Genomic DNA, 120,780 nt, shown 5'->3' on the forward strand with positions numbered 1-120,780 from the left:
TAATTATGTGTGTTAATTATGTATTGTCTTTTTAAATATCTAAGGAAAATGGATGTAATGACTAGGATGTTATTTAGTCCAGCAGGTGGCAGTAATGGAAGGCATAAAGTTAAGTACAATGGCTAAGGAGAGGTGTGAGAAGAATTTGTGTGATTCCACATGGAATAAAGACGCCAGCACCAGCAATCCCTTTCTCTTGATTTGTTGTCCATTTAATATTACAATGAAGTTTGAGGTTTAGTCACAAACTATTTTAAATCCTTTTGATTGGTTAAATATTTGTAAAACCCACATACATGCAAAAAGGATGACCAATATCATTCATTTTCAAAAAGGAAAACAAAAATGACAAAATATAGAGATACAAGGTTTCCACCTGACAATGTATTCTTATATATTATTTATGTGTAGCATTTATTTATTTTATTTCTTCTTCTTTTTTTGTTTTTAGCATTTGATCATTTTCCACATCACACCTGGCAAGGCACACTAGTGAACTAGGCTACATAGGCTGCCAGATGTTATTTATCAGTGCCTATTTAAGTCGTGTGCAGATAAGAATAGTGTAATATTGGCAAGTCTATAGCACAATAAATGATGTATTTAAAATGTTTTTGGGACTCAAGCACGAATCAAGAAAGAAACAAGAGAAACGAGCAACTAATTGCAAGTTATGTAGATTGAGCAAAGTAAGCAAGTTCCTACGTGGTTGGTCCGTTTTGCACTGTTGGTGGGGCTTCTGTATAGCCGCTTAATAACTCGTCATGTGTGTCCTTTACTGTGTCCTTTACTTTACTGTAGAATAAACCTATTTATTTAGGAAATCATCACACAATGCTGTCTGTTATTATTCAGTGCCGATTACGTCATTTAAAGATGCAGAGCGTTGAGGTGAGGCAGAGGCACAAATATAATAAAAAAACCCACCTGTCACTATAATTCCTAGGCTTGCTTCACCATTTGGGATGTTTTTGACCTAATAGCCTACTTTTCACATAATATGCCTGTAAATGGCACTTGGACTTGATCAAATGGTAATGCAGTACATAGGAAATTGAACACTACTTACCTTCTAGTGCTGCATGGAGTGCTTTGTAGTCAATGACAAACAACCAAAACACATGACAAACAAACAATTCCAGATGCAACAAGGAATTTGACAATATTTTAATTCATTTAAATTTTGGTTACAATTATTTATGAAAACATAATGCATTATAATGTACATTATATATACCTTTTATAATGTATATGTATATATATATATATATATGTATGTATATATATATATATATATATATATATATATATATATATATATATATATATATATATATATATATATATATATATATATATATATATATATATATACACACACACAGAATATACATAAAGGTGTAAACCAGACGTGTTACCATGAAGTGTTACCAGACGCCTAGTTAAAATGTGAGTTTGGCAAGTAATATTTGAGATATTGGTATTTGTCCATTCAGTTAGATAGGAGCTGTACTTGCATGACTGAAAATAGCTGCCCAAGTGTGTTCCCAACCACAGAGTGAACTGACTTGTCAAGTCAAGTCACCTTTATTTATATAGCGCTTTTTACAATGGAGATGTTTCAAAGCAGCTTCACTGTGTTAACGGGAAAATAATGCAACATAATTTGATTCGGCTGTACAGCCGCTCTGGAGAAAACAGTGATGTCATCTTTCTCAGTTCAATTATCATATAGCGTCAATGTGGGCAATTAGGAATATAGTTGAATATTTAGTGTCCCCAACTAAGCAAGACAAAGACAAAAGCAAGAGGCAACGGTGGAAAGGAACCAAAACTCCATCAGGTGACAGGATGTAGAAAAAACCTTGGGAGAAACCAGGCTCAGTCGGGGGGCCAGTTCTCCTCTGGCCAATGAACAAACTGTGTATGATTATGATTCAGGCAACATTACAAGTCAGAAGTCAGATTAGAATATTCTGAATATTTGTCCAGTTCCATCTAGTTGAAGATCGGAGTCATAATGCAGGAGACGGGCTTGTTGAGGATCAGTGCCACTGGATGTCGTGTGGATGAGGCCTTCACAGAGGAGAATCTAGTTGACGCAATCCCTGCAGACACTTCAGGGCTGCATTGTGATCGTGTCTAGGTGCAGGTCACCATCTGATCTGGATATGGCCCGGATCCGGCTGACTACAGTAAACCTCAGGATAAACAGAGATGCCATTCTTCTAATGATGTAAACGAGTACATCAGGTGTTATGGGAAGTGTTCCCGGTTCCGGCTGACCAAGATAATGTCTAGATAGTCTAGATTTAAACTGACCGAGTGTGTCTGCTTCCTGAACAATGCTAGGAAGATCCAGAGTTTAGGTGCTATATAGGAAAAGCATTGACCACCAGCAGTTGATTTTGATATTCTAGGTATTATCAACTGGCCAGAGTTTTGAGATCCCAATAGACGTGAAGGACTATAATGCGTTAAGAAGAGCTTGCTTAAGTACTAGGGAGCTAAACCATTTAGTGCTTTGTAAGTAACAAGCAAGATTTTGAAATGTATACTGTGTTTAATAGGGAGCCAGAGCAGTGTTGACAGAACCGGACTAATATGGTCATACTTACTGGTTCTAGTAAGAACTGCGCTTTGGACCAGCTGGAATTTATTTATTAAGCGTGCGCATTACAATAATCTAGCCTTGAGGTCATGAATGAATGAATGAATGAATGAACTATGAACTTGTCTTGAAAGTGACTCTCTTTAAATAAAAAGTCTCTCAATATTGCTGCAACTGAGCAAAATGTATCCTTTAGTCAGAATTATTGCGACCCCATTGAATTGCATTTAACCTCAGCTTTGTTTATATTAATTTGCATTTCTATGTTTCCTTTCGTTAATGCCCTCTTTGCTATCTGATCTGCCTCACTTCCCATAATCCCAACATGTTCTGGAACAGACATAAATTGTACTATTATTGTAACTAACGGGAGTACATCATACAGTATCTTGCAGACATTCTTAATGAAATGACCTAAAACTTGTTAGAGCTGATATAGAATCTGAGCATATCAAAGCCTTTTCCTGCAGTTTTTCCACCCACCGTAATATCGTTAACATTGCCAACATTTCTCCTGTATACATCTCTATTGGATGTTCTTCTGATTCCAATTTATTTTCCTGATATTGCCACCCCAAACCTTGTTGCTTTACTGTCTCTATTTTTTTTAGCACTGTCTTTAGATTTTTTTGTATCAATTCATTATATACTTTCATTACTCGATTACATACTCTTTTCAAATGAATTGCCCCATTTCAATTCTTCCATTTCTACCAGTATGGCTAGTAAAACAAATTATCAGTGCTTTTGTCTGGATCACCTCTAGCTTCTTTAAAGAGATTTAGATCCCGATCCTAACATTATGCTGCCATAATCCAATGCTGATCTTACCAAAGCCCAATATATACTTTTCAGAGATGAGTGACTAGCACCCCATTTCACACTGCATGCGCAAGCAGTGCAGTGGCAGCGCAGAAGCTGTGCGTGGAGAACAGGTGCAACTGAACCGCGGCTTGTGTAGTGCAAACGAATATGTAGTGCAGACGAATATCGTCCATTTTGTCACCTTTTCCGGTGTTCTCCTCCGACCCGTCTGTCTCATGGTGTATATAGGTAGTTTACATGATAAAAGTAACCTTAAAGTTAAGATATGCCTCTAGTTATAATAATTTAAATGGGCCTTTGAAGTTTGGGAAAAAACTTCTGGCAGTGATGTGTTTTCGTGTAGCCTATATATATATACAGGGAGTGCAGAATTATTAGGCACGTTGATTTTCTGATCATATTTTTTTTCCAGGCACATTTGACCAATTCCAAACCACAGTAATCCTAATAACTACTATTGATTTAGTATTTAATAATGTATAAGTGATATATAATTGTTCATGAAGGCTGGAAATGAAAATCACCTTATATTCAGGTGTGCAGAATTATTAGGCATGTTTTCTTTTACAGATAAATTGAGCCAAAAAAGAGATTTAACTCAGACTGAAAAGTCAAAAAGTATTAAATGCCCATGAGAAGGATGCAATACTAATGCAATACTAGACATTGCAGTTAAGGCGTGACCATTGGACAGTGAAATGCTCGTTGGGTCAGCAGGGTCAGACAAAAACATGTGGCGGAGAAAAGACACCTATTAACTGCAAAAGAATTAAGAGTTAAGGTGAAGAATTAAGGGTGAAACCATCAGGAACCCTTTAGTCTCCAGCGCCACCATTTTCCAGAGCTGCAACCTACCTGGAGTCTCCAGAAGTGCAAGGTGTCAGGATCTCAGAGACTTCAGTTAGGTAAAGAATCCTAAAAAAGGACCCCCACTAAATAAGAATCATAAGCTGAAGTGTTGTAAAATACATGAAGCCTGCTTTTTTATAGGCTTTATAGGTTTTATAGGTTGAGAATGACTCTTGAAGGACCAGCTCCTCATCCTCTAGTACCACTGTTTGAATAATTCATCTTCCAGAATCTGGCAGTACGTTTTGGGAGTTCATTTGAGTCCATCCTGAAGTCTGTTTTGCAGAGATGGACTAAAAATGAACTCCCAAAACGTACTGCCAGATTCTGGCAGATGAATTCTTCAAACAGTGGTACTAGAGGATGTGGTGCTGGTCCTTCAAGAGTCACTCTCAACCTATCTGTCCATAAAGCCTATAAAAAAACCTTCTTCATGTATTTTACAACACTTCAGCTTGTGATTCTTATCTAGTGGGGGTCATTTTTTAGGATTCTTTACCTAACTGAAGTCTCTGAGATCCTGACACCTTGCACTTCTGGAGACTCCAGGTAGGTTGCAGCTTTGGAAAATGGTGGCGCTGGAGACTAAAGGGTTCCTGATGGTTTCACCCTTAATTCTTCACCTTAACTCTTAATTCTTTTGCAGTTAATAGGTGTCTTTTCTTCACCACCTGTTTTTGTCAGATCCTGCTGACCCAACGAGCATTTCACTGTCCAATGGTCATGCCTTAACTGCAATGTCTAGTATTGCATTAGTATTGCATCCTTCTCATGGGCATTTAATACTTTTTGACTTTTCAGTCTGAGTTAAATCTCTTTTTTGGCTCAATTTATCTGTAAAAGAAAACATGCCTAATAATTCTGCACACCTGAATATAAGGTGATTTTCATTTCCAGCCTTCATGAACAATTATATATCACTTATACATTATTAAATACTAAATCAATAGTAGTTATTAGGATTACTGTGGTTTGGAATTGGTCAAATGTGCCTGGAAAAAAAATATGATCAGAAAATCAACGTGCCTAATAATTCTGCACTCCCTGTATATATATATATTTTTTTTTTTTCACAGTGCTGGATGTCATATGGTGATTATGAAACACACGGAACACTTCACTACATGATTTAATGGTGTTAATCAGTTAAATTTTTATCAAGAACAATGCACTGTGGCTTTAATTCAGCGTGAATAGCACAGCAAAAATAGACTCGCGACTTATGCTCTGTTCCTGCGACGCGGTGTGAATGCTCTAATCGGTTAACATGGGCGCTGGAAAAAATATGTGCTGCTTACACTCTGCTTACGCGTGCAGTGTGAAAGCGGCCTTATTTTTGCACTTATCTTCCATTTTTATGATCTCCATTTGATCTGAAAATGTCAACTGTGAATCAAATGTAATTTTCTAAAATTAAGAATAATTTAGCATTAATATAATGAAAGAAGGATAACAATCATTTTCTTCGTTAAATGTACAGCAAATGTTTTCTTAAATGCCATGAAATACTTAATTAAAGATGATATTAAATAAACAAACTCACAGACGATGGCCTCTTTGGCATGAAATAACAGTAATAACTTTTATCAGAGAGACATCTGCTGCTGCATCACTGCTTCTTTTTCTTCTTCTGTTTTATGGCGGTTGACAAACCAGCTTATGGTGCATATTCCGCCACCTACTGGGATGGAGTGTGAGGCGATTTCAGAAAAAAAAAAATAGAAAAAATATATATATATATTAGGGATGCCACAATTCTCAATATAATATTGAACCGTTTGGTACGGCATTCACGGTTCAATACGCGCTTGTGTATTGCAGTTTTTCGGTTTTGCATTGAATTAATTATTTTTCTACAAATTCTATAATTTGCCTCCATCCCAATACTGAACAACGCGACATACATTCACATCACACGTTAGTGGTAGAGTTATACTCACGGAACACTATAGATATTCACAATCACGAAAGTTCATTATTTGCATGCGTTTTAAAGCCTTGCCGGTTCATTCGCGTGCGCGGTTTTAACATGTGCTTCTCTGAGCGCGCGCACTAAAAGCCTGTCAAACACGCGATTACTGGACTAAGTAGTCTTACTGCGCTAATACTGTCAAATACACACAAGGTTAACATAAACACAGTCGGTTATGTCTAAAGTGAAAGTAAAATCGCGCGTGTCTGTATATTAGATGCACAAAGGTCTTAAATTGACTGTAGCGCAGTAGTGAACACGCTGTCCTTAAAGGGACAGTTCACCTCTAAAATGATGTCATTATTTACTCACTCTAATATTGTTCCAAACCTGTATTCATTTCTCGATTACATAATTTTCATTTTTGAGTGAAATATCACTGTTAATACAACAACAAAAGAAAATCACTCACTGCTCTTGACTGAAAAACGAATACAGTATAGCACGGTTCCTCAAATCTTACCCTGGAGGTCCAATGTGCTGCAAAGTTTAGCTCCAACCCTAATCAAACTCACCTACCTGTAGTTTTCTAATGAACCTGAAGACATTGATTAGCATGTTCTGGTGTGTTTGATTAGGGTTGGAGCTAAACTCTGCAGCACATTGGACCTCCAGGGTAAGATTCGAGGAACCCTGCAGTATAGCTTTAATAAGAATCAATGTATATTTTTAAAGTGAAGTCTATGTAGTGTTTTATTTTTACATTTATTCATTCAATTTCATACTTAAATGCTGCTGTACAGCTCTGAGCTGCCAGTGTAAATCTTTATATATATTTATTTTATATTTTACAATGCACAAGGAATGTGTACAAGGTTTTTTTTTAAAGTAAAGTTTTAAGTTTAAGTAAGGTTTTTCAATTCTTTTAAGTTAAATAAAGAAAGAGTATTTCAATAAAAAATAGTACTTTTTCTCCTTAACCTCTTGCTGTTCCTGTCGCCTAAGAATAGAATAACAAAAAACGTCTCGGGTTATGACTATAACCATAGTTCCCTGAGAAGGGAACGAAACACTGCGTCCACTAGGGACAGCTTTGGGAACCCCCACAGCGTGATAGCGTCTGATGCACGTATGTCAACTCAGCCAATGGCAAGAGTGAGCGTCACGGGCGGGTGACGTCACGTCCAGGAAAGGATAAATATACATCCGGTCCGATCGCACTTCAGCTAAACTGCCGAAGCAAGGGATCACAGGGATGCAGGGAGTATGGCAAAGGGACTCAGTGTTTCGTTCCCTTCTCAGGGAACTATGGTTATAGTCATAACCCGAGACGTTCCCTTTCGAGGGAACTTCGCACTGCGTCCATTAGGGACAGCTTTGGGAACGAAATACCAAAACGCCATAATACCAAATGCCTGTCGTGTGAAACTGTGGCACATTCAAGACAGGAGCACTGAAGAACCTGGAGCACATTCCAGGTCAAGATCATAGTATCTCACAAACGTAAGAGGCGAGGACCAACCGGCCGCATCGCAGACTTCTTTGAGGGAAACCCCCGATACCAAGGCCTTAGAGGCCGCCATACTCCTAGTAGAGTGGGCTTTGACAGCTAAGGGACACTGCTGATCAGAAGACCCACAAGCCAGTGAGATAGCCTCGACTATCCACTTGCTCATTGTATGTTTGGACGCAGGGAGACCCCTGTTCTGAGGTCCAAAACAAACAAACAATTTATCCGCTTTCCTCCACAGGGCAGCTCTGTGGACATAAGCATCCAGTGCTCGCACTGGACATATAAGGTTCAATCTTTCCTGGTCTGGATTAACAAATGGAGGAGGACAGAGAGCCTGCATTACTATAGGCCGTGGAACATTGGTTAACACCTACGGAACATACCCTAATCTAGGGTAAAGGAAAGCTTTAACCATCCCTGGTGCAAACTCCAAGCACAAAGGGGATATTGATAAGGCCTGAAGGTCTCCTTCCCCAGAGACCACAGGAGGATCTGGTGCGCTAGCTTGCACAGTGGGCGCGAACGCAGACCCCCCTGACGATTTACATAGGAAACTACCGATGTGTTGTCCGTACGGACCAACACATGATGGCCCCTCAGGTCCGGGAGGAAGAACTTCAACGCATTGAAGACTGCCATCATCTCCAGGCCGTTGATGTGCCACGAAAGATGATGGTCCCCCCACAGACCCTGAGCTGAGCGGCCTTCCATTACCGCTCCCCAGCCCATGAGAGAGGCATCTGTCGTCAGGGTGACTCGACGACATTGTGCCCCCAACACCGGACCCTGGGACAGGAACCAGGCTTTCTTCCATATGACCAAGGCGCGGAGACACCGCCGCGTGATCTTGATTATACGAAAAGGGTTCCCCCTCGGGGAAAACTCTCTGGTCCTGAGCCACCACTGTAAGGGCCTCATGTACAGCAGGCCAAAGGAATCACTTTGGACGCTGCTGCCATTAACCCCAGCAACTTTTGAAACTGCTTGACAGTGAATGACTGGCCTAGTTTGACTCTCTTTACAGCTGACAGAATCGCAGCAATTTGCGTGGGTGAAAGCACTGCCCGCATTGCTACGGAATCCCAAACCACGCCTAGAAAAGTGGTCCTCTGTACTGGAGATAGCACACTCTTCTTCGCGTTCAGCCTCAACCCCAACTTTTGAATATGCGCGAGGACGACATCTCGATGCCGAACCGCCATCTCCTGCGACTGTGCCAGAATCAGCCAGTCGTCTATATAGTTCAGAATGCGTATGCCCTGCAGCCTGAGCGGGGCCAGAGTTGCATCTACGCATTTCGTGAATGTGCGGGGTGAGAGAGCTAGACCAAATGGAAGAACCCGATACTGGTACGCTTTGCCCCCGAAAGCGAACCTCAGGAACTTCCTGTGTTGTGGAAGGATGGAGACATGGAAGTATGCGTCCTTCAGATCTATTGTGACAAACCAATCCTCGCATCTGATTTGTGTCACAATCTGACTTAGCGTCAGCATCTTGAATTTTAGTTTTCTGACTGTACAATTCAGACGACGAAGATCTAATATGGGGCGCAACCCTCCATCCTTTTTTGGAACTAAGAAGTACCGGCTGTAAAAACCTGACTCTCTGTTCTGTACAGGGACCTGTTCTATAGCCTCCTTTTTTAACAAGGTTTCTACTTCCTGTTCCATTATCAGAGCCTGCTCGGGACGTACTGATGTTACCAGCACTCCGTTGAAACGAGGTGGGTGGAACCCAAACTGAATTCTGTACCCCTTTTCTACCGTCTGCAGGACCCATAGCGATATATTTGGTAGACGTTTCCATTCTGCCAGAAAATCTACTAAGGGATGGAGCCTCTCGAGGCTGGTCTCTGATATTTCCACTGCAACCATCTCGGTGGCCTGAAGCGTACTGGCAGCACCTAACCGATCTGGCTGCGTTTCTAACCTCCTTGGAGGCTGCGAGTGTGACACCTTGTCCTGTGGACGACCTTGGTGGCGGCGCGGGAGATATTTTTTTAAAAGCCTCCGCTTGCTTTTTATTCTCCTGAAATCTGTCGACGACCTCATTTACAGCGTTGCCGAACAGACCAGCGGGTTCAACTGGCGCATCAAGGAGAAAAGCCCTGTCTTTATCCTTGATTTCAGATAAATTGAGCCACAGATGTCTCTCTGTCGCCACCAAGGCTGCCATAGACCGCCCAATAGCTCTAGCGGTCTCCTTGGTGGCTCTCAGAGATAAATCTGTGGCCCGACGCAGTTCGCGCACTGCCTCAGGGCTCACTGTTTCACCGCCATCCAAATCCCCCAGCAGTTCAGCCTGGTACGCTTGCAAAATACTCATTGTATGCAAACACGCACTAGCCTGCCCTGCTGCCGTGTACGCTTTCCCCACTAGCCCTGATGTTGTTTTTAATGGTTTAGTGGGGAGCGTGGGGGCCTTCAGGGACGATACCGACACAGGGGACAGATAACTCGCAAGCGTCTGATCCACTTTAGGCATCGCCCCATAACCATATTCTTTCAGCCCCCTTATATCACTGTATGTTTTTACTTGAGGGCTGAAAAGACGTGATGAATATGGTTTCTTCCATGATCTACACAGCTCACTGTGTAAATCAGGAAAGAAAGGAAGACCCCGTGGTGAAGGTGACACATTTGACGTCAAAAAGCGCTCGTCTAATTTGCTTTTCGGGAGCGCCTTGTTTCTCGGCTGGCCAATCAATATTTAACTTCGCCACAGCGCGAGTAATCACCTCGAACCAGCTCTTCGTGTGCGGGGGAAAGAGATGGCGAATCATCTTCCCCCAATCCGACGCTCAACACATCCACCTCCTCAGAGCTGGAGTGTTGAAGCGACGGGCTCTCACTCTGGGCGGAAGAAGCCGCAGCGCGGGCTTCCGACACCAGAGATTGAGCGACAGATCTCCCGGGTGAAGGCAGAGAAAGAGCGCTCGCGCTCGTCTCAAACCCCGCCGAGAGATCCATCTGCGATCCCCATTATGTCCTTCTCCGCTGTGCCTCAGCAGCAGCGGGTCCAGAACCAGAGGGAACGCGATCCTGATCACCCTTCTCGAAGAGTGACAGGTGGGAGCGGAGCATACGAAGCGGCAGCTTCTCACAATGCTCACAATCAGCCCCCTCGAAGGCTGACAGAGCATGCTCCACTCCCAAACACATCACACACAAATCATGTGTATCTCCACCCGTAAGGAAACGGGGACACGGAGGAGTACACTGTTTGAATACTGATGCATTCGCCATTTTTAAACTGATAATTATTGTGCTTTTGACGGACAACAATAAATAGACAGAGACAGTTTTCACACAGATCGCTTAGCTGAGGCAGAAAAGCTGAAGTGCGATCGGACCGGATGTATATTTATCCTTTCCTGGACGTGACGTCACCTGCCCGTGACGCTCACTCTTGCCATTGGCTGAGTTGACATACGTGCATCAGACGCTATCACGCTGTGGGCGTTCCCAAAGCTGTCCCTAGTGGACGCAGTGTGAAGTTCCCTCGAAAGGGAACTGATGTGACAAGCCATCAGAACCGAACCGAACCGAAAACCGTGATTAAAAACCGAGGTATGTATTGAACCGTGGACTAACTGTATTGTTGCATCCCTAATATATATATAAATATATATATATATATATATATATATATATATATATATATATATATATATATATATATATATATATATATATATATATATATATGTATGTATGTATGTATGTATGTATGTATGTATGTATGTATGTATGTAAATGTATGTATGTAAATGTATGTATGTATGTATGTATGTATGTATGTATGTATGTATGTATGTATATGTATGTGTATGTATGTGTATGTATGTATGTGTATGTATGTATCTATGTATGTATGTATGTATATATATATATATCATCAAATAAATTATCAAATATATTATATATATTATATATTATATATTATCAAATAAATACAAATTCAACCTTTATTTTTTATATAACTTTATCATCTTCAGGAAATTGATATTGAGCTTTATATCTTTTAAGAACTGTTAAGTACATTCTGTAATGTTTGGGAATTAATGCCAGCAGATTTTAATTCCTCTTTTACCTGGAGTCTTTCCCTTTCATATGCACTACATTTTATCAGCATATGCTCTACGGTTTCTGGAAGCCCACAATGATTGCACTGACCAAATTTGTATTTCCCTATCATCTGGAGTGATTTATTAGGAGTAGAGTGTCCAATTCTCAATCGAGATATAACTCTATCATCCCTTCTATTACCATAAGCTGGTCTTACATGGCCAACTTGTTTATGTATTAAACAAATGTTGCCCTTTGTTTCCTTTGTCCCATCTCTCTTGCCACATCTTTCTGACAGCTACTTTAATTAAACCTTTCATTTTTGATTTACTCAAGGGTATGTGTATGTCGATATTTGTATGCTTAAGAGCCTGTTTAACTATCTAGTCCACCTCCTCCTTTCCCTCCACTCCAACATGAGCCGGCACCCATAAAAATTTAACTATAATTCTCAGATGGTATATTCTGTACAAAGAATATTCTGTACACACTTTGTACTTCTATTAATATATCTTGCCTAGATTCTGATTTTCCCTTCAGTATACTTGTAAGTGCAGAATATGAATCTGACCAGCTTACTACAGTTGTAGGCTGGACTTCTTCCATCCACTGTAAGGCTATCTGAATAGCGACCATCTCTGATGCATATACTGATATATTATCAGCTGTTCTTTTTGCAAATGTATACTTAAAGTGAGGAATATACTTAGCAGCATCTGTACGCCCAGTTTCTGGGTCTTTAGAACCATCTATATACATTTGTAAAAACGGAAAGTATTGACTATATAAATATTGCTTTACTATTGTCTCTTTTGAAACAAAATTGTGGTTTACATTTATTCATTTAGATATTTGCAGATCAACTGTTGGCATAGAGAAGAGCCAAGGTGGATAAACGTCTCGGGTTATGACTATAACCCTTGTTCCCCGAGAAGGGGAACGAGACACTGCGTCATCGTGACGACACTCTGGGGAACGCCCCTTCGCGTAAAGCGTCTGAAGAAACTGTAGAATCAGCCCAATCCGATTGGTGTTGCGTGATGACGTCGTATGTGACGGCATACCCGGAAGATACAAAGAGACGTCTGAACGAAACAGAGATAGCGTTCTTTGCGATGAAGCGAGCGCTCTGATGATTGGGTGGACACGAGACGCAGTGTCTCGTTCCCCTTCTCGGGGAACAAGGGTTATAGTCATAACCCGAGACGTTCCCCTTCGAGGGAACTCGAACTGCGTCATCGTGACGACACTCTGGGGAACGAGTACCAACTATCCCGCACCAATCATACCCACCCCAGTGTGAAGCTGGAACCAGGCACAACTAGGGGACGAGCACTCTCGCGCCAGGCGTCTCAGGGAGATGCAGACTATAAAAACGAATGAAGGTGTGAGGAGTGGCCAACCCAGCTGCCTCGCAGATGTCTAGCATAGAGGCCCCAGAAAGGAGGGCTACCGAGGAGGCCATGCTCCTGGTAGAATGGGCCCTCACGGCTAAGGGTGAAGGCAGGTTGCGCACCCGATAAGCCATGGCTATAGCCTGGACAATCCAGTTACTAATCGTCTGCTTTGACGCAGGCAGCCCTTTCTTGGGTGAACCAAAACACACCAACAGCTGGTCTGACTTTCTCCACTGAGCAGACTTCTCCAGATAAATCCTCAATGCCCGCACGGGGCAGAGGAGGTGAAGTCTGCTCTCTTCCGCCGTCACGTGAGGTGATTCAAGATTCAAGATTCAAGATTCAAGATTCAAGATTCAAGATTCAAGATTCAAGATTCAAGAGTTTTATTTGTCACATACACAGTTATATACACAATATACAACTGGCAGTGAAATGTAAACAGGTCCGCTCCATGGACAGTGCAAATAACAGTTACAAGAAATTAAATAGAAATAGAATAAAATTAGAATAAAAAGTATTAACATAAGTAGAATTATAAATAAATCAAGTAAAAGATAAAAATAGGAAATAAGATAAAAATAAAAATATAAAAAATATGTGGATATGATAAGTGAGATAAACTGTAGACTTAAAAATAAGTGGTTAACATAAAATATATAATATGTATATATAAAGAAGTATAATGTGCAAGGTTTATTACAGGTTGTTACGCAGTAACAATAGGGACGTAAAGTGCAGTGCAATTGCAGTATGTGGATGTTAATGTTAAAAGACTGTATGTTTATGTGTGTGTGGGGGTGAAGTGAGTCACGTGACTGAGTTCAGGAGTCTGATGGCCTGGGGGAAGAAACTCCTCCTGAGTCTTTCAGTCTTTGCCATCAGGCTACGGAAGCGCTTACCAGATGGCAGCAGGGTGAAGTGAGAGTTTGCAGGGTGATTAATGTCTCTGATGATTTTAGTAGCTCTACCTCTGCAGCGTTTGGTGTAGATGTCCTGCAGAGACGGGAGAGCTGAGCCTGAGATGCGCTCGGATAAGCGCACCACTCTTTGTAGGGCTTTGCAGTCGTGACTGGTGCTGTTCCCGTACCACGCTGTGATGCACTGAGTCAGGACACTTTCTATCGCCCCTCGATAGAAAGTTTTCAGGATGGCTGGTGAAACCCTGAATTTCCTCAGCTGGCGCAGGTGGTACAGTCTTTGCCTGGCTTTTTTCACCTGTGTCTGGATGTGTGTAGTCCAGGTCAGATCCTCGGAGATGTTCACACCCAGGTATTTGAAGCTGCTCACTCTCTCTACCGGTGTCCCGCTGATCATGAGAGGGGAGTATGACCGATGCTGTCTCTTCCTGAAGTCCACAATCAGTTCTTTGGTCTTGTTAACATTCAGAGAGAGACAGTTGTCCTGGCACCATGATGTCAGTTGCTCCACTTCGTCCAAGTATGCCGTCTCATTGTTGTTGGAGATGAGACCCAGGACAACAGTATCATCAGCAAACTTGATGATCGAGGTGGAGCTGTGTGTGGACAAACAGTCATGGGTGTAGAGAGAGTAGAGCAGGGGACTCAGCACACAGCCCTGTGGAGCTCCAACACTCAGGGTGATGGAGGTGGAGGTGAACTGGCCTACTCTCACCGCCTGGGGTCTGCCAGTGAGGAAATCTTCAATCCAGAGGCAGAGAGAAGAATTCAGGCCTAGATCCAGGAGTTTGTGTGTTAGCTTAATGGGAACTATGGTGTTAAAGGCTGAGCTATAGTCAATAAATAGCAGCCTGACATAGTTCCCACTTTTGCTGTCGATGTGAGTGAGGCAGGAGTGAAGGACGTGAGAAATGGCATCTTCAGTCGATCTATTGGGACGATAGGCAAACTGAAGAGGGTCCAAAGTGTCAGGAATGGAGGAGCAAATGTTGTTTTTAATGAGTCTCTCAAAGACCTTCATGACTAAAGATGTGAGAGCCACTGGACGATAGTCATTTAGGCAAGAGGGTTTACTGATCTTAGGTACAGGGATGATGGAGGATCGTTTGAAGGAGGTGGGGACAACAGATGTAGCAAGGGACTCGTTGAATATGGATGTAAAGAGCCCTGCGAGCTGATCAGCACAGGACCGCAGAACACGACCTGAAATACCATCCGGCCCAGCAGCTTTCCTGACATCCACACGTTTGAGTGCCCTCCGAACCTCGTCCTCCGAGACAGAGATCACGTGACCGTTGCTGCTCTGAGGGACTCTCTCTGACGCGTCACTCGCCGGAGTCGCGCTGCCGCGATTACCATCAAAGCGAGCGTAGAAAGAGTTTAACTCGTTCACCAGCAACGGATCAGCTCTCACCTCTGCAGAGGATTTAGTTCCAAAAGCACAGATGGTTCTCAGTCCCTGCCACATCCGCCGGGAGTCGTTGAGTTGGAAATGAGATTCCACTCGGTCTTTATAGCGGAGTTTTGCGGCTTTAACGGCGCGCCGGAGGGCGTAACAAGAAGCTTTGTACTCCCTCATATCCCCCGTTTGGAGACCGGCATTGTAAGCGGTGGTGCGCGAGTTTACTGCAGTGCGAATTGAACTGTCCACCCACGGTTTCTGATTAGGGAAGGACGTTATAGTTATTGTTTGTGTGGCTTGCTCTGTCAGTGTGTTAATAAAGCAGAGCGCCACTTCTGTGAACTCGCTGACGTCTTCAGAACTCGCGCGGAACATGTCCCAGTCGACGTCATCAAGAGCTGCCTGTAGCGTGATCTCTGAATGGGATGACCAGCGTTTGACTTCCCTCCTCACCGGGGGCTCTTGAACGAGCCTTTGTTTATATTCCGGTGTGAGGAAAATGGCGGCATGGTCCGATTTGCCAAAAGCTGGCTGTGAACGAGCTTTGTAGGCGTTCTTAAACGGAGAGTAGCAATGATCCAGTGTGTTTGCTCCTCGTGTGGGACAGGAGACATGCTGGTGAAAGTTTGGCAATACTTTCTTTAGGTTTGCTTTGTTAAAATCACCCGCGAGGTGTGGTGGAGGATGGAATGCCTGGAGAACCACTGACCTTGCCCTGCTAGATGGCACCTTGGGCACGTAGCCCTGGCTGGGATGCAAGATGGCTTTAACCATGCCAGGGGCAAACTCCAGGCAAGTCGGCGTGACCGCCAAGGCCTGGAGGTCCCCCACTCTCCTCAGAGAAGTGATGGCAAGGAGAAAAGCCACCTTGAAGGTCAGTATTCTCGCCTCAGCCGACTCCAGCGGCTCAAAGGGGGCCTCAGCCAAACCCTCGAGCACCACTGCCAGGTCCCAGGTTGGGACCCTGGAATGAGCCGCAGGCCTCATCCTCCGAGCCCCACGGAGGAAACGTACAACCAGATGGTGCCTTCCCAACGTCGCATCACCTAAAGGTGCGTGGAAAGCCCCAATGGCATCCACATACACCTTAAGTGTGGACGGGGAAAGACCGGCGGAGAAGCGGTCTTGAAGGAACTCCAGCACTGAAGCCACTGGGCAGTTAACTGGGTTCACCTCCCGCTCTCTACACCAAGTGGAAAATACATTCCACTTTAGGCTGTACAACCTCCTGGTGGATGGAGCTCTGGAACTGAGTAGGGTCTCCACAACACCTGCCGACAGGCCCTCTGCTAGGAACTGAGCCCCCTCAGGGGCCAGACCCAGAGATCCCATACCTCTGGCCGGGGGTAGAAAATCGTACCCCTGGCCTGAGACAGCAGGTCCCTCCTCAGAGGGACCTGCCATGGGGGACCGTCCAGCAGGTCGATGATGTCGGAGAACCATACTCGAGTGGGCCACCGGGGTGCTACTAAGAGAAGGCTGACGCCCTCCCGGCGGACACGTTCCAGAACTCCCGGGAGCAGAGCAATCGGGGGAAAAGCGTACAGACGCAGCCTCGGCCACGTCTGTGCCATGGCATCCAGCCCCAGAGGGGCCGGATGAGTGAGGGAGAACCACAGCGGGCAGTGGGACGTCTCTCGAGACTCAAAAAGATCCACTTCCACCGGGCCCAGCCGCTCGCACATAGCCTCCACCACCTCGGGGTGGAGCCGCCATTCCCCGGGCCTCAGCCCCTGCCTCGACAGGATGTCTGCTCCCTGATTTTGGTCCCCGGGAATGTACATCGCCTTGAGGGATGACAACTTCCCCTGGGACCACAGAAGGACCTGATGCGCCAGTCTGCAAAGAGGGCGCGACCTCAGGCCCCCCTGATGGTTCAGATACGATACCGCCGACATGTTGTCGGATCGTATCAGGACATGGTGGCCGCGGAGGTCCGGGAGAAAGCTCCTCAGAGCCTTGAAGACCGCCAGCATTTCCAGGCAATTGATATGCCAGGAAGAATGCCGGGTCCCCCACAGACCCCTGGAAAAGCGGCCTTCCATGACCGCGCCCCAACCAGTGAGGGAAGCGTCTGTTGAAACGGACTTCCGGCAACACGACGCTCCCAACACTGGCCCCTGGGACAGGAACCAAGGTTTCTTCCACATGACGAGGGAACGAAGGCATCTGCGCGTTACCCTGATCATGCGGAAAGGATTCCCCCTGGGGGAAAACCCCTTGGTTCTCAGCCACCACTGGAGGGGTCTCATGTAGAGCAGACCGAACGGAATCACGTTGGCTGCTGCTGCCATGAGACCCAGCAGTCTCTGAAACTGCTTCACAGTGAGGCTGCGGCCCAGTTTCACTCTCGAGACCATCGCCAGTATGGACTCCACGCGTGCGGGGGACAGTTGTGCCCGCATCAGCGTCGAATTCCATACAACCCCCAGGAACGTGGTCCTCTGGGAGGGCGTCAACACGCTCTTCTTCGTGTTGAGTCTGAGACCCAAACACCTTATGTGGGCTAGAACGACATCTCGATGTCGAACCGCCATATCGTATGACTGAGCCAAAATCAGCCAGTCGTCGATATAATTGAGTATACGGATGCCCTGGAGTCTCAACGGAGCCAGTGCTGCATCCATACACTTCGTGAAGGTGCGAGGGGAGAGAGCTAGGCCGAACAGAAGAACCCGATACTGGTACGCTTTTCCCCCGAAAGCGAACCGCAGGAACTTCCTGTGAGCTGGAAGGATGGAGATATGGAAGTATGCGTCCTTCAGATCTATCGTGACGAACCAGTCCTCGAACTGGATCTGAGTCACGATGGCTGAAATTGTGAGCATCCTGAACCTGTATCTCCTCAGAGACCGGTTCAGGTGCCTGAGATCTAGAATTGGACGCAACCCCCCATCCTTCTTGGGAACTATGAAGTACCGGCTGTAGAACCCGGACTCCCTGTCTGGTGGAGGAATATACTCTATAGCCTCCTTGACCAGCAGAGAGCGTACTTCTTGCTCCATCACCCGCACCTGCTCGGGACCGACCACAGTTCGAACCACCCCGTTGAATTTCGGGGGAGGGAAACCGAACTGCAGTCTGTAACCCCGTTCCACAGTACGCAGGGCCCATGCAGATATACTCGGAAGGCATGACCATGCGCCGAGATAATCTACTAAGGGAACTAGCCTCTCGAGGCCAGCCTCGGGTGTTATTCGAGCCCCTACCCCAACGCCCTGAAGCGGCTGACCGGCAGGGTGTCGTCGGGGAAGAGGTCCGTGAGGCGCACGCGGCTGCTGAACTGTCGCAAGTCCTAATGGAGGCGACTGGTTCAGTGCGCGCGCGCAGGGAACCGATGCGGCCCGAAACGTCTTGGACGGCGGGAGCGCAGCAACGATTCCCCGAGAGTCCCAGAGTGGAAACGACCTCGATCGCTCCACCCTGTGGGGGACGACTCTCAGCGGTCCTGCCGAAGCTAGGACCGCTTGGGAGCCTTCTTAGCCTGGATAACGTCCCTCAGGTCGCTCTTAGGCTGAGAAGGCTTCCTGCGAGAGCGCCGTCTCTTTTGCCAAGCTCCCTCGGGAGGGGCGCGGGAGGCGACACTCTGCCTCTGCGCATCGCGGTGCGATGCGCTGGATGAGGGTCCGGGCTGCCCACCCGGGCCTGCTGTAACTGCAGAGCCCGAGCGGCGAGGGAAGAACTTCTGGAAGGCGGCTGACTGCTTCCTCGCCTCCTGAAACCTCTCGACGACAGTATCCACTGCCCCGCCGAAGAGACCAGAAGGCGAGATCGGAGCATCAAGGAGAAAATGTTTCTCTCTCTCCTTGATTCCCGACAGCGTCAGCCAGAGATGCCTCTCAACGCATACCATTCCAGCCATAGAGCGGCCCACAGCGCGAGCCGTCTCTTTGGTAATGCGGAGAGACAAATCCGTTGCCTTCCTGAGCTCAGTGAAGTCATCCGGAGATGGTCCCTCGCCCTCATCCAGTTCTTTGAGGAGGTCGGCTTGGTATGCCTGCAGGACCGCCATGGTGTGCAGACAACCAGCAGCTCGACCTGCCGCACTAAAAGCCCTGCCGACTAACTTGGACGTGTCGCGGCAAGGTTTAGTGGGCAGCGACGGAGCCTTCAATGATGCAGCGGCCCCGGGTGAGAGGTGGCCCGCAAGCGCCTCTTCCACCTGTGGCAACGCTGCATACCCCAACTCAGCCGTCCCCAGCACATTAGCAAAATCAAGTACTGGGGGATTAGCTACACGGGCTGAGAAGGGTTTTTCCCACGATCTACACAACTCGTTATGCAGATCGGGGAAAAAAGGAAGACCCCGCCGTGGAGGTTGAACCCGACGCCTGAAAAAGCGTTCATCCAGCTTAGATGGTGGCTGGATGTCCACTATTTCTTGTGGCCAATCCAAACTCAGTTTGGCCACAGCGCGGACTAAAACCTCCACTAGCTCCTCAATAGCGGGTGTGTGGGGTGGCGAAAGCCCCACATCATCCACCTCGATCCTCAAATTGTCTGATTCCTCAGAATCAGACAGCCTGAGAATCGGATCCTCCGCCCCGCGGGAAGAAGCCGCATCGCGGGCTTCCACACGGGGCGGGAGGATATCAGAATCGTCAGAGGAGGATAGGGAGGATGCCTCAGCAGTCCCATATCCTCTTGACAGATCCCGCTGTGAGCCCCACGATCTACGGCGCCGCGCTGCCTCAACAGACGCAGGCCCAGAACCGCGGGGCTCACGAGGCTGACCGGTCTCCTCAAAGACGGCCAGCCGCGAGCGCAGCACCCTCAGCGGCAGCAGTTCACAATCACCGCAAGCCGCCCCCTCAAGAGCGGCTTGGGCGTGCTGCACGCCGAGACACTGCACACAAAGCTGATGTGTGTCCGTGCCCGTAATATAGCGCGGACACGGGTGCACACACAGCCTGAAACGCTCGCTCGCCATAGTAAATACATTTCACTTACTTTCACTGCAACAACACCTTCAGACTGAACAAACAGAGCGCTCACGCTGAAGAGCAAAAAAGCTATCTCTGTTTCGTTCAGACGTCTCTTTGTTTCTTCCGGGTATGCCGTCACATACGACGTCATCACGCAACACCAATCGGATTGGGCTGATTCTACAGTTTCTTCAGACGCTTTACGCGAAGGGGCGTTCCCCAGAGTGTCGTCACGATGACGCAGTTCGAGTTCCCTCGAAGGGGAACTGGCAGAGCCACCTTGGGGCTAATTTCGATATTACTGATAACTATTTGTTGAGCTTGATTGTCTACTGTCCAGCCAAAGCTATTCTGATAAATCTGTTCTCATATTCCCAGCAGGTCTCCAATATTTTTTTATTTGTAAAATGACCTTTAATACCAGTCGAGTATACCATTTTTAACTGAATTTCACGAATGGCATTTCACCCATTTCTACTTCCAAAACTGTCACAGGAGAGGAATTAAAAGCTTTGTCACTGTTGTGGTGAAAGGAAAACTAAGATGGTCGCCACAACCTCTAACCAAAGTCGCACGACGGATCCTAAACATTGAAATAAAACAAAAATTAAATGACTTCTTAAATAGTCAAAACACTCCCCGTCTGGTATTTTAGAAATACCACTATAACCAATACAACAGTTCTTTCGAATTTTATTCCTTCTGTTCTTCTGATGTCAGGAGAAAAATCACTTCATAGGTCTCAGATAAGTTCTACAGTTCCCATCCTTGGTGACCTTGATTAAAATTTTCCTGACCTTTTCATCACTGCCTTGAAAGACCTTAGTGAAAAGAGCCATCGGCCAGTCATTCCTCTTAACTTGAGCCTCAACAGGGCAGCTGAGTTTGTGTCACTTGAGATAGGTGCGAGAGGTATTGCATAATGGCAGAAAGTTCTGCCAAGAATGTCTCCAGCATTTCATGAGTGAGATGAGAGTGAGTGTTTTGAATCAGCATGGAGTCTAATATGTGAGACTCCGATAAGTCACTCCCAAGTTCCTCCCATATGGGACGCATGAGAAAATACAACAGCATCCTTCCTCACTCAAGTAGCTCCTAAAGCTAGGCTCCTCTGCAAGCATTCCCAGCTCCTTACAAGCACCCTTGAAATTTGCATCACAGTTTGATCTGATTTTTTTCACTGGACCCCTTATGACAAAGAAGCGTCGGAGGGTGTTGATAAAGGTGGATGCATCAAGAGAATCAATTAACTCAAAGTGCACTGCTCGAATTCTCAAACAGGTAAAAATGAGTACTCATCTTTTGCTGTTTGCCAAGCCAAAGCGACCATCCAGGGCCCAAAGACATCAAGGCAAACATTAGTGAAAGGTGGATCAGTGGCAAGTCGATCTGGAGGAAGATCTGCCATCTTCTGTTCAACGACTCCTCAGAGTTTCATGCATTTACGAATCACACTATAAATGCGTTTCTTCACCCCAATTAACTAGAATCCTGCATTTCTGATAGCACCTTATGTAAACAGGTGGCCATTCGTGAAAGTGTCTCCAGATCAGAAGGGCTATGTGGCTTTACCCAGAAAAGATAATGGGATGCTTTTCTCTTCATTCTGTAGGAGGATGCTTGAGTCTGCCAACTACCCTCAGATGCCCATCTTGGTCAATGAAGGGGTTCAGAGTTCTCAGTCAACTCATGTCCTTCCCTTCAGAAAGCCAAGCATACTCAACATGGTAGCTCTCACATTGTACTATCACAACTTCTGCCTGTGTAAGTTCCTCTGTGAGAGCTTTGTTCACAAAGATGCCATTTTTGACAGGTACTTATTAACTCAGTTTCAAGTCTGAATGAATGTATGATGTGGATTAAGTTAGATATAACTTGCAAGAGATATTTCCATGTCGAAAAGCGCTCAAAGCGATGTGAGCCAATTTTAAACAGGAAAGTCATTGGCTATCAGATCTGTACGGTTGGAGTTTACTTCCACATCTGAATCAGGGTCAATTAGATTGTATGATGGGTTGTCTGGAGTCTTTCAAGTCTGAGGCGGGCACTGAACGTGTTGCATGATCAGCAGGGTTTTGACTTGTGGAAATGTAATGCCACTATTCTGGCCTTGTAGATTTCTTTATCTGCTGGACTTTATTACTCACGTATACGTAAAACCGTCTGGTTTGGTTATGAATATATTCCAACACTACTTTACTGTCAGAACATCTCTCATTTTGAATGAGTTTTGCCACTTCTACTGCCAGGACTGCTGCTCCAAGCTCTAATCGAGGTACAGTGTGAGCAGACAGTGGAGCAAGCTTTGCCTTGCCTAGAACAAATCCTACAGTACATGAGCCATTGTCATTCACCACTCTCAGGTAGGGTACTGCTGCAATTGTCTTTGTGGAAGTATTTGAGAAAACATGAATTTCGGTTCTTTGTGCTGAAGATAGCAAAACATTTCAGACACTCTGGGTATTTCTAATTGAGCTAAATCCTGCAAAGAGCATTTCCAAGCCTCCTATTCAGCTTGCCTGACAGTTGGTAGAAGTGCATCCCAGTCTTTGGTGTCTACTGTCAGGTCACAAATAAAGAACTTTCCTTCTACTATAACAGGTGCTGCCAGCCCAAGAAGGCTAAAAACGCTGTTGGCACTTGCTTAGACACCTCTATGTGTGAAAGGCTTCTATTCAACACAAAAAGTGAAAGTGTCTGTTTTAAGATTCCAGCTCAGACAAAGAGCCCTCTGATTAGGTGGACTATCCGTTTCCAGATCAAGGTGGTCTTCTGCATGATCCTCCACAGGAAAAGCATTCATTGCAGCAGGACTGTTAGATGCTATTTTATGAAGCCTCAGGTTGGAACTTGCTTGCATCTCCTGAGGTCTTTTTTTTTTAACAGATCAACTGCTTGCTCAGCTGTATGCACTGATTTCAGGCCATCGTCCACATAAAAGTCAAGCTTAATGAAGGCTCTTGAATCTTTCCCAAATTCAAGTTATCCATGTTGAGCTGCACGATGTCCAAAGATTGCTACCGCGGGAGAGGGACTATTTCCAAAAGCATGGGTTTTCATTCTATACTCTGTGGCATCTTTAGAGTGGTCATTGGTCTTAAACCACAAGAAGCGTAGAAAGTTGCTGTGATCCACACTCACCACAAAGCTATGAACATCTGCTCAATGTCAGCAGTAAATGCTTCTGCCTCTTTTCGAAACGCAGCAAAACGCCCAACAAAGAGTTATTCGGGTCAGGTCCTGAGAGAAGCACATGATTTAGAGAAAGGCCTTCATACTGTGCACTAGAGTCAAAAACAATACAGATCTGTCCTGGCTTGCGAGGGGTAATAGACAGAATATAGGCAGGTACCACACTTCTTCATTTTCCTTCACAGGTGGAGCTAATTCTGCATGACCTGCATTGAAAATCCTTTGCAGGAATGTGATGAAATATCCCTGCATTTGAGGCTTCTTCTTTAGTGTCTAATGGAGTGACACAAGACATTTCATATTCTGGTTCTTATTGTTGGGTAGCTTTTGGCACGGAATTCGGAAAGCAAAAGATGCCACCCAGCTGTTACAGCTGTCAACGAACATTTCCTTGTCCATTATTTTTTTATGAATGCTTGATCTTCAATGGTAGGGGCTACCTTTTCATCGTCTTGTGTCTGTTCCAAGATAGTGTTACCCAGCAAGTACTCAGGGCAGGTGGAAGGGTAGAAATTACAGCCATGTGAAGAGATGGCATGATCTTTGCTGCTTAGCTTCTCTTTCTCCTGTATCTGACTAGGAAACACACTCTTGGATGTCCATTGAGAAGTAAGTTTGTGCAGAACTTGTCAACTGTGGTAGGTTTATGTGCTGACCCCAAGCAGACATTTCAAACTCTGACTGCCTTGTGTATATGGTGCCTTGTTCGAAGCATTGAGCGGTTTCCTCACTTTGCTGACTTGGCTGATGTCTCTTCCTAGGAGTATCAGTATTTGAGCACATGGATCTATCACTGGTATTTCAAAAGCAATAGATTTCAGGTGAGGGAGCTGGTGTGCAATGGTGGGAGATGGGATCTCAGGGTGGTCATCAGGCATACACTCAATAAGTTTTGGGAGTGATACACTTGTTTTTCCATCCATAGATACAGCTTGAAACCCAGTGTCTCTTCTTACTGAAGTTTCTGTCACCCCAGCACAAGTTCGAAGAGTGTATGGATGCTCTGTTCCTTTTACTTTGAGTAAATAAAAAAAGTCAGGTCTAGCTAGAGCTCTATTACTATTCGCTGAGCACTGCGTACATATTCACCATAGTCTCCGGATATAGGCTACTCCTATCAGGCATATCTTAGAGCATGATTTGGGTATTGGACTGTCTTTTCAAATCTCTGTGCATTGTGAAGTGAAATTAGCAGGAGGGCTTTTATCCTCCTCCCCACCATGATCTGATGAGGGGTCTTTGATGGCCCACTGTGGAGGACCAGGATGAAGTGCGGACACATGCCTATCGCTCTCACATTCATTGCATTTGATTACTGTCTTGCAGTTCTTTGTCAGGTGAACCGTCGAAGCACAGCACCTATAGCACACACCATTTTCTCTGAGCATTTTTGTACTTCATTTTGTACTCAGAATCCTAATAAATAAAACATTTTTTGCAGGTGATAAGGCAGCTTCTCCACAATCGGATTGACCCCTCGGGAGGTGTCCAGATAAGAAAGTCCTGTCAAGTAACCTTTAGCTTAAGCAGACTGAATCTCGCACAGCAGATCTCCAAGCTCTTGTAATATCAGAGGATCTTGTTTATTGATTTTTGGAAATTTCTCGATTTTGTCAAAAAGTGCTTTCTGATCCACCTCAGGGGACCCATACATCTCCTCTAGATGATCCCACGCCATTTTAAGCTCTGCATCAGGAAACCTTATATTCACTGACTGCGAAGCCACTTATTCAGTAAATCCAGCTGTTCGCTGAAAGTTAGCCCGCTGGTGGCATTTAAGAAGGGAAGGTGATTGCTCAGGAGCACCAGCATTGTAAGTCTTTGCAAGGGGCCAGTAATCAACTGGGCTGTACATGGCAGACTGAGGTTTTTCAATCATGACAGCATTAGGTTGAGACTGAATCATTGACCTATTTAACACAATCAGGTGGCACACTCCTTGGAGAGCTTCCCGTTAACTGTTTGTTTTCACTTCTATAAAGGTTTAAGATATCAACATGTGGAGAAGCTAAACTTATTTCCTCAGAAGGAGTTCGATTTTGGTGTTTTACTTTGAAATGTTCAGTCCCACAACGTATTTTTTGTGAAACTAAAGTACAAACACAAAATGTACATTAAGTATTAAGAATGAATAAAAGTACATTTTAAGAAAGAAAACAATCTAGCGTTAATATATGAAAGAAAGATAACGATAATGTTTTCGTAAATGCCATGAAATTAAATTTTTAACATTGATGATATTCAATTAAAAAAACTCACAAACAATGGCCTCAGAAGATAAATAACAGAAGAATATTACTTTTATCAGAGAGACAAATGCTGCTGTGGTGAAGTGAAAACTAATGTTGTTTCCAGACAGACACACACAAAGTGGGGAAAATAAAAGGGAGAAGGAAAGAGAGAGGCTAACTACAGTAGCCAATGAGCTAACTCACAAGAGCAATGATACAAAAAATGGTGAGTGCAAACCAAAAGCGAAGCGAATATTCACATTGTGTTACTTGCTATAGATTACTTGCGGGATTACTTGTTTTCCACGTCACTCGCACAAATAAAAACATTGTGCGACGAGGAGTGTCTTCACGCACAATATTTCTTTCTGCCATTTTTCTACCATCAACCGTGTTGGAGATAACTACTATTTGCTGCTCTGTACCTGTTGTGGAAGTCCCAATATATACGTCGGAAAGCCAAATGCCGACGTTTCTGGATTCACAGCACCATCCAGAGGCGCACACAACTCTGTGAATTTCATTGTCTTCTCCATGAACTGCGCCTGGATGACAGCTGCTTCCAGCGCTACTTGAGGATGACAGGTGCCCAGCTTGATAACCTGCTAGCTAGGGTCGCTGCCAGGAATTCTCCGGATGGACACCAACTACAGGCGATCCGTCTCCGCTGCGGAGCACCTGTCCATCTGTCTCAGGTCAGGGGATGTTTCATAATTAGTGTATCAATACCAATAAATATACAGCATATCTATAGATTTGCTGTGATTTAATTCCAATAAGTGTATCAAAAGCATGCCATAACAAGTGAATTATGTTGATTGTATAAAGTCTGAATTCCTGTTTTGTCAGGCCTGTACATAAAATGGTAAGGGGAAAAGATGTTGAAAATGCTGGTTTTCTAAATGGAGTTTTGATCGATCAGCACTGTAGCTGCTCAATATAACACCATTTAAAATAGGAATAAATACTACATTCAAAACCCTACCGAGTAAAGTATACAGTATGTGTATCATGTGTATCAGCAATATTTAGGTATCAAAAGTATACATTCTCCTAAAATGTTTCCTGTTACGGTCACTATATTAAATATAATGTTTTTGGATGAGTGTTACTGCTGCATTAATGTGTATGTTGCAGTTTACTGCTGAAGATACACTGACATTAATTGGCTCTTTTTTTATTGATAGCAGCATCTCTGCAGCCATGATACAACCACTACACCACTACTGATTTTAAATGTTTTCTAAGCTCCAGCTACAGGTGACTTCATCAAGACAATCACTGAGTTTGAAATTAGGAAACAAACAAAAATACATGGATCAAAGATGAAAGGGATATGCAGAAATAATACTCAAACCTACATGCCTCTAGGTGGTTTTGGGATGGATGAGGTGACAACAGCAGCAGTGTCAGCAGCAGCACTCTGTGGCTCTGCCTCACTGCCATCTGATGATGGATCAGCCATGTTTGTAAAGTGACAATATAACAAAGATGTCTTGGTTTTGTCTGACAATACTTGGATTAAGGTTATTCAAGCTTTCAGTGTAAATTACGACACAAAAAATTGTATTACATCATACCTTTTGAGCCATGATATTGTACATACTTTTGAAATATTTTTACTGATCTAAAAAATACAGCTAGTTATTCTTCTATAAAATAATTTCCATACGAGTTTCCCATGTTTGTGTATTCACTTGTCAACCGTCCTCCCATGTTACTCTCTAACGGCCCTGTCTCCTTCCTGGTCCGTCTGTATAATCTTATTTCCTGTTTTCCTCGACCCCCCTGCCCCATGTTACTACTAAGGGGTCGAGGAAAGACAAGAGTACTTCCACCTCACCTCCTGACCCACTCTTTCTCTCTGTTGTCTTATTTATCTCCTTAACGTATGTGTCCTTGAGGCTCTTCCATTACCTGCAGATTGTCTCCTCTGACAAGAAAAAATACACTAATAAAACAAAATAATAGGTTGTGCTAGGTGCCAGGTTGTGTTAACTTTGGCTAATGCTAGTGCTAACCAGTAGTAATGTAAAACGCATAGCTAGAATCAAGTAAGAGACGCATATTTTCATCACTTACCAGGTAGTACAACTTCCTCGTTTACTTTTTTCCAAGCTATCTCCTTATTTGCGCAGTCTTTGTATAAATAAGAAGTTGTGTCATAAATTTGGGGTGCACGCAGACTTCTACAATACTGCTCTCCTCCATTTTCTGATACAACCGAACATGTCAAACCGGACGCGTCAATATACTATTCACTGATTGGCTTGCACGACAACGCGTCATGTGAACTTCCCGCTCGAGTTGAAATTATTCAACTTGCACAGAAGACACGTTCGCAGCAATCGCATCACCCAATTTGCATCATTTGCATCTTTGCATTGACTTTGTATGTAATCTACTTAATTACGCAAATAATTAAATTAGCTTTTGGTTAGACCATACACCTTAAGATGGCCACCAAGACCTCTAACCTAAGTCACATGATGCATCCTAACCAATTAAATAAAACCTAAATTAAATGACCATGTAAATAGTCAGAACATTGCCTTTAATGCCGAGTTCACATTGCCCGATTTTAGCCCCGATTTTGACTTGTCGGCAGGTTTTGCGAAATTGCTGACAAATGCCCGAAATCATAGGCAAATCGGTGCACGCAAGTGACATTCACGCAGTGTGAATTATCAAAGACTCAACGAGTCGCCAACGCCCGTGAGATATTTGGCATGCTAAATATCTGGGCATGTCAACTATTCAATATCTTCCGGTGTGAAATGTGAGTTCTGACTGAAAATAACACCGGAGATGACCGACAGCCAATGAGATAGCAAGATACAGGGCAGTGGGAGGTTCGGGGAGGGGTTATATACCAGAATATCAGCATTTTAAATATGTATTTACAATTCTATCAAACAGAAATAAAAGCACAAACATTTGCTCGACCAGCCGCAACAGCAGCACATTTCAAAATGATACCTCCAACTCTCTTTGCAGAACACAATCCTTGCTCCCTGTGTCTCCCCAACCATTTCCTCCTCCATAATCTTTTTTTCTTTTTCTCCTTTTTGCTGCAAATCAGCACACAGACAGTTTAGATCGCAAACTTTCTTCAGTTTATCATTTTTAATAACCATTCTAGTCTTGCGTGAGAACTCCGGTCTGACGCACGCAGGATCTCGCGTTGTTTACTTGTCACTTCTCGCGTGTGTTTGGTTGTGAAATGTAGTTTGCGCACCGGAGAGAGTTGTTGTAGACTCTTCCTATCATGAAGTCATGGGTTGAATCCGAAATCGCCCCCTATACCATCAAACAGGGCATTATGAGGGGACAGCTGGTGTCTGAAACCATAGTGGACGTTATTGAGTGCACTCATTCGATCCCACATTGCACCGCAATAACGAGTGTACAGCCGATGTACACACAGCGCCTGTCCGAATTTACGCACTCGTTTTCATTCACTATTTTTATTTTAGTTTAGTGGGCGATTTCGGATTCAGCCACGCAATGTGAAACCTCCTGTCACTGATCCATTGTGCAGTGTGAACACAGCAGTGACTGAATTCTACCCCAGAGTGCAGTGTGAAAAGAGCAGTGATTGAAAATCGACTGAACTCGACATAAGTTAAAGGCCTGTTCACACCGGGACAATTTTTTTGCGCGTTTATCCCAGACGTTTAATGCCTTGTGACTAAACAAAGGGTGCCAATGTGAGTGTGCACACTGACACGCAAAACGGCAGGCGTAAAAGCGCCTCGGGTTAATTTTTTTTATTTTGACGCAGCGCGTTAAAAACTGGCCGACCAATGAGATCAGCGCTTTTGTTCACGTGCCTGGAGCTGCTGAAGTGACAGTAAAACACGACTTGGTGGCGCTCAAGCACAAAACGGTCTTGCCGAGCACACATTGATATGACGAAGACGAAGTAAGTAGACAAAGAAGATGAGCTGCTAATGCTGCTTGCCAGTTAGCAAAAAGTGTGTGAATGGTTTTGGCCATAGACATAATATGTTTATGGTTTGGGCAAGCACGTAAATACTGTCTCTCTTCTTCTTCTGCGTGACAAGCGAGTGTCAGAAGCGTAAAGTGCCGCAGCACCACCTTGTGTACCGGGAGCGCTATCTACTGAATTTGCATGTTCACTCGGCGCATCGCAAGTGAAAATCGCTTGGGTGTGAACACTCAAGACGCACCGAAAAACGTCACAAAACATGCTGGCGATAAGCGCGTGCGATATTCGTCCCGGTGTGTACAGGCCTTAATTCTCTTTAAGCTACAGTTATCAAGTGAACATAATTCAAGTTATTAATTCATCTGTTTTTAAACTTACTTTGCTAACTTGAAGAGAGCAATCCAAAACTAGACAATATTTAAAATAAAGAGTTGAAATTACCTGTAGGCCTACAGACACTCTGATTGTACTTACAAATTTAAGGCTGCATTTTAACTTAAAATTTTAAGTTAAAATGTCTGGAAATATTTAACAGTTTACAAAATGTGTAGAGCAGGATTGAATGCCACTGGTCTAGTGCAGTCTTCACTGCATGGGATTTGCTAAAATGTTAGTATGGTGTTTTATAAGATATTTCCAGAAGATGTCGCCATACAGCTGTTCAGACATCCCAACTCAAGGACTTGGCACAAAAAAAAAAAAAACTCTCAGATTCAGAAATATGACACAAACACACTTATTTTAATGAAATGACACAGCCATTATGTACATGTTACTGAAATTCTTGGGACAAATTAAAATGGTTTAATGAACTAGTAATTGTCGATTGTGGATGCAATGTGTTTTAGGAGATTTAGATAGGCCTAGTTCAAAATTAAATTATGTTGTAGTATATTTCTGATTACTTTAGACAAGCTTGAATGCAGATCCTGATAAAATTTCAAAGAAACTAAATTGTAAATTGTGTTATGTTCTATGAAAATGAAACTGGACAGAAATGTTCAGTTGTAATGGATCATACCAACCATTTTTGTGATGTCAGTTTAGAGGCCACAACACCATTTGGAGATTAATATATATTGGGTAACATATTTGTGGGGATGTTGATGTGGTGAGACATCTGGTTCTCTTGCTCAGATTACAGACTAGAAATGATACTTCTGAAATGTAGTGGACAAGAAGTTAAAGACTGTGTGCACACAAAATAGCATCATCTGGATGTGCTCTTATGACATATCCAATCCATATCTAAGATCCATAAAATATATAAGAAATCACTTGTGCTCCAGTGACTGCTTCTGTTGTCAAGATGGAACATGTCCATAGTGTTTAAGACTGGAAAATATCCATTCACTTCTCACTCTGGGGTTTTGTAGATTAAAGGTTTTAGATGATTATTATCCACCACCACCAGGTCTGCCACTATACTTTTGAAATGGAAAAACAAAAATATTTGCTTAAGGGGGAGGGGCCTTCTTGGAAAAATGAAGACGTGATGACTTTAATAATAAGTGACATAACACTAAAAGTGCATAATAAAGGTGGGTTTATTTAGATAAATTACATTACAGGCTACTGGTATAATTTCTGTAATTATTCTTATTAACTATACTTATTGAAGTTTTTGAAAATAATAAGGACACACCCTAGTAATTTCAACAATCAGTGTTCTGTGTTTATCCTGATCAAAGCTGTTCACTGATTTTTTTTTCTCAGTTCATCTTTTCTTTTCCCTTCATTCTTTATATAGCTGATTAAAGGATACCCATTAGATTGAACTAGATAACGTAGCCAGCAAACAAAAAGTGACCTAGATACTGTATCTCACTAACAACTTCATATCCATCTATTAATGTGTTGTTTTTATTTGTACACTATTCTGAAATTTGACATCACCACTTCTTTTGGGCACTCAGTTCTGTTGAAAAATGATAATGTATATCCTTCGCCATGGCTATTTTATTCACTTTACACATTGGATGAAGTGATTATTTTCTCTTAAAAAGGGGTTTTTGATTATGATTAGAGAGGCACCGATGTATCGGCCACCTAAATTTATCAGCCAATTTTTTATCAATTTACAACCATCGGCATATCGGCTATAGCATGAAAAGGCCCGAAACCGATGGTTTATTAATGAACTGTGAAGGCACTGCGCTATATAATGTCTGCTGCATAATCCAAGATTATAATATAATATTCCTGCTGCGCCACTGTCTGCGTTGTGTTAATCAAACAACAAAAGACCAAAAAAAAAAAAAAATTAGTTCACTACTTGACTAAATAACTTTTGTAACTTTCATAAGGATTCATTGCGGACAACGCAGATGGAATCCAGTCATAAAAACGGAATTTACTGCATAATTGAATGTCACGGAATTTGATGAGTTTTGATGAATAAATAAAGCGTAGGTCAGTACACTTAAAGGGGTACTTCAGCGCTGGGAAGATGAATGTGTATTTAAATGGGGTCATTTATGTAGTAGAAATGTGAAATTATTCACATTTGTTGCCTTCTAGACTGAGAAAAGACAGAACATTTATTTTTGTCTCATGTTGAAAGACAACAACTCCCAGAATGCACTTGCTTCGCTGCCCAACGAGGCCACTCCCAAAGCCATGGCCACTGGTTATCACTTACCCACGACATCGCCTCCACCGTCGTTTTTATTTTTATAGTAATACAATTATTTTGTTCAGTTAGAGAAGACACTATAATTAAAAACTGAACATGTCTTTTCAATAAAGTGTGAGTGAGCCGAACGAAAGTCACGGCACAAACGCAGCAGGAGTCAGATATCATTCATCACGAGAGCGAAGAGCTGAGCAGAGCTGAGGTAAGCGCGGCAGTCATTCACGACGCGTGTCCAGTCTGGCACGTTTTCAGATCATGCCTATGGAAGCTTAACTTTCATAGGAATTCATTGAAAAGTTGAAACACTCACTTTGCTCCGCAATGCTCCGTTATGAATGCCCGAGCCGAGTGGCCGTGCGCACTTACATTCTGTGAGTGAGATCCCACCCCTATGGAAGGGTTGATAACATGCGGAACAGCTCTATCTAGTGGCTGTAGTCTCTAGCCTCTGGCCAAAAAATCCTCCGATGACGCAAAATGACGATATTTGCGTCATCTGAGGATTTTTTCCAGAAATAAAATGCATAATTCTCTCATCTCCGGGGGACATGAGGGGGGAAAGTACGACAATTTGAATATACTAACGGGTTTCTACTGATACAAAGCTTAATGCTAATCGCTGAAGTAACCCTTTAAATCAAATCGCTATATATATTAGTGTGTGTGAATATTAAGCCGCAAAAAGACTGTTTAAATATGAATCCTGCATGTTTCTGTGTGTCTCTGTGAATGAATGGTGCAGTCGTGCAGACGCAGTTTCCCACACATAATTTGTGGCGGTGCACCACAGAATCAACACCGGCCGCCACATATTGTGTGTTGTTATTAATCAAATTATTAACGCTCTTTAAAACACACACAGTGTATTTGTTCAGCTGCATTTCCTTTCCCTGCTCTTCTTCCGTCTCGCTGTCACTCAGGCGTCTCACACACACACACACACACACACACACACAAGGTGCCTTCCATTCGACCGTAAGCAGGGTTGCCAACTCAGGCACACGCTTTCAGGCCCTGTCCCAAATGGCACCCTAAACCCTCACGGTCTTCCTCTGAGTCCGCACTTTCACTACGTAATGCCACTTTGACTGCCGGGAAGACTGTTCACTTTGACACTTTGACTGTTGTCACTTCTTCTTGAGTCTCTCCATCATTGTCTGAGTCCGTTTTGAACATAAAAGGCTGAAATTCTGACATTTTCAGTGCGTGTCTGCGTGGAGCTGCTAACACGAGCTCTTGAAGCTACGCCCTCTTTTAAAAAGAGGGCCGGGAGCAGCAGCTCATTTGCATTTAAAGGGACACAAAAGTGATGCTATCTAAACTATCTAAGATATCCTCTGTCCCTGACAAAACCTAAAATACTATGGAGGATGCAAGATAATTTAATAATTATAATATGACTGTGTGGCAAACCTATGAACCTCACTCATATATATTTTTTTAAATATCACTTTGTGTAAGTTACAAGTACAATTTTGTATGGAGCCTACATGGGTTTTTCCATGGTTTCCATGTCAGCCTTATTGAAATTAACCCGTGTTTTAATTGGGTTTGTTTATGGGCTCCATGTCAGGCCTATATGAATTAGCAATAGTATGGGCCCTACATTGGTTAGCTCATGGGTTCCATGTCGGCCCTGTCTGAATTAGCAATAGTATGGGCCCTACATTGGTTTGTTCATGGGTTCCATGTTGGCCCTGTCTGAATTAGCAATAGTATGGGCCCTACATTGGTTTGTTCATGGGTTCAATGTCGGTCCTATCTGACTTAGCAATAGTGTGGGCCCTACATAGGTTTGTTCATGGGTTCCATGCTGGCCTTATCTGAATTAGCAATAGTATGGGCCCTACATTGGTTTGTTCATGCGTTCCATGTCGGCCCTATCAGAATCAGCAATAGTATGGGCCCTACATTGGTTTGTTCATGGGTTCCATGTCGACCCTCTCAGTATTAGCAAAAGTATGGGCCCTACACTGGTTTGTTCATGGGTTCAATGTCAGTCCTATTTGAATTAGCAATAGTATGGGCCCTACATTGGTTTGTTCATGGGTTCCATGTCAGCCCTATCTGAATTAGCAAAAGTATGGGCCCTACATTGTTTTGTTCATGGGTTCAATGTCGGCCCTCTCAGGATTAGCAATAGTATGGGCCCTACATTGGTTTGTTCATGGGTTCCATGTCGGCCCTATCTGAATTAGCAATAGTATGGGCCCTACATTGGTTGGTTCATGGGTTCCATGTCGGCCCTCTCATGATTAGCTATAGTATGGGCCCTACATTGGTTTGTTCATGGGTTCCATGTCGGCCCTATCTGAATTAGCAATAGTATGGGCCCTACATTGGTTGGTTCATGGGTTCAATGTCGGCCCTCTCAGGATTAGCAATAGTATGGGCCCTACATTGGTTGGTTCATGGGTTCCATGTCGGCCCTCTCATGATTAGCAATAGTATGGGTCCTACATTGGTTTGTTCATGGGTTCCATGTCAGCCCTATCATACTGGGTTTAATGCACATATTATACATGTCAAGACCTACACAATTAACAATTACATGCATAAAAGTAATATCTATGAGAAAATGAGTAATGCCTATCCTTTTCTACAGAGTGTGAATATTTGCATTTGATATGTAAGCAATGACACCATATAAAATGCACAGTAAATGACCCAATGCTATGATAGAGAAAAGTTGCATAAAGAATAAAGCAAATGACACACAACAGGTTGTGACAACTCTTTATCACATCTATGGGTGCTGCTAGCACAACATTAACTTGTTAGATTAATAATTTGTGGATTACACTTAGTGTCATCTGTCAACCAAATTGCATTGTCACTGCAGTGAGATTTCTGAAAAAGACAAAAATGAGAGACTGTGTAGAACCTCGTGCCAGGATGTTTTTATAAAGAGTTTAAAAAGCATCATATATGCATTATAATGCATATAATGCATTATATATATATATATATATATATATATATATATATATATATATATATATATATATATATATATATATATATATATATATATATATATATATATATATATATATATATATATATATATATATATATATATATATATATAGTACAGGTTTCATAGAAGGTGTTACCACACATTCTGGAAACCACACCTATTAAAATATATTGTGCTGGAAAATGTCAAACCTCAAAACGTCAAAAACAAACCCAAACCAAACTACAATGCATGTGGAATGATTTATTTTAAATTTAAAATAATACAATCTGGACATCTGAATGACATGCTTCAAAAACAGTGAAAAAACACCAAAATATAAACAAGGCCACACTACATTTCACTGAAAAACAAACATAGCTTTCAATGGCAAATCTGTGTAAACAACAGGCAATTTATCACAACTGCCAAACATTTCACTGAAGTAATTATCCATATTATTTCAGCTCTCTGAATGGAATAGCTTTTTGCTTGAGTGGGTAAGTTCATGCACAGGGAGTCTGACAGGAGACATGTTTTCTGAGGTTTTACCTCATGGCAAATGATATCAGTAACTTTAAAAATATAATGGAAATATGACAGCAATGTCATAACATTTAGGAATAGGTTACTTTCAGTTAAGTGAAATTAAGTAAGATTCTAAAAACCTTCCAAGTGGAATGTGCTAACAACATCATAAATGCCATTTCTGCGATGTTGTGAAAGGGCGAAAAACTCAGGCTCATATGTTTATGTTGTGTATTTAGTGCTCAACACTGTACATGAACCCACTGTGTATTGTTTCCATGGTGACAAATCACACCCCAAAATAAAATGGACAGAATTCATAAAAAGTATAATTTATAGTCACCATAAAATCAAAATGGGTGATTCTTGTTTTTTATAAAGTATTGCAGTATTTGTTATAACACATTTATTATTTATTATAAATAATATCATTATTAATAATATAAAAAAAAATTTATTCATGTGCCTCACAATCTTTAGTCAAAATCCCTTCCCCTCCCTCTTACAGCTCATCTCTTCTCTTCTCTGATGATGTGATACATTTGTTTTTGTTTGAGAAGCAGTTTAACAAAGATATGTGACACAATAGAGAAGAAAAGACTATTGCAACTTCAGTTTCATGCCGAGTTTTGATATAGGATGTACACCGGACATGAGCAGCGCGACGCGATGCGACTAAAAACAATAAAACTTATTATAAACAGTGATTCTGTCTACACTGGATGCTGGATGCACGACACGACATAAGCTGGAGAGTATGTGCTTTCCGTACTTGTGAGGCAAAACACATGGAATGAATTTGTTGTTTTCATCCTCTGGTTCACTATATTTGCTTGGTCGGTGTTATTGTGTGTTTTGGTTCTTTTGCTTTTGTAGGATGTAAGGACCATTCAAATAACTGAAATAATTTGGTGAAGTGATATGGACATGCGGTCAGTACCTGCCTGGAACTACTTTAGCCGTGTGTTTCTCTGAAAATAAAATGCACACCTTAGAGCGTTCATCAACCAATCAGATTCAAGCATAAATATATAATATCTCACCATGGCACCTGTTAGTGGGTGGAATATATTAGGCAGCAAGTGAACATGTTGTCCTCAAAGTTGATGTATCAGAAGCAGGGAAAATGGGCATGCGTAAGGATTTGACAGAGTTGAACAAAGGGCCAAATTATGATGGCTAGACGACTGGGTCATAGGAGCATCTCCAAAACTGCAGCTCTTGTGGGGTGTTCTCGTCTGCAGTGGTCAGTATCTATCAAAAGTGGTCCAAGGAAGGAACAGTGGTGAAACGGCGACAGGGTCATGAGTGGCCAAGGCTCATTGATGCACGTGGGGAGCGAAGGCTGGCCCATGTGTTCCGATCAAACAGACAAGCGAGCTCAAATTGCTCAAGAAGTTAATGCTGGTTCTGATAGAAAGGTGTCAGAGTACACAATGCATCGCAGTTTGTTGGGTATGGGGCTGCATAGCCGCAGACCAATCAGGGTGCCCATGCTGACCCCTGTCCATCTCCGAAAGTGTCAACAGTGGGCACGTGATCATCAGAACTGTACCATGGAGCAATGGAAGAAGGTGGCCTGGTCTGATGATGTTTTCTTTTACATCACGTGGATGGCCGGGTGTGTGGATGCACTATGGGAAGAAGGCAAGCCGGCGTAGGCAATGTTCTGCTGGGAAACCTTGGGTCCTGCCATCCATGCGGATGTTAGTTGACACGTACCACTTACCTAAGCATTGTTGCAGACCATGTACACCCTTTCATGGAAACGGTGGCCTCTTTCAGCAGAATAATGCAGGGCTGTTTTGTCAGCAAAAGGGGGGCAATATTAGGAATAGTGTATTGCCTGATTTGTGTTTATCCTACTGAGACCCAGAAAAAAAGTGTTTTAATTATTTTGTATTTTTCATGTCTTTATATTGTTTAGAGCAAAAAACTAATTTTGGGAAGAAAAAAAAAAGACATATTCTATTCATATGTTAGGCATATGTTTGATTCATATGTCCTCTGTGGACAACAGGACTTTTTTTTTTTAAAGACACAAAATGACATGTATAGGCAAAAACAATGGGATTTTATTTCACTCACCAATCAATTTTTGTATAACGATGATTCTCAATTATGTTATGAAAGACGGAATGAATTGATGTACCATTTTACATTTTACTTGCAATATGTGGGTAAAATGGCAATACATGGGTAGTCCATTCAAACCAATGTATCTATAAACTGTATCTAATTTGCGTATTGATGGTTCTTGGGGCAACATGCAATGAAAAAAATAACTGTAATAGTTATAATTGGCAATATTTTCATAATAATATATAATATTTCATGGGAATATTGATATTTAATTTATTTTCGCTATTCACATGTGTTTCTCAAAATGCCTGATAAACATGATTTAAGTCCTGGTGTCCAGAAAGTCATATTTTGATTAGAAACCATATAACATTTTCCTGAGATGAATGAGTCTGATTTAAATGATAACTACAAAATATTATCATATTTACATAAAAGTGCTACATTTGATCACTAAATTAATGTTTACTGGACATCCAGACTTAAAACTGTGACATGGTGTCAGAGAAATTCACTAAAATATGCTGTCCACTACAGTGGACAAAAGTCTATATTGTCTACTACTAATAATAATTAGGCTACTACTAATACATTATTAAAATCAAACGTTGTATTTGTTAACATTAGATAATGCACTGTGAACTATTAAATAATAACGAACAATTTATTTATTAACTAACATTAACAAAGATTAGTAAATAGGCCTATACTGTAACAAATGTATTGCTCATGGTTAGTTCATGTTAGTTATTAATGTTAACAAATGAAACCTTATTGTAAAGTGTAACCCATATAGAAAATGTGTTGAAGACATCAACAACAAAACGAAAAAAAAAAGTACGCAAAGAATGGTAGTATGCCAGTAGAAACACCGCCCAGGACAGGAAATCCTGGCGCGAGCATGTGTGTACTGACAGAGCTCTTCTCCAATGGGAACAGCGGATGGGAAGTCGGAGTTAATCCTCTGACTTTACTACGAAGGTGAAGCGCAGCCAAAGCAATGGAGAGGAACCGCGTCAAAATGCTCGTTTAATGTTTGAAGAAAAGTAAGGTAAGGACTGACAAGAAGCACTTTAAGAACGACATTTTGGGGAAATGTTTAATGTGTTAGAAATGGCATCATGGTGAAAGTGAGAACAAAGTTTCGCCGACCTCAGGGAGACCATATAACTGTGAGCTCTGGGAGCTGCGCTTGGAAATGTGTCCGCTACAGTGAAGATAAGCAGTTTCTTATGTTAAAAACGATGTTTTACGTCTTTACTTTTGGAAAAACAGAAATAACTCTGCATGTACAGTAACTGCCAGCTCGATAAGTTACCTGTTGAGTTTGTGATGACTTATTTATTGTGGTTTATTTATTGTGGATCCGAGAAACATCTAATTTATTTGTGAACACATCCATCTACAGTAAATTGTGTACTACGTGAAAATGTTATGCTACAGCAAATTTAGTAATGTTTTTATTTTTTTAATATTTATTTATTTATTTAAAGCACTTTAAAAATCTTTTGCATAGAGTGGCTATTCTCAAATGTTTTTTTTCATTAGCTTTTTTTCCTCTTTTCATTTTTAAACAGCTTTTTAAAGTCTTTTAAAAGTGTTTTTACTTAATTATATATTTTCATCTTTTTTATCCAAAAAAAAATCACAAAATGTCTATTTATGTCAGTAATCTTCGGCTTCTATTATGTAACCAAATGAGAATATCATTAAAATAATTTTTGGGATTATTATCATTTTACAAAAATGTACAATTTGTTCATCGAAAAACATTGATTTGTCATTAGTCTGAATATTGTTGATCTATGGCCTTGATCAGCCATATTTTTTTCATACTCAAGTTTGCAGTGAATATGGATACTTTGTGTCCTGTTTAGGTATTTAGGAAATAAATAACTGTATCAACAATAGCAAAAACAATAAGGTCACATGACTAAATAGGGGAGAGCATAGAAAGCAGTTTGACTGACAACTCAAACAACTTTGACACATTAGTAGTCATTACTAAAATCATAACTTACAGTTATACGGTTAAAGTAAAAGTACACAAAGGCCAATGTTACATTTGTAACACCAGTGCTATATAATTGTAATGGAGATTTGTGAGAAATGGAACAGCAAACGTCAATATTTTGCGTAGAATGAAATCATCCTTAAAAATGAGACATATTTTAAGATTAAGAAGGACGGGTTTAAAAGTTATATGAGACTTAGTATAAAAGCAAGACCAACAATTTGATATGGAAAAGGTGTTACAAAAAGTTAATAATGTTACATTGTTGAGTGTTAAAGGCCAATAGAGGGGTGCAGGTATGACATCACTTTGAAGGCCAAAATGTGGAAGCGAGTTTTAGCACTTCCGTTCCCTCGTTTCAAAGTCAATGGGTTTTTTGAATGGGGTTTTGATTAAACGGCTGAAATAAGGTCTGTGGTGAACATAAGCTCAAGATACCTTCACGTTTTATTCTACAACATAAAATACATCACTTTTACCCCACTTGTAATTTTTTTGAAGTTGTTACATGTCTTGAAAAAGGCGATTGCTAACAATTAGCTAAATGGGACTGCAGATAAAACGTCAACACACCGAGCTCAGTCAGCTTTTTCAGACTGATTATGCTTATAATTGTGCTCTTATAAACTATTCTAACTCAAACATTCTGGGGAAATGTTTTGAGATAAAAACGGAACGAGTTGTTGGAGTCTAATGCTGCGTTCCAGGCAGGTTTTTGAGCCCGTAAATTACAACTTCAAACCACGACTCACGACTTTGTAGTGTTCCAGGCAAAGTCACGCCAAACTGCCTGAGCGCAAGGAATTGTGTGGTAGTTAGATGTAAACAAAGCATGGTGGACCGTACGGGGTTTATGCTCATTTACAATAATTTCTATCGCCAAAGGTGCTTACTCCTTGCTTATTTTAGGGAAACAGAGGAGAAAAACGGTGCAGACGGCAAGAAAAGTTGTTATACCTTTTATTTTACGTTATTTGTATATTTGTTTCATAAACACTGCATCCGTAGGAGGCTGCCATTGTTGCTTCGCGGGCTATGTGACGTCAAATCTCGTAACTAGGAGTAAATCGATCCAGTACGAGTTCACGGGTGGGAAGTCACGGGTTTGACTGCCGTTCCAGTGCACTTTCACTGGTAGAAGGTTGGAAAAATACGGGTTACGGGTTGCCTGGAACGCGACATTAGTGATGGTGACGTTGAAATCACGGGACCGTGGTGTAGTCCGTATTATTATTTACCTTTAGCCTTTTACTTCTGGCGACTGCATTTAGGCTTCAGAATTCATAAGTTGTGTCCATCTGTGAAAGTTATCTTGATGGACAAAATGTGTAAGTATCATAAAGTGTTGTTGATCACAGAGCTTGTTTTTAGCGATAATCCATAAGCCTTGAGGGAACCAGTGCGATGGTAACTGCCAGTTGGCCTACAAAGTGACATCATACATGCACCACTCTATTCACACAACAATATAGTTTCGAAAATTGTTCTAAATGTAAAATAATAGCTGAGTCCACACAACAACGATAACGATAACGGCAAAGAGGAACATTATAGTTTTTTTTTCCCTCCAGTTGATGAATGATAAAAACATTGACACCCAATCAGAATAAAGCCTTTTTTAACTCTTTCCCCGCCAAACATACAATTTTTTGCTATTTGTGAGAAAACGCTTCCCTGCCAAACACAGAATTTTCGGTGTTTTCGCTGTTATACGCTAGGGGGCGCTATTACGCATCTTCTGAATGAGTACAGAATCTCCTGATCAAAACACAGGTGAAGAAGATGCAAAAAAACAAGCGATCGTATGTAAGCAGATGCATATGTAAAATAACATGTTCATCAACATTAAACATCATATAAATCAAAACTGCCTAATGTTACTGAATGAAATGTCGACCCAGGACGAGCTATAGGACTGTGAAGCTTTGGGGGTGTTGATGGACTCGATCTACTCCATCTGTGTTTGATCATCGTTTTGAATCTGATCTTTGACAAAAATTCGATTTTCTCTTATTTTGTTCAAAATGTTGTTTTTTTTTTATGAAACGTACCCATATTTAAGTGTTGATAAAAAAAGGAATGCATGAAGCTAGAATACAACTTTTTTTCTGTTTAAAAGCAGAGGGTCTGCTCTTTCTTTTGATATATTTACAAGCTAAAATGATCAAAAACCCTGCCGGTGGCTGGCAACTTTTGTTTTTTAAACACTGGCGGGAAAGAGTTAAAGAATTCGAGCAGACGACAAAATTGCAGTGTGTGCTTATGGCATTTACAGTTGCCATAGCTTTCCTTTACTCTTCTTTACTCCAGTGTGCTTTCATACGCTTGTCTGTGCAGTTACAGTGGACTATGAATATAATTGTTTGTACATCTTAGACATAAGACAGAATGAGACATTTAATGCTTATAATCTCTTGGAAAGGTCTTTGTTTGGGAACAGTGTCTCCAGTCATTTGTGCTGAATCTCTTTGTGTATTTTAACCTTGGATCCAGTGTACTGGTTGCACAGTCCAAATTGTCTCGATTACTTTTGAAAAACTCCTTAAATACAGCCCTTAGTTTTTCCACATCGGGGCCTTGCTTTAGCAAGGCAAGAACATCATCCTGTCTAGCAGCTGAACCCTACATGGACAACTTATGCCCAGATGTGCATTCTTCAAATCCAGAAGGTTTATATACTGTAAATACTAGAAAGCGGTATGCAAACATGAGAAAAACGTTAAAAAAAGCCCTCTAAATGCAGGAAAGCGATACGCCTGCAAAGTTTGTTTGGCGGTGGAACGCACGGCTCCATCCCGATCTGAATCCTCTCCGGTTTTCCGACTTGCCAAGCTCTGTTCCTCATTCAGCGCGCTCGTTTCCAGTACATATTTCAGCACGCATTATGAGTGGCTGTAATCAATTTCAAATTAAACTCGAGTGCTCTTTGTTCTGTCAGGGGAAAAGGGCCTCAGCGAAGGGAACGCGGTCGACTATCTCACTGGCACACCGGCGGTGTGTTGGCTCTAGGTTGCTCCAAGATTTAACTTGCTTGAGGCCCTAGATGGGATTTCATACATTTAGCTTAGGCTGCCTAAACGGTTTCATATGTATTTGCTCAGGATCAGTTTCCCTACAAAAGATATATATATGTATGCATTGGACAGTTATTAGGCGACTAATTATGCAGCATGATGCTTTAGGTTTTGTCCTTTTCCATGGAACTGTAATGCGAGGGCAGGGTGAGTCATTGCAGAAGAGTTCAAGTTCATTAAGGGTTTGTTTATGAGTTGAAAGTGTCGAGGTCTGGTAAAGCCCCACAGTTGGGAAATGCGGTAATTATACTGAAATAGAGGCAGCTTGTCCTGGTCTTTGATGTCCACTTGGTGTAATGCAGGACATGGCAGGTTGTGGAAGAAAGAAGTGCATTGATTTTTGTGTGTTGAATATCAAATTCACTTTTTTTGTTCTCTCAGTACACACATTTACAGTTTTTCTGTAATGAAGTGTCCAAATGGTGTGACCACAGAATGATATCCGATATAAAGTATTTGCATATGCATTATCATTAGGGTTGGGTATCGTTTGGGTTTTTTTCGATTCCGGTGCCAAACCGATACTTTTAAAACGGTTCCGGTGCCTAAACGGTGCCTGAACCGATACTTTTTTTTTTTTAAAGGCCACAAAACGAGGTGGATGACATTAAATGGCTTTTTATTTTTTTATTTAAATTGAACCATTTATCAAAAGTTTAATGTATACTTAAATGTATGAATATAAATAAATACAAAACACAATTTACTTATTTACAAATTATAATTGACTTATTTACAAATTCACAGTAAAACCTAAGCCACCTAACCCAACTACAACAAGCCTAATATAACTCTAAATAACAGTTACAGTAATAACAGCAGTCGTCTGTATTCTTGGTATGCTACTAACCACCAGCTTCGAGCTTCAGCTTTATTTTGAAATATGATCATATTCTCTGGCTAAATATTTTAGAACGCATCGCCTTAATGTTTCCATGACGACGCGTCATGTTTCTCACATGACACAGCAGCCGCAATAGCGCTGACAGCTCAGCTGTATCGGGTTTATTTCATTTTTTATTTTTATTCAAAATATTCACAAACTTCTTAACTGTGTCACGAACTATCTGATGTTCAAATGTGTGAGTGAATGTGTGTTAGTTGATCTATAAAGCGCAATGGGCGGCGCCATGTTAGTTTGCGCCTCAGAATCGGATCTGTCGGATTTACAACACTTGAGTTCATTCTCCTCTTACAAAATACATGAAAGTAAGTGACCAGTGAACTGGAGGAAGAATAGAGTAAACGATATAGTTACTATATAATGTGCATGTATCTGATGTGAATAAAACACGTAACGTTAGTCAAATTATAACCGCCTGAAAGGATTGTCATTGCCGCTTTCATAGACATCAGTGTGTTTTTTGCTAGTAGCCTACTTATGAGCATTTAAATGTCTGAAACCTGGAATAAACATGATGTGGTTTAAAACACTGAATAGTTGTCATGAGTTGTGATGTGACCAGCGCTGAGCGTCTGTCTCTGGCTCAGCCAAAGCACGCGAAAGCACGTTTGAATTTTGGCACCGAAATGAGGAACCGAAATCTGCGTTCTGATTCGGTCCGGTACATACCGGTTATATAAGTACCGGTGCCATATTGGAACCGGATTTCGGTACCCAACCCTAATTATCATCACCTGAAAACATTTCCGTCTGGCATTTACATTACGCAATCTGCACGCAAATTTTTGGTAACACATTAGTTAACATGAACTAATAATAAACAATACTTCCACAGCATTTGTTAATCGTATTTAATGTTGATTTCAACATTTACTAATACATTATTAAAATCAAAAGTTGTATTTGTAAACATTAGTTAATGCATTGGGATTAACATGAACAAACAATTAACAACTCTATTTTTAATAACTAAAATGAACAAAGATCGATAAATACTCTAACAAATGTATTGCTCATTGTTAGTCTATTTTAGTTAATACATTAACTAATGTTAACAAATGAAACCTTATTGTTAAGTGTGTCACCCTGTTTTTATGTCACGTATTTGTCATATAGAAAATGACATATAGATGTATGTTGAGATTTTTCAATTTGTACACATAATACCAAATCAATTATAGTAATTTCATTTGAATTATTAGGAAATAGAGAAGCTTAGAGCGTTTTCAGACCTGTAGATTGTTTTGTTCTGAAACAGGGACTTAATTGGTTACAATGTTGCATTTTCTTCTTGGTTTCGGTTCGCTTTCACAAAACAACATTTCAAGCGTACCAAAATGTGTTTATGTAAGTCACATTCGCTCTGCAAGCTTAATGTGGCTTTATCTGTAGCTGTTGTGTGACACATATCCTATATATGCATGTAGCCGTCATTCCTGCTCTAATTGATAAATTGTATATAATCATATACAGCATTCTTGCAATGCACGGAGAAGAGCAATTGGACAGCATTTTAAGATGGTTTGTTGGTCCGTTGGTTTGGATTGCTTTTTCACCTCATCCGAATGGCACCCAGGGTTTGTTTTCTATCAGACCGAGATCACCTAATTCAGGGGCCCGTACCATGATGGCAGTTGAACAAACTCAGGGTTACAGGATTAGTTTCGAGTTGACAAAACTAAACCAATGTAATCAGGCTTTGTTGGTACCATGACGCTGGTTTTGATGCTGAGTTTAGGAGTTTAGGTAATGCTTATTATGTGAACAGCCAATCACATGCCGTGGAACAGTTACACAGCAAATCACTTCTCACAAGAGAAGCAGCACGATTCACTTCTCTCTTCTGCAGAATATTACGAGATTGAAAAAATATTAAGAATTTAAACAAATTTACACCGCAAGAATACAAGAGCTGTCTATGAAAGAGGACAACTAAAATAACAAAAATATTGCTATATCAGTGCAAAATGTGTGAAGTTAGTTTATATAGTTGGTTTAGTAATTGAGAGACCTGACCATTTGTGACCCTGGACCACAACAGCCATATGGTTCAATATTTTGAAATTTAGATTTAATACATCACCTGAAAACTGAATAAATAAGCTTTTTAGGATAGGATAATATTTGGCCAAGATACAACTATTTGAAAATTTGGAATCTGAGGGTGCAATTTTTTATTAAAGAAAATCACCTTTAAAGTTGTCCAAATGAAGTCCTTAGCAATGCATATTACTACTAATAATATATATTTTATATATTTACGGTAGGAATTAGGAAATGTAGGCCTACTAAATATCTTCATGGAACATGATCTTTACTTAATATTTTGGCATAAAAAAACAAAAACAAACGATAATTTTGAACCATACAATATATTATTGGCTATTGCCACAAATATATGTGTGATTTATAACTGGCTTGCGGTCCAGGGTCACATTTAAGCACACATGTAGTCATTTAAAAGATTTATCTGTTGATTCTAAAGCTTATTTATATATCCTTTAAATATTTATATTCATTTAAAAGTGCTTAATAATAATTGATAAACTAAAATTGTACATGTGTAATTAGGCATGTGCCGGTATCACATTTTCATGTTGCGATTAATTGCTGAAGCTTTTATCACGGTATACGGTATTATCACGATATTGAAATTTGTTGCAAAAAAAATGTTGTCATACTATAACAGGTTTAATAACTTTCTTATAACAAAAGAACCAAACATTTAAATACAATAAAGCAATACACACAAATGTATAAAGTAAACAAATATTTAAAACAGATAAAAGTGCAAAAGAATGATAAAGAACAATAGGTAACACTTTACAATAATGTCTCACCAGTTAATGCATTAACATTAACAAAGAAGGAATAACTACATTTTTACAGTTATTATTCTTTGATAATGTTAGTTAAAAAAGCAACTGTTAGTTAGTTAGCGCAGGTCCATTAAATAATACAGTTACAACTTTTGATATTAATAATGTGTTATTAAATGCTGAAATTTACATTTAACTAAGATTAATACACGTTTTAGAAGTATTTTTCATTGTCAGTTTGTTAATGAATGAACTAATGTTAAATAATAGAGCCTTATTGTAAAGTGTGTGACTGAATAACAATCAGAACATATTCAAACAATATCTAGGGCATGTAATTTAGTCCAGATTAAAATATAAAATGTTTAAAGGTCCCATTCCGCATGATCCCATTGTTCAAACTTTAGTTAGTGTGTAATGTTGCTGTTAGAGCATAAATAATACCTGTAAAATTATAAAGCTCAAAGTTCAATGCCAAGCGAGATATTTTATTTAACAGAAGTTCCCTTTCAAAGCCTACAGCGAACGGCTGGCTTGGACTACATCCTGGTACTTCCTTCTTTAATTACGTCAGTAGAGCAGTAGAACAGACTAACCTCCGCCCACAAAGAAACGCGAAAAAGGGGGCGCGGTCTTGTTGCTGTCCCACGTGGAGAAGCGGACGTGTCGCGTGGAGAAAAGGAACTGTTGCGTTGAGTGTGTTTATCGCCATGTCATCGAGACGCTGTTATTTTCATCCAGGAGTCAAATCACCTTTGTTTGGCTTTCCCAGGGACGCTGTAGAGATTATTGAACGCATACATCTCTCCGTTAAGAGGCGTGACCTTTCCAACGTGCGCTAAGCTGCTGTCGAATCATAACACAGGAACCGCTTTCACGTGCGCTAAGCTGTGGTCGAATTACAACACGGTAAGCGCTTGCACAATCAGAACTCGTTACGTATTTCTGAAGGAGGGACTTCATAGAAAGAGGAAATCACCAGCCGTTTTTAGGACAGTGGAAACAGCGGTATACAGATAAGTACATTGTGTGAAAAATACTGTGTTTTTTTACACGCGAAACATGAACACATGTTATATTGCACACTGTAAACACAATCAAAGCTTCAAAAAAACACGAAGAACGGGACCTTTAAGTTTGAAAATGAATAGCCTTAAGTCTTTAAGTATTTAGGGGAAACGGCTGCATTTCTGCTGTTCCGTCAGCGCCCTCTGCTGTCAGAGAGTGAATGTGCACTTCAGCGTGTCTCTTTCACGCGCTCAGCCATGTGCTCATGCACGTTGAATTTGTTTACATCAGTGCGCGGTCCTCTTTTACATATTGTTCATTTTAAACGGTTGATGGGTAAAGTATTCTTAAATTACATTCTAAAAATCTGAATAATTCGTAATAAATAATTATTCACGGTATTTTGAAGTGCCCACGATAACAATATTGTGCATGTTCATTATTGCGGTATATCGTATTACCGTTTACCAGCACATGTCTATGTGTAATGATTAAGGGTATAATAATTACATAAATACTATCTAAATCATACAAAATTATTATTAGAGCTTTAAATAAATTATTATAGACTTTTAATTTGGAGTAGAAACGGGGGGTGACTTTATTGCATCAGAGATGTGTCACTTTGCTCAGCTGGTCCAATTTTGGTTCGAGATCTCTAACCCAGATCATAACCTGTCCCGGAGCAGGTTAGCCGTGGAGCACAAGTTACTATGCCGATGAATACAGCTAAAAGCCAAACACTTTCATTATGCCTAAAACCCAGGGTTGGGGCAAACTAAACAGAAACATACCTGGCTATCCACCAAAATCGGATTCTGTCGATCTCTGAGTTATTGTAATTGGTGTGGATCCGAGCGCAATTGACGTGTTTATATATGCCTAAATGGACCAAACTAAGGGAAAAAACTCACCAAGTTCTGAAACAAACGCTTCAAACGAGCCAGGTGTGAAAACGCCCTAAACTTTATACTTTTTATAGAGTGTTAGAAAGTCTGAATGGGGGACCAAAAATAGGGAAACAATAGATTCAATAAGTGAAAAGATATATATTCCATCTTTTAAAACTAGTATCATGCTTTTCTCTTTGAAATCATCTTAAGAGACATAAGGGTTCTAATTACCTCATAAGTGTTGGCAGTTTGATTTTAGGCGGCAAGAATTCTCTTGGCTCGGGCCTGTCATGGCAACTCGCTTTGATTCGACTAAAGCCTTTTATCTCTGAAGATCTCTTGCTGCCACTCAGATTTAATAAGGAGTTTCAAATGGTTGTAATCCATTTGAGGAATGGCCTCACTATGTACACAATACATGTTTGGTAGACATATGACTTCTATCAGTAATGATATTCAACAAAGTTCTGTCTGCAGAAGGTTTGATTGTGCTGCAGTGCTTGTGTCTGGATGCTGTACATATTTTTTCCTCTCATGCCAGAGACCGGCACTCTATGAGCCAAGCATGTTGAAACAGTGGTAACAGAATATGTGTGCCGTTTCCCAGCAGGTGTGAGTCATAGGCACAATGAAAGTACTTTATCTTCTGGAGAGAGCTCTCTCCTCTGTTTGGGAACCATATACAAATGGATATACCTGCAGGCAAAATCTGATACTCTAGCTGTCATGCTGTTTGATGCTAAGCAAACCTTTAACAACTGGATAATCTTCAGACCTTTTCTCTATTCAGCCCCTATCACATGCAGCAGGTCAAACAGTATCACCTCCGCAGGGAGTTGTGTCAACCTTCAACCAGCCTGAGACTCGGTAAACAACTCTGGAGAACGTTTAAGAAGCCATTCAGAGCACTTCACAATGCACTCCTGGGGTTTATACTCCCCATGACTCACTTGGCATTGATTGAACATGAAGAGATTCTGCCGATCCAGTGCCATATTCCTCATGCCAGATACACACTCAAGAAACAGGCTCTTCCAGCTGCTGGTCTGAGCTCTGTGTCGTCTGACATTTATTTGTTTTCGCTCGTTTTCTGAAATGACATGTTGGCTTTGTGGAGTTTTGTGCCATTCGTGATGTGGTAGCTCGTCGAAGTGAGCTTTGGCCCGTACGGCCTCCATAATTACATGCAGCGGGACTGTGGCGCCATTTTAAATGCCAAGCAGTCGAGGCTGGTGTTGAGCTGTCATTGTCGATGTGGTCCTTCTTCGGAGAGATCTTCTAATTCCTTGAGCGCAGCGGCGTCTGCTTTCGAAGAGCAGGTAGTGGCTTCCACATTGGGTCAATGAACGCTTCCAAGTTTGGCTTTGACAGTGACTCACAACTGCGGTATACGGAAACCTCTTGTTCGAGGTAAATGACTGGGGTTATAAACCGAGAAGGCTCCAGAGTGCAACTTCCATGAAAGGTGCTGCTTCCAAGAGAAAGTTTGTGCCATACTAAGTTGTAATCAAGTCTTCAGGCCATGTTTGGAACCACAGAACAAGGCAATCAATCAGTCGAGGATGCTTTTGTCTTTTCGGTTTAATCCTGTGTTGAGTAAAGTGAGGGTAAGTTTTCACACACGGTCTACCTTCGAGCAGAACTGGCTGAGGCTGCAATTCTCCTGGGAAACCAGCCAAAAGCTTAGTGAATAGCTGGCATCTGGTAGCCATCTTATTCTGGCCAGTGCCTGAGGAAATTCCAGCCTTGAGTGGCTATGATAGCTCTTGTGTAGGGTACTGCTCCGCGGCCTTATCCCCATTTCACGTCAAACTGATGGCTGCTTTCAAAGCTCAAATGCACGTAATTTGCCCCTTTTGTGAAGACTTGTAGCTGTATCTGTCAAACTGCACAAACATTGACTGTGAGAAGTCCACAAACAGATGCTGTTTTCTTTCTTCAACTTATTAGATCATCAGCTTGCCCCATGTAGAAGGGTATCACAGAGAGGCTTTGGGTGGGCAACTTGAAATATGCATTGGCTCAGTTGTTTATTTGCTATCTGTGTCATTACCCAATTTACATTTTACTTCTATACTTCCTTAGAGACACTGGAGCCTTGCAGAAAGGTTGATGTCTTTTGACAAAGTGGATATTTTTTTCTGCATCCATGGATTTTATCCAGTCTACAGGGTTTGGCAGCAATTTGCACTTGAGCTAAACCTAAAAGGTTTTCTTCCATAGAACAGAAAAGGGAAGACTTTGAGTTATAGAGACCAGGGCCTTCAGGCTTTAGAAAGAGTGCAAAAGCACAATAAAAGTATTAGGGGTGCTCCGATTGATCGGCAACCGATCTCGATCGGTCGATAATCGCTTTGGGATGATTGATCGGCGGTCTCTAAAAAGGCCGATCTCATGAACCGATCGCATGCTGACGACACATAAACCCCGCACCTGCCGTGAGAGCTAGGGCATGATATGCAGCGACACCGTCTCATTCTCTTTCCGGCGCGGGTAAAATAATTATAATGCTGAAGATGAGGTACAATTCATATTTCGATATTAAATAACTTACGCAGTCATTTGAAATCTTTCTGTGGGACGTCACTTCACAAACAGCGCGCGTGAATCACCGCGTGCGCGCGCTCCCTCTTTCCCTTTTGAAAATGCTCAAATGGCTTCACATCAGCGCATCGCATGTGCACTAAAATCGAGCTGCTCAGTTGACACGGGATTTGCCACTTTGCACAATCGAGGCAGTGTCGCATCGTCACTAAAGTTTATCATTTGCATTCATTTTTAAGTCTTGCCAGTGTTCAAACCGCACTCGCGCGCACGGTCTGGAGAGACACACACACACACACACACACACACACACAGGCCATCTCACAAAAAGCTTGCGAGTACAAATTGCGCTGAAATGGTCAGATACACACAAATGTATGTACTAAATGACCGTCTTGACGAGTATGCACGTTAACCCCGTCGTGACTCGCGAGTGAACGTTTGTGCAGCTGTAACCGTATCCGTGTTCGCTCTTAAAGTGACAGCTGTCGAATAAACTGCTGCTGTCTCTGAGTTTCTCTTTGTCTTGTGTTGTTTGATGAACCTTTATGACACTCACTGCTCTTGAATGACTAACTTTTGCAACCTTAAGTGTAAGGATTAATCTAATTTAATTTATTCAGGGAAGACCAATATTAATTTACATTTGATTTCTTATTAAATGTCTTTAGTATTTCTTACCTCAATACTAATGTAAGACCTACCTGAAAAATGTATTTTAAAAACAAAGATGCACTGCATGATCAAATATTTAGGTGAGATAATTATATACATTTATTATATGCATTTATTTGGGAAAGATGGCCTACAGTAGCCTTAAGTTATCTCATTTTCTAAAATAAACACTTGGTGGTTCTTCAAGATCTTGACTCAGTTAATTTAGAGTTAGTTTCATTTCTACAAATGGTGCAAACTCTGCAAGATTATAGATAAAAAATTGCCATTCCCCTGCCATTCTGTGATCGGCAGTGATCGGCAATCGGCAGATCATGATCTTGGTGATCGGTAATCGGTGATCGGCCCCAAAAATGCTGATCGGAGCATCTCTAAAAAGTATCATAAAAGTAGTCCATGTGACTTGTGTCCATGTGACTTGAGTCACTGAGGACTGAATCAACCCAATTCAGAAATTAAAGGGATAGTTCTCCCAAAAATGAAAATTCTGTCATCATTTACTCACCCTCAAGTTGTTCCAAACCTGTTTGAGTTTCTTTGTTCTGCTGAACACAAAAAAAGATATTTTGAAGAATGTTTGTAACCAAGCAGATAGAGCAACTATTGACTACCATAGTACCATAGTAAGTCTGCTTGGTTACAAACATTCTTCAAAATATCTTATTTTGTGTTCAGCAGAACAAAGAAACTCATACAGGTTTGGAACAACTTGAAGGTTAGTAAATGATGACAGAAATTTCATTTTTGGGTGAACTATCCCTTTAATCATTCAGACCGTATTGTGTAATAGGACTGGACGAAATGACCTAAAATAAAAACCTTGAATAATTGAACATTTTGTTGCTTTATTTATTTATTTATTTTATTTAATTTTATTTATTTCTTTTTGCCCTTATAGTTCACTGACAAGGTATGTACTGTAAATAAGCTTTTCTATTAATTTAATAATTAATTTTATTAAAAATAAATTAGCACTGTGAAAGTACAGTTATTTGAATGCATTAATGAAAGAGAGATTGTAGAAAAGTAGAAAAATATATGCTATAACTTTTGAGTTTCTAAGCTACTTTAGTGATAAATCAAAAGATAGAGTTGACGATGAGTTTCTGTGCTCCTCTCTGCACGTGCGATATTCACGTGATATGTGAGCTACTGTCTGTATAAGTGTTCGTGTCACAATGCATCAGCGCAGTAGTTCAATATAACAATACACATCCGTTCAAACTGGCAAGTCTTAAAACACATACTATTTACAAACTTTAGTGAAGACGCAAGTGAAAGTGATCTGGCTTCAGAGCTCATGCGTTGTCAGAGACACGATGTGGCTCGGCTCTCTGTGTCACAGAAAACAACTTGCGAGCACTGAAGTGCCATGTTTTCCATATTATTGAATAGTGTAAAATCATATGAATGTTTAAACTTGGAAGCCTTAAAACACATACAATTGAAAAACTTTCTCGAGGACGCTGTGTGTTGACTCTGTGTTCCTTCCACTCAATGAAAAGGTCAAAGTTCAATTCGTTCACAAATCGAAAACTTCTTTAAGAACCGCCCTAGTCCTCAAATATTCTTCCAAAAATTAACCCTTTGTGTCCCATGGAGTCAATAAATTGGAAAAGGTTTGGAATTACATGAAAAGAGAGTAAATAAGAATGAACAGTTCCTGTTACCTGTAATAATTTGACATTGAAGTTTTTGTTACATTGATTGGTACATACATTTATCTCTGGACAGTCCACACAAGTGTTTAATAATCTATCCTGCATATTGTAGATGTTGGGCAGAAAGCTTGTTTCTCCAAAAACGTAAAAAAAAAAAAAAAAAAAAAAAACTGTATTTTTTTTTAAAATAGGGCCTTATTAAGCACTGCAATTTATTAGGCTATAAAGTTCACTGTAGCTACTGTATGTGGTCAATCCACTTTTTTTTTTCTTCTATAATTTGGCCAAAATCTCATGTTAATAAAGGCAAAATGCTGCACACAGGCTATTTAAGAGAGTATTGGCTATGACTCAATGACAAATGCTAGACTAAGACACTCTTCTCCATTCCTCAAATACATAAAACATTAGTCTTTATATATTTATAGTGTTTCTTGAGTAAAGAAAATGCTGTACTTATTCAAAGAACCAGTACTTTATTTACCCTTCCTCCGCAAATAAGCAGAGATGGTCCAAACGGATCCAATGGAGCTCTTTGTAATACTTTTTACTGGTTAAGTTTTTTACAAAACCCACAGAAATACGTGAATGCTGACCAATAGTAATGATTTATGAAAAGTAATGAAAATGACAAAATATGGAGAATACAAGGTTTCTGCCCGACAGCGACAATATAAAATGAATTCTGAAAGAAGATTGATAGGCTGATTTGTGATATTCAAAATTACATCAGGTTGTGTTCCAGGACCGGTTCCAGAAGAAGTTAAAGTCATTAAGTCGTATTTGCCTTAAACAAGCTGGCAGTGCACGCAACATAATTTCAGTGTTTTTCTCATGGTAACAAAAATTCCAGTATTACTTCGTAAGACTGGAAACTACCAGTTGTTGCCCAACTAGACTGCATCTTACCTAGTAAGATATGTTTCATACCTAGCATTTATGTCTGGACAAACAAAAGTCCATATCTTCAGATGAAAAAACATCCCAGCCCATTCTTCCTGAAATGGGCAACCTCTCTCTCGGTAGACTTGGAGCCATCACCATTCTTCTAGAATAATGTTGTATATTTGGGCTCATATTCCGCCAGTACTGCCATTCAATTATCTGTAAACCACACCTTTATCTGAAGGGCCCTGGGTGGTCTATATTTAAGTTACGAAGAGAGAACACAAGTCCTGGTCCCCTGTGTATCCACATCCTGGACTGTTTAGCAAACTCTGCCCATTCAAACAACAGGGAAGATTACTTGCAGCTTTATTTTCCTTGAATCCCTTGAAACCCATCTCTTGTTGCGAAGATGTGCTTGAACCGCTCTCTTTCTTTTTCCGAAGACCTGCAGTGGCCCTGCACCGCAGGCAACTCTGGGAAAGCGCATCCAATCATTTCAGACTTACAAGGACACGAGTAGGAAATCAGACCGTTTTTTTCCAAATTTAGCTGAATGGCTTTTCAAGAATGGTGTGGTTAAACTACATTAGCAAAACATTAAAGAAATGTTTGTTTATATTTCATTTATTTATTTATTTTCTTCTTCTTTTATCTTTTTCAGTTATATTTCAAGTAGCTAAACATTGCCAAGATGATGCATTGCCAATATGTTTATGTTGTTTAGCTGTTCACAAGTGAAGAAGATTAAAGCGGTAAGTCTAAAGAGCCACTTACAGTCATTTAAGTATGAGGAAGGTTGTGTCCCAAACTAATATAATGTTCTGGTCACACTTTAGATTGGGGAACACATATTCATTATTAACTCCGACTTTTGCCTCAATAAACTCCTAAGTTAGGAAAGTAGTTGTTAAGTTTAGGTATTGGGTAGGATTATGGGATGTAGAATTTGGTCATGGAGAATAAGGCATTAATATGTGCTTTATAAGTACTAATAAACAACCAATATCATAGTAATATGCATGCTAATAAGCAACTAGCCTAGTTTATAGTGAGAATTGGTCCCCAAACAAAAGTGTTAGCAGTGTAATTCTATATTAATTTAACTGATGTTTGTTTACTTTTGTATATAGAAAGTAACTGTATACTTTTGCTGGTTGGATAGCAACTTGGAATAAGGGTCATGAGAACTAAGCGAAAATCTAATATAAAACACATGTGCCAAGGTCTTAGAAATCATGTAATCATCATGTTAGATTCGCATGGTTTTAAACATCTGTTTTTCAAGAAAAGTTGAAATTGAACGTCCTGTGTCAAGCATGAAGTAAACACATATTTTCCTTACTCTAAGGTTTTGAGGAGACACACCACATGACATTTTACAGCCTGAACTGACATTGCTGGTAACACTTTAGTATGGGGAACACGTATTCACTATTAGCTATGACTTTTGCCTCAATAAACTCCTAATTTACTGCTTATTAATAGTTAGTAAGGTAGTTTTTGGGTAGGATTAAGGGATGTAGAATAAGGTAATGCAGAGTAAGATATTAATATGTGCTTTATAAGTACTAATAAACAGCCAATGTCCTAGTAATAGGCATGCTAATAAGCAAGTTAATAGTGATAATTTAACCCTAAAATAAAGTCTTACCACATTGCCTAGTTATAAAAAGGGAATATTATCTGATATCTTAAGAGACTTATTGACCTTCACATACAGCCTTTTGAGGGCAGCCATATGACATAATTTCTTTTTTTTTCAGTTTTTAAAAAAAGTTCAGCAAGTTAGTTGCACCACCTGCATTTGTTGGTCTCTTTACATGACTGTGATTTGGCGGACAAAGGTATTCAAATATTAGCACTGAAGCAGTTTTCTTCTGAGAAACAATAATAAAAGGTCATGCAAAGTACTTGAAAATAATTTTTTTCTTGTAAGAAGGTTTTTTTTTGTCATTATGAATCAGTTTTACAGTATCACCCTAACATGTTTGACTTTATGCTCTAAAAATAGCTAAATGAATTTGAATGCAGTAGTTGAAAACATGCTGCGCATAGAAGAGGTGTATTCAATTCTTTTGACATGATTCCAGTCAAAATTCAAAGTCTGGCCTTATTTTATAAGATACAAATGTCAGTTTTGAAGTTGCAATACTAATCAGGGCTAATCAATTGATTTTGCTATATTTTTATGCGCAAAAAGCATTCGGGTTTACTTTAAAGGGTCAGTTCACAATGAAAATTCTGTCATTCATTACTCACCCTCATGTTGTTCCATGTCATCTTCAGAACATAAATTAATATGTTTTTGATGAAATCTCTGACCCCTCCATAGACAGCTATTTAATTACTTTTCAAGGTCCAGAAAGGTAGGAAAGACATCGTTAAAATAGTCCATATGACAAGGGTGAGTAATTAATGACAGAAGTTTCATTGTTGGGTGAACAAACCCTTTTACCTTATTAAGAACAACTATATTTTTCCGTTATGCTATTGTCATCTTCCTTCAAGCAGTTGTTGCCAAAATTAGGCGCTGCCAAAGTTCAAAAACATTTTATTTTCCTGTTGACCAGGCTCATTACACACAGGAGATTAATATAAATGGCAGTTTTGTCCAGTCCACCATCAACTCTCATAAGGTTATTGTTCTCAACTGCTGCCCTTTGCAAAGGTGATAATCTGGAGAAATGTCATTTGCACTGATTAATTATGTTGTCTGAAACGCTCACCGCTGCCTGCTAGGAAACAGCTGTCAGAGAAGAATGCATGAAAACCAGGGCAAATGTGCATCACATTCCTCACGTGAGCCTTTCCATTTGTCAGGTTGTCTGTTTTCCATTCAGGCGTGTTGGATGAGTTGGAATGTGCCAAAGAGGGAACACCGTCTATTTTCAGTCTTTCTATCTGCATTTTCCTTTGTAAAAAGACTGCATGTTTCTTCATGAGTCATTTTTGCGATCTGTGCTTAGACTTGCATTGCGCTGCAAGGGTTCTAATAGTTAGTGCTGGAAAGAAAGACAAACAACTACTGAATTGAGTGAACTTGTTTCCTTGAAGATGCTGCGAAGTGTTTTCGTACCGAAATGTGTACTTGGAGGCATTTCAAAAAGGCATTGTTCTTTTTTTGAGCAATACCTCTCACAAGGCCCCAGGATGTCTTTCTCTTCTACGCCTTTTATCAACAATGCATTTTCAATTTTCCATATACAAACATTGGCAATGGGCGATAAGCTTGTGAAGTCGATGGAGATATAATTGTTGCAGCTCAACTGACATTGAAAAGGATATTATATCAGAAAAGACTTTCATAAGAGTCTTATCTCTTGTTATCACAGGACTCAGAGAGTCGGCCTCACTTTTGGCAGGCGTAGCAACCCCACAGAGAAAGCACTGGAATTAAATGGAACGAAACATAAAATGTTGGCGAGACTTGCGCATTCCTTCGCACTTTCTTGGCTGTCTTTCCTACTTTGAGGCAACTTGCGTCCCCCAAGGTCCCCCTACCCTCCTTCGCCTCTCTTTTATCTGGTCCATTGTCCTTTCTGCAAAACGATTAGTGACTGAGGACATAATTTGACCTTTAAAGGGATCCCATGGTGTTGAGACTTGTATGGCTTAATATAACATAAATGATGTATCTTACTGAAATATGTAGTTGAAAACCCATGAAAGATCCACGTTATTTAAAAAAATCCATTATATATTTGGACAATGGGCGGCGGCATTTTGTTTGCGTTCTAGGTTGATGACGTAGAATGGTTACACTCTGCAATCAACTGGCTTTACCCGTAGCTATTTTTACCACAACACAACTTGAAACATTTTTCAGAGTTAAACAAAACCAATCAATTGCTTTGTAATTGCATTTAAACACACTCAAACACACATATGCACACAAAAACTCTCACACACACATACACACCAACAAATCGGCGCGCACGTGCATGCTCACACACACACACACACACACACACACACACATACATCTGACAGACGTTCTCAATCGAGATGTGTTATGGGCTGCCCTCGTCAGTCTCCACGACAGGGGCTGAATCTGAAATCGCCCCCTAAAACCTGAATAACTATTCCCCACGTTATCCACTAATTCAGTTCACTTGATGAGTGAATAAAAACGAGTGCGTGAATTCGGACAGCCGCTGTGTGTACATCAGCTGAACACTCATTATTGCGGTGTAATGTGGGATTGAATGAGTGCACTCAATAACGTCCACTATGGTTTTGGACACCACTACAAATGGCTGTCCCCTCAAATAGTGCCCTATTTGAGGGTATAGGGGGCAATTTCGGATTCAGCCAGGGAGAGTGCTGGCCTGTCGAATCGGGACCAGGTGACAAACTAGGCAAGTCAACCTCATGTATACATTACAGCTGATTGAGCGTGTGTGTGCGCACCGTGCGTATGTGTGTTTGAGCGCGCCAATCTATTGGTGTGTGTGTGTGTGTGTGTGTGAGAAAGAGAGAGAGAGAGAGAGAGAGAGAGAGAGAGAGAGAGAGAGAGAGTTTGTGTGCACGTGTGTTTTAAATGCAATTACAAAGCAATTGATTGGTTTTATTTATCTCTGAAACATTTTTCGAGTTGTGGTAAAAATAGCTACGGGTAGAGCCAGTTGATTGCCGAGTGCAACCATTCTATGCCATCAACCTAGAACGCAAACAAAATGGCGCCGCCCATTGTCCAAATATATAATGGATTTTTAAATAACGTGGATCTTTCATGGGTTTTCAACTGCTTATTTCAGTAAGAGACATGTTATATTAAGCCATACAAGTCTTGACACCATGGGATCCTTTTAAAGGTCCCCTTCTTCACGATTCCATTGTTCAAACTTTAGTTAGTGTGTAATGTTGCTGTTAGAGCATAAATAATACCTGTAAAATTATAAAGCTCAAAGTTCAATGCCAAGCGAGATATTTTATTTAACAGAAGTTCCCTTTCAAAGCCTACAGCGAACGGCTGGCTTGGACTACATCCTGGTACTTCCTTCTTTAATTACGTCAGTAGAGCAGTAGAACAGACTAACCTCCGCCCACAAAGAAACGCGAAAAAGGGGGCGCGGTCTTGTTGCTGTCCCACGTGGAGAAGCGGACGGTCGCGTGGAGAAAAGGAACTGTTGCGTTGAGTGTGTTTATCGCCATGTCATCAAGACGCTGTTATTTTCATCCAGGAGTCAAATCACCTTTGTTTGGCTTTCCCAGGGACGCTGTAGAGATTATTGAACGCATACATCTCTCCGTTAAGAGGCGTGACCTTTCCAACGTGCGCTAAACTGCTGTCAAATTACAACACAGGAACCGCTTTCACGTGCGCTAAGCTGTGGTCGAATCACAGCACAGGAACCGCTGGCACAATCAGAACTCGTTACGTGTTTCTGAAGGAGGGACTTCATAGCACAAGGAAATCACCAGCCGTTTTTAGGACAGTGGAAACAGCAGTACACAGATAAGTAAATTGTGTGAAAAATACTGTGTTTTTTTACACGCGAAACATGAACACATGTTATATTGCACACTGTAAACACAATCAAAGCTTCAAAAAAACACGAAGAACGGGACCTTTAAGGGAAGTAAATAGGACTTATGCTAATGCTGGGTGGTATTCTGTGCAACCATAGAAATATTAGCAAAGATTTTGCTATACTGTTTTTTTATGCCAGAGTATTAGCACAGTTAGTTACACATAAGATGGCAAAAAAAAAAAATATGTATATAATTTGAAAATCTAATTGAGCTTTTTTAAAGGTATTTATTAGGCACGATGCAGAAGGGGGTTGCATTGTTTACAGTTGTTGAGCTACGTTACAACTTACCACATCAAGTATTTTACTATTAACTCAAGAGTTGTATAATGTTAAGCTGTTTTTATGCTGATGCCAAACTGATGTTTACATCAATTAATAATAATAAGGATAATATTGTGCATACCATCCAACACTAGACTATGGGCCCTATTTTAACGATCTGAAACGCAAGTGTCAAACCGCGAAGCGCAAGTAACTTTGTGGGCGGGTCTCGGCGCTGTTGCTATTTTCCCGGCGGGATAAATGGCTCTTGCGCCCGGCGCAAATCTAAAATGGGTTGGTCTGAAGTTGCTTCATTATTCATAGGTGTGGTTTGGGAGTAACGTGAATAAACCAATCAGAGCGTCATCCAACATTCCCTTTAAAAGCAGGTGCGCAAGTTCCATTATGGATTGCTATTATTATGGCGTATTTACCAGGCGCACGCCAGGAGCGGTTCACAGCCGAGGAGACTGATGTTCTTGTAAGAGCAGTGAAAGACAGAGAAGTGAAGTTGTAATGTTGTACATTATGGTAAAGGTGATTTCACAGTCTTTTTTTTTCAGTCTTTCAGTTTTTTCAGTTTTTCAGTCGATTTTTTTTCCTGGTTCTTGACGGACAAACCAATTTGTCAGATGTCCTTATATATATATATTGGGCAAACAGGTCTTATCCTTAATTATTACAATTAGCCTGAATCATTTGTAAGCTAGATTTATGCCTATTTTTTCACATCTTCGTGGCACACCACAATGATTTCCGTCATCTCATGTGTTAATATTTTTTTAGTGTAACAATTTATGATTTGCAAAAATAACTGTTGCATCTGTGTAGATTACATGAGCAAAGTGTATGCGCGTTGTGCACGCTGTACATTATGGTCAAGCATGCGCCCTTAAAATAGCATAATGAACAACGCGCAACGCGCCACTGACTTTAGACTAGGTTTTTTCTGGTCAGTGGCGCAATTGTTTAATGGAACAGCAAAATAGCACCAGGGATTGTTTGCGCCGGAACACGCCTCCTTTTTTGCGCTGAACCGCCCAGGGAGCGCAAGTTCATTCACTAGTTTAGCGACGTGCTTCTGTGGAGGGAAAAGCGCGCTTTGCGCGGGTGCAAAATAGGAATGACACATGCGTCGGTGTACAAAGTTAATTGCGCTGGGTGCAAGATAGGGCCCTATGTCTTAAAGGTGCAGTGTGTAATATTTTTAAGGATCGATTGACAGAAATGCAATATAATATACATAACTATGTTTTTAGTGGTATATAAAGACCTAACATAATGTACCGTTATGTTTTTATTACCTTAGAATGAGCCATTTATTTCTACATACGCCACAGGTCCCCTTACAGTGAAGTCACCATTTTGTGCCGTCACATTTCTACAGTAGCCCTAAATGGACAAACTGTTCTACAGAGTGCTAGTCACTCTCTGTTCTCTCAGACGACATCTTTGTCCTGTGTCGGACACCGTAGCTTCTCTATGTGCTTCGAAAGGGAGGGGTAAGCAGTGGGTGGTTGCAATTCACAACCTCACCACTAGATGTCGCTAAAATTTACACAGTGCACCTTTAATAAACTATCACCTCAATCCAGTGTTGTTATTGTTACCTAAAACTATTAAAACACATTTGTAATGGAATTGAACAGGAATTGAAGTAAAGCTGAAATAAAATTAAACCCTAACAAACTTAAATTAGAAATGTTACTTGAGTCGTGGGCAGTGCTTCGGCAGTGCAGCTCGTGGTCCTTTCAACAAAAATACGTTTTTTTGTGTTATGTATTTTTATGCCTACTGGAGTACCATGTTGCTAACATAGCAAAATGCTAACAGCAAACTCTTCTCAAGAGAGTGCAGAATTTTATTTCAGTGCAGAGTGTAGATTATGCTATGGTAGCCAAGTCTTGAATGAGGTTTCATTTTAGTCATTGTTTTTTTTAGTATTTTTTAGTATTTATGTTATACTGTAGTATATCATAGTATTTATAGTATTTATTAAGGCAGCAGCTATTAAGTGCAAATAGTGTTATGCTCTTTGTCATCACTTTTCTCCCCTCTAATGACAGCCCTGCCCGTAATGCACATTATTTTCATTTTTCTAATATTTTCTTATTTTTTATTTAAAATAAATGCCTCTCTGAGCTGATATGCAAAAGGGAAAATGGAGAAGAATGAGTTTGGAAAAAGCCGGTTTCAAACGCGGGTTTGTTGCGTCAAAAGACAACACCATCCACCTTACTCTCCACGCCACTGCTCCTGTTATCAGACGTGTTTCTTTTTTAATTTTGTATGGCTCAATCAGACAATGGTGGGCGGATTTAGTGTAAATAGCCTCTGCCAACAAGGCGGGCTATTAGCACATGGTGTAAATAGACACTCCGATTTAATAAAGGCACAGTATGTACGTTTCACTGCTAGAGGTTGCTTATTCAAAACGAAGGCGTAGCTTGATGACACCGTGAATGAGCATGGAATCATGGGAGTTGTAGTCTTGACTCCACCTCCACAGCCGATGGAAAGGAATCCGACAGACTCAGGCAAAAATCATGTTCATGAATGAGCGAATATATTACAATTTTATTAATGTTGCGGTGGTATGAAGCAGGACGCGCCGAAAGCCCTTGGGAGCGAATGCTAATGAGAGAGACCTGCACAAAGCTTTTATTATGCTTTTCCTGCAGTCGCCTGCTTCCGCCCTTTTCGTTGCGTATGTGGGGTGAGACAGTACTGTTGTACATGGTTAAAACAATCATACTAAATACATTTGAAAGTTATGTTATAATGTTACTAAGACCAATACAAAGAAAGGATTTTTAGAAATCTTGGCCCACTGAAAAGTATGAGCGTGTACAGCACTCAATACTTAGTTGGGGCTCCTTTTGCCTGAATTACTGCAGCAATGCGGCGTGGCATGGTGTCGATCAGTCTGTGGCACTGCTCAGGTGTTGTGAGAGCCCAGGTTGTTCTGATAGTGGCCTTCAGCTCTTCTGCATTGTTGGGTCTGGCATATCGCATCTTCCTCTTCACAATACCCCATACATTTTCTATGGGGTTAAGGTCAGGCGAGTTTGCTGACCAATTAAGAACAGGGATACCATGGTCCTTAAACCAGGTACTGGTTGCTTTGGCACTCTGTGCAGGTGCCAAGTCCTGTTGGAAAATGAAATCTTTATCTCCATAAAGTTGGTCAGAAGCAGGAAGCGCTCTAAAACTTAAAACTTCCTGGTATACGGCTGCGTTGACCTTGGACTTCAGAAAACACAGTGGACCAACACCAGCAGATGACATGGCACCCCAAACCATCACTGACTGTGGAAACTTTACACTGGACCTCAAGCAAAGTGGATTGTGTGCCTCTCCTCTCTTCCTCCAGACTCTGGGACCCTGATTTCCAAAGGAAATGCAAAATTTACTTTCATCAGAGAACATAACTTTGGACCACTCAGCAGCAGTCCAGTCCTTTTTGTCTTTAGCCCAGGTGAGACGCTTCTGACGCTGTTTGTTGTTCAAGAGTGGCTTGACACAAGGAATGCAACAGCTGAAACCCATGTCTTGCATACGTCTGTGCGTAGTGGTTCTTGAAGCACTGACTCCAGCTGCAGTCCACTCTTTGTGAATCTCCCCCACATTTTTGAATGGGTTTTGTTTCACAATCCTCTCCAGGGTGCGGTTATTCCAATTGCGCGTACACTTTTTTTCTACCACATCTTTTCCTTCCCTTCGCCTCTCTATTAATATGCTTGGACACAGAGCTCTGTGAACAGCCAGCCTCTTTTGCAATGACCTTTTGTGTCTTGCCCTCCTTGTGCAAGGTGTCAATGGTCGTCTTTTGGACAACTGTCAAGTCAGCAGTCTTCCCCATGATTGTGTCGCCTACAGAACTAGACTGAGAGACAATTTAAAGGCCTTTGCAGGTGTTTTGAGTTAATTAGCTGATTAGAGTGTGGCACCATGGGCCCTATTTTAACGATCTGAAACGCGAGTGTCAAAGCGCGAAGCGCAAGTAACTTTGTGGGCGGGTCTCGGCGCTGTTGCTATTTTCCTGGCGGGATAAATGGCTCTTGCGCCCGGCGCAAATCTAAAATGGGTTGGTCTGAAGTAGCTTCATTATTCATAGGTGTGGTTTGGGCGTAACGTGAATAAACCAATCCGAGCGTCATCCAACATTCCCTTTAAAAGCAGGTGCGCAAGTTCCATTATGGATTGCTATCATTATGGCGTATTTACCAGGCGCACGCCAGGAGCAGTTCACAGCCAAGGAGACTGATGTTCTTGTAAGAGCAGTGAAAGACAGAGAAGTGAAGTTGTAATGTTGTACATTATGGTAAAGGTGATTTCACAGTCTTTTTTTTTCAGTCTTTCAGTTTTTTCAGTTTTTCAGTCGATTTTTTTTCCTGGTTCTTGACGGACAAACCAATTTGTCAGATGTCCTTATATACATATATGTCTTGCCACTATTGGGCAAACAGGTCTTATCCTTAATTATTACAATTAGCCTGAATCATTTGTAAGCTAGATTTATGCCTATTTTTTCACATCTTCGTGGCACACCACAATGATTTCCGTCATCTCATGTGTTAATATTTTTTTAGTGTAACAATTTATGATTTGCAAAAATAACTGTTGCATCTGTGTAGATTACATGAGCAAAGTGTATGCGCGTTGTGCACGCTATAGCCTACATTATGGTCAAGCATGCGCCCTTAAAATAGCATAATGAACAACGCGCAACGCGCCACTGACTTTAGACTAGGTTTTTTCTGGTCAGTGGCGCAATTGTTTAATGGAACTGCAAAATAGCACCAGGGATTGTTTGCGCCGGAACACGCCTCCTTTTTTGCGCTGAACCGCCCAGGTAGCGCAAGTTCATTCACTAGTTTAGCGACGTGCTTCTGTGGAGGGAAAAGCGCGCTTTGCGCGGGTGCAAAATAGGAATGACACATGCGTCGGTGTACAAAGTCAATTGCGCTGGGTGCAAGATAGGGCCCCAGGTGTCTTCAATATTTAACCTTTTCACAATATTCAAATTTTCTGAGATACTGAATTTGGGATTTTCCTTAGTTGTCATTTATAATCATCAAAATTAAAATAAATAAACATTTTGAAATAAACCAGTCTGTGTGTAATTAATGGTTATAATATACAAGTTTCACTTTTTGAATGGAATTAGTGAAATAAATCAACTTTTTGATGATATTCTAATTATATGACCAGCACCTGTATTTTATTTTAGTTAGTTGCCAAGGCAACATTTCAAATTTCCATTTTGAAGTTGAAGTTTTTTTGGAACAGCCATAGTGTTCGATTCGTGATGTGAGATTGATTCTGATGGATGAGTAGAGTTACAGTTGTACATGTGGGTTTTCTGATGATTCAGATTTTGGGAAGGTTATCCATATGCGTGTGTGTGCGTGTTCCAGAACCTGATATTTGCTTGCTATTAATTCTGAGTTTTTCCCATGTGTTGTGGTCGTAAATTTTCTCCGTTTTTTTTTTTTTTTACTTGCTTGAATATGCAAACTCAACATCTGGCTGGCATATGTGCATTTGTGTGCGTGTATATATATATGTTTGTTTTGGCATTGAATATTCAAATATGAAATCTTGTGGTTGGAAAAATTCTCCAAAGCATCACATTTTCATAAATGGTAAATTTAGGAACATTTGGTACCACTGTGCAATAAAGTCTTGTAATGCAATATAAACAAAATGTGAAACTGTGAATGATTGTCATTCACAAAAGAGGTTTCGCTGCAGGATATTCATAGCATGTTGATTCTACATTATTCTAGCTCAATTTGTATTGTAAGTGATCTTAATTCAAAGCCAATGGTTAACAATGGGTGTTATTTTTGCCACTAGTTTTAAAATATGCATGTTTAAAATAAAATTGTAAAAGGCTGAAATAAAAGGGTAATGGGTATTGTTGAATATAACAGTATTCAGTATATAGTCCAGTATTATTATTTAAAAACTAATAGACCTGCAAAAGTAACAGCACTGTCATCCTGCCCATAATGTTGGGAAAACGCTAAGGGATGTTATGAGTACTGAGGGGCTGTCTTTAACATGGATTAACAGCTCTATGTTTATCTTCACCAGATGCTCCGCCGTTGTGTTGCGTTCGAACCAGCCGCCCTGAACAACAACAGGCAACAGACTAAATAATATTTAAGGATATGCCCCTGATATATAATTTACCACTGGCTTGTGGTCACCGTTTAGCTCTTGGTTTTTCTCGCTGTGGGTTTGACATGTGGAAGGTAGAGGGCTTGTGTGGAGATGCATTTTTGTGGTTAAGGAAAAGTCAAAGCATTCCTTTGGGTGGGGGTTGATGAAGCCGGAGTTATAACTCTACCTCTTTTGGCTCTGTCGCAAAGAGCCGCAGGTGCACTTTGTGTGAGGTTCGAAAGGCAAACAGATCTTATGGCAAAAGAATTGATGAAGCATTATGATATGATCCTGTCTAACATGCAACATGTGTAAATCCATTTTGTTTGTATAATTTCGATTTATTTTTACATAACATTGCATAAATAATGTGGTTACTGTAGTGTTTATTAGCTTTTCTCTTCCCTAACATACTATATATAACACTATACAATAATAACATTATTTTATGTTTTTACTGTATTTTTTATCAAATAAATTCAGCCATGGTGAACATAAGAGACTTCTTTCAGAAAAATTACAAATATTATATTCTAAACTTTTGAGAGGTATTGTACATTATATATTTATTAATACTAGTATAGTATTGATAGTTATTATTAGACTTAAAAGTGCTAAAAAGTTATACTTTTTTGACTGTACATTGGAATGTTTAAGGCCTGGTTTTAAGCAAGTGCTTTTACTTACAGTTGACAATATATTTAGCTTAAAACAGGGAAAACTGTATAGATTTATAAACTCATTTACCAACAACAACATAAAAGTAAATAACATTTTGAACATTTCTCCCGAAAACATCCACTCCACACTGTTCAACCACTGTTATTATAATCAGGCAGCCTTTAAGTGGTTTAAAGTGTGATATCCCATATCAGACCAACAGAAAAACACGTTACTCTTCCAAATGCTTGATGATAACATGCAGAAGGTCTTTGTGGAACGTGAAAGGAGCTGCACCTCGATGCTGAATTTGACAGTCTTTTGAGAGTTTAGAACATGGAGGCCATCCAAATAACAAACTACGTAAAATAAGAGATTGACCACTGCTGGCTTTAGACTGCCCTCAGGTTTGGCACCCTAAGATACACGTGTAGCCTACAGGATTTATTGCACATACTCTGAGGTTAATGTTGCAACTCACATTATGAGACTTTTAAAGTGCCCCTATTATGCTATTTTAAAGGTTGCTAATTTTGTTTTGAAGGTCTACTACAACAGGTTTGCATGCATCCAAGATCAAGGATTTGGTCTCTCTAAACCCCTCCTTTCTGAGAGTCTACTCTGATTGGTCAGATGGCCTAGTCTGCTGTGATTGGTCTACTCTGCTCTGATTGGTCAGATGGCCTAGTCTTCTGTGATTGGTCTACTCTGCTCTGATTTGTCAGATAGCCCAGTCTGTTGTGATTGGTCTACTCTGCTCTGATTGGTCAGATGGCCCAGTCTGTTGTGATCGGTCTACTGTTGTCAGTCTGTGTTTCAGGTTAATAGTGAGAATAGTGGAAAAACATTGCAGATTGGTGCAGTCCTGCAATAAAGTAGAATAAAACTAATGGGGAACAACTCCTGCCTGCGGTTTTGAGTAGTCGAACTCTTTTGGTGTAGTGAGGAAAATTCCTATATTCTGAATTACCAAGAGATGTCAGATAATAATGATGGCTAAACCATATGGAAATAAAACATAAGTGTGTTTTTCACTGCTCTGTGAGTTTTAGTCTTGCTTTTCCCCTCTGAAAACTGATTTACTGTGGATGATTGTGCCGTTTTGACTAAAATATGTTTCTTGATTACTACTTAATCTTCTACAATCAGGATACAACAGCCAATAATGTTGACACAATCCTGAACGTTTCTCTGACCCATCTGCTTTGAGAAACGCACATCCCATAATGCTCTAGAAGTTGAGAATGATAATGATAATAAGGATGAAGCCTATATAATAATGACATTCAGCAAATATGCATTTATATAAATTATAAAAAAGTCTTTGAATATCTAATAAAGTCAATATGACATTCACAATCGTACTGATATTCAGGTATAGCACTCTTGTTTTGTTTTGCTATCATTTGATATAACACAGGCTATGTCATGAAGTGAAAGTGTTTATTTGGTTCTTGCAAAATGACTGACATACTCGATAATGTCAGCTTGCATATCATTAAAACAATAGTTACGGATATTATCATAGACGATACATATCGCACACCCCTACAGCTCGCTCACATTTAGCAGATGTAGCGGAAATGGTTCCCAGGTTCTCACTGGGAATCTCAGTGGTTAAAAGGTGTCAACTTTGTTTTTCTTCTATTGATAGCAGCACACATTGTGGTTTTAGCACGTTAGTTTGCCAAACTGACGGTGGTTGATGCGTCATTATACGTGCGAGTCATCGAGACAATGTGATTTTATTAACAAATTAATGTTTTGTGTGAAGACCTATCCAAATATGGGAAGGTGATGCCTTGAAGTAAAATAAACACTTTAGTAAAAACGCTCATTGTCAGTGTGTACTGTGACTTTCAGTAAACTGGAAATTACAGTGTCTATATTTGTGTGTGTGTGAGTAATATTTCTGTTATTAATGTTCTCTTTCATGATGATGCTTCTGGTAATATGGTGCTAGATGATCTCTCAAACTTGATGGTAAATAGCACATTCTCAAAGCAAGAGAACCTTAAATTTAAACTGTAAACTATCCGCTTCAGATTTGCATTTAGTATTATCAACACTCCAAACATTCTCCACCAATAAAAAAGCTTTAAAAGCATCCCACATATTAGAATAATTTTTAAATACATTTTATTATTTTAATGAATTAGTTGTATTATTATTTTATATTATACCTACACTTGTTTTTGCTCACTAATGGTAATGTTTGTTTTTGTATTTTAAAAAAAAGTTTTGTATAATCAGTTAACAACAGAATAACTTTCACCTTCGTTTTTCTAGCCTGGATGCCAGCAGAACTTAGCCCCGCCCATAACATTTTTACTCGGGCAGTTCGGTCTGGAATTGATCGGTAGAGAAGTAATTATCCCCGAACAGAAACTGTTCGGACCAATGAAATTGTCAGGGCGGGCTTTAGACGATGATGGACAAATGATCAACATTAACGTAATCATCCACGTCATCAAAAGCCGCTTGGGTTGAATTTGTTCTAATCCTAAACGGAGAACTTGTTCGTATATGCGTTCACCTTTACTATTTCTCTCAAAAATGATGATCGTGTTGGTAAGTACTCTGTGTATCCTTAAATTCTTTTTTTTACAACACCGGCAAAGATCGTTTACATGTTTTTCTTCTAACGTTAGGCTACTTATTCCAGCGTGCGTGCAGACAGGGTTGCCAAGTTTTTACAACAAAACCCGCCCAATTGCTAACGTTCCTCAAAACTAGCCAAAAACAAGCCCAATAGCTTTCCAGGGGGGGTTCTCCGGGAAAAAAAGGCATTTGAGGGGTAAAATATGTGTTATTTTGGCAGGGCTGGCAGCTAAAAATCGCATTCATGGGTCTGTATATCACATAATTGGGGTCGCTTCAACCCGCGGACTGGCAACACAGTGCAGTTGAGTTCTGTTGACATTTGACAACTAACGTTATGCGTCGCTCCGTTGCTCTGATTGGTTGTAGGTCTATCTAATTGAGATCTTTCCTGGTTCGGTTGAAACACGCCCCATAATCACAGCCCAACGGAGCAGTATCAGACTCATATTCTGACTAGAATTGAGTATGACGACGTCAGGCTATCGTTTTTCCACTTCTGCTTGGAAATTTTTTTTGCCGTTAAAGGGTACATAACACACACAGTTTCTGCCAGTCTCATGTTAATATTGAGTATATATACCAGGGCTCTGAACCGGTTCAAGGAACGAAAACGAAAACCGGAAACGAACGGAATTTTAAGAGGAACAAAAACGGAAACGAAATCAAAATCAATTTGAATCGTTCTGAACAGAAACGTTAATTTGAAATGACCATTAACCGGTTAATAACGTTATTTTATCGTTCCCTTTAATATTTTAATTTGGCAGTGACCAATCATGAATTGAGTAGTACAGCATGTGACGTTGACTTATCAAGCGTGAGTGAAATGTCATCTATGAATCTACCGGTAACGCAAGTCAGTTAGGCGCGCATTTTCATGCCTCATACATTTCTTTCCCCGCTGAGGTCTACTATGAATGTGCAGGTATTGGAGGACATTCTTTTCGAACGTTTAAATAAGCAGTACGGACTTTAAGCTCAAATAGACTGATTTAGGCTAGTTTATGGATTTGGTTTAAGCCTATCCAAGCAGGCTATCATCTATCAAACATTTTTCCTATAGTCTTTCAAATTGCCAATACAGGACAGGTCAATGTTTTCTATATAGACGGTTGATGCTTCGTATTAAATGGTATGTTATATTGCATTAAATGATCAAGCTTTATTAGCTGACTGAATTTGATTATGTGATGCAAGGACGTGTTGCGCAGTGTTTGCTTTGAAATTAGCAGCATTAAAAGAGCAATGGTTATCCAGTTTTTTTATTCTTTATTCATGCAATTTTTAAAACAAGTCGTGTTGAAAAAAAGTTATGTACAAAGAATGTTATCACTCTTCTGAAAAGAATTCGGCATAAGAGGCCACTTTAGATTGTCTAACGCTCCATTAAAACAGGTCAATATTTGTCCCTCTGTTTATGCTTTGTAATTAATTAATTAATTCTGGTTTTAAAAATGTTATTAAATAAATATTCAAGTTTAATTACCATGCGTTATATTATTATTGAGTGAAAATAAGTCTATTTATACATATTTGTTTAAAGTATAGGCTAAATTAAAATAACGTTATTAACCGGTATTTTTTCATATCAAACCGTTTTCGTAACAGTAATGTTTATTGAGGAACGCAAAAACGGAAACGCTATAATATCGATTCTGCTCGGAGTGAACCGATTGATATTTTTTTCCGTTTTTAAGCCCTGATATATATAGAGTAGTATTGCATCCTTCATATCTCTGAAGAGTCTTTAGTTTTATCATATTTATAAAAGACAGATACGCTGTACCGATTCTTTCCGAAAACAGCCAAGCTTGTGGTGGGTGCAGTAGGCGGAGCTAAAGAGCTATGAGCACACACACACAATACATCATGGCGTTATCCCTGGATAACTTTTGCTATACGTTCGTGTTGTTTATATTATATGTACTTACTCGCCGATTGCCCACAAAACACAGACATTTGATACAGTTTCGACTCATGTCCAGGAACAAACACACACACTTGCAGAACTTCGTTTCAGCCCGGCGAATACAAACTGCATCCACAGTTTTCTTAATGCTGGGTTATTTGGGAAGCTGAACAAGGTTATCTTTCCCTTACAACCAGAAACACACTTCTTTAGTGACATTGTTGATTTCATGGTCTAAAAACAAAATGACAGCACTGCCGACGGCTTCCATAACCTGAACAAAGCTCAATGATAGGCGCGCTCTTGCTCTCGCTCTGGTTGATGTGCGCTCACATTCGGAAGAAGTGGAGTGTATTTGGAACAGAAATACTCCATTATACGTCCAACTTATTGCTTTTTAATTTTGGCCATGTTTAGCATGAGAATCCAACTCTTTAACAGTGTAGAATCAGAATGCATGAAATAGCCTTACCAACCCCCCCTATTGAATTAATAAACTCTCTTGAGTCTTGTTGAGAGGTAAATGACTTCAGCTATTGGAATGTTAAGATATTTCCTGCACTTTGCACATCCGTTTGTCATAAAAGGATGCCTGCCAGGCAAATCCCAGCCGCACAATTGACAGAAGTGTCCTGTCAGTTAGAGTATTTGTTTAAAATGTTTACAGTCTGTTGATACAAGTCTCCTCTGGGCCGTATTTCAGATAGCGTCTCTTTTCATTTGACGTCATAACCCAGAATGTCGAAACCTTGACTGTCAATTAGTGCAAATATACTTTAGCAAAATAACTTCCCAGAATTCTGCAAAACTGTTCAAATCAAATATCATTCATGGCAACACCGCTTTGCAGTGATGTTGATTCTCTGTGCTGTTTATATGGAAATATCAGATGGTCACGCACGTATTGCCTTGTTGTCTTGTTTGCCTATATCGAAATTAGAGCGGCTAATTGTTATGTTATTTCACAGCCTTGTCGGTTGCTAAGCAGGTGGATGTTTTACACATTAACTTTTTTCTCCCTCACAGATGCCCGGTTTAGTGTCATGCCTTGGCGATCTAATAGTCACTGGAATCATCATCCTCGTCTCTGACCACGTCAAATCGGAGATATGGACCAATGAAGGTACGGATTGCTTTTATTTAAGCCAAAGTACATAAGGATAGCTAGTCACGTTAGCATACGAATTTTGTTGCCGCTAGTATTTGGATTTGTGTCAGCATATGGAATTGTTCAAAAGTCTTTGTAGCGTGTCTTTGTTTAGTCAAAGCAGGGTGAAATTATACTGACCAGCTACTCCAGATTCATCATGTGAAAATTCATTTTTAATCCATATCAGGAACATAGTTATGGCCTTGTTTTGTAGAACAATAAACATCTCTGTTTAAAACTCCCAGTCTCCATTGCCCTACATATGAATTGCTCAATTAATGCAAACCACTCTAGCTTGTGTGTGTGTTATGGCTGCTATTTTGCTGGCTAGAGAGGGAGAAATTTGAGAAATGCGGTGGGATTTCAAATAATATTCTTTTGCCAATATTTCCTGAAAGCCGACATTGAGCACGAGCGTTTCTTGAGCGCAGTTAGACCCTGGCCACTGGAACGACGCCACTCCCAGTGTGTGTGACTCTGTGCGCGTGTGTGTTTGCCCCTCTTTGTTTAACTCTTGGCAGTAAATGTCTGATATAAATACTGAAATCTGACTAGGCAGAAAGCACAGTAACGTAAACACCTTGATTCTTGGTATAGAATCCCTGCTAGGCTTTTAATGGTGAACGTCGAAAGCAACTATTAAACTGTAGCATGTCAAGGCTGCATATAATTTAAAGTTGTTAAACTACAATAAAGTGACACGTTTGAAAATTTTTTTTAGCAACTGACAGAAAAAATTATGACCGCAAGATGATAGCAGAGAGTATATGTATTGAGGTGTTTACCTGATACAAACTTAAATGTATTTGGAAATTTTTAAGATTTTTTTAATGAGCATAAGAAGTCTCTTATGCTCACCAATCAGCCAGGCTGAATTAAAAAAAAAACGGTAATATTGTGACAAATTATTTAAAATAACTTTTTCTATTGTAATATTAAATGCAATTTATTCCTGTGCCCAAATCTGTATTTTCAGCATCGTTACATGATCCTTCAAATATCATTCTAATACAGGGGACTCAAACTCGCGGCAGGATGATATTCTGTGGCCCCCTACTTGACATCAAAGTTTTAGTGTTAGTGCGGCCCACGCGTTGTTCTGAAAAGCACCTTTTTGCCGAGTCGTTGCATGTGCAGCGCTTGACACGTTTGCTGCCTCCTTTGTGTGTGTGTGTGTGTGTTGGCTCGCCCCTCCCTCATGCAGTATAATTGGTTGACACCGCGTGATTGACAGGAACAGACGAACGAAGCTGATCAGACGATCTAAACGAATGTGGTCTAACAGCGCTCGTCAATGTCAAAATGATTGAGATGGCCAATCAAATCAAAGTAGGCGGGGTTTACGTTCTATTTTGGCTCGTGCAAACTGCACAGTCTTCACACACAGACGAGCGTGTCAATCTATCGCTTAATACCGTTGCTTAGAGAGACTCTATTCTTTCTGGTGAAATCACAAAACAAAATGCACACAAACGTGTCCTTGCTCTTAATATACAATCATTAATGAACATCTTTGATTTTAATGAAGAAAAACTATTTGAGGGTGGATTAGAACCCGGAACCTTTGACACGGTTGACAAAAATTCTACAACCAGACCACTAGAGAATTCAATAATTGTTTGCGGATCTATGTATTTATTCACTCATGTGAAGAATATCGGGATATAATATTATTTGATGCAAATTAATGCAGAAATTGTTTACAAATAGTCCCAAAAGATTATTTCTCAACTAGAATTAGACCTAGAATTTCGTTCACTATTCTGTTTGACCTGGTTATAGCCTTGCTTTGAATTAGTCTATTATTTTAAATAAAATAAAAATATTTTCGAGGTTCCACTATCGGCCGGATTCTCCTCTCCAGTACCCTGGCATAGACTTTCCCGGGGAGGCTGAGAAGTGTGATCCCCCTATAGTTGGAACACACCCTCCGGTCCCCCTTCTTAAAAAGAGGAGTGGAACCTCGGATTCAGGAGGAACAGTGTGGTTTTCGTCCTGGTCGCGGAACACTGGACCAGCTCTATACCCTCTACAGGGTGCTGGAGGGTTCATGGGAGTTTGCCCAACCAGTCCACATTTGTTTTGTGGATTTGGAGAAGGCATTCGACTGTGTCCCTCGCGGCATCCTGTGGAGGGTGCTGGGGGAGTATGGGGTCCGGGGTCCTTTGCTGAGGGCTGTCCGGTCCCTGTATGACCGAAGCAGGAGTTTGGTCCGCATTGCCGGCAGTAAGTCAGACTTGTTCCCGGTGCATGTTGGACTCCGGCAGGGCTGCCCTTTGTCGCCGGTTCTGTTCATAATTTTTATGGACAGAATTTCTAGGCGCAGCCAAGGGCCGGAGGGTGTCAGGTTTGGGGACCACACGGTTTCGTCTCTGCTCTTTGCGGATGACGTTGTCGTGTTGGCCCCTTCTAACCAGGACCTTCAGCATGCATTGGGACGGTTTGCAGCCGAGTGTGAAGCGGCTGGGATGGGGATCAGCACCTCCAAATCCGAGGCCATGGTCCTCAGTCGGAAAAGGGTGGCTTGCCCACTCCAGGTTGGTGGAGAGTTCCTGTCCCAAGTGGAGGAGTTTAAGTATCTAGGGGTCTTGTTCACGAGTGAGGGGAGGATGGAACGGGAGATTGACAGACGGATCGGTGCAGCTTCTGCAGTAATGCGGTCGATGTACCGGTCTGTCGTGGTGAAGAAAGAGCTAAGCCGTAAGGCGAAGCTCTCGATTTACCGGTCAATCTACGTTCCTACTCTCACCTATGGTCATGAGCTTTGGGTCATGACCGAAAGGACAAGATCCCGGATACAGGCGGCCGAAATGAGCTTTCTCCGCAGGGTGGCTGGGCGCTCCCTTAGAGATAGGGTGAGGAGCTCAGTCACTCGGGAGGAACTCGGAGTAGAGCCGCTGCTCCTCCACATCGAGAGGGGACAGCTGAGGTGGCTCGGGCATCTGTTCCGGATGCCTCCTGAACGCCTTCCCGGGAAGGTGTTTCGGGCATGTCCAACCGGGAGGAGGCCCCAGGGAAGACCGAGGACACGCTGGAGGGACTATGTCTCCCGGCTGGCCTTGGAACGCCTCGGTGTCCCCCCGGAAGAGCTAGAGGAAGTGTCTAGGGAGAGGGAAGTCTGGGCATCTCGGCTTAGACTGCTGCCCCCGCGACCCGGCCCCGGATAAGCGGAAGAAGATGGATGGATGGATAAAAATATTTTATTATTTCATATTACATTTCATTTATATAGGCTATATTTAAAAAAAATAGAGTAGGCAAGAGAAGCCTATGTTCTGAAAAACCATTCATGTTCAGAAGGAAAGTTCAAATTCAGAGGAACCGTTCATGTTCAGAAGAAACAACTATGTTGAAGAACTGTTAATAATAAAGATTGTTAAGATTGGATCAGTTGTGCTACTTTTTTTTGGAATACTTGAAACACTTTTTAAGTATAATACTTGATGTGGCCCAGCCTGACCCAGAGTCTACTCCAGCGGCCCCCAGGAAAAATGAGTTTGAGACCCCTGTTCTAATATGATAATTTGATGCTCAAGAAATATCTCTAATTATTATTATCAATGTTGAAAACAGTTGAGCTGCTTTATATTTTTGCAGATACTAAATTTTGTAGAAACTTTTTTCAAAAACAATTAAAACGTCTTGAAGATTCCAAAATTTGTATTCATTGTGTAATAAAGCTATAAATTATATTTAACCAGTCAGTTTATTAAATGGAGAATTATGTGTAGTTAGTTTCTTTTTAAGGGAAAACAAAACAAAATCATTATGTTTTGCAATATGTTTATGGCAGTCTTTGTGATGCAGTATATGCATATCTTCAACAGAGCTCTTTACTTTTCTACTAGAAATTGCATCAAAACGCACATTACATGCAAATCTGCAACACATCAAATAAAAAAAACTTTCCCCACCACTTTATGGACATAATCTTACATGTATAGAAATGTTTTTGCTGCTGTCCTGCATGGCTCCACTAGTGTTTGCGGTAACATTTTTAACAATGATGAATGTTTCACGATGATGAAATTTGTTGCACTTTGATGATAATTCAATAAATGTTTAAATACATTAAAGACGATGAAAAAGGTAACTGTTTAAGCGTTTAATAAATTGCACGCTAACATGTTAACTTCGACAGTCATAGTATCTTTATTTATTTTAATGTATTTTATTTGATAGTTTATAGAAGAAGAAAAAAACCTTGAATGCTCCCACCATAGACTGTAAAAAAAGATGGGCAACTTCCTTCCACTGTAGAAAAGTGAAGCCAAAATGAGATCAACATATTCCCAAAAGGGTCATTGTTAATTATGTTATATAGAGCCTGATATCAAGGTCCTGCCTATACTTGCGCAGACTCGGCCGCAAGCACAGTTGTCAATCATGACATTACACCCCATTTTTATAGCATCAAATAACTAAATAAAGCCAAACTTATTGGAAAATTGGACACTTGAACACAAGTCAATGTGATAAGAACTACCTAAAAATCATCTAATGAAAACAAAATTGTAATTATTTGAAGTGAAATTGGATTTTTTAGTTTGGCTCCCATTCGATTACTTGAAGAGCGGGATTTATGACCCATACTAAAGCCAGCCACCAGGGGGAGATCAAAAATGTTTTGGCTTCATTTTTCAGGATGTGTGCGGCACACTTGGCTCCGACGAAATTCCAGTGCTATTAGCTTGTTGATAACATAATAACTTGACAGCTCTGGAATAGAACAGCTCACATGTCTCCTTTCAGTTTCAGACGTCCAGTTTGGTGGACTGGGCTCCAGGGTCACCCTCACATGCGGAGGCTCACATGGCGGGTACGTACTCCAGTCTATATTAAGTTTTTGCTAGAACTCCATCAGACTCCAGAGCTAAGCTTTCCTGTAAGGAGTGATAATAGTGTGCTTAACCACGCTCTGTAGGGGCACGAAGCCAGGCCTTATAGGGTTTGGACACATTGAGGGTATTTAGGGGGGGAATGGGGGGGGTGAGCTTGATTCCCCAGTCTCAGATTTTGGCAAGCCTTGTGTTTCATATAAATGCAGTTGTTGAGAAATCACATTTCTTGCCAAAAAAAGATGCTATCCAAGAGAATACGTCTGCCAAAAATAAGATTTGCAAGACACACAAATGAGTAATGCGATACATAGGTCCAGTTGGCGTTGAAAGCTGTTATTTGGTCGATCGTAGGTATATCTTTGATTAGAACGGGTTTGCAAGGAAACTAGGTGAAGGTTCTTGACTGAGATGTTGACTTTGAGTTTTGGATGGGGTCGACAGGTCTCCGGTGGAATGGCGGTTCAATGGGAGCTCAGTACCGCCGTGGCAAACACACGAGGGCTCGCTTACACTACTGAACACCACACACTCAATGGAAGGCAACTACAGCTGCCATGATGAACGAGGAACTTTACTGCAGTCCATCAAACTACGCCTGGGCCGTAAGTCAACTTCAGTGATACAAGAGTCCCTTGTTTCATGTTTTGACTCACAATGTGAATCATTTGATCAAATATATGAGAAAAACAGTTGCTCAGGGAATATAAATCCCTCAGGGTATATGTCATGTTTAATTTATTGTTAATAAAAACTAGACCACAAGGGATGGATGTACAATTCATTTATTTGAGTACACTTAACCAACAAAGCATTGAAAATGCATCTTTTGTTGGACTGTTTGTGGGGGCCATGTTATGCGTATGGTGATAAACAGTAATGGTCAAATATTGTACCCATTTTCTTTCAATTATTATTATTTCTTTATTTTTCTTTCTTCAGTTTTCCTTAAAGCTGCAGTCCGTAACGTTTTTGGGTTAAAAATGATCCAAAATCAATTTTTGAGTAAGTACATAACCAGCCAGTGTTCAAAACAATCTCCTTTCCTTAGCCCGATTCACAATAACCGATTCACATAATAATGTGTTATAATTTGAGTGGTACTGGTAGCTTTCCGTGGGAAATTCGAGCATGGCGCCGTTCGTCTTTGCGTCATTACCTCACATTTGTATAAGGAGTCCCGGGTAGGCTATATCGCATGTGAGGATGATGCAGGTGGCGGATCATTTATAGTCTTTTCTCACAGCAGCTTGAATAATTAAACATATCATTTTGATGGCGGATTGTAATCCAGAAAGGTCCAAACGACAGTTATCAGTGACAATTGGAGATTTACCCGTATACAAAAGCAAAAGATTAGACTGTATGGAAATTGAAATGTACAGGTATCGCTAATATACATTAAATACACATAATCACACAATGCTGATGTTATTAAGCTCATAGATTCGTTCGATTTAATCACCGTTGGTAGCACGATATATTGTAATGCTTTTTTCCCCCTTCAGTTTCTCAGTACTGCAGCTTTAAATACCAGAGCAAAAGAGCTGTAAATATTTACTACACAAACATTTTTGGAATTGTGTTGGGCCAATGCATGTGCCCTAAAGGGTTGCACCTGGTTTTGGGGGAGAGGAGCAATGATTATCAGATACCTTGAAGGGACACCACCCAACAACAGGAGAACAGAATTCTCCCAAGTTTTCAATCTTTCTCATAATATTGACTGCTGTGAAATTGTATCAGTCACTCTGAGACATTTAAAATGATACCAAACATGAAAGGGAAAAAACTATAGATTCACAAGATACATCATATGTGGTATATAGACATTCTTAGTGAACTTTCAGTGACTTGTGTCAGGGGGAAAGAATCTAAATCTATCTATCTATCTATCTATCTATCTATCTATCTATCTATCTATCTATCTATCTATCTATCTATCTATCTATCTATCTATCTATCTATCTATCTATCTATCTATCTATCTATCTATCTATCTATCTATCTATCTATCTATCTATCTATCTATCTATCTATCTATCTATCTATCTATCTATCTATCTATCTATCTATCTATCTATCTATCTATCTATCTATCTATCTATCTATCTATCATCTATCTATCTATCTATCCATCCATCCATCCATCCATCCATCCAAATCCATCCATCCAAATCCATCCATCCATCCATCCATCCACCCATCCATCCATCCATCCATCCATCCATCCATCCATCCATACAGCCAATCCAATCCAATCCAAACCAATATAATCTATACTTTTAGGACAAATCTAATTATTGCTCTTGATTGAACTTAGCTTGTACAGAACCCAGTACATTCCTTCCTAACCCTAACACCATGTAACAACATTTATCCCTAACAGCCTCATGTTCATCCAAATAAAATTAACTATGGCATCTACCACGACTAAATTCCATTTCTTATGTCATTTTTAGAATGATGTTGGATTACACAAACGACAGTGTTGTAGCAACATAAACATAACGGATCTGATACACTTTGAATCATGGTCTAGACTCGTTACACATTTAATCTCGGATCATACATCCAAGAAGTGCATATGAAGTGCTTGAGGCCTTTAAAATGGTGCTTCAATAGGAAAGTGGTTCTAAATTGGTGGGCTGCAACGATACGGTCACGAACAGCAGAGGCTATAAAGACAATGAACAACTTTTACTGTTGCTGGGCCTCACCTTTTGAAAAAAAGAAGCTTGCTTAATTGTATTGAATGTACACTTGTAGTATACTTCAAATGTTAAAATTGTATATATATATATATATATATATATATATATATACACTCACCTAAAGGATTATTAGGAACACCATACTAATACTGTTTGACCCCCTTTCGCCTTCAGAACTGCCTTAATTCTACGTGGCATTGATTCAACAAGGTGCTGAAAGCATTCTTTAGAAATGTTGGCCCATATTGATAGGATAGCATCTTGCAGTTGATGGAGATTTGTGGGATGCACATCCAGGGCACGAAGCTCCCGCTCCACCACATCCCAAAGGTGCTCTATTGGGTTGAGATCTGGTGACTTTGGGGGCCATTTTAGTACAGTGAACTCATTGTCATGTTCAAGAAACCAATTTGAAATGATTCGAGCTTTGTGACATGGTGCATTATCCTGCTGGAAGTTGCCATCAGAGGATGGGTACATGGTGGTCATAAAGGAATGGACATGGTCAGAAACAATGCTCAAGTAGGCTGTGGCATTTAAACGATGCCCAATTGGCACTAAGGGGCCTAAAGTGTGCCATCCCCCACACCAATACACCACCACCAGCCTGCACAGTGGTAACAAGGCATGAGCTTGTGCAAATTGTAGCCTCTTTTTCCTATTTGTAGTGGAGATGAGTGGTACCCGGTGGGGTCTTCTGCTGTTGTAGCCCATCCGCCTCAAGGTTGTGCGTGTTGTGGCTTCACAAATTCTTTGCTGCATACCTTGGTTGTAACGAGTGGTTATTTCAGTCAAAGTTGCTCTTCTATCAGCTTGAATCCGTCGGCCCATTCTCCTCTGACCTCTAGCATCAACAAGGCATTTTCGCCCACAGGACTGCCGCATACTGGATGTTTTTCCCTTTTCACACCATTCTTTGTAAACCCTAGAAATGGTTGTGCATGAAAATCCCAGTAACTGAGCAGATTGTGAAATACTCAGACCGGCCCGTCTGGCACCAACAACCATGCCACGCTCAAAATTGCTTAAATCACCTTTCTTTCCCATTCTGAAATTCAGTTTGGAGTTCAGGAAATTGTCTTGACCAGGACCACACCCCTAAATGCATTGAAGCAACTGCCATGTGATTGGTTGATTAGATAATTGCATTAATGAGAAATTGAAAAGGTGTTCCTAATAATCCTTTAGGTGAGTGTATATATATATATATATATATACACATTTCCGTCATTTATGAAACAATGCTTCCCCGCCATTTACAAAAATTTCTGGCTTTCCATATTTTCACTGTTATACTGTTACACATCTTCTGAAAGAGTACAGAATCTCCAGATCAAAAGACGTCAAGAAGCAGAAATAAGCGATAACATATGTAAGCAGATGTATATGTAAAATAACGCGGTCATCAACATTAAACAGCATATAAATCTAAATGTCTAATGTTACTGAATGAAATGTCGACCCAGTGTGAGCTATAGGACTGAGTGACAGTGTGAGCTAAGGGTTTTGGTGGACTCGATCCTCTCCATCTATGTTTTGATCATCTTTCTTAATCCGTTCCGGACATAGTCTTTTGACAAAAATGCAATTTTCTCAAAAAAATATTTTGCTCAAAATGTTGCTTTTTTATGAAACTTACCCACATTCAGCTGATAAAAAATAATGCATGAAGCTAAGATTTAAAAAATAATAATAATTTAAAGCAGAGGTCTGTTCTTTCTTTTGATATATTGCATGTTCAGATATTCATACAACAAAAAATATTCTGAGGGCCATGAAACTTGTGAAAACATTTAAAAAATGCTGGCAGGGGAAGAGTTAAAGTACTTGAATTTTTTAAAAGTTATATGCTATTATTTTAATTTGTGAATAATTATATGCTGTACATTTTGAACACTTTTAGTAATAAAGTGCATTCAGCGGTATATCAGCTTTTGCTGTGGTGTTGAAATTGATATTGAGGATCATATTTTATATTGAGAATTAATGGTATTGACAACTGAAATGTTGGTAGCGTGACCGCTATGTCTCATGATTGCGTGATGCCTCTGAAATGGTGCTTGTACTAGGACAAATTCTTGGAAAGCCAGGAAATGTACTAGTAAAAAGGAAGCACTTTGTGTCCCCGGAGCTGCAAAAGAAAGTGTGCAGTTGTACGCCCTTTCTGTTTAACTCGGGGCACTTCCGCTAACAGGAAGTCACTACATCACAGCTCCACAGTTTCCTGAAAGGAAGGGTGAGATTGCTGGTTCCAGCATGTGTGTACATTTAGTCGACTGTATTATGGGCCCTCATGTCCTTGAACACAGCACAGGACTAAACCGTTCTCTCTTGTGCCATCTGTCTGTTTGGATGTTTTGGATTGGGTCCACAGATATAGTTTATTGTGTCTAAAGTTATCTCATGAGAAATTCTTGTCTTCTTTTTCTTCTTCTTTTAGATCCGCCTCATTTTGTCAATGTTTCTTGCAATATGCCGAGTCATATGAAAATCTACTGCTCCTGGGTACAAACCAAGACAACACTCCTGCCCACAATGTACAGAACCTCCTACAGGTGCAGTCTCATCTTGTTTTATATAAATTAAGAAAAAATGTATATATATATATATATTGTAATAAGGTATGTTGTTATGGGAAGAAGGAGGCGGGAACCGGTGAACGTTCAACAAACTTTAATTAATAAATGTAAAAAACTGAAAGTAAAAACGAGCGCGCACACACACACACACACACACACACACACACACACACACATAGTTAAACATAAACAAAACACAACATAAAGTCCAGGCCTGGTTCTGGTTCATATATATATATATATATAAATAAACAAACTGAAAGTAAAAACGTGCGCCGGGGGGTACCCACAAGATTGCCCTCTACTCCCCCGGGGCCAGTCTCGGCGGCCGCAGCACTTGGGGGTAAGGACAGACGAGATGAGAGAAAAGGAGACGGATGCACAAGGAGCGACAGAGACGAGAGAGTGGAGAGAGAAAACAAAAATCTTTGTCCGGTTCCCGGACACACTGCTGCTCGGTCCTCAGCCAGCTGAGAGGCTCTTCCTCGCGGTGCCATGCGATGGTACTGGAATATCCTTTCTGGACGGAACGATACTCCTCCGCCCCGAAAGCTCCTCCAGCTGAGGGCAGCCGGCAGCGAGTCCCACGCTCCCTGCTCCTCCCCATCATGGCGGACGGCTGCAGGCTCTGGCCCACGGACTCCTCCGCTCCCTCTCAGATGGCAGCCAGCCCACCTCGACCCAGGAGCACGGCAGCAACCTCTCCATCCCACCGGGTCTTCACTCACTCTAGCACCACCGTCTCGGGCAGCCATTCTTCCGCGCTGCCCGACCTCCTCAGCATCGCGATCCCCCTCAGCGGCGAGGGCTCTCCGACAGCATGTCTCTCCTTCCTCCCGGGTTTCGGCTCCAACGTAATTAGGCTTGTTGTTATGGGAAGAAGGAGGCGGGAACTGGCAAACGTTTAAAGACTTTAATAAACAAAACACAAACTGAAAGTAAAAACGCACGCACACACACATAGTAAAACATAAACAAACGCAACATAAAGTCCAGGCCTGGTTCTCTCTCGTCCTTCACTGTCGTCGGTCCTCCTTTTATGCTTTATATATATTATATAATATCCTGAAAAAAAATAATCACAGACACAGTTTCCACAAAGAATGAAGCAGCGCAGCCGTTTTCAACACTGATAATAATCATAAATGTTTCTTACGCATCAAATCAGCATATTAAAATTATATACTCACATTGAAAACAGTTATTTTAAATTGTAATAATATTTCACAATATTACTGTTCTTACTGTTTTTTTCCTTCAAATGATTGAGATTGAGATTCACTTAATTGTTTCTTCTGCTGTTTTATACAGTATTAGAGGCAGTGGGGTTGAACCCTGCGAGCAGCAGCATATTGGGGTGAATGAGTGCACAATTACTAACCCACAGTTCTGGAGCTCCTCGAAGGTCCTGGTAAACATCACCGAAATCAATCCACTGGGATCCAACTCCACCATTATCCAAATAGATGCTCATGAACTCTGTAAGTGTATATACCTTCATATTCAATATTCATATATCCACTTCCCAGCCTCAACGAGTAATCAGTTGAGTTGAGAAACTTTCTGAAAGGTTTCTTCAGCTCTCTTAATATAGCATTTGGTTTCATTTTTTTTCTGCTCTACATAATAAGAATTCACATATTTTAATATGTGTGTTTAGTAAAACCAGATCCACCGGAGGATGTTCGAGTTTTTCAGGTGGAAGGCCTGCCCACACAGTTTTTGGTCCAGTGGAGTGGTCCTTCATCCTGGTCAGCGGAAATCATGGGTGGTTTTCCCTTAACATTCTTACTGCGCTACCGGCCGATCGGCTCCAACTACTGGTCAACGGTAAGAACCACATACAGTATAAACAATCTTTTCACACATCCTAAGTTTAAAAGAATAATTAAACTCTGAATAATAACAATTCCGATATTATTTACTCTCATGTCGTTCAAAAAGAACACACACACACACACACACACACACACACACACTGCTCTCATATCTCAGAGTCCCACAGTCATGGGCTGATCTTATCTGCTTTCACCAGGCAGCTTGGCCTTTCATCAGACAACCAGATGTTGGCTGTCTTCAGATCCCTGTGTGTGTGTGTGTGTGGTCCTGGTAAACCCTACGTTATAGGGACGAAACAAAGGGGTCCTTGTCAATGTGAGGACATTTTTTGGTCCCCATTAGGAAAATGGCTTAAAAATCAGTGATGTTGTTTGAAAATGTAAAAATGCAGAACGTTTTCTGTGATGTGTAGGTTTAGCGGATATAATTTAAATTTTGAACAGTATAAAAATCAATGTCTATGGAAGGTCCCCATAAAACATGAAAACATAACGTGTGTGTGTGTGTGTTGTCCTGGTAAACCCTACGTTATGGGGACAAAACAAAGATGGCAATGATATATGAAATCCTTGTCAATATGGGGACATTTATTGGTCTCCATGAAAAGGAAAACGGCTTATACATCACACTAAATGATGTTTTTTGAAAGTGTAAAAATTAGATGTTTTCTGTGATGGGTAGGTTTAGGTTTAGGGGATATAATACACATTTTTAACAGCATAAAAATCATTAAGTCTCTGTTATTACTAACAACTTGAGTGAAATCAGTCTGTCTGAATCAGTGTGGACAGTGTTATCCATCTTTTGTTTAGTGGATGTATGTATTGATCATCCCTCAGCTGGAGACGGAGGAAAACACGAGTCTGAAGATCACGGACGCTCTAGTGGGTCACATGCATCAGATTCAGATCAGAGCTCAGGATGCCCTGATCAACCACAGCCAGTGGAGTGAATGGACTCATGTGGTGGAGGCACGGCCGTGGATTGGTCAGTCAACACACACACACACACACACACACACACACACACACACACACACACACACACACACACACACACACACACACACACAAACACTCTTTGTGGGAACTCTTCATAAACGTAATGGTTTTTATACTGTACAAACGGTATATTCTATTCCCTTAAACTAACCTTACCCCTAAACCAACCTATAACCCTTTCTGCATTTTTACATAAAAAAAAAATAAAAAAAATCATGCTGTATGATTTATAAGCTTGTTTCTTCATGGGGACCTCAATTTAGGTCCCCACAGTGACATGAGTCCCCACGAGTCAGTGTGCATTCAGGTTGAAGTCCCCACCAGGATAGAAAAACATGAACACACACACACACACACACACATATTAACACTCACTAACAAATGTAACCATTGTAATTTAAAAATACAATCATACAGTTAATATGAACAAATGGCTGGTATGACATGAGCAGAAATTGAACATTTTTTTTTTAAAACAAGTTATGTTTATGTGTGTAGAAATCTTAGAATTCAGTTTAGTATTCAGTACTATAACAATTATGCATGAAGATCATACTAGTTGAGATACTATATGAAATATTTTGGTAACACTTTACAATAAGGTCCTATTAGTTAATGTTAGTTGATACATCAACTAACACCGATTAACAATGATCAATACATTTGTTACATAATTAATCTTGTTTAAAGGGATAGTTCACCCAAAAATGAAAATTCTGTCATCATTTACTCACCCTTAAGTTGTTCCAGACCTGTATGAGTTTCTTTGTTCTGCTGGACACAAAATAAGATATTTAGAAGAATGTTTGTAACAAAGCAAATAGAGCAAACATTGACTACCATAGTATTTTTTTCCCTACTATGGTAGTCAATGGTTGCTCTATCTGCTTGGTTACAAACATTCTTCTAAATATCTTATTTTCTGTTCAGCAAAACAAAGAAACTCATACAGGTTTGGAACAACTTGAGGGCGAGTAAATGAAGACAGAATTTAAATTTTTGGATGAACTATCCCTTTAATGTTAGTCAGTAAAACTACAACTGTTCATTGTTAGTTCATGTTAGTTCAGGTCTGTTAAATAATATTAATTTGTATTATTCTTCCAATTAATTAAATTATTTTTTAAGTTAAACTTTTAAGGTAACTGTACTTTAAGGTCTCATTTGATTGCCTGTTGATTGCACTCAATTAACTTGAGTGCCGCGTTTTAGAAAGCAACATGCAGGATACTCTGCAAAAGTATGTAAGGGAGTCTAGGGTGATGTTAACACTGAAAATGATAGAAAAGTAGCGCAATGGAATAATAAAAAAAAAAAAACACATTCTGAGAAACATTTAATTTAATGCAACAAAAGTTGCATTCATAGTAACATAGCCTATAAGCTTCCATTCTGTTTTCTTTCCAAATTATCACTAGACAGTAGAAAACTGTATATGTTAGCATTTTTTTAAAAGTTAAAATAAGATATATAAAATGTTATAAATAAAAAAACTTCCTCGATATCTGCCAGCCCACCCTTCTATAGGTACCTAGAACCATGCATGACTGAGATTAATATTAACTGAGATTTATAAGCTGTAGAAGTATTGTTCATTTTTAGTTCATGTTAACTAATGTTAACAAATTAAACCTTATTGTAAAGTGTTACCACGTTTGTTTTTAGTAAATGTTGAAATAAGCATTATCTAAAATTAAAAGTGTGTTTTCATTGTTAGTTCAGGTTGATTTATGGAAACTTATTGTAAAGTAATACAAATATTTCTATATTTATTAATTTGCCACACCATGGGACCATTCAAAGTAAACTAGTCTAGTGAATTCTAGTGAATTCAGCCACCCATATATTAATATTAATATTAACTATGTTTAAAACAGATGCTGCTTTTTTAATTCAATGCTTTTAATGCTCAGTGTTTTTAATTAATTTGTAATTTAAAGTAAAATGTCTTAATTCAAATAAATTTTCATTAGATGCTTTAGAGAAATTACTCCGTCATTATATATTTCACAGAGCTTTGAATATAATTTAAAATAACAGAAAACTACTGTAAATTTAAAAAAAAAATTAGGTTTCTCTTTTTTCTTTCTTTTTTTACAGTGTAAAACACACACAACCAATCACGGAAAAATGCATATGTATGAATCAAAATCACGTTTTTCTTGGAGTAGTGCTTTAAATGTATTATATATTACTCATCATCTATCAAATTCTTCAGATAACTAATGTAATAATAGCGTAAATCAAATTGTGCACAGCTAGCATGATTCTTCAGGATATTGGACTGTGTTCTATGGCAGATATCTGATAAATCTAATAAAGGAAGATAATTATATTTAGATGCTGGCAACTCATAATCATCAGATTTCCTTATGAAACATGTCTTGTGATTTGCTTTATAGAACACAATAACCTTACTAAAAAAATAATGCAAATTAAATGATGAGCTTTGGATCGTCAAGTGGAAAACTGTCGAGGAAGACTTATTCTGACATGACTTTTGAGGGGAGCTGGTCATGAATAATTCAGAAGTCGTATAAATATATATATAACTATATTTGTTTTGCAATTTTAGAGCCTTGGGAAGAGACAACAGAGGAACAAGTGGATTATAGCTTTTCAATTTTCAATTTGTCATTTCCAGTGAGGACAACAGACAAGTCCCCAGGTATTTGCTTTACAGTTTCATACTCCATAAGTTGTATTTATTTATTTTGTTAAGAATGCACTGTGCAACAAATTATATTTTTGCTCATAGTTACTGAGGAGTCTTGGCAGGGACTGTTATACGCATTCCCAGATTAAACACAAAGTATCTGATGTATTTGAGATCTTTGCCAGATTTTTTTTTTTTCACCCCCTAAATGTCATCCAGATGGTTTGGACTTGTTTGTGGTGGGCGGAGATTCCCCATCATCTGGCCTTGACCAATCAAAGCGTACCAGCCTCCCGTAATGCCGTCATGTGGCAGACACCAACATGACTCATTCTGCTGTTCATTAGCTAACTGTTTCCAGGCCGTTTAATTATAGCTACTCATCTAGCAAGTGGACATGCTGTACAATTGCAAGAGTCATATTTATCAGCTCAAGGCTAGAATGAAGTAAATATATTTGACCTATAAAGTGCTCTTAACAATTAAAAAAACAAATCCATAAAACCTGTAGTGACCAGACAGTTAAACCAATTATATCTGTGTTTTTCAAAGTAGCCACCCTGTGCCTATAATAACTGGAGCACAAAAGCTTTTGCTCACACAGGATGTTTTCATTTCTTGAGCGTTATATGCTAAAGATGGCAATATAATGTAGTTTATTGTTGTAGACACAAAAATCTATTCAAAAGAGGAAATGATTATTGTTGGTGTTATTATTATTAGTATTAATAATAATAAAACAAGTTTTTATGGTATTAGATGTACAAATGTTATACAAGGTAATATTTAACTGGTAAACATTTACCAGCAAATCAATAAACAACAATATTTATATAATTTTCTTTTTAATTATTTGTTTTTGTTTTTTCATTTTGTATTGTTTTGTTGTGTGTGACTGTTGTTTTTTTTGTTTTGTTTTATTTCATGTTTTGTGTTTTTATTTCTTTTGTGTCGTGTTTCATTTTATGTTTTTTATTTTGTTGTTTTATTGTTGTTGTTGTTTTGTGTGTTTGTTTTTGTTTTGTGCGTTTGTCTTGCGTGAAAACACAAAACAAAATAATTTTTGTTATTTTTTTCTGTTTCATTTTATGTTTTCTGTGTTGTGTTTTTAGTTTTATTTTTGGCTGTTTTGTTTAATTTTGTTATGTTTTATTTTATTTTGTGTGTTAGATTGTTTTTGTTGTGTGTGTTGTGTTTTTTGTTGTTTTTGTTGTTCTTTTCACGTTTTGTGCTTTTTGTTTTGGGCCTTTTTTGGGGGGGGGGGTATTATGTTGTACTTTGTTTTGTGTTTCGTTTATGTTTCATTTTGTTTTGTTTTTACCTTAGATTCATCATTATACCCAAACGGAAGCCTCGGTCTGTTGGTTTTGTTGGGGCTGTTTGCAGCATTCATGGTGGCTGTGTTATTAACTATCATCGTGCTTCTATGGTGAAAATTGTGCTACATTTACCTATATTTCATAACTAAATACATACAAATGGGTTGCAGCAATATGACAGAGACAATTTGTTAATTGATCTCTTAACTGTTCCTTTTATAGGATTAAGCAAAGGAAACAAGACAATGTGAAGAAGCAGGAACTGACTTCCATGGTGAGGATGAAGTCCATACCGATCTAAAGTAAGCTGGCGCAGACGTCTGTCTCCATTCTTACATTCCTTGCGTCTGCTGTTTTGGCGATTGGCCCATCTCGGTTTAAACAGTCTGGAAGAGACGGCATGCTCAACGATCCATTTATGGTTACTATGTTGATACTTGGAGTATATCATCAGTGTCCTTTCCTCCGTTTTTATTGCATAGAAAACAAACTCAGTCAAAAACGCAGACAACAAAACCAACTATACTATTTCTTAACTTTTCCTTAGCTTCAAGGAGGGCCAAATACACACCACAGTTTGGGAGTGATAACTACATATAAATGTGTGAGTGAATACCCTAATTTATAGTTTTGGGTGTTTACCGAATATAATAGTCACTCTTGAACACAGTGCTTGACATAGTTATAGCCAAATCAATGTTTTTGTATTTTGCGGCTATGAACAAGAAATAGCTTAACCCGATCATTTTGAGTAAGTAATATTAGTGACCTGGGATGTTTTATTGTAGGTAAATCACCGTCAACAAGGGCACTATGTGTTTGTTATTGCTGTTGAGCTGCTGCTTTTATATAGCTCTCTCTCTCTCTCTCTCTCTCTCTCTGCACTGTAGTTTAATGTGGTTTACAGATAGACCGCAGGACTGGTGCAAGAAACATCTGTGGAGACAGTAATTTACAAACAAGTCAAGACAAATACCTTTGATTCTGTATTTTTCTAGCATCACACCTCAAAAAAGAGACTCTTACATTTATAATACATCAATTCATGTCATATCAATGCTAAAAGCAGCTAAAGAGTTATTATATTAACATAGAGAATACATTGTAGAAATGGAGCGATCTGTTTGTTTGAGGTAGTAATATGGATCAGGGGGAGTAGCTCAGTGATTGGTCAAATCACATTGAACTGGATGTGATGATAGGAATTCCTATTTACATTAGAAGGATCTTACCATTTTTTTACAGAAATTGTTTTTGCTGGTGTTTTATGTGCAGAATAAGAGGCTACACAATTGCTATTATTGATTACAACAAAAACGTTGCTTATTAATAGTAGTGCAGGTGGTACATTATCCATTTACAGTAATAGCTAGTCAACTTTATATGAACTCTGAATGTTGTAAATAGTAATGCTAAAAACTGAAGAGTAAGTCATAAACAGCATCTTTTCACTTTGAACTTTTTATTCGTCTTTAGATCTAAATGTGTGACTCGAGTGGGAAAATGTGAAGACGCAAATGCGATGATGATTTATATGAGAAATGTCTGCTCTATATTAGCCTGTAATCTTCCAAACTCTCTCACATGGTGTAATGGTTAATACTTGAATGAAAATAACACTCTTGCATGTTTTACTCACTCTCATGTCATTCCAAATCTGCATGCTGTTATTTATTTATTTAATTTGTATGGTAAAAAAAAAAGACATGAGGGTGGATAAAGGAATTATGATTTTTTTAAGACGATATAAATTATCAGTCAAAGCAAATGCAAAATATACAACAAAATACTCTACCAATTAAAAGTTTGGGGTCGGTAAGATTTTTTTTAAAATAAGTCTCTTATATGTAAGCATGTTTCCGCCACAGAATAATGAATTAAAAAGTAATTTCCACTTTTTATCTCACAATTCTGACTTTTTCCTCAAATTTGCAAGTTTATATCTTGCAATTCTGAGAAAATAAAAATCAGGATTGTGGTATATAAATTTGCAATTTGTTTCTAGCAATTCAGACTTTTTTCCAGAATTGTGAGATATAAACTCGCAATTGCAAGAAAACATTATCAGACTAGAGTCAAAATTGTCTTTATTTATTTACATTTATTTTGTTTTGTTATTTTGTATTTAATTTAATTTAATTGTATTTCTTTTCTTTTTTTTATTATTTTATTTTGGAAATGAGCTTCCATAATCCTAAACTCATCAAGTCTGCATTTTTTTAAATCCAAAATACAGTAAAAACGGTGATATTGTGAAATATTGACCATTTAAAATAACTGTTTTTATTTGAATATATTTAAAACATTTATTTGAATATTCATTTTATTTATTTTCATCATACTCCAGTCTTCAGTGTCACGTGGTCCTTCAGAAATCATTCTAATATGATGATTTGATGCTCATTTATTTAAAATAGATTTTTCTTTCCTTAGCATTATAAAATATCTGTTACTTTTGATCAATTCAATAAATCCTTGCTGAATAAAAGAATTCATATCTTTCAAAATAAATAAATAAATAAAACTGACCTGAAACTTTTGCATTTTATCTGTTGTTCATCGAGCTCTAAAAGAGTTTAACTTTCTTGTTTACCTCTAGATTTGAGAAGTTGGCCGTCTCCAGTTCAGCCCTCATAGGGCATCAGTATAGGGAATCACCACCACTGCCACCGCAGCTGAACAGACTCCATTACCCACAATTCACCTCTCCTCTCAGCAGAGCAGATTCCCGTCAACTGTGAACATGTACAGTCTACAATGTAGCACAACGCAATGGAAAAACACAAGGATTTCTTTCTTTCTTCACTTTCTTCTGCTCACAGCAGATTCTTGGATGATGAAAAACATATTTTTGTATTATTCTTTCTTCCCGATTTTCCCCACTCTCCACTGGACTCCACTGGGGACACATGGAATGCTGTGAAAAGGCTTGGCTTTGTGCGCAGCATACGGGGCATTATGGAGAAAGTGGCTTCGTCAATGTTTCAGTCCTCGAACTCACTCGTCTGGCGAAAAAGACACTCTGTAACCTTTAGACAGCTGCTATCTTTGGAAGACAGAAAGGATGGACGCGGTGGTCTTTCATTGGAGACACAAAGATGGCTTTGTCTTTCTTCCTGCAAAATCGCTTCTCAAAAAAACTAAGTTCATGGCAGGTGGACACATCTGCAGTCGATTGTTTTCGTCTGGTTAGTTTCCAACCAGATGTGGCATCTTAAGCATCAAGTTCTCGGTAATAAAATGCATTTCATCATGAGTTCATGTCTTGAAAGTTTACGCCAGTAACGATTAGAAACTTTCTGTGAGCTGGTGTTCAATGCAATAAATGCATTTCATTTCTCCGACTTTTCTTCTATAAAAACAAATTGGCAATTTTATCTGCATCGAATCGAGACATGAATGTAAATCAGTCTTACGATGTCACGTATACACATTTGTAAGGCGATTAAAGCTGATTGTTTCTGTTGAAGCTAATAGATATTCACGATATTAAACTCTATTGAAGCTCGTCTATAAAGTTATATTGTTTGTTATACATGTATGCCGTTATTGTATAACTAATAATAGTTTCTACACAGCATACTGCTCTGTTGTACATTGCTCTCCAGTGACATAAAGCTCAATGCATGCGTTTATTTTGTAATTCTTTTAAAATATATGATTTGATTGAATTATAAGATTTTAGCATACGTATCCTTCCTATAGGTACAAACAAAAATTATTGTCCAAACAAAGTCATAAAATGGTTATTGTGTATGTATCAGTTACTATCTTCAAATGTTATCCTTGTGCAATTAAAAATAACTAGGGCAATTTTATACATTTTTGTTAAGATGTCACTGTGATCATTTCTTCTAATGCCGGGTTCAAACTACACGATATCACAATCTGTTGGATGAAGGGTGTTGTGGTGATTCATAGTCGGGACGCAAGAATCAATCGTTTCATCTCGTATAGTGTGTCATAGTGGACGACATTTACTATTCCCTACATTACTCCTCTAATATAGTCCACTTGAAGGAGTGAATGAAAACGAGTCCGTGAATTCGAACGCTGGAAGGGCTGCCGCTTTTGCATAGTTAATGCTTGCTGTTTAATAATCATTTGAAACTTATCAAACTGGCAGCTCCATGTATTCATTTATCTCGAACTCATGGAAACTACGTACAACCCTTACTTAAGCAATGAAAATGAATTTATACCTGTTTGATATAAAGCTGCGTTCACACCGAACGCGAATTGAGCGTCTGGAGCGAGTGATTTCCATGTTAAGTCAATGTAAACACGCGTTGACGTGTGTCTGGAGGTCCTGCGGCGTGATAGACGTGTTTAGCACGGCGCGTTGGACGTGATTTCGCCTCATTCGCGCGTCCAGTTCGCGTGAAAGAAGTGAATTGAGTGTCTTGCGCGATACACACAAGCAGTGTTGGGCACGTTACTTTAAAAAAGTAATTATAGTAGTTATAGTTACTAAAAGTAGTTATAGTTACTAGTTACTTCTTACAAATAGTAACTGAGTTACATCATTATAAAAGTAACTAATTACCAGGGAAAGTAACTTTTTTTTTTCTCAAATGTTCAAATATGTCAAATAACTTGGATGCCCCCAATATTAAATATGTTAAATTAATTAATTGTATAATTATTATTAAACATTGTACATGAATGTGCACTATTGTAATGTTGCTGTGGGGCAATGTGAGAGACACCTATCAAATTCAATACATTATTGTAAATATTATCAGTAGGCCTACTATAGTGTCAATTTTGTGTAAATATTATCAGTACTATACTACTCCTTTGGTAGTGGAGCTCACGTTATCACCTGGGTTTTTAGCCACTCATTTTGTGGCGGCATGTGATGATGTGAGGTGCTTCATTATATTAGAATTACTTGCCACCGACGTGGAGAGACTCTTTCTTCCTGAGCATAAGTTGCACGTTACATAAACATTCTTACCTTTCCCCTCAACGAGGGAAAAGTAGCGCTTAAACTTCCAGTTTGCGAAAGCGTGTGCGTGTGTGTGAACTCAACCTATCAACCTCAACCTTGTCTCCCACCCATTTTGAGTGGATTCAAAATGTTCAAGCGCCCAATACGCGATAGAAGCGAATTTGACACTCAATTCGCGTTGGGTGTGAACGCAGCTTTACACTGTACCCACATAGAGTGGTGTAGGTATGACGTCAGAACCTGGAAGTCTAATTCGCCGCTGGTTCCCTCAAGATTTTCCAATGGGGTTTCTCAATTCATGAGTCAAATAAAGCTTGTGGTAAACTATGGGTGTGTATAATTTACGCTGTATAACAAAACATCAGAGTATAGTCATGTTTTATTTACCACAGGCTTTATTTTACACATAAATCGTAATACCCCATAGGAAAGTTTTGAAGATTATGCTGCCTTCAAGTGCTATCGGAAATGTCCTACTTCCCACTTCCGAGGTCGTGATTACGAGCTCGTTGGAGTCAAATTTGAAATTGAGATGGCGTTCATGTCCAATTTTTTTAACTAGGAAACTAGTATTTGCGATAATTCCAATAGCACGTGAAGGCAGCATAAGCCTTCTGGGTTCTTACGTCATCCCTGAACCACTCTATTAGACCAGCGGTTTGTAAAATGGATTGATGGCTGATTCAGCTTTGGGCGCCATCTTCTGGTCAGATGCGGGAATTTATTCGAAGCATAATGGGTATTCTATAGCCGTTGTGTGTACATTTGTTATTGCGTTATGGGGTTGAATGAATGCACTCGATAATGTCCACTACGGTTTCAGACGACACTACAAATGGCTGCACTATTTACTAGTATCAACTAGTGCACTATTTAAGGGTATAGGGGGGGATTTTTGACACAGCCAAAGACTAGCATGTTTAATTTTGTTCGGTCCTCCACAACAGGTTCTGTCACATCTGTGACGTTGACCAATAGGAGCACAGAAGCTCTACCATACACAGCTTTCAAACATGGCGAAACGAAATAGACGTGTTAGCTTAATGCTAATTCCAGAACTCACATGGTTTCTGAAGCACCTCCACTATCGTTCGCCATATTATTATCTTTTTTCACTATGTCATGAGTAGTTACTCGAAGAAACTTGATAAAGGCTGGAGTATTTTTGCTAAACTGTAGCTCCATGAACCTTTTCTAAATTGCATAATTCCACCTAGCAACACCAATAGCATTAGTTGCTTCCCAAATGATGCACTATACACTAGGCACTTGTATTCAACCTTGTAGTGTATGACATTTATATGGTTATTTTGTCATTCAACATCAAAGTGTCCAACATTCCACAGTTCGTTTTGTCCATTAATTTAGCGCGCCATCCGGGTATTAAGGGCCCTTTTTCTTTTTGGAATTTTCAGTGTGAACACTCTACTCACACTATTTATACGCATAAGTATGCAAATTGGGACACACCTTTGTCTCTCTTTCATTTCGCCATGTTTGAAAGCTGTGTACGGTAGAGCTTCTGTGCTCCTATTGGTCAATGTCACAGATGTGACAGAACCTGTTGTGGAGGACCGAAAAAAATTAAACATGCTAATCTTTGGCTTTGTCTGAAATCGACCCCTATACCCTTAAATAGTGCACTATTTGAGGGGACAGCCATTTGTAGTGGTGTCCGAAACCATAGAGGACATTATCGAGTGCATTCATTCAATCCCGTAATGCACCACACTCTTTGTTTCCAGAAATCAGTCATTAGTTCCGTCTTCGCGATGACATCACTCACGTTAAAGACGGCTAGCGATGATTGGTCGGGAAGCAACGTCTAGTCTGACAGGTTTCTTGTACACGACGCAACGAGAATTTAGGAGTCAAAATTACATAATCTTACACAGTGACTATTGTAACAGGCAAAAATATTGTGTTGTCTGAACCCGGCATAAATATTGACTGAAGATGTTTGTCAGTTGTTGTTTTTTTTTGTACATTTCTTTATGCGTTTTGCACCATTTGCTTGTAACCTTTCCTTTTCCTTTTTTTGCCTGTTTCTGTTCCACCAGCAATATAATTTTTGTATTTTAGAGCAGCAGTATTTATACTGCAAGTGGTTTATGGGATCGGTGCTCTTATGATACTACCCTTTAACATAGATTTTGATTCTCCAACAGTGAATCACCTATGCATCATAAAACATTTTCTAATGCAAAAAAAATGTGTATATGTAAAGAAAGTGTTTGGTTTTCTCAGTCATTCATATTTGAGACTAGCCAATCTCTTGTTTTAACACTCATCCATCCCTCGCACTCTGTAACAAATCAGTCCCTCGCGGGTCAAAATGACCCGAAGGCCGAAAATTATAGTGAATTTTTTTTTTGGTCCAGAAAGCTTATATCATTACATCTTTAGAAAATTTTTGTCTTTTTTTTAGCATTTTTTTAATGCAATTTTTTTATTTTTTTTACCTTTTAATTTCTAGATTTTATCAATAAATAATATAATTTAAGCACAATCTTCACACAAAGTAATTTACATTCAATTTACATCCTTGCATTCCATTCATTCCTAAGAGGGTCAAATTGACCCGCGGGGGACTGAATTGTTACCTTTTTTTATTTCAACCACACAATCTACTTGGATCCATTTTTTTTTCTTCTTTTTTCTGTGTGTGTATGTGTGTGTGTGTGTGTGTGTTTGTGGTTCAAGTGTTGTCTTGGACCACTCAGATGAACACTCAATTTAAAAAAAAAAAATCACAAATTAATTTTGGGTCAAAATGACCCGAGGGACGGATGAGTATTTTAATTAAAAGTTTAGTCAGTCAAATATTCCTTCCTTCCCTGCTTTGGACAAAGTTGTCTTGCATGTTAAGAGTACATAGATGTGGTTGGTATGTTATTCTAGACTGAATTTTTTATTTGATTCATATTATGATTATCAGCATTAAGTAAAATCGGTGGTTCTCAACTGGTTTTGCTTCAGGACCCAGATTTTATATTTGACATCATGTGGCGCCCAATGCAGTACCAAACTGTTTGTCATACAAAGTCAACAAAAATTGTTAAAATCAAACATTGAAATGTATTAATATAACTATAATCTGCACAGGCCCAACGACACATGAAATATTAACATTTCTGTGCTCTCGGGAGCCATAAAAACGAGTCCCACAAATTATGTTTATCCTCATTGCAAATAAACCCATATTTAATGTAGTCTGGGTCATATTGGTTTTTCCCTCTAATTGAATGTCTAATTTTGCTAGTGTGCAGATGTTCACTAAAATACAAAATGATGGCAATCGATATGCACATGGTTTTGTTGGAGCTCATTTTTAGCATCCAGCATTGTTTGGGTCGTGACCAGTTGAGAACCACTTCAGTAAAGCATCTGAACACTGACGAAAATATCAGATTTCTGTTTATTTTTAGACCTCTATCGTATAACTCCATCTGTAAACTGACTCATTAACAGTGTGTTATTGGACTGGCGTGCGGTTATAGTCACTCCACACTGACCATCAAGTCTTGCATCAGAGAAATTCAACCTCGCGCTGAAGAGAACTGACGCACCATTCCAGAAAACCGAACCAAAGGAAACAAGCCGATCGATGAGAAATCATCTGTTCCTGGCAGTATCTTCAAGCAGGACAGGTTCTTGGAGAAAAATGTGTATATTTCCCGTTTGCTCTTTGCCTTTTGTATAATGTTGCATGCGTGGTGTCAAATCCAGATGTATTGGGGGGATGCGTATCATTGGACTACTGTTGCCTAGTAAAGAGGGAAAGGTGAACACAAAGGCGTCCACAGTAAATGTATAGTATATTTTTCTGTACAACATAAGCTGTTTTATTATTCCCCTGTTTATATTTTTGTGAAATAAAAGTGATTTTATCTGAAGAAAAGTGGCAGATCTTTTCACCGATACTGTCCGTTTGTTTCTAGAGGGAAATTCAGCAACTCGCTTCCAACCAATTTACAAATATTTAATCATGAAAATCAGGCAAGGGATTTAGTTGCTTGTTGAGTTTATACAGCAAAATTAGCCTACTGTTACTCAGCCAAGGTTTTGGTAATATAATATACCTCCAATATTTGAGTGTGGCGATTTGCTGTCTGTTGGGATTTACACGTTATTCTGACTTTAAATCATATAGTCCTAATATTTACATGTTCGTCTGATTCATTTATGCTGCATATTAAGGCCTTGATTATGGTGTTTTAAATACTGTCAATCGCTGCACCTTTTTAGTTTGGTCTGGCTGGCCAATGGAATAAAGCCAGTGTGATACGAACAAGACCATGATTGAATATATAAGTATTTTTGTGAAGGGGTTTGAGGGAATGTGAAACTCCTGTTAAAGTTCAATAAACAGTAAACACTAAAAAATGCTGGGTTAAAAACAACCCAAGTTGGGTTGAAAATGGACAAACCCAACAGCTGGGTTGTTTTAAGCAAACATTTAACCCAACCACTGGGTTAAAACAACCCAATCGCTGGGTTTGTCCATTTCCAACCCAACTTGGGTTGTTTTTGTAGTGTATTAACCGTATTAATCTAATCTCTGTTTTAGACGTCCCAGTCTGTTGTGGTAAGTCTACTCTGCTCTGATTGGTCAGATGCGCCAGTCTGTTGTGATTGGTCTACTCTGCTCTGATTGGTCAGATGGCCCAGGCTGTTGTGATTTGTCTACTCTGCTCTAATTGGTCAGAAGTCCCAGTCTGTTGTGATTGGTCTACTCTGCTCTGATTGGTCAGATGACCCAGCCTGTTGTGATTGGTCTACTCTGCTCTGATTGGTCAGAAGTCCCAGTCTGTTTTGATTGGTCTACTCTGCTCTGATTGGTCAGAAGTCCCAGTCTGTTGTGATTTGGTCTACTCTGCTCTGATTGGACAGATGACCCAGTCTGTTGTGATTTGGTCTTCTCTGCTCTGATTGGTCAGATGGCTCAGTCTGTTGTGATTTGTCTACTCTGCTCTAATTGGTCAGAAGTCCCAGTCTGTTGTGATTGGTCTACTCTGCTCTGATTGGTCAGAAGCCCAGTCTGTTGTGATTTGGTCTACTCTGCTCTGATTGGACAGATGACCCAGTATGTTGTGGTTGGTCTACTCTGCTCTGATTGGTCAGATGACCCAGTCTGTTGTGATTGGTCTACTCTGCTCTGATTGGTCAGATGGCCCAGTATGTTGTGGTTGGTCTACTCTGCTCTGATTGGTCAGATGACCCGGTCTGTTGTGGTTGGTCTACTCTGCTCTAATTGGTCAGATGACCCAGTCTGTTGTGATTTGTCTACTCTGCTCTAATTGGTCAGAAGTCCCAGTCTGTTGTGATTGGTCTACTCTGCTCTGATTGGTCAGATGGCTCAGTCTGTTGTGATTTGGTCTACTCTGCTCTGATTGGACAGATGACCCAGTCTGTTGTGATTTGGTCTTCTCTGCTCTGATTGGACAGATGACCCAGTCTGTTGTGATTGGTCTACTCTGCTCTGATTGGTCAGATGGCCCAGTATGTTGTGGTTGGTCTACTCTGCTCTGATTGGTCAGATGACCCGGTCGGTTGTGATTGGTCTACTCTGCTCTGATTGGTCAGATGACCCAGTCTGTTGTGATTGGTCTACTCTGCTCTGATTGGTCAGATGACCCAGTCTGTTGTGATTTATCTACTCTGCTCTGATTGGACAGATGACCCAGTCTGTTGTGATTGGTTTACTCTGCTCTGATTGGTCAGACGTCCCCGTCTGTTGTGATTTGTCTACAATGTGTGTTGGAAACCCAAACGCCTATTACCATATCTGAATTTCAGTTCTGGATCTTTCTCACAGTTTAATACACAGTGACCATGATACAAGTAACAATGTTGTCAGTTTTACTGTATCAATTCGAGCGCAAGTCCTCATCCTTTGGAAGTTCATGCAAAATGGATTCTCGACATGTTGGTAACACAAACCAAACTCTTCCAGTCTCAGCTACAACTAGTGTTTGAGGCACTAAAGTTGTTCGCAGGCAGCCAATGAAGAGGCTTTATGTGTTACAAACGTAGGTTCGTGTTGGAAGACTGAATTACTGACGACTCATTTTAGGCTGTTCAGAATCAGTATTTTTTTTTTTGGGAGACAATACCTCTATTTATCTGCACTTTGATCTTTGAAAATGTGCAGACCTTTTACATTCACAAACAACAATATGACACTATCTTAAAGGTAATATCTGAAAAGAAAAGAAAAACGTGTGGGGTTTGTGGACATGTTTAGATGCTATTGAAGTGTTTAACAATTTAGTAATTATTGTCCCTGGATAACATTTCAAACATTGTTATAACGTATAGGTTGAATAATAAGTGGAATAATTCAATATATATATTAATAGTTTATTGCCATTTGACATTCTTTACAGGGATAATTCACCCAAAAATTAAACTTCTTTCATCATTTACTCACGCTCATGTTGTTACGTTACACACACATACAAAAAAGATTTTGATTTCAATAATGTTTAACACTGAAAATATATTTGTGCTTCACAGAAAATCATACAGGTTTGGGGGTGTGAAGACAGAATTTTGCTCTCTGGATAAACTATCCCTTTAATAACATATTGGATGATGCATTACCATCATTCCTGTACATGCTGAACTCATCTCGAAATGTTACAATTTACCAGTAAACACTGTTTTTAAGTGTGGCATCTTTTCCAATCTTACCCTACTATTACCTTGACTTAACTTGACTGATTTGTAAATGAATGCCTGAGAAGAAAACTGCATTTTCAAGCATATCAGATGAAGCTTCATTAAAGGGTTCACCCCAAAATGAAAATTCTGTCATTGAATTTATTCACCCTCAAGATGTTCCAAACCTATATGGGTAACCAAACAGTTGATGGACCCCACTGACTTCCATAGTATTGTTTTTTCTCCAAAGCAAATGGGAAAACACATTGTCCACTTTATTGATTTATGCAACAAACTTGATTTCTTTGCTTTCAACAAATGTAATTCTGTTTTTGAACAAGATGAGCAAAGGGAGAGACTTGATATTGTTTAATGTTCAATTATGTTGGAATTATCAGAACATTTTTAAATTACACTGGGTTACCATTGTGGAGAAGAGTGGAGTATTTGCTTAGGCTGTGGACTGATACTGCACATTATTACTGATTTGCCCATAGAGCATTTCATGCTTCGCATTTAACATGCTAATTTGTGCTATAGCTAATAGTTTGGAAGCTGTAGTCTTGTAATGTAGTCGTGATGCAAAAATATAAGAAAAAGAATTAACTAATCCAATTAGGGAACCATATTTAAATAATTTATAGACTACTTAAGATACTTAAAACATACCCCATTCTATGATTTTTAAATTACGTCAACAAATTATGTTTGCTTAACTTAATTGACCTGCGTGGAACCGATGTACAAGATTAAATCATGTAAATCCAACACTTTTTCTTCAAGAATATGGGTAACCAAACAGTTGATGGACCCTTATTGCCTTCCATGGTATACTGGGTCAAAATATCTTCTTTTGTGTTCAGCAAAATAAATAAATAATTCATACAGATTTGGAACAACTTGAGAGTGAGTAAATAATGACAGAATTTTCATTTTTGGGTGAACTAACCTTTAACCCTCTATGGTACGGTGTTGCCTCCAGGCAAAATAGTCTATTTTAATTTATTTTTAATAAAAATGAAACACATTTATTGGTCAAACCTATCTCAGGGGAGAATAACTCAAATACTTATCAATGAAAGTGCAAAAAAAGTGGTCACATGACCCACAGGGGTTCATTTTGTGGCTTGGAGCACATTTGCACAGGTCACATGGCACCATATTTTCTCCAATAAAAAGAGAATTTTTCAGTCATTTGCGTCCAGTTAATCACCCACAAAAAAGAAATAAAATATGAGTCACCTTCAAAGTGAAGTATTTTCAAGAACTTAACATTATATATCAAATGTTTTAGAGTAAATAAAACACAACTGTGTGTGTTGCCTCAAGGCAACATTGTACCATAATGGAATCAAATAAGGCCATACCAGACATACTAGGTTGTATACAAATGTATGATATTGGTAAGGAAAATGTTTTTTTTTTTTCATTTTTGCATGATGATGTAATGCCCTACCAAAAATGGTAATTCACATACTATAACTGCACATGAGCTGCTATAGATTTTCTATTTTAAAAAGGGATAAAACACAACTGCCAGTTGATGAGGTGTACTGTGAATCCGGCAGGGAGAGAGTGAAGATGGAAATGAGGATGAAGATGGATATGATAACTTGATGATTTAGTAATGCTCGTGTTCCACATACAATATTGCCTGAAAGTAACAGCTGAATTTGAAATTTTACTTTTTATTAAATATGAAATTTGTAATACATTAAAAACTGGGTAAATGTGTTTGTTCAAGTGTCTGAATAAATATATTTCTTTTTTCTACATGAAAATGTTCAATTTGTCCAGTGGTACAATGTTGCCTCAACTTTTAAAATATAAATGAATAAAACAATTATAAATAATAATTTGTGTGTGTGTGTGTGCGTGCGTGCGTATTATAGTGTGCCATTTTAAGCACGAAAAACCACAAAATTGTTTTCCCCTCATTTATATCATATTGCGTACCATAAATAAATAATTCATACAGGTTTGGAACAACTTGAGGGTGAGTAAACAATGACAGAATTTTAAATTTTGGGTGAACTATCCCTTAAAGCTGTTCAAAACCAAAGGCTTCATAAGCAACAAATAAAGACAGAAACCAATTATAACAGAAGGGTGCATATGCACCTTTAGTGTGACTGGTGACAATTTTCTGAAATAAATAATGCTCAGTCATTTCTTGACAATGTATCAACACCACATTGACCTCAAATAAGTGCTAAAAAAGCATATAAATAAATTATTTACACCAATTATGCATAGTTAACACAACAAAAAAACAACAGAAAATTAATATAAAAAGGAACAAAAAACATTGTATGGAGTTGATCTATAGCTCCCTCTGCAGGGTTGAAAAGGCCTTGACAAACTTATTTAAGCAGTCGAACCAAAAATTTCACTTAAAACATGGTTTCCCTTAATACCATAATGAACAAATGTGCAATACTATCACTACTTATCAAAATAAGCATATCAGTACACAAGTTTCCACTGCTGTAACTTAAAGCCAATCACCTGTTTTGACAACAATAATTAATGCGTTTCCTGATCCATTTAAATTAACTCAGCATTTGACACACCCACACAGAAAAAATGCAGCCATTTTATATACACCACCAGTCAAAAGTTTGAACACACATTATCAAAATATATACACTTACAGCTGTATAAATAAATATACCTAAAACTTTACCAAAAAATTATTAGAATTATTAGAAAAATAATGCACACCCGAAGTGTAACGGCCAGTCCGCACCTTGGATGTGCATTATTTTTTCTAATAATTCAACGGCCCGTCGTCAATTATTCATTACTTAAAATATTTTAAATCTTGATGTTCCATGATGAAAATTGCAAATACAAACTGTGTCCATTTATGCATTTCTTGACCAAAAATAAATTAATTAATTAATTAAAAGTTTGATATTAGGTGCAGTGAATGTAGACATTTTTTCAAAAGTTTTGGGCACAACATTGAAAATATTAAGAACGAACTTTAATAAAAAAAAAAACCTTTTGAGTGGTTGTATACACAATGCCAACTGCGACTGCACTGTAGCCTACTCTAAACGCCATTGAATAATGTCGGATTTATAAACTGATCTGGAAAAAAGCCAAGATGAGCATTTAGTCCAAGATCTATATAGCTTTCAGGAATAGGGTTGCACTTCACATCAATTTTAAAGTATTAAAACAACTATGTTGGCACACAACTGAATAAAAACAAAACGAACTGGGAGGTTAATTCATTTCCAAGAAGCAGAATTGAAGTTTGTATACAAAGACAGTTAAGAACAGTTCTAATTGAATCATTTCAAAGTTCTAAGTGGCTCGGAAATAAAGCCCAAGTCGGCAAGTATTTACAGTTATTTCAAAGCCTGTGGCTAAAAAGGCAGCAATAATCTTCTGCAACAACAGAAAGCATTTCTGTACCGTTTTAAAAGATCCAAGTTTTCCATGTTAAACTCGGTCTACCAGTGTTTTTTCTGACACTAGAGAGAACCACATCCTTCAAGTACGCCTACGCTGACCTTCAACTGCAAACACACAACACAGAATCACCTCGCACAAGCACAAAGACCATCAACAGACACATCCATTCTCAATGCCTATTCCTGGACGCATGACACATCATGAGTCGCGGTATGAATCCAGCCTTGTGTCTGTGGTTCCTTTGGAAAAGTAATGCAATAAAATGGCATTATTTGAATGGAGAAGTCTCTACCGCTAAGCTAACTATGACAACACAATGCTGAAGCTTTCAAATAAGGTTTATATGGGTGCTTTCAGACCATCTACACTAGCGCTGGGCGACAACATCGAAAATTCACAACGATTTTGCTGACAATATAAATTAGCGCACTAGATTTAAAAGCTTTATTTAGCCGTTTAAGTCACTTCCCAATCCTTCTCATTAGCATTAATAATATTACAACTTTTAATATTAGTACCAGCAACGGCGAGCAGTAACGTTCCGTGAATTTTTTATGGGCAAAATCTAGTCATTTCAAGTAAGTGATTGTGTTCAAGTTGGTCACACGGATTTGTTGCATTGTCCAACAGAAAGCTGCTTATTTTGAAAGTGCTTTTTTTTGCCCATTTCGACTAAATTCTCTCTAATGTAACCTTTTAAGTTAAAGTGAATTGATTCAAAACTTTAAATCAGCAGTTTGTTTGCATCATCACTCACTGACGCCTTTGTGTAGCGTCCTAATATATGTAGGTAGCCTAAATGTTGTATTACTCTATTGTTATATTGGTACAAATAAATCAATTATTAAATATTGGCCATCATTAAATATTACCTACTCAACAACTATTAGAAGATCAGAACAAAGGCAGAGCAAACATAGAAATTATTCTTTCAAAATAGTCCTTTTTGACCATTTTTTTTTATATGTGGCCCTGGACCACAAAACCAGTCATACGGGCCAATTTTTTGAAATTGAAATTTATACATCATATGAAATCTGAATATATAAGCTTCCCATTAATGTATGGTTTGTTATGATAGGACAATATTTGGATATAACTATTTGAAAATCTGGAATCTGAGGGTGCAACAAGAAAATCGGCTTTAAAGTTGTCCAAATGAAGTCCTTCGCAGCGCATATTGCTAATAATCATAATATGTTGATATATTTACGGTAGAAAATTTACAAAATATCTTCATGGAACATGATCTTTACTTAATATCCTAATGATTTTTGAAAAACGATAATTTTGACCCATACAATGCATTGTTGGCTATTGCCACAAATATACACGTGCGACTTATGACTGGCTTTGTGGTCCAGGGACACATAAAAAATAAAAATAAAAACATCAGAGTATGTGTGTGTATACCTGTATATATATATAAACTGAAATTATTTTTTTATACTAATTGGTAATTGGTCAAATATTATATATATATAATTGCACAAATTCTTAAATGTTACTTCTCTATTTGCTCTGAAATAGATTTTTATATGAAATATTGTAGCCTAAAAATGCTGCAAAATAGATCTAGATTTCATCATCGCCCAACACTAATCTACACCATACATATTAAAATATTCACAGTCTTCACAGTCAATACAACCTGATTTCACACTGATACCTGAACGACTACAGTAGTTAAAAGTATCAAACAGACTGGAAATCTCTGAAGGAAAAAGGACAATTATTGTTGGAATGGTAATGATGCAGAGAAGAGCTAATGGAAATATTTCAAGTGACATTTTTGTGCTGGGAAAAATAAATAATAAAAAGAACATCCACAATTAAGACAGTGTATCAGACGTCTATGGCGACTCCGTGTTTGGTGGAGATCATGTCTCTAGTGCCGGTCAGATACATGAGCACAGAGCACAGGTGAGGGAGGGTGGCTGTGATGGTGACGTACAGCCAATAGGAGATGGGCGCCGTGTTGCCAAACGGACACACCCAGAGACCGTGGCGAACGCCGTCGCGGATGTGGTGCGACGTCAGCGAGATGAACAGCATCCAGGGCAGGGAGCACCAGGAGTCTTTGAGCCGACAGGCCCACATGAGGAGGCGCAGAGAGAAGCACAGCACTGGGATCAGGCTGGAGCAGTGCAGCGGAGGCCTGTGCGGCAGATTCACAGCATCCTGGTAGAAAGGACGAACACAAACTTAGGATCTGGATAAAGGGGCATGTTTCAGCACTTGCAGTGAGAATGTAGCTAAAGTTTCCAGTTACTGATGTCACTGTAGAAACGGTCGTCAAACATGATGATTTTTTCCAGTGAGCAAAAGTGATTAAACAAGTAAAATCCAGATGCACATTTATTTAATAACTGAAATTTAAATATATTAAAACATCTATGATATAGAATATATATAAAAAAATGTAAATGCTAAACAAAATAACGCACCTTCATGTCTTTCTGTCCCAGCTATGCAACTACCACTTTGACACTACCGCATTTATGAAAAGTTAATAAATAAATCGTAAAATGAATCCCAATGAATTGAGTGGTTTAGTCCAAATTTTCAGAAGTGATCACTTTATAACTGATTCAATTTACTCTTCTATTCACACAAACATTGATCAACGAACATAAACAGAAGCTCAACTGAACCCGTTTGATGCACGAGAACAAACCTGACTGGTTGTTGCGGAAGCTCAACGTGCTGTGTAACACGAGAATTAACCTCATTGGGATCTTGCAGAAGCTCAAATCTGTGCTACGCAACACGAGAATGAACCTCATTGGTTCTTGCGGAAGCTCAAACGTGCTACGTAACACGAGAATGAACCTCATTCGTTCTTGCGGAAGCTCAAACATGCCGCACAACACGAGAATGAACCTCAATGGTTCTTGCTGAAGCTCAAACGTGCCGCGTAACACGATAATGAACCTCATTGGTTCTTGAGGAAGCTCAAACGTGCCGCGTAACACGATAATGAACCTCATTGGCTCTTGAGGAAGCTCAAACGTGCTGCGTAACACACGAGAATGAACCTCATTGGTTCTTGAGGAATCTCAAACGTGCTGCGTAACACACGAGAATGAACCTCATCGGTTCTTGAGGAAGCTCAAACATTGCTGCGAAACATAAGAATGAACCTCATCGGTTCTTGCGGAAGCTCAAATGTGCCGCGTAACACGAGAATAAACCTCATTGGTTCTTGCGGAAGCTCAAATGTGCCGCGTAACACGAAAATGTACCTCATTGGTTCTTGCAGAAGCTCAAACGTGCTGCGTAACACGAGAATGAACCTCATTGGTTCTTGCAGAAGCTCAAACGTGGGGTGTAACACATAAGAATGAACCTCATTGGTTCTTGCGGAAGCTCAAATGTGCTGCGTAACACGAGAATGAACCTCATTGGTTCTTGCAGAAGCTCAAACGTGCTGCGTAACACATAAGAATGAACCTCATTGGTTCTTGCAGAAGCTCAAACGTGTTGCGTAACACGAGAATGAACCTCATTGGTTCTTGCAGAAGCTTAAACGTGCTGCGTAACACAAGAATGAACCTCATTGGTTCTTGCCGAAGCTTAAATGTGCCACGTAACACGAGAATGAACCTCATTGGTTCTTGCGGAAGCTCAAACGTGCTGCGTAACACGAGAATGAACCTCATTGGTTCTTGCAGAAGCTCAAACGTGCTGCGTAACACGAGAATGAACCTCATTCGTTCTTGCAGAAGCTCAAACGTGCTGCGTAACACACGAGAATGAACCTCATTGGTTCTTGCGGAAGCTCAAACGTTCTGCGTAACACAAGAATGAACCTCATTGGTTCTTGCGGAAGCTCAAATGTGCCGCGTAACACGAGAATGAACCTCATTGGTTCTCGCAAATCAAGCGAACATGCTTGAGCTTCTGTTTACCACAACAGGTGTGCGAGTTGATGAGTTTTTATGTGAATAAAAACCTAAATTCAATCCGTTCATCATATAAAGCGATTTTGACTTTCAGAAAAGTTGGAGTAAACCGCTCAATTCATATGAATTAATTTTACAATCTCTTTATGGGCTTTTTGAAGCATCATGGTAGTTGCGTTGCTGTCAATGGAGGAACAGAAAGCTCTCAGACTTCATTAAAAAGATCTTCATTTGTTTTCTGAAGATGAACGAAAGTCTTACGGGTTTGGAACAAAATGAGGGTGAGTAATTAATGACAGAATTTTCATTTTTGGGTGAACTATCCGTTTAAGGGTGCTCACGTGCCTGCTCAAAGCCAAGGTCAGTGTAAATACACAATGCCACTTAAAAGCCAGACTAAAACATGCCTGCACTGACCCACTTCAGCCCCTAGTATGAAAGCATACAGTTGGATTTGAACTAAGTATACAGTACATTTATGGTCCCATTAAAACCTTAAACAGTCTATGCAAAGTCACCTAAAGACCACTACAGAAATGCTTCTGTGCCATCTTTTCGGTATAAATTTGTCATAAATTTATAAACTTATGTTTTATAATAACAATTATATAAAAGACTCAGAGGTTGCCGTTTTGAATCCTTCTAAACTCACTAAATCCATTAGAAGCGTTGCTGAATCAAATAAAAAATAAAAAATGTTAATGTTCCGAAATAGAAAGTAAGTCATGGTTTGGAACAACATGAGGTTGAGAAATGAATGACAGAATTTTACAAACCCTTTAAGGAGGGCCACTGTCCTGCAGAGTTTAGCTCCAACCTTGATCAAACTCATCTACCTGTGATTTTCTAGTGATCCTGTATACCTTGATTAGCTTGCTCAGGTGTGTTTGATCAGGGTTGGAGCTAAACTCTGTAGGACAGTGGCCCTACAGGGTCAAGTTTGAGGAACCCTGCTTTAACGTCAATTAATCTGAAATCCATGCAGTGATATACTGATTAATGATAAAAGGTAGTTTTTTTTTTTACTAATACATATTAAAATTCAAATATCAACTGCACAAAGAAAGAAACAAATGCCTGCCATTAATATCACTCTCCTATTTTAGCCAACTAACCGGTCTGTTTGTTATATGTGAGGCTTGAGGAGTATTGATCACCTCTCAGTGAATGAGTAGTCAGCCTATTGATTGAGTCTATATTTAGATGCTGCCGTCTCATAGACAGAGTTTGATAACAAAACTTTATGAGATGCTGGTAAAACTAAATCTATTCACAAATGTTTCATTTTGAATGATTTGTATACCTTTCTATGCATTTTTGGAAGTCAGACTCGAACTTGAAATAATCCTTTCCCATCATCAATCATTTATAGTTTACATCCTATAGATGCGGTCACATTAACAAATATTCTGGCGAAAATCCACAGGCAAAAAAGTCCATTGTCAATACATATAAAGCGCAACTCTCACAGATGTCACTTTCAAACCAACCAGCTTTCTCTTGGTCATCATGGCAAAACTGCCAATGCTATTGGATTTCACCTGTGAAAACCGCTGAACAACGATAAATGTGACTGCACCATATAAATGAAGAGAAACCCAAGTTCATGTTAAAAGCTTGTAAGCAGAGTCTAAAAATTAACTTTAAATTAACACGAGAGACAAATGAGAATAGAAACTGGCAGGATAAATAACACACACTGGTTACTTTCTAATAAGCCATAATTTGATACGATTTAAATCTAATTGTAAAGATTACAGTCTGATCCCTGTTAATGTAGGCGACATGTACACAGACATGGTTCAGAGACATTAAAACCGTCTAAAGAAAACGGTGTTGTCTACAGTGAAAAAAAAATATCTATGGTAAATTTTTCCCTTCTTCATAACTCTATGATGCAACATGGTTGTTAAAAATTCCCTATTTTATACCACTGTTAGTCACAAAAATATAGATCAACAAAAATCAACACTTGACTGCACATTATATATTAATGAATAAAGCAGCTACATTTCTAGGCAAACCTTAAACCGATCATGGTTGGCTAATCAATTATATAACTTACCAGAATAATTGTTTATTCCAATTATGATTATTATTAATAACAAGGCTTGACGCTTACTTTTTCCCCAGGGATCACATGCTGATGAAATATTTAGGAACGGATTAAAAGAAAACTTTAGTGGCACAATAAAAATGTATCAGTTGGCCTAATGTGTTTTTCCTTAATAATGGGATAGAAAGAGAAATGTACAAGCGTTTACTCCAAAATGTACAGCGCTCATATTTATAATGAAATCATAATCTTTTGAAGTTTAAGGGCCCTATTTTAACGATCTGAAACGCAAGTGTCAAAGCGCGAAGCGCAAGTAACTTTGTGGGCGGGTCTCGGCGCTGTTGCTATTTTCCCGGCGGGATAAATGGCTCTTGCGCCCGGCGCAAATCTAAAATGGGTTGGTCTGAAGTAGCTTCATTATTCATAGGTGTGGTTTGGGCGTAACGTGAATAAACCAATCCGAGCGTCATCCAACATTCCCTTTAAAAGCAGGTGCGCAAGTTCCATTATGGATTGCTATTATTATGGCGTATTTACCAGGCGCACGCCAGGAGCGGTTCACAGCCGAGGAGACTGATGTTCTTGTAAGAGCAGTGAAAGACAGAGAAGTGAAGTTGTAATGTTGTACATTATGGTAAAGGTGATTTCACAGTCTTTTTTTTTTTTCAGTCTTTCAGTTTTTTCAGTTTTTCAGTCGATTTTTTTTCCTGGTTCTTGACGGACAAACCAATTTGTCAGATGTCCTTATATACATATATGTCTTGCCACTATTGGGCAAACAGGTCTTATCCTTAATTATTACAATTAGCCTGAATAATTTGTAAGCTAGATGTATGCCTATTTTTTCACATCTTCGTGGCACACCACAATGATTTCCGTCATCTCATGTGTTAATATTTTTTTAGTGTAACAATTTATGATTTGCAAAAATAACTGTTGCATCTGTGTAGCTTACATGAGCAAAGTGTATGCGCGTTGTGCACGCTATACATTATGGTCAAGCATGCGCCCTTAAAATAGCATAATGAACAACGCGCAACGCGCCACTGACTTTAGACTAGGTTTTTTCTGGTCAGTGGCGCAATTGTTTAATGGAACAGCAAAATAGCACCAGGGATTGTTTGCGCCGGAACACGCCTCCTTTTTTGCGCTGAACCGCCCAGGGAGCGCAAGTGCATTCACTAGTTTAGCGACGTGCTTCTGTGGAGTGAAAAGCGCGCTTTGCGCGGGTGCAAAATAGGAATGACACATGCGTCGGTGTACAAAGTCAATTGCGCTGGGTGCAAGATAGGGCCCTAATAATCATTTAGGCTGTATCACGATTCCTGTTTTTCCAACCCCAAATTTAAGACCTCTTAAAATAATAATGAAGACCATTTAAGATAGACTTAAATTTAATTTTTTTTATTTTTTTTTATTAAGGACTTACACACGATTCTAAATACATTTTACAGCTTGCACAAAACAATTTTTAGTCAAAACCCTGAATAATAAATGTAACTATAAAAGCTTTAGATTTTTTTTTTTTTGCATGACATTGGCATTTTTCAGAACAATTAAGAATGTCCAGATTTAAATACATATTTAAATATGGCGCATTGTACTTTGTAGGGCTGGCCGGTATGGTGATATTGTTGCCACGGTATAAATTGTCTATCATTCTAAATTTTGCTATATTGCTGCATGTAAATATAAAGCACTATTGACATTTCAGAGTGATGAAGTGCATGAATGAGAATATAAAGAGTGTAAGCGCGTGTACAGAAAGCTGCATCTCTCAGCATGTGATGTAATTCAGTTTTCTTTCACGTCTTTTTGTGGTTAAATGGTTGAATACACAAGCAATTGCGTCAAAAGCCCATCGTATGGAGTAGTCATGTAAACACAGCCGGTTATGTCTCAAGTGAAAGTAAACAGTTGGGTGCAAACTGGATGTGTATCAGTATAATGGATCTGTGCATTTGGTCTTAAAGTGACAACAGCCTAATATACCCACCTTTCATTAATGTTAATTAAAAAAAAAAAGAGAGAGGAAATAACTTACTGCCCTTGCCTTTTTTTAGCAGTAAGAATACATTTATATTTAATTCATACAGTGAAGACCATGCAATATTTAATGTTTTACATTCGATTCAATTTCTGTACTAATTCTAACTAAATTAAACCTATTATACATGACAAACTTCTTTAATTCATCCTATGATTCATATTTTTGTTATATTGTTTTTGTCCTATTGTTTGTAATTAGCTTTTTGTCTTTTTTAAAATAACTATATTGTGATAACAGTTTTGATGTGCTGAAATAAAAGGCGACAGTTCTCTTGAGGTTAACCTCAATATTTAGGAATCATTTGTTTCAGTACAAAAAAAGTGAAAAAAAAAAATAGAATACATTTTTAGATGCTAATAAAAGACATAAATAGGTCTCACTTTGAGCGACAATGATCCAGCCAAGTAGAAGTGGTCCAGGTCAATGACAGAGGCCAGAAACCCAGCCAAGACGACTTCATAGAAGTCACTTTTCTTCCTCAACCCAATCACGATGGCCCAGGACCAGAGTCCAATGATGCCATGGACGGCATTATCAAAGACAGCCCTGAGCCACAGATGGTGTTGGATGAAAGGGAGCGTCAGAAAGTGGTCAGCGAGGAAGCAGAAAGCACCCAGGCCTGTGCTGGCTAACAGAGAGGCAGTGCTGAAGGTCTGGAGCAGGGCCTGAGCTTTCTCAGTCTCCACGGCCAGGTTCAGAGGCACAGACATGCCCAAAGATGAGGAATCCAGCTTTGAGTAAAAGCCCCTCATCGCTGGCCTCTTCCATGGAGGGGTCAGAAACCTGATCTGCTGGAAGACACAAGCACACACAAATTAAAGCTTGCACCCTTGCTAATGTGAGATTTTTTTTAAAGTTATGATGATCTAAAAGTTCTGACTAAGAGAAGATGAGAGACATGGTGCTATTTCAGTTTTTCCTCTAAAATAATAGATAATTTCCTCCTCTAATAGTAATCAATTACTGTTTTAAATGTAAATAATCTAATATTAATTATTAGGGGTGTAACAATACCCTTATGTCTCGATTTGATACAAACACGATACAATATTGTTGCAATACTCCAAGACATATGGTAAAAGGTTAACAAAAAATGTACTGTTGATTAAAATGTTAAATTTGGTATTACATTAGGGGTAAAAATTAATAGGCTTGGACTTGGTGCTGGTTACCAAATGCACAGGACAATGGTGATGTCAGAATAAAAATATTCATGAATAGAAAATACTGAATTATTTTAGACAAATATGCTTGAACTCTGTCGCTGACTAGATATATTTAAAATAATGAAGACACGAAGACATATGGCATTATCAGGACACACAAATATTCCCCCATTGCATTATTATACATTATATGGTAGTTTAATGTAGTACTGACACTAAAACTCTGTAAACTTGTCACTATCCACGATAAATAGTGTTGCATTTTTGTATTGCTATATATTGTGACACAACATATTGTTACCCCCCTATTAATCACATATAACAAATAATATTCCAATAGACAAACTGTCACCATCAACAGTTTGTCCAGAACTGGTTTAAATCCTCCATTATCCTGTGAATCATGACCACATGATCTTTTCATGACAATAGCATCGTCAATAAAGGCATGAAGTGAACAGATCAAACATTTGTAAGAATATTAATAGCTGATATATACACACATGTATGCATGTTTGTTATGTAATGCATGCACAGTATGTGTGCGTGTGTGTGTGTGTGTGTGTGTATACACACACACTTTACATTTCACTGAAAAAAGAAAGACAGTACACGCATACATTTAATTTAATTAAAGTATAATGTCATTAAGGTTGTCGAGATATGTCGCGTAATATTTTTAAGTCTCGCAAAACTGCACCACAATGTTGCCTTCACATTTAAATGAATAAAAAGATCAGCACTGTAATATGATAGCTTTGCCAAGCGAGGTTTATTTTTATTTTTTTAAATTAGCATTAGCTTTGCTGCTAACTAGCTCATCAGCTAATCCACTGCTCAAGGAAAGTGACAACCTTTATTAGCCAAAATAACAACAGTCACATAAAACCTAAACAGGCACTGTTCTCCTAAAGCTACGGATAACACGAAAACACCCGACATAGTGTATATTAACACATGCCGTTTCCTCACCTCATTTCATTCAGCTCACCGGTTTGACGGACTGTTTGTTCTTTTAGTGATGTTTGATTCGTGATCGCGAATCACTGAATCGGTTCCTTTGAATTAAAAAGCGAGTCGAACTGGAATGAGACCAACACGAGTGAGGAGGAGGACCTAAACATGCTGTTTCATCCCAGTTCTACTACTCATAGTATGCCCTCAACGTATGCAGGCCACTTTTTTGTGAAGAAAAAGTAGATAACAGTACTTAAACCAAGGACGAGGGAAACCTTGCAAAAACAATATTTTTCTTTACTACGTAGGCCTATAGCACCACTTTTGCACTTTCTCATACATGTCTCACTCTCTCCTTTGCAAGCACTCTTAGGCCTGGTTTTTGCAAACAGGGTTTAGATTAAGCCAGAATTAGGCAGTAGTTCAATTAGGGCTTTTAAGGAGCTTTTATAAACGTGCCTTAGAAAAAACAACAACATTATAGGTGTTCACTTATGTTCACTATTTAAAGCACTTAACATCTCAGACCTGATTAAATGGTCAGACATGCCCTGACTGCTGAAAATGTTATGAAACTGCGTTTCTGTTCAGGTTTAAAGTCCTCATGAAATCAAAAACGATCTTATTTACTTTGTTAGCACACATTACAGGTCTTAGGGTAAACAATTAATCTGTGCAAGTTAATACACAGAAATTTTTTTTTTTGCTGTGGTAATTTTTAATCAAAATCTGAAAAGTAACTTCCGGTCTGGAATGGTGTTCCCTTTCTGATGACTTCAGTTTGATGGCTTGGGTTTGAATATCCTTAACCACTCCCCTCCAACCGTTATAGTCTGCTATGAGCGAGAGATGGAGAAGAGGAGCGCTGAAGTAAAACCCTGCCCTCTATTCAATATTTAGTTTCACTTGGAAATACGTCACACAACACTGAAATAAAATCAGTAGCAACTTCCGGTTTACTGGGACTTTAAATTAAATAATATGAATTCTCCACAAATAATTACAAATCATTTTTGTTAATTATTTGCCGTTTAAGCAAAATTTATGTCGTTCCTCTCAATAGAGTGGCGCATGTATGCCATCACTTTGCAGGCCAACACGGAGCATTTTAGCACTTCCGGTTCCCTCATACCGAAGTCAATGGGTTTTTTGAATGGGATTTTGTTTAAATGGCTGAAATAAGGTCTGTGGTGAAAAACAAGCTCAATATACTTTCACATATTTTTTTTATGCTGCTACGTATCTTGAAAAAGGCGGTTGCTAACAAGTGGCTAAATGGGAACAGACGGAGGCTGTCAAGGAGATTAAACATCATCACAGAGAGCAGGTAAGCTCAGTCTGCTTTTACAAATATTATGCTCATAATTGTGCTCTTATGAACTATTCTAACTCAAACGTTCTGGGAAAATGTTTTTAGATAAAAACTGAAAGAGTTTTCGTGACGTTGTCGGGCGACCATGGTGTCGTTTTATAGCTTACCTTTAGCCTTTTACTTCTTGCGACTGCATTTAGGTTTTAAAATTAATAAAAGCATTGTTCATCTGTGATAATTATCTTGATGGACAAAACATGTTGGCTAAGTATCATAAACCTTTGTTGATCACAGAGCTTTTTTTTTGTTTATTTTTTTTTTGCGACAATCCAAAAGTCATATGGGAAAATCCGATTTGGTTTTTCTCGAGGGAACCATGTGATGCTAACTGCCGGTTGTTCTGAAGTGAAGTGAAGTCATACCTGCACCACTCTATTACTGTTTTAAACAGTAAAATTACATATCACAAAATATTTTTTTTAATTGACAAAAGCCCCGTTTCCACCAAAATTACCCGGAACAATTTGTCCCAGGAACTTTTTCCCAGGAACAATTTTTCCCCCAGACCTGCGTTTCCATCGGGGTCTAAGGTACCATGAAGATTAGTCCGGTGACGTAGGACTGCACGCAACTTTCCAGAGCCCAATGGATTTTGTCTTCCGCAAATACACTTAATAAGCCTGAACCTCGTCGTCAGTCCATCGGTCATATTATTTAAACTCCATTGTTGAATAGAATAGCAAACAACTCTTTTTGTGCGCAGCACAACAGACTTTTAGGTTGAAATAAAATGCTGGGTGAGCTCAACCAATCAGCATGTTCAGCGCACAAGTCCCACCCCCGAAAGTTCCAGAACTTTGAAAAAGTACTACCTTGCGAGCAGGGCCGTTTTCAGGGGGAAATCTTTACCCAGAACTTTATTTAGACCCCTGTTCCTGTGGTCTAAACACACCGAGTACCACCCCAAAGTCCCTAGTTCCTGGGGAAAGTTCCCGCGGTGGAAACGCGGCTAAACTGTCACTGGCAACAGTTTGTCCAGGACTGGTTTAAATCCTACATTAACCATTATATAACAACTTTTTTATATGACAGTTCCAAACACATTCCACTAGAGGTCGCTCTGCAAATTCTTGCAAATCAAGAGCACATGGCTCCTCAGTTCGTCCAGTTTCTGTACTGGCAGCCAGGACAGGGCTGACCACTACATTACTGTCCTAGAATGGCCCATGCCCTGTGAGGAACTGAGTTGGTTTGTTCAGCAACAAACAGTGATCTAAAGAGGATTTGGCATTGGTTATTATGCGCCAAGCAACATTCACAGCTCAATCATGCTGTCAGCATGGAGTGTTACATGGTGATATTACTGGGAAAACTTGCTGATTAAGTCCAAGATCAAATTGATCGACTTTGGGTGTGGCAATGTACTCACAAAATGGGGTTATGCTTTCAGTGGTATGTATTAGCCTCAAAGCTGCATGCAAGGTGGGTCTCAAACTTCACACAGGAGCGAGTCAATCTCTCATGAAGCATCATGGATTGCACTGTTGTGAATCTGTTAGCATCAAAAAATGGTTGCATTCTAGTCAAAAAAGGGGGGAAAAAACCATACAAATCAGAAAAAAAATGTCTTTCCTCTACACACGGAAGAGTACAAAACAAACAGCAAGTCTCACAAGGAACCAGTGACAGTTTGGGATACTCTTGTTCATAATTCTATGTGAGGAATTTCCAAACATGAATGATAACCTCTGGACCAAAGATGGCAAGGTGAGATCTTCACTTCAGTAAAGGTCAAAATTGTAATTTTGCATTATACAAAATTTAACCAAAGAAGGAATATCTGAGTAGCCTAAGTGGCTTAATAAAAGATGTTTGTGTGGATAATTGTAAAGTTCAAAGTAATAATCAGACGCCTCTCCCATCTTTCTGCGCAGAATGCTGCGGTTTTAATTGCTGTTGTCTGTAGAGTGACCCAAAGCAGCGGATTGAACTGGAGAAAGTCAGTCCTCACGACTAGTTTCAGATACATTTGGATTATTTTAAAATATAGACTATATAAATTAGCTTTCTTACAGTACCTTTCAATATGAATGGAGTAGTTCATCCTCATGCATGGCAGTTTTTTTTGCTTTCAGAATGTTGAGTCTCTTTTTCTGACCTTTAATGGACAGGAAACAATGAAGAAAAGAGAGGGGATAAAAAGATTTCAAGCCAAGATATATATTTTTTTGTGCTGTTTCGGTCCCACAATCCTGTGCTTTCCATTCTGTTACAGTTGAGCTAAAAATAAAGATGACGTCTGAAAGTTACATTTAGTGGTTTGAGTGTAATTATGTTTTTTGACCAAAGTTTTCCACTAGCGATAAATTATTCACTTGGTTATCACCAAAGCTCTCTCTATTTTGCTGTAAATCATTAAAACGTTACACTGCTTTATAGGGATGGGCATTTTTGTCAATTTCTCATTTCGATCACAGGTCTCAAAAACGAGTACTCGAGTACTTGGGGGCGGGGCATGTGCAGGGGGCGGGGCATGTCCGTCACTGAGATAATGAAAATACTGTTATGAAAATGGTTGTTGACAAATACAAACGTGACATGAAAACTGGTATATGAAAACATGAACATATAAAGCAAAAAATAACTGCTAGATTATGATGCATAAATGTCTTTGAAAAAGAAACATCTTTATAAAATGACCGTCTCAAATAACCAAGTCAATAATATCGAGCATTGCATTTGAGCTGAAACTGTGAAATAACACCACCCTGCAGAGCTTGCAAGCTGGTTAATAAACTCAACCAAACGCACCCTATATCAATATTAATATGAAGATTAATAGGAACCTATTACAACTTAAATTAACACAAAAGGACGTGAATGCGCACGTGAACTTCAGCGTGCTAGATTTTACAGGCTATGGTTTGAAACGGAACATTTTGAATGCGCTCTTCCCTTAACAACGCTGATACACGGACAACGAAACAACATTTTATTAAAATAGTGTTCTCATTATAATGCTTTGACAGATTGACTCTTCACATCATGCACTTAATTTTATTATTCATGATCGCAGCGTTTACAGACATCGCTGTGCGTTTTCGAACTCATAACGAAAAACAACTTTAAATAAACTAGGTCTACTGTTAAAAAATATGAGAACAGTATAGCACTGCTGCATTACTAATATATCAATCATTCTGAGAAAGAAATAGCCTATCCAAAAAGAATATGACCGTCTCTAAACCGTAATGTCGAGCATGAAATGCGTTTGAGCTGAAACTGAAGAGAATGAACAGCCGGTATAACGGCAGCGCTTTTCTAGCTTAACCAAACGCTTCTTATATTAGATTAATCAGATAGACAACATAAAAGTAATCTTACAACGTGCATCTGCAGAAAAGGACGCGAATGCGCTAGTCAGAGCCTTCTCGCTAGTTTCTCTGTGGATTTGCTTTATCAGCTGATACACGGGGAAGCACAGAGAATTTACAGCATTCTATTTCCATTGTGTTCTCATTATAATGCTATGTAGGCTATGACAGATTGGCGCATCTTGCAATAACCATTTAATGATCACAGTGATTCCAGACATCACTGCAGTGCACGCCTCAGTTTTACTTTATTTCGCCGCAGTCTGGAGGCGTGCTGTATAACGCTAACCAATCAGACCTCAGGTACCGCGCAAAATGATGCAATAACCAATCAAAAAGAGACAAATATATATATATATTTTAAAGTCAGGGCGATCATCGTTCTCATGATCGATGATCGCTGTCATGTTCGAGTACTCGATTACTCGACCACTGTTGCCCATCCCTACTGCTTTAGAAGTCTGTCCGAAATCAGTTTTGTGAGGTACCTTTGTGTGTGAATGCTGCCTACGAAATCATTGCCTAATAAAACAACGAGGCAACAAATCAGCTGTCTAAGGTTTCTTTTGGACACAGCCACAGTTATTATGGTCTGGGACTGCAGTGGTCTTATTATGTAATATTATTTTCTTCAATATGTTTTTGTTTTCTACATGTACATTAGACCTCATGACTTCGCATTGAAGTAGTTTTCTAAGAAATAATATTAAAAGTTTAAGACAATTTAAGAATTTCATTTAAGACTTCATTTTTTCTTCAGGTGATATTCGGACTGTTGTATCACCCTGATATTTTTGATGACAAATATCACCCTGACAAATATCAAACAGAATTTGAATTCAGTTATTGAAATAATGCTAACCATAGAAGAAGCGTATTCAAATCATTTTATTTATCTTGCTTTTAGGAAGGCAACACACGCAGACGAACGTGAACCTAGATGCAGGAGTGTGGCAAGCAGGGTGGGGACAAGAGCTGTGGGAACGGAGCAAGGCCAGGGGCGCGAATGCTAAAAAGTGTCACCTGTGCGGCACACTGGTCTCATGGAGGAGCTTCAGAAGCTCCTTTCCCGCCTCCCTCTATTATCAACGAACTTTGCTACATATCCCCTTAACTGTCACCGTCCCGCTGGCGGGACGCCTGGCGCTCTTTTTTGATCGCCTTTTTTTGTATCATAAATCTTAGTAATTATCATA

At 39.5% G+C, this 120,780-nt stretch overlaps 2 protein-coding genes across 4 annotated transcripts; one reads left to right on the forward strand and one right to left on the reverse strand.

Annotated features, from left to right (window-relative positions):
- The first annotated feature begins 38,919 nt into the window (after positions 1-38,919).
- il11ra (interleukin 11 receptor subunit alpha) lies at positions 38,920-93,901 on the forward strand. Of its 2 annotated transcripts, none has more exons than XM_079804547.1 (12): positions 38,920-39,051; positions 72,649-72,745; positions 77,525-77,591; positions 78,055-78,215; positions 82,765-82,879; positions 84,215-84,384; positions 84,564-84,733; positions 85,582-85,729; positions 88,319-88,411; positions 89,726-89,828; positions 89,941-90,020; positions 92,318-93,901. In XM_079804547.1, the coding sequence occupies exons 2-11, from the start codon at positions 72,649-72,651 to the stop codon at positions 90,017-90,019; spliced, it is 1,203 nt and encodes a 400-aa protein (XP_079660673.1). In that variant the 5' UTR covers positions 38,920-39,051; the 3' UTR covers position 90,020; positions 92,318-93,901. The 2 variants fall into 2 exon arrangements, with proteins under 2 accessions (XP_079660673.1, XP_079660672.1); XM_079804546.1 differs by having other exon boundaries at positions 38,933-39,051; positions 85,555-85,729.
- Positions 93,902-105,726: 11,825 nt separating this feature from the next.
- On the reverse strand, positions 105,727-114,981 carry tmem267 (transmembrane protein 267). 2 transcript variants are annotated; one of them, XM_079804557.1, is made up of 3 exons: positions 114,914-114,981; positions 113,156-113,563; positions 105,727-106,945 (listed from the first exon to the last, which is right to left on the reverse strand). In XM_079804557.1, the coding sequence occupies exons 2-3, from the start codon at positions 113,525-113,527 to the stop codon at positions 106,610-106,612; spliced, it is 708 nt and encodes a 235-aa protein (XP_079660683.1). In that variant the 5' UTR covers positions 113,528-113,563; positions 114,914-114,981; the 3' UTR covers positions 105,727-106,609. The 2 variants fall into 2 exon arrangements, with proteins under 2 accessions (XP_079660683.1, XP_079660682.1); XM_079804556.1 differs by having other exon boundaries at positions 113,156-113,566.
- Between the last annotated feature and the right edge of the window lie 5,799 nt (positions 114,982-120,780).

Source organism: Gobio gobio, assembly GCF_949357685.1.
Source record: "Gobio gobio genome assembly, chromosome: 22".
Lineage (NCBI taxonomy): Eukaryota > Metazoa > Chordata > Actinopteri > Cypriniformes > Gobionidae > Gobio > Gobio gobio.

Bases quoted from the DNA above. Each gene is read 5' to 3' on its own strand.
- il11ra (XM_079804546.1), top strand. From the start codon at position 72,649: ATGCCCGGTTTAGTGTCATGCCTTGGCGATCTAATAGTCACTGGAATC. The intron at 72,746-77,524 runs GTACGGATTGCT...GTCTCCTTTCAG, and splicing joins GGAGATATGGACCAATGAAG to TTTCAGACGTCCAGTTTGGT. The intron at 82,880-84,214 runs GTGCAGTCTCAT...TGTTTTATACAG, and splicing joins ATGTACAGAACCTCCTACAG to TATTAGAGGCAGTGGGGTTG.
- tmem267 (XM_079804557.1), bottom strand. From the start codon at position 113,527: ATGAGGGGCTTTTACTCAAAGCTGGATTCCTCATCTTTGGGCATGTCT. The intron at 106,946-113,155 runs GTGAGACCTATT...CCTTTCTACCAG, and splicing joins CTGGATCATTGTCGCTCAAA to GATGCTGTGAATCTGCCGCA.